Source organism: Eretmochelys imbricata, chromosome 12 (assembly GCF_965152235.1).
Source record: "Eretmochelys imbricata isolate rEreImb1 chromosome 12, rEreImb1.hap1, whole genome shotgun sequence".
In the NCBI taxonomy this organism is placed as follows: domain Eukaryota; kingdom Metazoa; phylum Chordata; order Testudines; family Cheloniidae; genus Eretmochelys; species Eretmochelys imbricata.
The window spans coordinates 9,308,297-9,433,654 of record NC_135583.1 but is presented as its reverse complement, the minus strand read 5'-3'; the positions used below and the strand labels follow the sequence as shown (position 1 = coordinate 9,433,654).

At 41.3% G+C, this 125,358-nt stretch overlaps 1 protein-coding gene across 2 annotated transcripts; it reads right to left on the bottom strand.

Moving 5' to 3' along the window:
• Nucleotides 1-23,064: 23,064 nt before the first annotated feature.
• On the bottom strand, nucleotides 23,065-87,534 carry CBFB (core-binding factor subunit beta). Of its 2 annotated transcripts, none has more exons than XM_077831216.1 (6): nucleotides 87,407-87,534; nucleotides 87,116-87,202; nucleotides 80,232-80,348; nucleotides 51,782-51,898; nucleotides 43,817-43,943; nucleotides 23,065-25,308 (listed from the first exon to the last, which is right to left on the bottom strand). In XM_077831216.1, the coding sequence occupies exons 1-6, from the start codon at nucleotides 87,482-87,484 to the stop codon at nucleotides 25,289-25,291; spliced, it is 546 nt and encodes a 181-aa protein (XP_077687342.1). In that variant the 5' UTR covers nucleotides 87,485-87,534; the 3' UTR covers nucleotides 23,065-25,288. The 2 variants fall into 2 exon arrangements, with proteins under 2 accessions (XP_077687342.1, XP_077687341.1); XM_077831215.1 differs by having other exon boundaries at nucleotides 43,848-43,943.
• Nucleotides 87,535-125,358: the final 37,824 nt, after the last annotated feature.

Below are 125,358 nucleotides of genomic sequence, written 5' to 3'. Positions count from 1 at the left end.
CGTGAATAGCTAATTCCCTCCTAGAGGGAAAAAACCCAGATGCCTGGCAGCCCTATCTCCAAACATGAATTCCCTTTTCCCATTACTAGACCTTAGTCTGAGGAATAACTTTTGTTGGTGTTCAGCAGGTGGTGCTCTTCCCTCAGAGTCGGCACTGAACTGATGTTCTCGGCTGTCTCTCCCTTGATGATGCTTATTTATAGAGCAACCTCGGCCTACGTGAATAGCGTAGCTGAAGTCAATGTATTTAGATCTACTTACGCTCTCCCATCGACTCTGCTTGCATTCCTCGTTCTGGTGGAGTACCGGAGTCGACGGGAAGGTGCTCAGCAATTGATTTATTGCATCTATCGACCCCTGCTGGATTGATCACTGCCCGCCAATCCGGTGGGTCGTGTAGACCAGTGGTTCTCAAAGCCAGTCACCGCTTGTTCAGGGAAAGCCCCTGGTGGGCCGGACTGGTTTGTTACCTGCTGCGTCTGCAGGTTCGGCCGATCGCGGCTCCCACTGGCTGCGGTTTGCCGCTCCCGGCCAATGGGGGCTGTGGGAAGTGGTGTGGGCCAAGGGACGTGCTGGCCGCCCTTCCTGCAGCCCCCATTGACCTGGAGTGGCGAACCGCAGCCAGTGGGAGCCGCGATCGGCTGAACCTGCGGACGCGGCAGGTAAACAAACTGGTCTGGCCCGCCAGGGCCTTTCCCTGAACAAGCGGCGGACCGGCTTTGAGAACCACTGGTGTAGACAAGCCCCGAGTGTCTGCGTTATAGCCACATCCTTGGTCCAGCAGCTCTGAGCCCAGCAACTTGTCAGCAAACACCAGCCACATGCTGGCTTCTAGCAGCTTTGGTTACTATTTGCAGAGTGATCCCAACACACTCCCTGTCCCAAATTTCCCCCCCCAGCCTTCTTCTGGACAGTTCGAATATTTTAGGTCTATTGTCCCTGTAAGGGAACAAGATACAACAACTGTTTTTCAGAGAGTTACCACACAGCCCAATTTAACCACAACACTGGATTAATTTTGATTAAAAATAAAACAAGTTTATTTAACTCAATAAGCTGGGATTTTAAGTGAGTGCGAGCATAGGCATTCAAGTTAGAAATGGTTACAAGAGAAATCAAAATAAAACGCTTCCTTAGACCAAAACTTTACAAACGAGGATTAGTTCAAGGTAAGATTCTTACCACCTTCTCCCAACAGAATCACTGACCACTCTGCAAGTCAGGATCCCACCCGAAGTCAAAAAGCTGGATTTTTTTTGTCTTCTTTGGTGCAAAAGAGATGGACAGGGAGAGATACCTGAGGAGGTTTTACCCCTCACTTTTATAGTTCAGTCACCCTCTGAAAAGTAGTTTCCTGAGACCCCCTTCGTTAAAGTTCTTTCCAGCTGAGAGCAAGGAGACATGGAGTCTGGTGGAAGGAGAAGGCCATGTTATTTCTTTTAATCTGTTCATGCTGAAATGCAGCTTTTCTTTGTCTTCTTTCTTTCCCCTCTTGCTGTCTGAGAACTCTGTTTACAGCTTATATGCAAATTGAGGTAAACACCCACCCCTTTGTTTAAGACAGGCCTGCTTGACCTAATTGGGGCAACATGAGTTTGAACATGTGCCTTTAACATTATACGGGGGGATTTATACCTTTGACCATAAGGTTGCTACACACATTTCTCTATGATATTATTGGCCAGTGAGTTGTTAGTTTTTCAAATAATACCTCACAAGGCATATTTTGCACAAAGATTATTACAAGGGTGTGTATGGTGTGGCACACTGTCTGGAGTAGCTCATGACTGAGTACCTACATCAGGGCAGACTGTCAAAAACAGGGCAGATACCTCAAACTGGTGGTGTGTTCTATAATTAGATTTCACTAAGCCAGTAATAAATGTGAACTCTTGGATCACTATACCAGTCTTACCATGGAGTCACAGACAGTCCCCTGAGCCTCTCCAGTCTATATTGGCAGCCAGACAAACTGGACTTTGTGATAAATGGTCACTTACACAAAAAAACAAAAAAAAAAAAAAAATCACACAATATTCAGATTGCTTCCAGTCCTAAGAGACCAGGCACTAACCAATCAACTGGTACCTGAGATCGCATACCCAAGACAACGCCTGGAGCCAATCCTGTAATAAAATATCTAAAGGTTTATTGACTAGGAAAGAGAAATGAGTGAGTTATTTACAGGTTAGGCAGTGTACCAGTGACCCCTTTCACACAGCAAGCCTCTGAGTGCGACCCCCCCTTATAAATTAAAAACACTTTTAAATATATTTAACGTCATTATAAATGCTGGAGGCAAAGCGGGGTTTGGGGTGGGGGGCGACAGCTCTCAAACCCCCCCCCCCCGTAATAACCTCACAACTCCCAGTTTGAGAATCCCTGAGTTAAAGCAAGCAAATCTATACACAAATGAGTTGCAGTCTAAATCCTAAAAGCGACGGAGTTATAGTGATCTGTCAATTCAAAGCGTATTTTAGGGCGACCCAGGAGGCGCCCCCTATGGATCTCTGGCTCCAGTTTAGTATCTCTGGCCCTGAGAGAGTTCAAACAGTGAAGAGATGGAAAATCTTCACATCAACTGTTTTTATTTCCCTCTTCCAGCATTCAAAGTGATGAGATGAGGCCTTCTGCACGTACTGCTCCATGGGTGGACGGAGCATTTAACAAAGCTTTTTGTCATATAATGGCCCACCCCTCCTCCTGGATGGCTGAGGAGGACGGTTTCCATGCCTGAGTTCTCATGTTTAGAGCAAATATTTTCAACGTTATAAAGCAAAATGTACATATTTTCTTATAGCCTGGAATACCGACATCGCAAGTGAGATAAATGCATGCAGCAATTTACAAGCATTTCAGAGAGTCTAAATGTTAAATACATTCTTATAAGACCAAACCTATTTGGAGCAAAACTAACATACAGCTATGAGTTTGTCAGGTCTTAGCTAATGACTGCAGCCTGGGCAAGAGGAGGCATCTGGCCTGCCAGCGTTGCATCGTGACACTAAAGTGGTGCATTTGGCCACAGACTCTGCCAGGAAAATTTAACAGAACAAGGTCTCTCATTGTCCTGCATGAAAAAGATGAAACATTAGCAATGTAAGTCAACAAACATAATATTTGTCTACCCCTGGAATCTAAGGCCTTGTCTAAACTAGGGGATTTTAGCAAAAAACCCTCCCACTATTGTTATCACTCCAGTGCTACCAAGGGTAGCAACTTTGGGAGCTCTGATGTAGGTGGGGGTAAAGAGTGAGGTCCGGCTTGGGGAAAAGGGAGGTCCCCATCCAGCTGCAGTGCCCCCCAGATAACCCAGAAAATTAGCCAGTTTCCTGGTGACAGCATCGTGGATACTGATGAGTTTCCTTAGGGGTAAAATGACACCACCCATTTGAAATCTAGACAATTATATAAAGGCATTGTAGGTGATTTCGGGTCCTGCACCAGCCCCAGACTCCCCTGGACAGTTTTACAATCATGTGACTCTTTTCCCTGTGTCACAGGATTGCTGGCCCCTTTAAGGGGAATCTGGGCCCAGGCTACCTGAGATGATTTAAGAAGCTAATTTAAGAAGCCCATCTAGGCAGTTAATTGGATAACAAGTACTTGGGCCTGATAAAAGGCCACCAGGGCTCAGTTACATGGGGTGTTCACAAAGAGAGAAGCTGTCCTAAAGGACCGATGGCCCCAGGATTGAGAACTGCAGGCCCAAGGAGGAGGACTGTGCAAGCCTGGGAAGAGACTGTAGTTCAAGATTATTTTAGATTTAATAAAGTAAAACCCCAGCAGTGGAATTTTTTGTCTTACATCCGTTTGGACTGTGCGGAGTTCTTAAAAGAGCCCAGAGAGAAGGGAAACTGAGGCAGGGAGTGCTTGCAGTGCCACATGAGCTCAGCAGGGGGCTCTACAAGGCAGGCATGTCCTAGGCTAGGGGACACAGTCTCTACAGGTGCTGAGAGCCACTGAACCAAACCGTAAACCCTGCACACTCTGAATTCCAGCACCTATGCCTGTCTCTGGACAAATATAACTAACTAACTAAATAAATAAAACAGTACAAACAACAAGGGAAATGGACTAATTATATGGGGGAAAACAATGTAACTGACTAACCTGCTCTCAAAGGCAGGAAACACACAGAGAAAAAAAAAAAAAAAGATTATTCTTCCCAGCAAATCTCTTCCACTTACAGTCATCTGGATGCTCCTTGTGGGCAGAAGGGTGATTTATAGGTTGAAAGTGTCCCATTAAGAAGTCAGCCAGTCACATGCAAACAGGGGTATCTGCGCAGCCTTAGTCAGCAAATGCTGTTCTGTAAAACCATCCTTCCTTGCTGTGCTTTTCTCATGCGTCCCCTGAGAACCTTGCACCTACAGTAATTTATGGAGTTATGTGGCAGGGAATGAAACTTTCTGAATGAAAGGCCAAGCAAAGGACATGCCATCACAACCAATGAGATAATCTAGTAACAAACAGCCTCAGACTATCAGGCTCAACCATTTACAGACCCAGAGAGTCCAGGACTGACCGAAGGAGAGCTAGCCAAGAGCACAGTGGCAAACACAGCGCCAGATTGTGGCTTCTCAAGCCACTGCTACGGTTGGAGTGTGTGGGGAGGGGATGCTGCTCCAGTGCTGGGGCTGGAGGCATGGTAGAGACCACATGCCGGCAGAACAACTCTGGGTGAGCAGATGCAGGAGTAGCTACCGCTATGCCCCGTAACGGAGCGTCCACCCGCTTCCCTGCGCCACCAGCCCTGATCTGCCAGACAGTGCGGAAGTGGGGTGGCAGGACCCCGCCATCCACCCCTTGTGCTCAGGGAGTGCAAGTAGGGGGAAAGGGATTCTAGTGGCTCAGTGTGCAACAGCACCAGGGGAGAAGGGTCACGGGGCCTTCCATTCTCCCACACCCACCCAGGAGAACCAGAATCTGACCTTGGGACTTACATGACCGGATTGAGAGTCTGCAGCAATAGATGTGTTTAGATCTGCTGAGAGGTCCTGGCATTGAGTCTCCACGGCTTTATCCCTCATGCAGCCATTCACTCCTCTGCAAAATACCGCCACTCTGGTTTACCCTGACGTGCGAATGACTGCACAAAGGATAAGGCCCTTTTTCTCCCAGTGGCCTATTAACCTGGGCAGTTTCACCAAAGGCACTGTAGAGATTTGGCTGGGTAATTCCCATTAATTTTCACTGGAACCTGGACGCCCAAATCACACAGGTGACTTTGAGAATCTAAACCTTAAGGTTGACTTAAGGGGGGAAATTGCTTATTAAATGTTATTTGCAAATCTTAGCCTGGTTTCAGAGAGACGTTGCACCCTGCAGCATGCACGTGGCTAGAGAGGTACTTACGTGCCTTTTTCTTTTTTTGTTAAAGTAAATGTAAAACAATAGTTTGAGACACTCTCTTAGTTGGCACTCTCTCTTTTGACTGCAAAAGAAGAGTCAGTGAAATGTCTGGTGAGATGCCATCAGTGCACTATTCTAAAAGCAGCTCATTCAGGCCAGGAATGTGCATGTTTCCCATAGAAGCAGAATTTGCCTTTTTTTAATACTGGTGAAAGGTGCTAGATCAACACAGAACCCAAGCACTGGTCCACCCCTTGCCTTTGAAGGTCCACTTCACCTGGTGACAGGGTCAATTCAGTCTCCATGCAGGCTCTTTGCTGAGATTGCCACCCAATGTACCAATGGCAACAGCGGCTTCGTCACGCGGCCACCTCTCCTGCAGTCCAGCTGAAGTAAGGCCACAAACTCCTTGTACTACATAGTTCTCAGATGATAACTTTCAGTCATCAGTGACCAAAGCCAGAGTTGAGCAGAGGATGGAACCTGAAGCGGGGTTCCAAAGAGGATGGAGCTCGTCTGTTCTCAGTGGTGACAGATGATAAAACAAGAAGCAATGGTCTCAAGTTGCAGTGGGGGAGGTTTAGGCTGGATATTAGGAAAAACTATTTCACGAGGAGGGTGGTGAAGCACTGGAATGGATTACCTAGGGAGGTGGTGGAATCTCTTTCCTTAGAGGTTTTTAAGGCCCAGCTTGACAAAGCCCTAGCTGGGATGATTTAGTTGGGGCTGGACTAGATGACCTCCTGAGGTCTCTTCCAACCCTAATCTTCTATCATTCTATTTCAGGGCCAAACCAACACCCACTGAAGACACCAGGGCCTTTCAATGGGCACTAGATCAAATTCTTAATCACCTGTCTCATAAGCAACCCAGTCCACCAATAGAATACTTATAAAATATCCATAGCCACTTAAGAATTGTTTCTATAGGAAATGGACCCCTTATAATAAAAGCTTTGGTCTCCTTGCAAATAATTAGCATTTATCAATACTTTTCAGGAGAAAGTTGTTTAAAAGGGCAGGAAATTAAAAGAAAGGGGAGCTTTTACCGTAATAGAGCAGAGGACATTAAATGAATAGAACATGTGAGCAAAGTTGCTCCAGAGAGCTGTAGATCACAACCCATGCCATAAATGTGAGGGTTAGCAAACAGGAGATCTCTGTTCAAATGCAAAATCTAAACGCAAATGAGACGATGCACATCGGTCACAGCTGTATTAAAGTCAAGGCACTAAGCAATGGGGTAATCACAAAAGTGAGTCTTTGGTTCAATCACACTAAGTATAGCAAATTAAAATAGGGGCAGATCATCAATACAATAATGAAGAAAGATTTTCAAGGGGACTATTCTGCATAACCAGCAGAATGATCTGAAGCACTAGTTACAGCATAATGCAAGTCAAGAGATATTCATGGCACAAGATTTATTCTCGTCACAATCAACAGTCTTCATTACTTGGTAGCTAATGCTGCCCCCTCTCCAGATTCCTCTAGCAAAGACACGGAACAAAATAGTACTTATGCCAGTCAATGTTGTGATCTCATAGTGAACACAGCATGAGGAGATATCCTGCTGGTGGCTGCAGGATCCATGGGCTTTTTCATTTGCGCACACAGAGCCATGAGCAAGCCCCAAGAGAACTGAAGCCAACCAACGCTTATCTTAAAGTATCCACACCCGACTGCCCAGTGGCCCAATTCTCCCACTGAACTCACAGAATACTCAGTGGGAGTTGCTCCCATTCCACAGTGAGAAAATGGGGCCCAGGAATGGCTCAAACTGTCACAGACTCAGGGCTTAATTTGTGCCAGGGCGGAGCCCTGGCGCCTCTGGGCTTGGGAAGTTCATCGGCCCGGTGCCTCTGGGCTTGGCGTGTCAGTTATGAAAGTAAAACAATTGTTTCAGCCCCACCACCTCCTTCATTACAAATTAAACACTGCACAGACCTCTAGGGCATGTCTACACCACAGCTGGAAGGTCCATCCGAGGTCAAGCAGGTGGCTAACCTGAGCCACGAAGCCCACACCACTACAGCCCATGTGGCTATTTTTAGCATGCTAGCTCGAGAGGAGCTAGCACAGGTCTGTCTACCCAAGCTGTGACTCACATCTTCCAGCTGCTGTGTAGACAGATGCCTAGCCCTTAGCTGGAATAGACCCGTGGTATTAGGCCATGCAGTTCATCTCCCTGACAGCAGAGCCCTCGCTTACCTCACTGCATGCACTCACTGCTGAAGTTCTGAATCTTAATCAGTGGTGGGGTGGGATTTTAGCACCGCTAGGGGAGGGGTGAAAGGGAGAACAGTTCTTCTCTCTCTAATCTACTTAATGTGCTATCACTATGGTGTCTGATAACCTGGCATCTTTTTTTAAAGCCTGCCACTTTAAAAATCCTCACTCTTGCTTTTCAACGGGAGTGAGCATGTTGTGTGCAGGGTACGTTATGGAAGGGAAGATGCAGGACTTGGTAGTAATGAATGTAAGGTGGATGCTTTACGGAGACTGCTGGACTCAGACTCACTCGGTGGTTTTCTCTGGCTCTGTAGCTCAGACTAAAGCAACTTCTGCTTCCTAGTGTCACCACAGTGGGTTTCCCCTCAATCTTGGATTATGAAGCTGCGGAAGGATGACTGTGCTATAGTACGAAAGAGTATCCTTAAACCAAGCATTCTTTAAGCTAGTACACTGCACCGGCTGGACTTTTCACTTCACCAGTCACTCACTCACCAATCAAAATAGTTTGCAGCTTTATGACTGAATTAGGCCAGAAATACATTTCAGCAGAGAGCAGATCTACAAAGTTACAGCTGCTCCTTCAAGGTGGAAGGGAAGGGGCAGGATAGAATAACCTAATAGAGTATGACCAGAGAGATTTTGGCCTCAAGTCTCCTCTACTTATAGAGGATGTGTCCCTGAAATTGGGGACTGTGGGTTTGTGTAATGAGGAATCTAAGGGAACCTACTGGAAAGTTAAATGACAAGTGTAAAAATGCTTGCGGTTAAAGATTTTCAAAAGCACTTAAGTGCATTTGGGGTGCACAACTGAAGATACCTGAGAGGGGGTGGATGCTCTGCACTTTCTGAAAATCAAGACTTGTAGAAGTGTCCAACATGGGGCCACCCAGAAGTGGAGGGTCTAGTCCAGGGGTGGCCAACCTGAGCCGGAGAGGGAGCCAGAATTTACCAATGTACATTGCCAAAAAAACACAGTAATGTGTCAGCAGCCCCTGATCAGCTCCCCACCTCACTCCCAGCGCCTCCCACCCACCAGCAGCCCCGCCAATCAGCGCTTTCCCCTCCCTCCCCATCAGCTGTTTCCTGGCATGCAGGAGGCTCTGGGAAGGAGGGGGAGGAGTGAGGGCACAGCAGGCTCAGTGGAGGGGGTGGGAAGGGGTGGCGTGGGAGCAGGGCTTTTGGCAGAGCCAGGGGTTGAGCAGGGAGCACCCCCAGCACATTGGAAAGTTGGCGTCTGTAGCTCCAGCCCCAGAGTCGGGGCCTAGACAAGGAGCCGCAGATTAACTTCTGAAGAGCCCCATGTGGCTCTGGAGCCCCAGGTTGGCCACTCCTGGTCTAGTCACTTTTGAAAATCCTGGGCAAATCGCAGCTCTCTCAGATCTGTGAGCCTAGCATAAATATAGACCATTTCCCCAAGTCACTGAATTCTGAGCCTTTAATGGGTTTTAAATAATGAAAGAAAGGGTTTCTTCCAGCTTGCTTAGTCTGAAAGCATGGCTGTGGGGCTTCAGTGCTTTCTGCAGCATTGTGCTCTCAAGATCTGAGATCACCCACTTGTTCCATCAAACTTCAGTCTTTGAACATCTCCCTTGCTGCTGTGATTTTAAACACACTAGTCGTTGTTCACTCGTGGCACCTAATTCTGGGTCAGCAAACAGCGTCAAAGTCCTATCTAGTGATTTTAGTTCCTTAGCAGCCCCTCATGGTCCAAATTCTTTGGACCATTTTCCAGAGATCCTGGCTGACACTGGAGACTTGCTAATAACAGATGTATTGATGAGTTAGTTGCTGAACAGTGGACTCACAGGGCTGTTATTGGAGGCAACAGGATGGTGGTGGTGGTGGGGGGACTGGTGATGATTTCCATTGATGGAGTTCAACCCAGCAGCTCCCCCTCACAGCTTATCTTGCAATTACTTATGGAAAATCCTCAACAAATCAAAAATCACCGTGTGACAACTCAAATAAAGGAAAACTGTCACAGGAAGTACAGTCTCGCAGTCAGAACAAGGAACTGAGAGTGCAGACTCCTGGGTTTCTATTCTTACCAATTCCCTCCAGGACGTCGGGAAAGTTGTTTGGTCTTGGTAAACTGGGGATAATAGTGTCTACTTTACAGGGGTGTCATGGGGCTTAACCTTTGTTAAGTACTTGAAACTCCTGGTGAAAGGAACAACAGCTCTACCAAGTGTTATCCCTTTAACTGTACTGGGCCAGATGCCGGGCTCCGTTACTAATCAGAAGACAACGTTTGCAGTCGCGGAGGTCCATGCCCTCAGATGAACAGGATGAGTTCTCCTGGGAAAAAAGCGGCACTGCACGTTACAATTGTTTTAGAAAGTGAGTCACGTGCTTCCCAAGCCAACGGGTAGTGTGTCCTTGTGGTCACGCAAGACACGCTTTTGCAATACATAACCGAAAGCAGAACTAAAAAGAGGATGTCTCTTCTGTGTGGGAATATCCTGTCAAGTAGTTCAGTTACGGAGGCTTGTACCATAGTGGCTGCAGCGTATTTAGGAATCAATTCTGCATGTCTAGGTCGCTCAACAATAGCTAAGTAGAATTTTAGCCAACTGTCAACAACAACAAAATTGGACCTGACCTGAGGCTGAGAAATCTGAGCGCAGAGGAAGACTTGAGCAGAAAGGGTGAAGAACCTGAAACAAAGGTTTAGTATGAAAATGCTTTCTCGGCTTCTGCCATTTCTCTAGCACGATGCTCTGTATGTGTCAGAGATTCATAGATTCTAAGGCCAGAAGAGAGAACTGTGATCATCTAGTCTGACCCCCTGTATAACACACATCAGAGAATTTCCCCCAAATAATTCCTAGAACAGATCTCTTAGAAAAACACCCAGTCTTGATTTCAAAATGGTTAGTGATGGAGAATTCACCACAACCCTTGATAAATTGTTCCAATGATTCATTCCTCTCACCATTAAAAATTTATGCCTTATTTCCTGTCTGAATTGGTCTAGTTTTATTATTTAGCCGTTGGATCGTGTTACACCTTTGTCTGCTAGACTGAGGAGCCCTCTATTAGCAAATCTTTGTTTCTAAGGTAGGTGCTTATCGACTGCAATTAAGTCACCCATCACCTTCTTTGTTAAGCTTTCAACAGACTGAGCTCCTTGAGTCAAAGCACGTGCAAAACAATGCACCTCTTGATGGATAACAAGCTATTTTATTGATAAGATTTTTTTAGGCTCCTATTTCTCTTCGACTTGAGCATCATTAAAGTTAAACAAACAACACAGACATTTTACTTAATCATGAAACACATTCTGCCCTAAGCCATCTGCTACCTGCCAACCCACAAAGCACACCTAACTGGGAACCCTGCAATTAAGAAAAAGCTACATGAGGGAGGAAAAGCGTTAGAGGCAGCAGATTCTCATGGAGCAGCCAAAGGAAGGAAATTCCAGAGACATACAGGCTCCAGCAAGGATGCTGTACTGCCAGCTCCCAAGTGTTCAGCCTTGGGGACAGCAGCAACGGCTACTTCAGCGACAGGTGGAGGGAGACTGGCTGGCCCGGATTGTTACACAGGTCTCAGGACACCTGGGGCTTCAGAGAGGAGAACCAGCAACTTAAATTGCGCTGGGAAGCTGGTGGGTAACCAGCCTCCCTTTTGCAGTAGCATGATCACTGCCTCAGGTGTCCCAGGGGAGAAGGGTTAGATTTGGATACAAATTGTTTTATTTTCAGTGGGAAGGGAGGGGAGCTTTTTGCTCTCTTTCTGGGAAAATGACGTCATTCTATCAAATCAAACGTGCAATCTCCCCCCCTCCCCAGCGAGTTTCTCCAGTCTTCTCCAGACTTTCGGATATCTAGATAGAATTTCATCCTGAACCAATTGGTACAGCCAAGAGCTTCCTCTAAATCTGACACCATGACTAGGTAATGAGTTCCACCACAGAAAAACTATTCTGGGCACATTCATTATAACAGCATCAGCCAGAGGCCCCAGATGAGATCAGGGCCCCATGGTGGAAACCTCTGCATGAACACATAGTGCGGGAGTCCCTGCCTAAAGAGGGTACAGTCTGAACAGACATAACAGATAAAAGGTGGGAGGGAAACTGAGACACAGAGAAGGGATGCGACTTGCCCCAGGTCATCCATCAGGTCAGTTACAAAGCCCGAAAAAGATCAGGTCTCCTGACTTCCAAGCAGTGTCCTACCCAGTAGAGATCACTGCCTCTTCCCTCTCCACCCCGCAGCTCAGAGGGCCAGGCACATTATACCCATGTAACGCTAGGCCTCCCAAATTCACACCCTACACACTTCTGCAATAATATTTGAATAAAATATGCCTTGTGAGGTACCATGTGAAAATGAATACCCCGCTGGTTATTAATATAATTGCAAAGTGCATGTGTCAACAGTGTTTATGTGACGTTATGGATTCCCTCTGTATGACGTCACCAGACCAGACAGCCTAGCCTAGGTAAAGGTGATAAACACGCCTGTCCTAGACAAAGGCCATGTGGGTTTACCTCAACTGACATATTACCAGTGAAAAAGCCACTGAGATGAACTGGTGGGGGTTATCCTGAGTCAGAAACAATCAAGATGGCTCCTGCATCCCAGGGAGACACAGGAGACAGATTCCCCAGCAGGTCTTCCTGATGTGTAAGACAAAGACATCCCCTTGGGGATATAAGGGACACAGTGACTCTCCATCTTTACCCTTCACCTAACCGAGAAACCAAGCCTGGTTTGGTCTCTGTGATGGGTCCTGGTCTGGCCTGCAATGGCTGGAAAAGAGACTAGGGCTGAGAGAAACCATCTTGAACAAAGATTTTAAACTTTTAGATGAGTTTTTTCCCCCACTTCTATTGGCTTGTAACCATCTCTACCTTTTTCTCTCACTTGGCATCATGTCGTCCAAGCTCCTCTGTTCGTAAACTTGTTGGGTGTTTATTATAAATCATCAGGGCTGCGTACGTTTAAGTAAAGCATGTACTTCCAGAAAGCTGACAGCTTGGAGTGTGTCTCTGTAAAGGCAGTGAACCAAACCCTTTCTCTAGGAGGGTCCAGCGAGAGGGACTGGTCCCTGCAGTAGGATGATTTTGGCATGAATTTGGGGCTGGAAGGGTACTAAGGTCAGTCTGCAAGGAGTAATCGGGTCAGGTAAAGCCTGGATGAAGCTTGTGGGCTGCTGGCAGGATGCTGGAGTCAGAGCTCTGGACCAAAGCTGCACAGCCACAAGACACCCAAGGTTACACGGCAGACAGTGACCAAACCCCTTATTGGCCTGGTTGAGCTCCAAAACGTTACACCCCACCAACATCGGAATCTCACCTACCCCGGGGGAATCTCCTGCTGGCATGTATGTGTTCCAGCAGGCAACTCAACATGCCGCCACAGCTTTACTAGTCTGATACCACAGCCATCACCTGTCTGTAAGAATTCCAGTTTGGGGTGTGTCGGGTGGTGTCTCCCTCTCCCGTGCACACCCCCCTCTGGATGATATTGTGTACACTAAATTAGATCTAGCAGACCACTGATAACAAACAAGAAGCCAGAATTGTTTGATCATCTTGGTGCATAGTGTAATACCAAATAGGATGCAAAAGGCATTCATTGACTTAGCTCCTCTGACAAATTTGAAATTTGTTAAATAATAATTAAAAAAAGATTGTTAATTGATTGGCGCTGCTGTTTCCTGTGTGGAGTCCTGTTGAAACAGAAACACACACCCCTGGCCTGATTACCTTCTCACCTTTCCTGGGTTTTACACCATTGTCACTCTATTGACTTTGAGTTACCCCAATATAGCTGAGTGCAGAATCAGTATATTAGGGACTTTTAAGGATCCTATGTCGCACTCAGGAAGAATCTAACAATGAGTTTAGCACATTTCTACAGATCTGTGTATCACAAATGTTCTACAGACACTTCCCAGTAGATCTTATTCGGCCCACCACAAATAATTCAATCACTCTTATTACAACATCGCTGTCTGTATCCGGTCAGAAAATGACAAAACACATACAGGGGATGTGTCACATCAAGAAAGACGGGGGGAGGGATAGCTCAGTGGTTTGAGCATTGGCCTGCTAAACCCAGGGTTGTGAGTTCAATCCTTGAGGGGGCCATTTAGGGATCTGGGGCAAAAATTGGGGCTTGGTCCTGCTTTGAGCAGGGGGTTGGACTAGATGACCTCCTGATGTCCCTTCCAACCCTATGATTCTATGACAGGCAAGTGACGTCTCCAAATACTGGAATAAGAAAGAAATGGGAATGGAGGTGGGGCGAGGCGGAGAGAAAGAAACCCAGGAATTTGCATCAAGCTATGAATAAGCTTCCCCATCCTCCTACCTGAGCTTTAGGGAAAGAAGAATCAGCCCAGGTTGCCAGGACCATATGAAATATTAACTGAATATTGCACTTGTAAGTTACAATGATGAACACAACTGAAAAAACCCTAGAAATGCAAAAAAGCATGGCTTGCCAATTCTTTCCTGCTTCTCTCCACTAACTCTTGGTGTGAACGCCTAGCCATCCCAGAGAAACTTCAGCGGCAAGATGCTGTCTTTTCACACATGAACATCCTCCAATTATAAACGGAGCGCTCGCGTAAAGGTTATCAGCTGTCAATGCCAGAACCCAGCTTGCAAGCTCAGGCTTTAAATCTTCCCTCTCTTTTTTACTGGATGGCATCTTTAGACTAAAGAATATTTTAAAGAACTTCCAACAACTGTGTACAGTTTCTATTTTTCTGCTGCCTTTGCTTTTAAATCAGTTTATTTTAAATCAGCCAGGTTGGCTGGAAGACAGCGTAATCCAGACCTGATACCCAGACAGCCTCCCTCCACAAAGCCTGGAGCAGCCAGGGAGTAACTGTGGGCCAAGGCTTTCAAAGACTGGCTATTTTAGCACCTAAATAAATGGCCTGAATTTCAAGAGTGGGAAACACTCATTAACTTTAATAGGAAGGGCTGGGTGCTCAGATTCACGGAATCTAAATGTGAAGTTTCTTTTTTTAAAGTCTTGGCCCAATGAGCAAGTTGGTGCATTGTTTATGGTGCTAGCTTGGAATGTGGGTGACCTTGGCTCAATTCTGTCCCGGGTGCTCTGGGGGCTAATCCCTAGCTGCAAAATGGGGATAATACATCCTACTTTGGGTGAGGATAAAGCCATCAAAAATTGCAAGATGCTCAGATACATGGTTTCTGTTATCATTGTGGAGGCTAATATCATCTGGCCTTAAACTTCCTTTTCAGCAGTACAAGCCATTGATCACACCACCTCACAATTCTAAAGAGACTTTTGTCAGAGGGTCTTAAAGCACTTAGATCTACCAACAAATAAAACGTTACCATAATCCTGTGAAGGTCACTCGGTAGAGGTGCACTGCCCAGTGGGCCATTTCTGGGCGGGAACACAGCTGCTGTTAGAAACAGAGAGTTGTGGAAAAATTAGGACAGAAAGTGAAGATCATCATTTCCAACTGAAGATACGGAAAGTATTTAGTGAGGAAAGATGATTTCCCTAAGATATAGGGGGGCCCTGACGTTTACATCCCTCCTTACTTGGAAAAACTAACCCTCCTTCTACATACAAAATATACAGGAATGACAGAGCAGGTCATGCTGATGGGAGAGTGGCACTATATTTGAAAGAAAGCAGAGTAAAAAAAAAAAAAAAAAGGGAAAAATCGTAAATGAATCAAACAACAGAAATTCAATGCTTGAATAAGAGTACAGCAGTAGGAATATGCTACTGACCACTTGACCAGGTGACTGTGAAATACTTGGAAATAAGAGAGGCTACAAAGACAGAAAACACAATAATAAAAGGGGATTTCAGCTGTCTTCATATTGACTTGGTACATGTCACCTCAGGACAGAATAAAGAGATAACCATTCTAGACACCATTAATGACTGCTTCTTGGACATGGGTGAAAGTAACTTAAAGGACTTACCGGTACGCCGAAGTCCTGAGCAGGGGTGTGGCCTCAACTGGAAGAGGTGGGGCCTTTATATTCCTGGGCCCTTTAAATCAAGATTTAAAGGGCCTGGGGCTCCGGCTGCGGTAGCAGCAGCTGTGAGCCCCGGGCCCTTTAAAACACCACCAGAGCTACCAGCTGCAGAGGCGGCTGGGAGCCCCGGGGCTCAGGGGCGATTTAAAGGGCCTGGGGCTCCGACTGCTGCGACCACAGCCGAGCCCCGGGCCCTTTAAATCGCTGAGGGAGCCCTGGAGGCTTCCGGCTGCTGCTGCTACCCCAGGGCTTGGGGCTCAGGCAGAGATTTAAAGGGCCCAGGGCTCCACTGCGGTACCGGCGGCTGGGAGTCCCGGGCCCTTTAAATCACTATCCGAGCCCCGCCGCCGGAACCCCCGGGGTAGCATCGGCAGCCGGGGGCTCCGGAGGTGATTTAAAAGGCCCGGGGCTCCAGGCTGCCACTACCGCAGCAGAGCCCCGGGCCCTATAAATCGCTGCCCGAGCCCCAGGGCTCCTGGCCACCTCCACTACCCGGGGGCTCAGGCAACGGGGCTCTGGTGGCAATTTAAAGGGCCCGGGCCACTGCTGGGTGCCCCAGGCCCTTTAAATCGCCGGCCTGGGGAAGCTGGTCTGGTACGGAGGACTGGCTCTTGCCAGTCCACTGTACCTTACCGGCTTACTTTCACCTCTGTTCTTGGAGCAGCTAGTCTTGCAACTCACAGGGGGGAGAGGCAATTCTTGATTTAGTGCTAAGCAACACACAGGATCTTGTTGAAGAGATGAATATAACTGAACTACTTGGTAATAGCAACCATAATGTAAATTAAATTTAGCATTCTTGTAAGGGGGAAAATATCAAAGAAACCCACCACAGTAGCATTTAACTTCAAAAATGGGAAAGTCACAAAAAAAGAAGAATCTCATACATGGAAATGAAAAGGAACAGTCACAAAAGTGAAGTGCCTGCAAAGTGCACAGAGACTGTTTAAAAACATCACAATAGCGGCTCAAACTAACATATACCCCTCAAATACATAAATACATACATCCAGGAAGAGGACCAAAAACACACCACCTTGGTTAACCAACAGAATAAAAGAGGCAATTAGAGGCAAAAAGGCATCCTTTTAAATCCAAGTGAGGAAAATACAAAGGAGCAGAAACTCTGGTAAGTCAAACATACAAGTATAAGATTGAAGTCCATGAAAGAATCTGAAGAGTAACTAGCTAAAAACAAAAAACTAACAGGAATTTTTTTGAAGTATATCAGAAGCAGGAAGCCTGCCAGTCAGTGAAGCCAACAGACAATCAAGGTGCTAACGGAGAACTCAAGACCGCTGCAGAGAAGGTAAATGAATTTTTTGCATCATGTGAGGGAGATTCCCACAACGGAGCCATTCTTTTTGGTGACGAATCTGAGGATTTGAGGTGTCAATAGAGAAGGTTTTGGAACAAATTGATATATTAAACAGCATTAAGCCACCAAGACTTATTCACCCAAGAGGGAACTCAAATATGAAATTGCAGCACTACTAATTGCAGTATGTACCCTATTGCTTAAATCGGCCTATGTACCAGACGACTGGAGGAGAACTAATGCAGTGCTGTTTTTTTTAAAAGGCTCCCAAGGTGATCCTGGCAATTACAGGCCACTAAGCCTCACTTCAGTACTAGGCAAATTGGTTGAAACTATGGTAAAGAACAGAATGATCAGACACGTAGATGATCATAATATATTGGGTAGAGTCAACATGGCTTTTGCTTCACTAGTCTATTAGAGTTCTTTCAGGGTGTCAACAAGCTTGCAGACAAGGGTGATCCAGTGGACACAGCATACTTGGACTTTCAAGGTCCTTCACCAAAGGCTCTTAAGCAAACTAAGCAGTCATAGGATAAAAGGGAAGGTCCTCTCATGGATCAGTAACTGGTTAAAAGATAGGAAACAAGGGGGTAGGAATAAACCGCGAGTTTTCACAATGCAGAGAGATAAATTGCTGGATCTCCTAAGAATCCATATCGGGACCTCTGCTGTTCATAAATGATCTGGAAAAGGGAGTGAACGGTGAGGTGGCAAAATCTGCAGACGACAAAGTTACTCAAAGATGTCCAAAAGCAGACTGCGAAGAGTTACAAAGGGATCTAACAAACCTGGGTGACTGGGCAATAAAATGGCAGATGAAATTCAATGTTGATAAATGCAAATTAATGTGCACTAGAAAAAACAACCCCAACTATACAAAATAATGGGGTCTAAATTAGCTGTTAATTCTCAGGGAAGAGATATTCTAGTCATGGTGAATTGTTCTCTGAAAACGTCAGCTCACTGTACAGCAACTGTGAAAAAAGCTAAGAGAAAATTAGGAATCATTTGTAAGGAGATAGTTAATAGAACAGAAAAAAATAATAATGGAACTATAAATCCATGGTACACCCACCTCTTGACTGCTGAATGCAATTCTGGTCAGTCCATCTCAAAAAAAGCTATATTGGAATTGGAAAAGGTACAGAGAAGAGCAACAAAAATGATGAGGGGGATGGAACAGTTGCCGTATGAGGAGAGTTTAATAAGACTGGGACTGTTCAGTTTAGAACAGAGATGACTGAGGGGGGATCTGACAGAGGTCTGTAATATGTAAGGTGTGGAGAACGTGAATAAGGAAGTGTCATTTACCCCTTCATGTGACACAGGAACCAGTGATCACCCAATGAAATGAATAGGCAGCGGTTTAAAACAGACACAAGGAAGTACTTCTTCACACAACGCACAGTCACCCTGGCCTGCAGCCCTCGTTGCCAGGCGATGTTGTGAAGGCCAAAAGTATAAATGGGTGTTAGATAACCTAATGGAGGATAGGTCCATCAATCGCTATTAGTCAAGATGGTCAGATACACAACCCTGTGCTCTGGGTGCCAATAAACCTCTAACTGCCAGAAGCTGCGACTGGATAACAGGGGATGGATCACTCATAATGGTCTTGTTCTGTTCATTCCCTATAAAGCAACTGGCACTGGCCAGCATCAGAGACAGGATACTGGGCTAGAATGATGGACCACTGCTCTGAGCCAGAATGGCCATTATGTCTGTTCTCTACAAACCCTCTACCCCTGAAATAAATTGTTGTCATTAACCCAAATACAGTAATACTACTTTTTATTGTCTCAAAAATAACTAATGATGTTTTGAACCACCAGCGTAATTGCATAAAACAGAATTTTTCAATAGCTTGAGTATTTTTTTTCTTTTGATCAATTGTGACAGATTGTGAGTATCTTATAATAGCCTGGAGAAGCCTTATTGAGTTTAATATCTTTGGAGTCCATTGTATTAGAAGTACAATGGTCTATGAGTTATTCAGGAACTTTATGTATTTCCACTGGGAGAGTAAAGAGAAGAACAGCATTATGGTGACGAGGCAAATTCTCACAGGTTGTAACATCTCTAGAGAAACACCACCGCCTGGAAAGGTCTGCTTATACTAATTCAAACTCGATTTCCTAGGGACCAAGAGACAAAGAAAATATTTTTGGATGAATAGCTGGCTTTTAAACTGATCCAGCAAACAGACAGGACTTCTGGTCTAAGGGGGTCCCAATCTTAGGGAAAGGCCAGAAGGACAAATCACCACTCAGAGCCCTTGTCAATGTGGCCGGCAATCTCTGGTAAGCTTATTAGCATTTGTGTAGGTTCTTTTGTTTTTAATGTATTTTCTATATGCTTTCTACCTTAAGAATAACTCATCTTGCTTAGATACAGTAATGTGATAGCGTACGGCTGTAGCAACCACACCGTGTACCATCTTTGAGGAGAGAAATGAAGCAGGCCTATTTAGGCAGTATTTTTTGCTGGGAAAAGTCACCGTACTTGTGGAGCCTGGAAATCCCCTGGGCAGTAGGGGGAGAGATGCCTGTCTCCATCCAAGAGAGGCCACAAGCCTGGGAGCGGGTTCCCTTGCTGCCCAATGGAGGGGGAATACTAGGGCAATTACTCTGAACTATGATGATGTGGAAGTTGGAACAACATTAAAAAGCTGTAATTGCCATGCTTTCAATAGATCTCTGACAGTATATGGGCCCAGTGAGATGTCAGGGTAAGGGAGGCTGGGAAGGAGACTGAGGAATCAGTGTGGAGGAAGCTATCAGCTCACTTTCTCTCTTGCATAGGATAGAGCTATTGAAATCATTTCCAGTCCGACAGCTGCCACAACTGCACATAGGATATTTGTTGAGCTCAAATAATTTGCTTGCAAATACAAAAGGGGAAGAAATATTTGGTGCTAAGAGGCAACTCCTGCATTTCTTTTCTTTGCAAGTCAGCAGTTTCCACCCTCTGGGATTTTTATGTCTAGATGCTGTATGGGCATCATCTCATTTCCCATGGTAAGTCTATAAGAAAGCTGCTTGTTAAACCTGCGTGTTTAAACAGATGGCAGAATCCAATTCATTTGCCTCCTTCCTTTAAATCCATTTCACCTGTCCCCAGCTAATTTGTCACATACAAACGATTAGTTCATGCTTTCCATCTGGGATCTCTCGGAGCACAGAATGGAAAAGCAGCACTTGGTCCCCACTGGCAGCATAAGGAGCAAAAAGCCTGAATCATTCTTAAAATATATAGGTAGAGTTACTAAAAATATCATTTACTAAAAAAACGCCACAGGTGCGTATTGAGGCAGGAGACTACAAGCCAAATGCCCTCAACAACCCAAGAAGTTGAGCTGTCTCCCACTACTGGACTAACTAGAGCCTTCTCTTGAACTCATACACAGAACACAGCTAGGACCTGGTCCAAAAACTGCTATTGACTTCAATGGGCTTTGGATTTGGTCCCATCAAGAATATTCTCACCTTTGTCATTGAAACTCCCTCCCCCCACTCCAGCTTGTAAATGTTTGGATTTTTCATTTTGATGCTCATCTGGAAAGGGAGTTAAAGCATGTCCATCTGCTCCAAGATTTCTATTAATGGCTGTGTGTTAGCTGACAGTTGACTTGTCAGTTTGAAATGTGTGAGGGGGGAGGTTATGGAAGTCTGTAATGTTAATTTCTCATTGTTAAAGCCATTACCTAACATGGTTTTTAAAACAGGTTAGCCCAAGAAGTTTCAAGCTGTGCAGTGGCTTATTGATACTTCACTATGTACGTCTCAAATGGTCATTGGTCAAATTGCAGGACAAAGATCCAAAACAAGGGACGAGAATAATAGCACGGAAAACTTATAGCGATACAGCATTAGTTATAATTTACACACACATTTCCTACAACTCATTTTCTGGATTCTGCATTTAGGATGCAAATAATTTACAGTAATAAGTGGTAAAATCGATGAGTTAGTTAAATAAATTGCCCCCACATAAAAATAGGATAGACTATTAAATACACAGGATAGCGTCCCAAATTTATGCAGCAAGAAAAAAAACTGGAAAGAGACCTAAGTATGCGACAGACTATGTGACATCATCTCAAAATTGGTTTTGTATTGGATTATCCAAGTATGCTTGGACTCTTTCCAAAACTAGTTCTCCCCATTAACTTCTGAATCCTTCATTTAAAGGAAAATCGAAGATCAACATCATGTAAAGGATGGTTTAAATTCACAGAAGGAACAGTTCATTGTTTTCACTGACAAAGAGCAATTTTACTAATAGCCTAATTAAAAGGTAGTTAGGTGAAGTAAGATCACACAGGGCCAGGTGCCACCCCCTTCAAAGGAAAATATGGCACTATACATTTACAAACTACAAACAAACAGACTAGTAACCAAGCACTCTTAAGTCTCTTAGAGCAGGAGGGTGTAGTGACTGCTAAGACCCCTAACATGGAAAGTTAAAAATTATCTGATTAACCAGTAAACTTTGCTTTTTCAGATGGACAAATTGTTCAAGACCTCCAAAACCAATATTCTTGCTCCTCCTGCCCCGAGTAGTAATATCACCAGCCCTATTTTCTGCTTTTGGGAACAACTGGCCTTTTTTTCCCTCTACACATCTCAGACCTGCATTAGGATTGCTTTTGACATCCTCCTGCAGGAAACTTGCCAGTGGATCTTCTACGTACAGTACAACATCCAAAGAGTAGGCTAAATATACCAAATTTCACTCCATAGTTGAGGATGCATTGAGATTCTCTCTTAAAGGAGGGGCAGGAAAGCACGAAAGCTTATGCTCAAATAAATTGGTTAGTCTCTAAGGTGCCACAAGTACTCCTTTTCTTCTCTTAAAGGAGGAATTAAACAACTTCACATATGAACAACATCGTGCATCCTTACTAAAGCTGAGCAAATGATTTTTTTTGGGAGGGGGCTCACTGGCAGTTAAAAATAATAAAATTTGGTTCTGGTTGAACAGAATGTGAAAGTTCTGAAAAATTTTGTTCAAGCCAAAACATTGTTCGCAAAGGGCTTGATTCACAAAATGCCCAGAGGAGGAGAATGTCCCCATATAAGCTTTCGCCCAGTGATTAGAGCATTCACCTGGGATGTGGGAGACCCACGCTCAAATCCCCCCTCTACCTGATGTGGGAAAGAGATTTGACCACTGGGTCTCCCTCGCCCTAACCACCAGGTGATGGGATATTCTGATGAAGGCCTCTCTCAAACTCTCCTGTTGAAGCTGTTCTACTGTGTATAAATAATTACAGTGTTGCCAACTCATGATTTTGTCACAAGTCTCATGATAATTAGTTTTCCTTAAAGCCCCACCTCCTGAGCTCAAGTGGATGTGTGATGATTTCAGCCTTCATTCTTAAAGAAAAAGTAAGTTTCTAGCCCTCGTGGCTGTGAGGAAAGCTTCAAAATGTGACCCCCAGTGCACCCTAAAGGCTCAAATAGAAGGCAAATAAAAAAAAGCCACCAAATCTATTATTTGTACATGATGTCATGATTTTTGACCATTTGGGGTTGGCAATACTGATTACATAATCACTGGAGCTGGTGCAGGAACTTGGGACTTCCATCTCCCAGCTGAATGCCCCACACACCAGGTTATACAGCCTCTCTCTCTGGCCTTTAAACTTCGAGATTCTCCTATGGCACTGTACTGCTTTTTAAAACGGATCCTGCAAGCTGCAATGGATTAATGGTTCATACAAAAGTATGCATGCAAACGATCCGCTGTCATGTGTGTGCAGAGCTTGTTGCTGGGTTGGAAAAAGTCATGTTTTTTAAAAAAATTATTTGCCATTGTCTGAAGTTGTAGTATATACGGTTAGAGTAAATCTGGTTGTCAAACTACATGCAAAAAAACCCTTTCAAGAAAAGTCAGTCAAATTTTCAACCTTGACAGTGTCCCCTTACAATAATGGTAAGTACTTTGGGAATCTTTAATATTTGTGGAATATCAATACTAAAAGGGGATGTTAGGATGAGATGAAATGACCACTGGATGTCACTGTTGCTTTCAAAATGGACAGTAAGTTTGGAAATGACAAATGACAGCAATTTGGAAACAAACCTGTTAGCGATGATCACTAAAATGGTCAGAAATAAAACTGATAGCCATTTGTTTTCACTACACAGAAGTTTATTATGAAAGTTAAACATACAACACAAAAGGTAGCAAAAGCAATCCTGTAGCTTAAGGCAACTCTTAAAGGAGACGAATTCAAGAAAGGATGATGCAACTTCTGTTTAAATAGAAATTATGAAAAATATCAAATTGCATCAATAACTTAAAACGTACTTTAAAAAGTCTGCACTAACCAGCAGAGGGTAAGGGTTTCTGATCTTAATGCCAGCATTAAGATATAGTAAGCAGCACAATGCTAAATGATGATAGGGAAAGTTCAGTATTTACACAAAGATAGTAATGTTTATATCTGATAGTATAATTTCCCATGTACTTGTGGTTTGGAACCATGATCTGAAACCATTAGGAAAATTATGTAAAATAAATCTTCATACTATTCCATTGAAAATACAGGGGATGCAGAGAGGATCCAGGACGAGAACAATGGGTACCTTAAATATCACATTACAGAAGCTTTTTAGAAAAAAAATGCTTCTTCAGGGAAGGGGAGAGGGAAAATAACATGAACCACAAAGAATGTGAAACCTTCTCTGTCAGATTAGCCAAATTTAAATGTATGTATCAATATCAAAGTATTTCCATTTTTTGATGTTGTCACAGCAGTTACAGACAACTGTCTTAGCGAACTGTTAAATATTCATGGTATTAATGTACAAGGAGTCCCAGTCACATTTCCATTATTTGTTTATACTTTTGCAAGACCTCATATAATTTCAATTCAAATGTTTTGCCATCAGTAAGGGTACCATATAAAAATAAATGTTTAATGATCCTAATCATACACAATTTCAGTTCATTTTCAAAATTTATCATGAAACCATAATTTTTTCTTTAAAATAAGTGGACTAGCTTCAGCATTTTAATATTAAAGATTATTTCAAATAACAAAAAATTAATTAAGCTATACAGAGAGCATCAGCTTCAAACAATGCCAAATGACACTGCCGTTTCCAGTTTTTTCTTTAAAGTAATGGATGTTGATGGAAAATTGGGAATAAGCCTGTTTACAAAAATTATTCACACAAATGAATCCATCCCAAATCTTACCCTGTTGGAAAATGCCATATATACTGTAAATTAGTTTTATATGTAGACGATTTAATAAAAGAAAGTGTCCTATGGACAGTATGAGAGATTCTACACACAACCCCAAATCTCTCCTTTCATCATTCAGCATAAATTTACAAAAAGCATAAGATATAAAATACACTTAAAGCAGATATCTTGGACATGATTTTTAATACAATATCACCATTGCAGCTGATCACCTTTGTCCCCAGTTTAACATGCTGTCAAATGCAATCGTGAAGTTGCAATATCCCTTTCCAGAACTATTTAAAAAAATCCCTGAATAAAACAGAAGCCAGCCTGCAACTTCCTAGGAGTCTCAGTAGGTACTATATACAGGGCTATATTTACCACCCAAACTCATTTAGTACAGAATAGAAGCTAGGTTAGATCCTGGGGCAGAATGCAGTGACATCAAAAATATTTTAAAAACATTTTATTGTAAGAAATGGAACCAATGAATTGCTAGCAGTTAAAAGGATATTGCAACTTTAACAATCAAACATGCATGTTAGAAAGTTGATTGACAGCTCTGTGCTATTGGGTTTAGCTTGTAAATAATGCAAAAAAATGTCAGAAGTCTTTAAAATGTCTTGCAAATTTTGAAGATAAAGAAAATTGCAAAAAAGACAAGAATGCATATCTAAAATAGAGCAGGAGCACAATAATGACAACCAAAACTTCCAAAGCCCATATAAAAAAAATTAAGCTCGGAAAGCCTTGGCTTCCAGCAATTTACCAAAAACAAAAAAAAATTGTAATCTGCAATGTCTTGACCTATTTTTAGGTGACAATTTTTTTTATTAGAGTTGAGGAAAATGGTTTATAGCTGCTTAAGTTTCCATTTCACTAAAATAGTGCCAACAAAAATAAGCTTGCATAGAAAAACAATCTCAAATTGCCACTGGCTACATGCTTACAATAGGAAATGCAGATATTGTAACATAAACATAGTGCAAACCATGGCAGTTCATGCTGGTTGTGACTGCCGCAGGTCAGGAAATAGACCATAGTAACCCAGTTATCACAGTTTCTGGTCTTTTATTTAATCTTTTGCCAAGTATAAGCAATGCATATGTGCAGACCCATGGCACGTCTGCTGCTGCTGTTGATTAACGCAGTTTGAGGTCATCACCACTTCCTAAGTTAGATCCAGGACTAGGGTCTTGTCTTCTTGCCTGTATTAATAAATATATGTTCAAAGTTAAAGGTATGGTTTGGAAATATCAGTTTAGTTGATTTTTTAAATGCATTAATTACAAGCTTATGACCACAAATAATTCCATGACACAAAATTTACACTTCAAATGGTTAAATACATACTATAAATACAAAAATACCATCAATACCCCCTACTTAATCACCCACCTTCATGCAAAATCTTTAGTAAAAGCAAGACTTCACACAATCCTTTGAAGGTCTGGTTCTGGTTTTGATGGACCAGCAGAGGAAGAACACCCTGGAGTAGAAAACCCTACGCTGAAAATGCTGTGTCACAAGTTCCTGATGTTCAAATCTAAGGACTGTTAAATTACTACTTAATTTATTTCAACAGATGGGAGAGGTCAGAGGTAGCAGAGTGGCTACTAAATATAGTACAGACTCCAACCATCTAAGGCTTCACAGATCAAATTCAACACCTTGCACTGTTCTTAGAAGGCAACTAGAGGACAGTGAAGTCTACGGAGGACAGGTACAATAGACTGGCACTAAGTAGGCAAATGGCAGCATTCTGTCAAAAAATGAAGTGTCTAGATGTCTTCCAGTGCAGCCCTATGGAGAGCATGTTGCACTAATAAAATCTGGAGCTAACAAAGGCATGGATAAGTATGGTTAAGTCTGCGTCCGAGGACAGACCTTTATGTAGTCTCTTTGAAGCCAAAAAGTTGCACGCCTCATTTGAAAAAAAGGATGGAAACATTCCTTTAATTGGAGGTGCAGATATCAGCCCTGCTGTTTCCTGCAAATTCATCCCCTACTCACCAGCATCACCACCCTCTTGTCTGACTTGAGCTTCTGCTGACCTTTTTATCCATGCTTTAATTGAGGTCAACCATTCGGAAAACCTAGTGACTGCATTGTCTTGATCAGACAATAATGCAGAGCTGAATGCCAGCCACACAATGGTGACAATGCAGCCCACCCATCTCACAATCTCCCCTACCACCCACATACAAAAACTGAACCAAAGTGAGACTAGAAGCCTGCAAAAATGCTTGCTGGGGGCAATGAGAAACTGCCCATCACCAGCCTCTGGAATCTCTCTGACAGGAAGGAATAAGAGTCACTGAAGCACAGTCTGTCCACTCCTGCTAGATACCATGTGAAAAATCTCCATAACCTCAGAATCAGTATTATGGTCAAAGGCTGATGACAGCTCCAGGAGACTCATCATGGATACATGACCTCTGTCTGTACCACAAATTTTCCGTGACAAAAATCTAGATCCTCAGTTTGGCACGTCCACGTCTGCTGGGGTTCTACATCTCAACTGGACAAGCAGCCTGGAGACAACAGTCAAATCATGACAAGAATTTGGTCTTCACTCTCCCAGTATCCAAACTTAACATTTCGTTTAAGATCTGTAGTACATCCATCCACCTGTACACTGAGTTCTCTTTTACCTGGAATAACTACCATGAAACTACAGTATTTCAGACCACTCTGTAAGAACTTCATGTACTCAGAACTTTAAGTCAATCAGGATGATACATCTCAGTGACTCCAATGCCAGGCCAGAGAAGAAAGCTGTTAACTTGGGCCTCAATCCTGCAGATACATACTTGCTTGACTTTATGCATAAGTAGTCCTATTCAAGTCAGTGGGACTATTCACATGTGTAAAATTAAACATTTGTAAGCATTTGCAGGACCTTTCATGGGATGTCTACAGTATAACAGGGCAGCTTTACACACAACCATTAATCCCAAATAAATCCTCTCCTGAAATTTATTAATATGATAGATGTTAACTATAATCCTGTTTTGGAGTGAAGAATTTACACCCACACACCCACGAAATATAAATAAATCCATTAAAACTGTATCAGATTTTCTGCTACTTAAGTCATGAGTAATAATACCAAAATTTGAGACAGAGATCCAGTAAAAACATCTAACAGTACATAGGATGTATTTTCTTGTTCTATGACAGAAACAGGCCACATTTTTAATGTCAATGCTTCTAAAAATGCAAGAAATGAATCTCTCTAACTATTTGAGTTAATCACAATACCAACTCCATCAGGATCAAGACTAACCAAAACAATTAGAGAAGAAGCTGTTCAGCTAATATAAAATGTTACTTTTCATTATGTTGATAACACAGTAATATGGCAGGTCTGTCCTCTTGGTGGTGTGTCAAACTGTCTCTCTTGCCTGACTAGTTAAGTTTTTATTTCCTTATTGTGCAAACAGCAACCAGCTCAAGTGAAGAAGTATCACCGCACAGAATAATAGGATTCAGAAACGATGAAAAATATTCTGTTTTCGGAGGCATTTGCCTGCAGCTATAAAGGCCAATACATTTTTTGATCTGTTGCTAGAGGAAATCCATTTAAGGCTGACAATGGTCAAACTGTTCATAATTTTGAAATCATATATACTCTGGTGAGAACATTTTAAGAGTCTAAAAATAAATCCCCAGCCAAACAAACAAACAAAAAACCACAACAAAACCCGAACACAACAAATCATTAACCTGCAGTTCGGGTTATAAATATAATCTTAGAAGATAAACATCTGAATAAGATGTTGTCATTTTCATAAACACAAGTGTCCAAAATCAAGGAATTTCTAAACTGACAATTAAAAAATATAAATCTGAAAGTGGAGAGTTAAGTTCTCTAACCTTAGTTCTCTTCTCAAGTATATCCCCACCCTGTCTACTCTCTTAATGACAAGTATCACAGCAAGCCTACATGTAAGCCCTGGAAATCTTACCATTTGTCCTGGAACACTGATAGTTGAGGACAAATTAAATCCCATATATTTTAGTGTTTCCGCTGCAGCTATATGGCCATTTGAATTCCTCATCCACCATGGATTTATGCAGCAAAGCATACATCGCCTAAACACAAAATTTTTAATGGCTGCTACTACAAGGAGCTCAACTCCTGTGGCTAGTAAAGTGTTAAAAAGTTATGGTTCCTTTTCCACCTCAGCTGACACCACCATCGTTCAGGCCCAGGATCTGGTAGGTTTTTTTGACTGCTCCCTCTTCACCCATCCAGGTCATATTCAAACACTACCACTATTTCTTCCTGAACATCTCTAAGATCAGTCATTTCCCCTCTGTCTCTATAGCCAGCTCTTGAGTTCAGGACCTCACTAGCTATTGTCTAGACTACCATTCCTCTCTGACCTCCCAAACAAACAAATTGACACCCTTCAGTACATACAAAATGCTGTTTCGAAACTCCTCTCTCTTGTGCAGTGACTTGTTCACGTAACTCCCTTTTTTGGATGGGAAGCTAATAGCGGGATTCATATTCTATCAAATTTAAACTTCTTGTCAGACCACCTTCAAAGCTCTCTCTATAACTGCCCCTCCTAACTTATCCCCACTCGTCAAGTTTCACATTGCCCTCTGCAGCTTATGCTATGCCAATGTTCTCAACCTCATACACCCATCTGTCAATCTCTCAATCACTTCTGGGCCTTCTTCCATGCAGCCGCATATGAACAGTACAACTCCCTGAGTTTGGGACACAAGGCCCCTATTCCATCCACATTTAAATCCCCATTAGGATATGTCTTGTACTCATGGACGGTGGGTCACATAGGCTGGGGGAGGCTTTGCCTCCCCAAACAACCAGATGTTACCCCGTAACCTGCTGTGACTGCTCCCTGCAGCAGCGTGTGGCTCCAGTCCTCCGGCTCCAGACCCCCAGTGCTCTGCTGGGACTGGGGCCTCGCATCTTCCTGTGCTCATAAGCTGGGAAGGCTATGGCTGCTGCACACCTGCCCCCGCAGGCTGGGGCCACGCGCTGCCCTCCCTCCTGCGCTTTAGGGGCCATGCACTGCCCACCCTCCCAGCACTCCTTTGGAGCTGGGGGGCTAGCTGGGGGACTGGGCCAGTGGTTGCGGGCAGCACTGGTGGGGGGCCTTGGGCAGAAGGGGCGGGGCTGGTGGGCTAGCCCATGCCTGTACTGCAATTAGACACCCACATCTGGCCTGCGCCAGCTGACTTGACTCACAGGTCTTAGGCTGCAGGGCTGTTTAATTATGGTGTAGACGTTCAGCCCGAGCTGTGGGATCCTCCCACCTTGCAGGGTCCTAGAGCCTGGGCTCCAACCCACGCCTGGATGTCTCCACCACACTTAAAACAGCCCTGCAGCCCAAGCCAGCTGGCCTGGGCCAGCTGCAGGTTTTTAATTGCAATGTCGACATACCCTTAAAGACCCATTTTTGCCATGTTACTTATAATGAATCAAGCAGACTTGTATATAATTTGCCTATTATTTCCCTTCCCATGCCTTGTTTCTACTTGCTTGTGCTTAGACTGAGCTCCTCTGAGCAGGAACCATCCTTCATAACTGTTTGGAAATCACTTAGAGTGTAATGAGCGGTACCACAAACGGTATTTTCTTCTTTGCATCTGAATAAAAAGTCTCCCAGTGATAGAGGCACAGGACAAATCTAGTTAAGGGATTTTTTTGTTCAAGATCTACATAAAATGATCATGTTTATTCCCTATAGGCTTTTCATTAGACTAATTCGAGTTTAAACTAGTCTAAAAGGGTTTACTTTTGCCTCCGGTTCTGCTAATTTGAAGACATGGAGGAAACATTACTGACTTCCTATTTAAGAGTGCCAAAGGTGTTAACAGCTGCGGCCAACTTGACAAGATTGGAAGAACATATTACAAACTGTGCCTTTAATAAATATCAAAGCCTCTTTAAGCAGGATTTTTTTATTCCTTTCGAAGTGATAGTCTAATTTACCCCACGATTTTCTAATTGTACAAGAAAGTCTAATTCAGCAAGCTCTTCTAAAAGGTTTTTTTTCTTGTTCAATATACGAAAAGATTTTTTAAAAATTAGATCTTATATTTTTCTGATGTCAAGGAAATGTTTCACAATTTTATTTTTTTCCATTTTAAGTATTCTAATATCTTGATATATTTCTTTATTTTATATTTGTACAGTGCATAGCACAATAAGGTATTATTCCAGGCACTAATGCAAATAATACTGCAGACCATACTTTCAGCTGGTATAAATTAGCATAGTTCCAATGAAGTCAATGGAGCTACAATGATTTACACCAGCTGAGCATCTGGCCCTTTCTTTTTTTTTGTGTGGTTAGTCTTACCACCTCTGGCCTCATTCCTCTTTGCTGTAACGTTGACATCAGTTATTTAAGTAATGATTAAGGCCCTGCTTGAATTGCTGGATGATTGTCAAATAATTGCAGCTGAGTTACAGACAAGAAGTGAAAAATGGTGGAAAAGTAATCATGGACCTTTATTATTTGCGGTAATTTGGAAAACCTGTCCTCAATGTCAGCCACCCAGGGTGGCCGATGGCCCCTGCTGTCAGGCACCCAGATGACAAAATTGTGGTGAATGCCTAATATTGTGCGATCTGCAATTTCTGCAATATTGCAAATTAAGTAGAGCCTTAGTAATGATCTAATTTACAAGTCAACACTTAATGCAAATATTGTAATTGAAGTGTGGTTCCAGAACAGTGACTAAAAATTACATCATTACTGTACTTATTTGTTCCTTGTATTTCTTTTGAGTTCTTTTTGAATTTATTTAGAGAGAGGAAGTTTTCCCATCATTACTGCAGTTAACCTACTTGTAGAACATGCAACTTGTTCTCAGCTAACTCCAAGTATTAATCTCAACTTGTTTAACACATATGCTCAACTCTATTCCCTCCTAACCCCAGACTTTTTTTGCTCTCTCATTGCTTCCTCTCACCTGACTCCTTTATCTCTGCCTTCAAGTACAATATGTTACCTCATTTTAAAAAAAACAAAACCAACCCAACCTCAACGGAATAGCCTCTTTTCTATTTTCATCCTTTATTTATTTGCCAGTTTTAAACAGTCAAGTAATCCACTCCTTAATCTTGGGCTTTTGTGACACTGCATGTTCTCCTCCTCCACAAGCATACCTCAGAGTACTCTGTTCTCTCCCTCACACATGTCCTTGTCTTTCCATGCCCCTGCCTCAGCTAAATTGATGACTCTCAAATTTACTTCTCTTTAACTTCCACTCTGTTCAGTCTTGCACCTCCAACTGTCTTTCCGACATGGTTTGCTGGATATCCTATTATTAGCTCAAGCTAAGTATGGGAAAAGTTGAACGCTTTCCTAACCAAACCATCTACTCTCTCCTGTTGTGAACTCTACCTTTTCGCCTGTTATGGAAACTTGTGACTTGTATTCAACTTCTTCCATATTATCTGATTGTAGCTAAATTCTGACTATTCTTCCTTCCACTACAATTACTCTAAAAATTAATTTTCTCTTTACTACTCCCACAACAAAAAACCTTTGTCCATTTGTGGTCATCTGATCTCTTTTGCAACTTCCTGTCTGGTCATGCAGCATCTCATACCTTTTCATTCAGTATGGACTGCAACTGCTAAGATCTTACTTCTTCAATGTTCTGATCATATCACTGAGCTCTTAGATTCCTTCCAAAGATGACTTCTCATCTTCTGCATCCAAGCTTCAGTTCTTCGTTTTCACCTTCAAGGCTCCGCACAATTCAGCTCCTGTCTACATCTCATTTACTCCTATTATCTATACTCTTTCCAAGCTCCCCACATAAGTGCCCTTATCACCTTTCTTCCATGAAGATCCTTATGCTTGAAAGTCCCTCCACAGCTGGTCCTCCAAATAGTCATCCTCTCAAGTCTTCCTTAAAAATACTTCTTCTATTAAGCCAATCAGAAATAATCAAATAATTGTGCTAAAAATCAGACCTAATTTGAGACCAAAGTTTCATCTAGTGATCTGATGCATTTGTGTGTCCAAACATTATTGTCCAATTTGGATTATAAGCCCTTTGGGGCATGGACTGGGTCTTCCTTTATTATACCATTTACACACTGGTGATACTCAGAGCAAGCTGTATTCCTTTCTGCCTGCCTCTCAGCTGAAAATTGACAATTCCAGCTCCCATCATTGTAATGTATACAAAGCCTGATTTTTCAGAAAGCTTTCTGTGTGCAGACAATTGAATTAAAAAAGGAAATAGTCTATTAATCACATGCAGCACTAAAGCTCTTAAATGCTAGTGGGCATCTGTCCCTTGCACCCAAGGAAGCCTTTTGTAAACTGCCTGCCTCCTTTATATAACGACAGATAATTTAGAGACTTTGTTTAAATCACTATTTTCACATTAATTCATTAACCTTTTTACAGTGTTAATGACGGTACAACCTGAACTATTCAATTCTAATGAGGCTGCAGTACAATTTTCTTCCAACAAAAGGAGAATTGTGATGCATAGTTATTTCCTACTACAAAACATATTTTGTAATTTTGAAAAGCATACCAAAACTATCACTGAGACTAGTTAGCAAAAGGTTAACCTTATTTATTTTTTTGCTTACATCATTGCTTCTAGTTTCAAGAGTCTCCTGCTATTTGGAAAGAAGTGGAATGCTATCTACATTTACGATTTTGCTGATTGTCTCAATTCAAAACCTTAGATAAATGTAGTTACTAAATTTACTTTCAGTGCATGTTTTCACATCTAATGGTAAAAACAGCAAATCACTTGACAGCATACTTCTGCTTTAAAAAAGTTTATTTTCATAAAAAAAAAATGTCCACAGTAGTTTTACTGTCAAATCTCAATGAAGACTCAAAAGTACAAGCATATGGTTACATTTATAAATTTTCCTTATGTGGCCTTTTCTTTTAAATTTATGGAAGTACCCACATGATTTATGACATCATAGCTAGTTGTAAGTTTTTGCACAAGCCACTGTGAAACAACCACCAGCTCTGCTCTTTCAAATAATGTGAAAGGAATGACAAATTATGCTCAAGTGTACTGAAAAGTATTCATTACAGTATCTTATTATTGTACCAGTAAATATTGACAAAGACGTAATTTTGCATTTCAACGAGTGGGGATTTACACAGACAATTCTGACAGTGAAATGACAGCTCAACCGAACTGAGTCATCCCCATTTATTTGTACTGACCTGTACATGTATAAATGTATGAAACATGTACATGTTCTATCAATCACGTTCTGCCAAACCATGTAGGCCACCGTATATAATTAATACATAACAACAAGATAGTTCTTTAGATCCCAGGAATATGAAGGAACCTATATATTATATATAAATGTGTGTGTGTGTGTGTGTGTGTGTGTGTGTGTGTGTGTGTGTGTGTGTGTGTGTGTGTGTGTGTGTGTGTGTGTGTGTGTGTGTGTGTGTGTGTGTGTGTGTCTCTCTCTCTCTCTAAATACAAACACACGTAATAAATTAAACACTTCCTCACTAAAACTTAGTCACTTCTCAGGTGGAGAGTAGAAACCAAGCAATGTGCAGGTGGCAAGAACACTGCATAATACTGGGCAAAAGTATGGACATTTTTGGCCACAGCCATGGGCTAATCTACAACTTTTATAAGACCTTTAGTATTGACACAGGACAGAACCTCAGTTTTCAGTAAGGCTGTATCTGGAAAACCTCCACAAAGTATAATACCAGGAATTCAATTTATCCACCACAGAAACATAAAAAGCGTAAGTCAACTTTGCCAGGTTTAAAACTTATGATTCAAAGAATGCTCTGTATTTTAAACCTGATGCTTCTATACCAATAAGCAATTTCCTATGGAACTGGTGTAATAATTAGCCATAAGATGCTTATTTCAAAAATTAAAGAAAATACTAAAAAGTCACACACACGCAGCTCTGTCATTAAATTTTGTGCTATGAGTTTCTGAACATTGAGGGAGACTCATTTAAACAAAAAACTGCATCTGCCTTTTTCAATTTAGAAACAAAATATTTTTTCAATCAATCACACACCAAATTTGAGGGAAAAAAAATCATCATCTTACTACTGCATACTCCACTTTTCAGCAGGATGCTGAAGTTAAATTTGAATGAGAGATTATTTGAAAATCCTAGGTTTGATGCTCAGGGAATTGCTTAACAATCAATAAAAGAAAAGGAGTACTTGTGGCACCTTAGAGACTAACCAATTTATTTGAGCATGAGCTTTCGTGAGCTACAGCTCATGCTCAAATAAATTGGTTAGTCTCTAAGGTGCCACAAGTACTCCTTTTCTTTTTGCGAATACAGACTAACACGGCTGTTACTCTGAAACTTAACAATCAATATAAATGTATTACAAGAGTTTGGTACTTTTCACTACGAACAGATGAACGACAATTATTCAAAGTGATAAAATAGAAATTACCTTGGCATAAACATTTGGTTATGAGAAGAGCTTGTATTTTACCAATTTGTTGACTTTGCAAAAATATAGACAGAACCCAGCATACTGATGTTTCTTAAACCTAATGTTTTATGATTAACAGTGACAGTTTCATTCTAAATATCCTGAAATAGAACAGTTAATACTGTGGAAACACAGGGAGTTTCTAACACCCAAGAAACTTCACTCAACTTTCAGCACATGAAACCATGTAACTCTTTTGCAATATGGAAGGAATTATAACTGGCAACAAGCCAACTAAAATCTCTAAAGAAAGTAGGAGATGGTATGATGACTGAAAGAAATGCAGGAACCTATTTGGCAGAAGACGTTTGAAATCCTCCTCATGACATGTTAGTCTAGACTGTTATTTATACTGAACTGGTCTAGACGCAGAAAAGAAAAAGAAAAGGAAAAAGAGAAAAAGAAAAGGTGTGTGGGGGGGGGAGAAAGAAGAGTAGAGAATGTACTATGATCAAGTCCTACAAAGAGACTTTAAAGCCGAAATAATCGCCATTGTTCTCAAAGATCAACAAAAGAAAGGGTGTTTGGAGCCAATTTTGCTGCTATGCTCATCTGCACACTCACTTTGGACAGCTGTGTCAGAACTTCACTCCAGTATAAGTACAGGGCAATGGATAATGGCAAAGGTAGTAGGCTAGTACAGAATACATTTTATTTTTCATTAATTTGTTACTTAAAAACAAAAACTGTGGCTGACTCAAAAGCAACTACTCTTTAGTTAGATTGTAAGCAAAGACCATCTTTTTGTTCTATGTTTGTAAAATGTCTAATACAGTGGGGCCCTGGTTTGTACCTTGGGTTCCTAACTGCTAGCACAATACAAATAATTAATAATCTAAACTGTACATATAACTAATCTATGTAACCATGCATTATCGCTGTTACCTTATCCCCCCTCCCCCATTCTTCCATTCGTAATACCTCTTTATGTGGTCTCGTTTTAGGCCCTGATTCCGCAATAAGCTCTGTGTGAGAACTGGGCTCATTGCAGGATTAGGGCCTTAGACTGTGAGCTCTGCAGGACAGGGACTGTCAGATGTTAATGTCCCTGATTATCACCCATAAATCCATGCAGAGAGAACCTTATACACACAAGCCTCCTGTCTCTTTGGCACTGTGACCTCACTTCCACCTTGGAGCTTACAGAAGCATCTCTATTGATTCAGAGATTCTTTGAGAAGGAGCCGTGAGAGGGGTATGAACAACTCTCCCTTTAGCGCACTGGAGTTGTCCAGAAAAGACACTACAGCCCCAAGCTGCTGCCCCTATCTAGAGACCCTGGAGGCAGCTATAGGTAAAGGGATCCAAAAGCACATGGATACCTTGCTGAGGATTAGATTTGGGGGGGAGGCAGGGAGGGGAAGGTAGAGGACTTCTATGAAGATGGCCCTGTCTTGTCAGGAACCACTGGGCATTAGCTAGGTTTAGGGGCAGAGAGAGGACAACGACGACAACAGAACACTCCCCTCTCCACACACAAGATGGAATCGCGTGCATGTGGGGCGGAGGGGAAGAGAATAATCTCAGAGGGAATTTTAGATGACTGTCCAACCCCAGAGTCCTCCCTATGTTCTTCTGGTTAAGGAGATGATCTGGCTAACTAAAGTACTAACACAATGGGGTGAGAAAGAATGTGCAACAGCAAAGGACAATTTTAGAGTCCATAAAATTTTCCCTCAACAGCATTGTGTTTAGTAACTACAAATTACTTTGCTTACAATTTCCCTTCTTCTTAGCCAATGGCACAAAGTTACTGGAAAATTGGTAGACACTGTTAATTAGGTATTTTCCTGGTGCAGAGGAACCCCTGGGTGGGATAAAGCTAGAATAACCTGCCCTAGTCCACCCTACTTTTCACCACCCGAGGACACGTCAGGGCTGTAGATCAGCAATCCTTTGGCTGCCAGAACAAACCCTTGGGAGTCATGACAACCAGCTACAAGTTTGCTCCAACTTGCACTGGAGGCTAAAGCAGTCCCTGGAAGGTCCCATGACTAGGTGTGGATAGATAAAATGTATATAGGGGCACCATTACCTAAGTTTAAAGGTCAATTAAGACCAAATATTTGAAAGTTATACCTCACTCATTCAGCTATCAAGTCCAGAGTTTAGGATTCCTTGTTTGTACACCTCATTTGGTGCATGAAAGCTCATCAATAGCTGCCGGGAGCAAAAATTCTAAGTGCAGACCTGTCAGGTAATTAAGTTGGGACCTAATTTTAAATAATAGTCTTAGAATACACCATTTAAGTAAATTAGAAGTATGGTGTTATGGATCTGACATTTTGCTGACATATTGTCTGCCTTGTTTATTTATACAGTAAGCTCTTCAAGGCAGAGACCAGTTTATTTATTTCTACAGCACCCAGAACAATGGGGGGCCCTGATACTGACTGAGCTTTTGGGTTCTCATAACAAATATTAATAATCATGGGTATGAATTTAGGCCAATTTTTCAAAGTAGAAGCCTAAAGGTAGGCTTCTAAGTCCATATGTCGGATCTTAAATAGGTAGTTTGATTCTCCAAAGTGCTCAACACTGTGACAGACCCAGACCAGTGAGGTACAGGAGTCTGGTAGAAGGCAAATATATTGGCCACTAGATGAACAGTTTTCTGTTCCGAGTGACCAGAGCAGGGGCTGCCCTAGAGCAATCAGGAACCTGCCAGAACCAATTAAGACAGGCAAGCTAATCAAGACACCTGGAGCCAATTAAGAACTTTCTAGATTCAATTATGGCAGACAGGCTAAACCGAGCAGGGAGTGAGAAGGAGTGCTGCTGGAGGAGTGAAGAGTTCAAGCGTGATCAGGTTTCAGGAGGAAGATCCTGCAGTGAGAATAAAGAAGGTGCTGGGGGGGAAGGCAATGGGGAAGTAGCTCAGGGAGTTGTAGCTGTCACACAGCTGATACAGGGAACATTGTGGACAGCTGCTATCCACAGGGCCCTGGGCTGGAACCCGGTGTAGAGGGTGGGCCCGGGTTCCTGCCCATCCCCCCAACTCCTGATTGGATATGGAAGAGTTAACCCAGTCTGTGAGAAGCGCCAGAAGGGACGGTCTAAATTGGAAAGGGACCTGCCCTGTCCCCGACCCACTAGGTGGGACACAGAGACTGCGGGTATTGTTCTCCGTTTCCCCCAGGCTGGCCAGCGATGAGGTTAGCTGAGTGGATGGCAGGTTTGAACCACTAGCAAGAGCGGCCCAACGGAGGGCTGCCATGAATCTCTGAGGCAAGCAAATCCGCCAATAAGCACAGGACCCACCGAGGCAGAGGAGGAACTTTGTCACAACACCCACTGACTTCAATAGGAGCTACTGGGTTGAATACTTTTGAAACTTTTGTGGACCTTTCCTTTAGGGTCCTATTTTGGAAAATCATGGCCTTAGGTATCAATACTTTGATTGCTGACAAGAACATATACAGTATTCATTTAAACAGAAATGAAGCTACACATAGTATTTACCACTGATGACCAGTAACAACAACAAAAAAAATTTAGTTTTTTAGCTGGTTACATTTATTAGGTCATATGACCTCAAATATCTCCATATTTAAAGCATACATTTCCCATGGAGAGACCAGAAAATCTAAAACAGGATGAATCAAGAAATGGTCACAGAAGTCTTTCATGGGCAACTGTAATGTGATTCTTAATTGTATTCTGGCAGCTACATACTACGGGGATAAACAGATTAGATATGCTATATTCTTTGGCATCAAATATCTGCATCTATTATTTACTAAATAATAAATGAAAAATCAAGCTACATTATGAACAAGAAAAAACCCTGAACAATGAACGGCAGTTAGTTGCTTTTAGGACCACCTACCTACTGACAAGCTTTTAAAATAATCACTGGGAACATAAAATTTAGCAGCTTTCTTGACAAAGATTATATAAAGCATTTAACATCAACCTCCATCAAGATTCCATTTTGTGTTTCCTGTAAATTCTATTTTCTAAAGACACTGTTTCCTTTACTAAAAGCCCACAAACAGTTCAACTTCTAATAGATTAGTTGGATTTTGTGTTTAAGTGCTGAGTGTAAGAAAGATCTGAAACTGCTCTACTGACTTCAAACACAGACAATACAAGTGAGACTTTCCTTCTGGATATATGCCAAGCTCATCCAGAAGCGTCAATCATATTGCAACTTATCATACATTGGTAATGTGTCTGGTCCAAATGACAAATTGGATCTTTCAAGTCTAATGGAATCCATCACACAGCTATAACTGACCTTTTATTATTTTACTGTATTTAACAAATTTCAAACTGAACATAACTTTTAAAAAAAAATGTCTGAGATCATAAGATGTGAACATAGTCAAACATTCCAATAATCATTTCGCCATGTTACTGTTCCACAAGACGTTCAAAACAGCTAATTTTAGCCTATAAGTGCTACAAAGTGCATATATTAAAAAAAATACCAATTATTTATGTTCTGTACACAATCAATGCTGAATATAGTACAGAGAAAATCAATTTTGCAAATCAGGAAATACTGTAATATAAGCATCTTCTTTCAGTCAATGAAGGTTAGAAGGGGGCTGAGCAATGGAGAAATACTGACTGAAAGAAATCAATACTAATTATATATTTATAACAGCTATACTAGCCTTTAAACAATACTTCCTCAAAAGAAAACATTTCAGATTTTATCCTAGAAAAGAACACTTTCACATCAATATAAAATCTTAACTATTTTAGATTTAAAAACTTTTCTTTAAAGTTACACTGCCACAAAAACTGACATTTCACTACAGAAAACATGATACTGGGTTGGGTCAATTTTTCAGCATAAGATGCCAAAAAGCTGCAATTTCATGCTACCTTTTAAACAAAGAAACAGCTATTGTGATGGCTCTAGGCAAAAGTACAGATCAGGAATTCACACAATCCAAATTACGAATGTAAATTAACAACTCTTGGCCTGATCATGATTTAGAGCTCTTGGGGATTGGGGGGGGGGGGAGGGAGAAGCAGGATCATAGCTGGTAAAGAAGCACATGGCCTCTCCATGGGTGGCCCTTATACATCCCTGGAAACTTTATGGATGGGATCCAGAGCCAAGGTTTTATCCTGTACATGTAGAAGGATTTCCTTCAAAATTTCTGGGATTTCCCCTCCCCCCCAGGGTAAGGGACGAATTAGGAAGAAATCAAAAAGTAATGAACTTTCCTTAAATTGGGAAATTTGGAACTGTGAGGATCACTTACTTATTTAGGAATTACAGGGTAAGTAAAATGGAGAAAAATTTAGTGAGAATGAGTTGTAAGAGAAAAATCCTTGTGGGGGCATTACCAGAGAGGTATGCTGGAAACTAATTTGTCACTGTATGTGTATCCTAGATTTAAAAACATGCAAATATTTATCACAGGACACCAAACAGACCGGACTATTTCAGGGAAGAGCAAACCACTCTACTTCTTCCCTTGCAGTGTTACTACAGAGAGAGAACTGCAGTAATATGCAAAATGAACACAAACAAGAAAAAATAAATTTTTAAACCACTGAATTTTTTTTTTTGCATGAAACATATTCAGAAAGCTTTGCACAACTCAATCTCAAGAAGATTAAACTCAGCAGAACATCTCTGGCCAAGCTTATGCACAACAGAATGGGATGGGAGAAAATTTTAAAATTTGAGCTTTTGTCATAGAATGTATACAATCCAAGCTTTCAAAAAACTGTTTCTATTATATAAGTAAGTCCCACAATACAAAGCTAACCCTCACAAAAATTATTTGTAGACACCATGAAACAGGAGCATACACTGTAATTTTTCCATTTCACGTTACCCATTCCTTGCTGTAAGACCACCATTTTGGTACCTCCTGTTGCACTAAACAGCCGGCAGAAAGTAGATGATTGCAGCTTTCTGTGACTGAATACAGACCACGTTACTTCCAACATATTCTGACTCCACTAGCCTGGGGTCCTGCAATCATTTCTTCAACAAAGGCAGTCTAGCTGGCACTGTATTAGAAGCTCAGTTAAAATACAAAGTGAAATTTCTAGTGAAATAAACTGTATTATGTCCACACAGCATGGGAAGATACTCTTGGAACTACACCTTAACTTCTTCAGGAGCCAGAGCCCTCCAACCCACCTCTCTGGTGTGGAAACAGACTCCTGTGAGAGAGACAGCAGGAGCAGCAAGATCACTTTACAGCTGAGAGCCTCCTGCCAGCTCCAAGACTTCAGCAAAGACTCAATTCAAATAACTGCTGCTTTGTCCAACCACAATGATCGGATCTCTAGTATCTGAAATAATTACCATCCACCTTTGCCTCCAGATCTTTAAATAAATATATTAAAGAACAGTCCTAGCACTGATCCCTGGGTCATCCATATTGAAAACAGACCATGACAGGAAGATACAAACAATCTCAGATACACTGTATAGATCTTCTAAAAAAACTTTTATTATGCCTGTGGGTGTAAACAGATTTTTTTTTAAAAAGCACTGCTTTTCTACTATTTCTATTTTCTACTATTCTATTATTCTACCAAAAGTTTCATTATTATGCAGCCATTGCAGTCTCTATTTTATGTTTCCGAAAGTATCACTGTGCCTAACCTTATTGTCGTTAAAAAAATAATACCCTCTCTTTATTAACAAAAAATAGTTGAACTGTTATATGCCTAGTATAGGGATCGTTCTTTGGCAATGATCTACCTGTTCGTTATATTTGAAAAATAATCTACGTAGAGACTTTAAGAATAAGCAAACATCTCTACTAAGAAAGAAAGCTGTGTAAATAAAGAACAAAATCTGTGATCATTTTCATATGCTGCCAAGCTCTGGATGACTATTTCCAAAGAGCTGGCGCCTCTCTTTTGGGTAGGAGTGGGTGGAGTATTACAAGATTTCTCTCTCTCAAACTAGAATCTGGTCTCTATTAAAGTTATTTCAACTATAGTACTACAGTCTGAAATTTTCTAATTTTATACAGACATTGTTGCAATCCATAGGAGAACTAACTGATGAGATGTTAAAAAGTCTAGTGGTTCCCAGATTTGCTGATCATGCCATGCTAAGCAGTATAAAAAGTTGAAAGATTTCCAAGTTTTTAATATTAATTAAAAGTGTAGCTTACTCTCAAAAGAAACCAATACTGGTATCGGTGGGGTTCCACCCTTATGGTAATTCAACAACTACAGATTAAATGTGCTCAGTTTCCAAGAAGTCAATTCTAAGATGTTTCTTTTGTCAGCACTGTGAAAACTCAATGAATAAGATGTTTGCAGGCCAAATTATGCTATTAGTTACACCTCAGAACTCATCCACCATTAGACTTCACTGGGGCTGTACAAGCTTAACAGTAGAATCTCAGTTTTTATGAAAAAGAGTAGCTTTCTAGCCCCTTATGGTTGCAGAGAAAACGTTGAAATTGTGAACCCTAAAGATTCCAGCACCTGAAGGTAAACAAAAAGTACCCAACATTTATTTTATTTTAAATCTCATGACTTAAGCTTATATCACATTTTTTTGGGGAGGGCGGGGATGTTAGGGGACTGATTATGCATTTTTAAACATTTGGGGTTGGCAAGACTGCATGGCAGTGCTACAAGTTCCTAGAGTAGAGGAAGGGAAGGCACTCTCCCGTAATTAACCAAGTAAATTGCCTGAGGCCTTTCTAACTAGCTTTTCCTTAGAGACCAGCCCAGCGCAGCTCTTGAACATGCCTTCCTCTCTTAGCTTACTGACTTCACCAGTCTCCATAGGCCTGTTCCCCAGCTTGACTTACTTTCTGAATCAAACCTTCCTCTTGGTCTCATTCCCAGATCTTACCTTTTCACTTAGCAAGGAGACAGAGCTCTGCATGACCATGAAGACAAGAGGAGATAAGATAGATTTCTTTCCTGTATCACTCAACCCTAAAGCTTGAGAGAGGACTAGTCATGGTGCCATTATGGGGAGCCGAATAGGCAGCTACAGGTGAAGCAGGGAGTAGGAAGTAAAAACCTTGCATGGCAAAGGAATTCAAACAAACAAACCTTGGTTCCCTTCTTATACCTTTTGTTGCCTGCAACATCTTCTCTAACTCTCCAACACTTCCCGTATCCACATTAGCAGTCCCCCCCCCCTCCCCCGGCTTCCCCTTCCTGGCCTCACTGAGCTCCTGCTTTCCACCTTCCCTTCAGGCTCCTTTGTTTCCTCAGGCTCACTGAGTTCCTGCTGTCTTCTCACTGAGAAGAGAAGGAGCTAGGACCAAGAGAAAGGACAGAGCTGGCCAGAGGAGCAAACCCAGTGAGGAAAGATGAAGATGGGGCTCAGGAGCAGGTCCAACAAGAGGGGGAGGTGAGGGTGGAATATGGCCAAGCCACAGGAGAAAGTAGTTAGCAGGGTCTGAATCAGTTCATTGGTATTGCTACCCATAAAGAAAAGGACTGATGGTAACAGGAGCAGCAGCCAGAATTTCCAGGCCTCTCTAGTGTCTGTGAAAGAGACAGAAGGTGGCAGACCCTCATTACCGCTGGCTAAAATGCCCCTTCTTCAGAGCTGCTAGCATTTATTTAATGATTAAAAAAAGTCAGACTTTATGTCATGAATAGGGTCCATTTTGGTCAATTTCACGGTCATAGGATTTTAAAATAGTAAATTTCATGATTTCAGATATTTAAATCTGAAATTTCATGGTGTTGTAACTATAGGGGTTCTGACTCAACTCTGAAGGCAGCAGTGCATAAGTAAGGATGGCGTGGTACCGTATTGCCTTCAGAGTTGGTACAGCAGCTGCCGCTATCCACCCACCCAGGTCTGAAGGAAGTGCAGAACTATGGGTGGCAATATTGCAACATCCCTACAATAACCTTGCAAATCTCTCCCTCCCCCCACGACCCTCTTTTTGTTGGGATCCCCAGTTTGAGAAACGGTGGTCTCCCCCTGTGAAGTCTGTATAGTATAGGGTAAAAGTACAGAAAAAGACCAGATTTCATGGTCCGTGACGCATTTTTCAGGACCATGAATTTGGTAGGGCCCTAGTCACGAGTCTGCAACCAGTAATTGGGGCCACCTACAGAGAAAATGGTAACATCAACTTACATTTACACAAATAAAAACATGTTTTCCAAGCGCCTTTTCAAGTTTTAATAATGTAAGCAGGAGATTAAATCATGCTTTACTATTTTCTTAACAGCAAAATTAAAACAAACAGGAATTCCTGATCATTGTACATACAGACAAGTTATAGGAAACAATCTAGATTTTTGGTAAAGTACTAACCAGTTACTGACAGCAGCTGTGAAACCCTCACCTCCATTTCCTCCCGATGAGACCTGTCTCTGTCCTCGAATTCACGAGTTCTTCTCCGAGCTTCTTCAAAGGCTTGCTGTGCCAATGCATCCTCCTGCTACCAAACCAGAAGACAAAATTTTTGGCTGACCACAGGGAGTAGGGGAGAAAAATCTGTGTCATCATTAGTAATAGATTCTAGAGGTCAGAAGTCAGAAAGGACAGAACTTGACCTTCAGACTGAAGAATAAATGTGCAGGTTTAGCAGTTAGACAAGATATCCATTCACATGGAAACTGAGTAAATGGGATATGAAATCATCTAGACAAATCTGGAGCTATGCAATGCCTCTTTTAAAAGTCATGTGGCAGATCAGAACTGCTTTTTAAAGAATTAAAAATATTGTTTCAAAGTAGAGTCTGACTAAGTTGCTTAAACCAAGAAGTTAAAGGAAACTTCAAAGCTTATATTACAGAGGCAATATTTTTCATTCTTGATGTTGAAAAATTAAGTAGTTTTGTAAGATAGATGACAGCACTAAACAAACTAATGATAATTGTAAATGAGATAATCAGGTTCTTTACATTCAACTTTTATGCTCGAAAACAAACATAATTTAACAGATTAGCAGTAAAACTCTTCATCACTTTGCATCTAGAGCAACATCTGACCAAAAATGAATATTCACATCCCTTAGTATATCATTTAAAATTCAAAATTGTATACGAAGGTGTAAAAAGCTAGAAAATATTCCTCCCCCAATTTTTGTGTACACAAACATTTACCGATATCAGTGGACTTTCATGTTTTGGGTGAAAAAACCAAAACCAAAAAAACCCCCAAAACAAAAAAACCCACGAGATTTTAGTACCTCTTTACAACAAAAGAGACGGACAGTAATCTTAATTTGTTTTTATAAAATCTATTCAATATTTTCTATTAAAAATGGTAACATTTTGGATTTAAGTTTTTATGTTCTCTAAGCCAGTATTACCACAATAATAAATCTACATATACCCTTTCAGTAAAGGGACATGTTTAGTCAGTTTAGAAGAATTTGTGCTAATTTAAAATAAAAAGGTGAGTTCCTGTTTCTCCCACTGATGCTTCTAAGGATCAGCACGAGATGAGCTGAGCATAAAGGTCAACAAACAGGAAAAAATAAATAAATAAATAAATAAAAATAAAAAAAATCTCTTTTCACCATTAACTTTTTTCAGTCACAATAATTATAGATTGCACTAATAACTGTCATATGTTATTTTCAAGTGGGTCTCGCTCTTTAAAAAACAGAAATGTTAACCTTGATTTACAGAGGACAAATGTTCCACTCCCAAGAACTCAGATCAGTTTTTATATACCAAGGGATTAAGTGCATTAACTTTTAAATTTAAGAGAACATGTCTCTAGCCTAAGAGAATGTCAAATTGCTTTTCTTGCCTGAGGCACTATCCTACACCCTAAAGCTATTTTGTGAAATGATGCAAGAGTGTCTCTCTTGTGGCCTAACACAGTTTAATACAAACATCTGTCAATCAATACATCTTCATAGCTCAGTCTCCAGAAAGATATATCAAAGGACAATGTTTACAGCTGCCATTAAGATATCATTTTGCCAGTAACTTCTATTTTTAAATGAAAAATTTGTCTCCTTTTGGCCATTTTTATATTGGTGTAATATATACCCATTATGGTGGGACAGTGGAAGGGAAAATAGAGTTCATTTCTTTTAATTAAGAAGGACAGAACTAAAAGAGGTGGTCTAGCAGATTACTGAGGACTAAAGAAAAGCTCTCATTTTTTAAATGTAGGCAACCCATGCAGATTCATAATTACCTATTTTACCAATTTTAATGAAAATGGATTTTTTTAAAAAAAATAAGAGATCAGCAGTATTTTAAGCTAAGCAAAACCAAGTGGAAAAACAAGTTTTCAAAGATAGCCTAAAAATTTTAAAAATTCAGCTATGAATATGCTGATGCGTGTGTGTATTGATGAAGAGAAGCGCTCCCCCACCCCAAGAGTATCTATGATCCAGAGAACAGCCCAATAATTTTGTCATTTAGTTTCCAATAACAATTTGGTAACCATTTAGATGCAGAAATGTATATACAAGTCTTTTTAAGCATTTGTCTGGACTCAAGGCTGGAAAACACCATAATTCTAAGAAGTTAAGTAATGACAGTTCTGAAAGTCTCCACGGGAACAAAAGCAATTAACTAACTATTTGATCTTCTCAAGCAGGAACTCTGTTTCAGGTTGGAAGTCAAGGTTTCAAAAGGTGGAAAGTGATCACAAAAAGGTACCTTAAATCTTTTAAGCCATGGGAGGATTTTGTTCAATAAGCAGACTAGAAGATGAATCAGTATAGCTTCTTTAAGTTCTAGCTTCAGCCAGAATATTAAAAAAAACAAACCCTAATAAACCTGGAATAAAACCCAAATTAAGACTTCAGAGGAGGGAGAGAAACAATTTGCTGATGTCCAGACTAGCCATGTATGTTGATGGCTGAAAGGATGGCTCACCAAAGCCTGAGAAAAAAAATGTGAGATTATCATTTTCTTAAATAAAAAAAAAAAATTCTGCTTTCAGGCTACTGCAGCCCATTATGAAGTAAATTAAATGAACATTCATCAAGAACTTTTATAGACAGTGGATTTGAGGTGACAGCTGAAAAAAGTTAACAGTTTCAGCCTGGAGCATTGTACAGTACCAAAAAAATATACCAAACACCTTGTTTTTACAATGAAGACAATGTATCTAGTAACAAAATACTGAAAGTATCAATGAGAAAAGCATGCAAAAACATTTCTGAGGTGTCAATACAAAAGCATAAGAAGTAATAGAGGTTGTCGTGAATAAACACAGTTCTGCTTTAGTAGGCATTGTAGCTACTTGGTCAGAAAAGTCAGGAGTGAAATAATCTAGATCTACATAGCAAATATCAAGAGATAGAAGGAAAGGATCTAGTGTAGTGCTAATATATCAAAATACACAAGCACTGAAGCACAGACAGATGTGAGACAGAAACAGCAAAAGTCCATGGATTAAAATATGGGAATTTTGGCCCCAGTTCAGCGAAGTACTCAAGCACGAGTAACTAAGCACATGAGTAGGTCCACTGAATTTAATGGGACAATATGCAGGTTAAATTTACATATGTGCCTGATCACCATGCTGAACGGGGCCTTTAATAAGGGTAGTGTGCTATAGACTGCTTAACAATGAGAAGATTGGTACATTACATATCAAACAGCAAAAACATAAAAATACTTCAGTATAATTTTATTTTTAAAATTAATTACCATGGTATCTTTTGAAAAAATCATATATGAAATTCATTGTCAAAAGACTGATTTAGTAGTAGATAGTTTCTTATTCCAGAAAGGTGGAAGAAAAGAAGATCAATTAGTCTGAATCCAGTATTAACTAAAATAGTGATGAAATCAGAAAATGGGAGAGATTACATTTTTATAAGGTAAACTTTCCAAAAATGGAGGCTATGTAAATTACAAAATTGTTTATATAGTAGCTATGTGTGTAATATGCACAGAGACCACTTAGTCCTCTGAAATTAATCACTTCTGGGGTGAAATATAGCAGCCAGCCATCCTCCATTAACAACATTACACAAGAGTTTCAGAAGTGGAAGTAAATTATGATTTAACCAATTTAAAATTACAAAGGAAAAAGAAATACAGGAAGAGTGTTAAAGAAATAGCCCAGTGGCTTACAGTACTAATACACGTTAAAATACAAGAAAATTAGAATGTGTCTTTTGAGGGGTTGGTAAAACGGAAAGAAGAATTATATTGCTCAAATGGCACACTTTCAGTAATGGGTAATTTGCTTTTAAAAAACAAATTAACCTCTTCTTTAAATGGAAAACGCAACACAACATAACCATGTACTCATTAATACTAAGATACGGAAGAGAAGAAACTGAAAAGGAAGGTTACTCACCTGTAATTTTGAGTTTGCATAGGTATATACCTATGCAGATCCACACTCTTGGTGTGATGCTTCCACCTCAGCACCCTGAGCTCAGAGACTTCAAGAAAGCACTGACATTAGAGGCTGCATGTACATTCCCTCATGGATTTAAATGTTCAGTGCGGGGATATATTCCAAGACAAAAACATTTGTTAAAATGGCGTTAAGGCTGAGAGTATGTATCAGTAGCTTAAGGGTGAAAACGAAGTGGTATAAACTGAGGAAATTCAGAGTTAAGGCAAGGCTTAAAAGAAATCCAAATTTGTTAGGGTATGCAGACAGACAACTAAGGCACTCAAACAGCCTTAACTCTGGCCCGTAGCAATGGTATGCAACAACAGATGGCGATTCCAGATTATATTGATTTTTAAAAGACACAGTTTTTTCATAGTTTTCTTTTCATGGTATCTCTACAGGACAAGGATAAGTTTGATTGGGCAACTTAATTGCCCATTTCCATATCTTATTTAAATCATAAAGACTAGAAATCCTTTCCCCCCCGCCATGAAAGCGTAGCTTTTATACAATTTGATGGCATCAGTCCCCCCTTCGTTCACCCAGGACCGCTTACTCACCACAGGCAGTATTAGTTAATTACCCGGACAAAATAAACTGATAGAGTTAAAGGATGCTCCCAACATCACTACCTACAGCAGAGGGTAGGTAAGGAATCATGGACCTAACACCAAGAGCTCAGATCAGTGTGCTCAGAATGCACACAACCCCAAAGTTCATTGCTTTCTAGAAGTGTCTGTGATCATGGTGCCAATAGCATGCAAAACACCAAGAGTTTGGTGATTTGCAATGGAAATTCTCCCTGCAGTACCATCAAATTGCTCATCATTGAATTAAAACGAAGAATTCAAAACAAAATGAAATAGTAGTAGCTATGAAGTGAAACAAATACATGATTCTACACAAAAAACATTTCTACTTCTGCTTCTAAGTTTTTGTTTGTTTTAAGATTTGAAGAAGGATGGTGCCAGCACTGATGCTCTTAATTGTAGACTGTGTGCCTATCACAACTTCCAGTATTTGGGGAAAGATTGGAGCACCTTACATAACATGCTGTGGCAGTGTCCATAACTTAAGTTAGTCTAATCGGGCACTCTAACAGCTTTTCAAGGAAAGCACATTCAACTAATTTTGAAGAAGTCTCATGCGTTATATGACAAAGTGCCATCCCAGTATGAGAGATCATATCACTCAGAAACAAATGTTCTCAATGGAACTAGCAAATTCACATTCAGAACAGCTATGAGGTCTTGAATGAGGAGAAATCTGAGGCACAGAGATATGTAGTAGTGCTCATACATTATAAAGGCTTGCTTCTGAGCTGGTAGGATAGTGGATTTGTTCCAATGTAACCACAGCCCCTTCTGGAATAACTGCAAATTCTTATCAATCATCCATTTAAGGGTAGACATAACATCTTTTTACTCCTGAGAAAAGCCATGTCACCAATGCTAAGCATTTTATATAGACACATGGTGCTGTGGACATTCCAAAAGGGAAGGCCCACCAGTGACGGTGCTTCTGTCTGACTCAGAAATATATGAATTCACAATGACATGGCCTCTCTGAAATGTGGAAATATGCATCTCTCAAACTGAGAGCCCCAAGGACACAAAGGAATTATAGCATTAATATCACCATATGGAACTTTAAACAAATTGCTGAGTTTAAGACTCCGTGCCAGTATAAGACTTAAGCCCCCCCTTCCTTTTTGGAATAAAGGAATAGAATCTCTGGCCTAAACGAATACTGTTGTGGAACCCATCTGCCTGAAGTAATTCCAAAAAAAAGAGAATATCCCCAAAAGGAAACAGGAAAGACAAAGGGGAAAGGTTTGTCAAATGTGCCTTGAGGTTCTCTGCAGTAGTGTCAAACTTACTGTCTTCAAAACAGTAAGGAACAGGTTCCAAGCTACTGCAGAATCCAACCCCTCCTCCTTTTTCTAATCTCATGGATCATTCCATGCATGAGCAAGGAGCTTGTGGCCATAATGGTCACTGTTTTTAAGATGATTCTTGCCTTGTATTCAGAGGGGCATGGATCCCAGTGATGGGGATCTGTGAAAGTAATTCTTATTTTTCTCTAAGTTTATTTCTTCCAATATTCAGAAAGTGCCCATCTGAAATGATGCACCAATTCTACTGAAAAAATCTAAGCAAGAAATATGAAGCCACACTGAACCAGGAAGAGCACTAATAAGCAATAAAATTATGATCTGGAAAACATCTATCGAAAGTAGAATCTTTAGAAAGCAGTAAATATAATTTTGCAGCAACATTTTGCAAAAAAGAGTCAATGCTATTCTCTGATTTAGAAGTCACATAAAGCTATGGAGGCAATACGGCCACTCAAAATGGCCTTGTTTCAACCACATCTGGAACAGGGGGTAGTTCTGGGCCCAAAAGTTTAGGAAACCTATAGGAATGAGTAGGAATGATACAAAGAAGGGCAGCAAAAATAATAAAATGATGGATAAAAAGATGTAAATAGATTAAGGCAGATGCAATTACTGTATATAGTGGTAAAGATGAGAAACTCAGGGAGGACAAGACCTTCAAGTTAAAAATAGCAGTATCGAAAATGAAACATTAGGCAAAGGAGCAATGGCCTTAAGTTAATGAAGTAATGTTTAGGCCAAACATGAGGAAAAAGTTTTAAACAGAATGAGTAAACAGAGTTAATCAAGGCACCATCACTTCACATCTAAAAGAACAGATTAGAGAGAGATTTGCTGGGATACCTGATCCCCCACATGGAACAAAATATATGCTTAACATATCTGCTCAATCTTTCTGCTTTTTATTTCATCTTTTCCCCTCATCTGCTACCTCCCTCTTTATTCAGAAGCTCTTTGGGGCAGGGACCATATCTTCATGGATCTCTCATGCAGCTACCACAATTTTGACACTATAAAAATAAACACTGAATAGTTCTGCAAAATACAGGTTGATAATGGATGATTGAAATGATCTTTACTGGTATTGTTTATCATTGGATACCTCTGAATTCTTTTTCTTTTGAAGCAAAGGTAGACTCAGTCAACAGCTGTGACAAATTGCTGCATCAGCTTTCTAATAGAAGCAGAGGAATTAAATTATGAATTTATGCTTTAAGCATGTGGTTCTGTCCTCGAACCATTTCTTTAGTAAATAATCTTGCAGAGATGCAATCAAATTTTTATGTACAATTTGTATTTTAAAGAGTCATCTCCCCATCTAATGAAACCACAGATTGTAAGTGTTTGCTACACTCTTGTATGCTTCAGAAAAACTTAATTATTCACTTTACACTAGTAACGTTGTCAGTTTTCTCAGAAGATGTCATACCTATACAAAGCAGAGTCAGCCACTATAAAGAAGATAAAGAAAAGCAAAGTAATAAGACAACTGTTCGGAGGCGGGGTAGGGGGGAGACACAGATGGATGACAGTAATCAATTGGAATGGGCTTTTTTTGTTTGCGTTTGCTTTTAGGTGAATGGCATTAGTCATTGAAAACTTTAATGAGTTTTAAACAGAATTTGCACTATTTGGTATCACTACTAGTTTGCCAATCCTTTCCTGCAGAGTGGAGAATTATTATTATTATTTTTTTTTTTACAGTACTCAAAATTTGTGCTGTGTACTTCTCAGCATGTGTAAATGGCCCAAGATCCACGCCTGAAATAACTCTCAATCTCATTTAATAATGAATTTAATTGGAGCTACAGATTTTTAAGTCAATGAATTCCCACACTAGAAGTATTCTGTGAATTTTTTACACATAGCTGAAGGCAGAACAGACACAAATGAAAGGGTGCGATTACGCTGATGACTGACTAAATCCGAAGCCTCATAACTGCATGTATTCTCTCTCCTGAAAGAAAATGCACTTGTTTAAAAAGTAGTAGTTGTCACACTTATTACATACTCAGTACATGGGTAGCCCACAAGGTTTGAGACTGCCTTACCTGTGCTCTCTCTTCATCAAATTCCAGGCAGCCCATACCATCCAGTCTCTGCAGATCTATCCAGCCTTTCCAGATAACACAGACACCATTCAGAATCATAGGTGCCTTTAAGTACACCTGAAATATAGGCAGACACATGCATCTGAGTTTAAAAGCATTTGTATATACAAATGGTTACTGTATTTATTTTACAAATGGTTACTGTCTATAATTACTACTCCGATACAAGCAACGCTACATACAAAACACGACTGAACCAGTTGGTAACTTGACATTCCCCTTAACGTTTTTCCCCTCCAACTACATTTTAATCAAAAGCCTGTAAATACTATAATTAATAATCTGGATATTGTATTTTGCACACTATACATACTGGAATTAATTTATTTCCCCAGTTTATAAACCAGTATGCACCGGTGTGTGGTGAAAATTCTGTTGCTGCTTACGCTTAAAGTCACTTGTGTTTCTTGTCAGACCACCTCTTATGTTCATTTGTTTTATGTGTTATGTTATTTGTTTTATATATATAGTGGCACACTATCAGCAATGTAAGATTTATCACAAATTTTTTTTAAAAAGTGTTAGACAAATGTTAGACAAAATGCTTTTCTACACTCAGAGGGAGTTTTATTTTGCTTTTGCCACAAATTTATTTTTCTTAATACTAAAAGAATAAACACCAATTTCTCTTCTCAAGCCTAAAATAAACAAATGAAGACTAAAGAGAGAAAAAAAAAAAAAAAAAAGCAGCGCTTAACGTAATACACTATCCAAACCGCAAAGACTGTGTGTGGCACGTCTTAATTTACGGAAGACTGGGGAAGCCTATTTTCTAATGTTATTTTCTAATATTTGTAAAAGGTAAATTGACAGAGGATTAAATATTTCTACCGAACCACACTCTGCATGGTACCTTACACAGTAATAAGAGAAACTGTAATGGTCACTAAGAGCCTATAGTCTACATAGTGGTACATAATACTGTGATTTAAAGCTGAAGTATTTCCCCTCCAAATAACAGAGATGAATCTCCTCACAGGAAATTTAAAAAGAAATGGATATTGTGTTAAAGGGGTTTGACAGCTTAAGTTTGCTGACTTTTTAAAATGTCAAACAGAGCAGTGTGGTGTAACTCATGAAAACGTTAAGTAGATTTCAGTAGTTACTACGTAATACTGTCCTGCTCTGTAGACATATTGTACCCAGAGTAAAAGCTTTCCTTCCCCCACATCTAAACTGGGGTGGATAGCTGTTTTATCCATACTCCATAAGCTCCAGTTTCAGCAGAAACTTATGGACCTCTTTGGGACTTGCAATTCTCACTTTTTTTTATGAACACAATGTCAAGAACTCTAAATTCAGGATTTTGGCCAGGATTGCCCAGATTTTTATAGTCCTTTCTGAGTACTCTCTGTCCCAACAGAAGTTCCAGCCAATCAGCTACGTGTTTTAAAAAAATTGGCCTTCCTCAACTACAAAACACCATACAGAGCAAGTGGGAGGCATGAGACTGTGTTCATCCTCTCTCCACACCTCAGCCAACTGGGGCTGATGGGACTGGAGAAGTCAACATCCATCCAGGCACACGGTTGGATGGAACTGAGGTGTTGAGGCTGCTCTGCCCCCTATATAGTCTCACTTGTTAGGATATAGATATTCAGGCCTGTCTGTAAAGGCCTATACTCTAAGAATTTAGGAGTATTCTTATCACTTAGCTAGTTACAGAGGTATAAAAGAAAGATTCAAAATCACCGTCTGCCGGGGTAAGGGCCTTCTCTTACTGTGACAGTCTGAGGCCCTGTTCTTAGGCTAAGATCTTTGGCTAAGCAGCAGAGGCAGCCATAAGCTGGGAAGCGAACGGTCACATCCTCATATTCCAAACTAGTCACATTGAAAGAAGGTGCTATTGGACTGTTAGGAATACAATCCTGTCCTGATAGTGCCTATCACCTCCAGAGAAAGGGAAGTGTCGAGAAGATGTAAAAGGAAAATTAGTTTGATAGCATCCTGTCTGGCAAGAACTCACTTATCTATAGATAACATAAAACCAGCCGGAGAACACTTCAATCTCTTTGGTCACTCGACTACAGACCTAAAAGTTGCAATTCTTCAACAACAAAAACTTCAAAAACAGACTCCAATGAGAGACTGCTGAATTGGAATCAATTTGCAAACTGGATACAATTAACTTAGGCTTGAATAGAGACTGGGAGTGGATGGGTCATTACACAAAGTAAAACTATTTCCCCATGTTTATTCCCCCCCTCCACCCCTCACTGTTCCTCAGACATTCTTGTCAAGCGCTGGAAATGGCCCACCTTGATTATCACTACAAAAGGTCCCGTCGTCCCCCTTCCCACCCCGGCTCTCCTGCTGGTAATAGCTCACCTTAAGTGATCACTCTCATTACAGTGTGTATGGTAACACCCATTGTTTCATGTTCTCTATGTATATAAATCTCCCCACTGTATTTTCCACTGAATGCATCCGATGAAGTGAGCTGTAGCTCATAAAAGCTTATGCTCCAATAAATTGGTTAGTCTCTAAGGTGCCACAAGTACTCCTTTTCTTTTTGCGAATACAGACTAACATGGCTGCTACTCTGAAACTTATCAATAGATGTAGTTGTGAAATCCTCACTTCTGTATTGTTTTGTCATTCTAGTTCCCACTTTGCTATTGTTTATTTGCATGGTCTCTGTCTGGTTCTCTGATTGTTTCTGTCTGCTGTATAATTAATTTTGCTGGGTGTAAACTAATTAAGGTGGTGGGATATAATTGGTTAAATAATCATGTTACAATATTTTAGGATTGGTTAGTTAAATTTCAGTAAAATGATTGGTTAAGGTATAGCTAAGCGGAACTCAAGTTTTACTATATCGTCTGCACTCAATCAGGAAGTAAGGGGGGGAATGGAAACAGGGAATGGGGGTGGGGAATTGGAATCATGTTTTGCTAAGGGCAGGGAATGGGAACAGGGACACAGGTAAGGCTCTGTGGTGTCAGAGCAGGGAAGGGGGACACTAAGGAAGGAAACTGGAATCATGCTTGCTGGAAGTTCACCCCAATAAACATCGAATTGTTTGCACCTTTGGACTTCGGATACCATTGCTCTCTGTTTGTGTGAGAAGGACCAGGGAAATAAGTGGGTGAAGGAATGAGCCCCCTAACATCACTCTCAGTACAGAGTGATGCTGAGGGGTGGAGTGGCATGGGAGTGCTCTAGCTCAGTGGTTCTCAAAGCCGGGCCGCCGCTTGTTCAGAGAAAGCCCCTGGCGGGCTAGACCGGTTTGTTTACCTGCCGCGCCCGCGGGATCGGCCGAACCTGCGGACATGGCAGGTAAACAAACCGGTCCGGCCCGCCAGGGGCTTTCCCTGAACAAGCGGCGGACCGGCTTTGAGAACCACTGCTTTAGCTGACATTGCTAGAGGAAGGTTTTACTGTCAGGCACCACAAGGTGGTACGGTAACCACAGGTGGGAATATGCAGAGCTCGAAGGAAAACCTATATTCTAGAACAGTTTATTTCACAAAAGCTTATTCTAAGAAACGCGTATGTTACACTGATACAACTCAATCAGGAGGTGAACTCTGACACCTACTGACAACATATGCAAAAAGAAAAGGAGGACTTGTGGCACCTTAGAGACTAATCAATTTATTTGAGCATAAGCTTTCGTGAGCTACAGCTCACTTCATCGGATGCATTCAGAGGACAATACAGTGGGGAGATTTATAAACACAGAGAACATGAAACAATGGGTGTTACCATACACACTGTAACGAGAGTGATCAGGTAAGGTGAGCTATTACCAGCAGGAGAGCCGGGGGGTGGGGGGGGGGTGAAGACGGGACGGGACAGGACCTTTTGTAGTGATAATCAAGGTGGGCCATTTCCAGCGGTTGACAAGAAAGTCTGAGGAACAGCAGGGGGTGGGGGAATAAACATGGGGAAATAGTTTTACTTTGTGTAATGACCCATCTGCTCCCAGTCTTTATTCAAGCCTAAGTTAATTGTATCCAGCTTGTAAATTAATTCCAATTCAGCAGTCTCTCACTGGAGTCTGTTTCTGAAGTTTTTGTTGTTGAAGAATTGCAACTTTTAGGTCTGTAATTGAGTGACCAAAGAGATTGAAGTGTTCTCCGACTGGTTTTTGAATGTTATAATTCTTGACATCTGATTTGTGTCCATTTATTCTTTTACATAGAGACTGTCCAGTTTGGCCAATGTACATGGCAGAGGGGCATTGCTGGCACATGATGGCATATATCACATTGGCAGATGTGCTGCTGAATGAGCCTCTGATAGTGTGGCTGATGTGATTAGGCCCTATGATTGTGTCTCCTGAATAGATATGTGGACACAGTTGGTAACGGGCTTTGTTGCAAGGATAGGTTCCTGGGTTAGTGGTTCTGTTGTGTGGTGTGTGGTTGCTGGTGAGTATTTGCTTCAGGTTGGGGGTCTGTCTGTAAGCAAGGACTGGCATGTCTCCCAAGATCTGTGAGTGATGGGTCGGCCTTCAGGATAGGTTGTAGATGGGTCATTACACAAAGTAAAACTATTTCTCCATGCCACACAAGTCCTCCTTTTCTTTTAACAGAAATACAAATTCTTACTATTCCAGTGTTGGATCATTTTAGGTGAAACATCTAAATTAATGTACTTATTCCACATTCCTTAACTGTCTCCAACACTCTCCTAATTACCAAGAGCCCATCTAGCGAAATCTCCTGTTTCTCCCGATAACTTCAATGTTATGCGCTCAATAATATATAAGCTGCAGCATAGTGAAAACTCTGACAGCACAAAGCAGATTGAATTTAATATCAAAACAAGGCTTAGTGTATGGACTGTTTACTCATTTTGGTTAAATTATCAATTAAAAACTTCCATTTTGGGTTTTACCTTAGCTGCTGCACCAATGTGGTAGGTATACCAGGGGGCACTGCAACAGAATTTAGGCCCATCTTGGCACCGATCCTCATTTTTATTTCATAGACTCACAGAAGATTAGGGTTGGAAGAGACCTCAGGAGGTCATCTATAGTCCAACACCCCCTGCTCAAGGCAAGACCAACACCAACTAAATCATCAATTTATTGAGCAATACTGTGTTTGGTGCTATACAGTATCCCAAAACGAGGACAGTTCCTGTCCTGACACATTTGGGATTCTAGCTCCACCCCTGCCCTCCCAGCCCCAGTTCCTCATTTCACAGTTAAGGAAGGAAACCCACAGAAAGGGTAGAGGTACACACTCTGGGAGGTACAAGGAAAAACCCAAACTTCCCCTACTTCTGAGAGATTGATATGAAGCCTTTGTTTACACATGAGACTGACTAGGGATGGGAGAGAGAGATTAACAGACCAGATGACTGCAGAGGTTTTATTCTCCATCCAAAGAAAATCAATGTATTTGTGAACTCTAGGCTTGGTTACTGGAACTCAACATACCTCAGTATGAAACAACAAGGTTTGAAAAGGCTTGAACTAGTACAAAATACAGCAGTTCATCAGCTTAAAAACAAAGGTTGCTGTAAACACATCACTCCACTTCCTGCACTGGCTCTCCACTGAATACAAGAGGTCAGTTCAAGGTCTGTCCTTTTATTCAAAACCTAGCTAACCTGAGATGTTGCCTCTCCCTCCATGAGGATGTCTTCCACAAGAGCTGCACTTCACCTAAATAATTGAATTGCTGACCAAGAGGGGAGCTTTTTGAGTGCAGGAGACCGAGCTGGCCCTAGAATCTAGACTATGTAACTTGCTCCAAGAACTAAAACAGGCTACTAACTTCAACACATTTTAAATACAACTTCACTTTCCCGCAACAAGGTCTACACACACGTACACAGTACCAAACAAACATTATTTCACCTATACACTGAGATAGAAAAGAAAGATCTTGTTTCAGGTTTTAAATATAGTAAAACAGATACTATGTAATGGGGACCGAAGTACCTAGAGAGAGAGAACAAAGCAGCAGTTGTAAACAGCCCATTCAGTGAGCACAGAGACAAAGGAAATAAGGGAGACAGCTGAAGAGACTGGTATCAAAAGTCAGCTTTCTGAGGCCTTGTCTACATTACCACTTTACAGCGCTGAAACTTTCTCACTCAGGGTTGTGAAAAAACACCCCCTGAGCAATGCAAGTTTCAGCGCTGTAAAGTGAGAGCACAGACAGTGCACTAGCACTGGGAGCCGTGCTCCCAGCGCTGGTAGCTTCTCCCCTCGTGGGGGTGGGTTTTTTTTCTTTGTTTGTTTGTTTTTTACAGTGCTGGGAGAGCTCTCTCCCAGCCCTGGTGCTGCAACTACACAGCCACGTTAAAGCACTGCCATGCCCTGAGAGACAGGCAGAGTCATGAGTCAGCTTTTTTGAGGATAGGAACTAGAAGGAAATGAGAGGTTAAGAGGATATCAATTGTGTCTATTTTAGGCTCATTAAAATATACAATTATTTTAAACAAAAGCACCAAAGCGCTAACAAGCTTTCCCAACCCCCAAAAGGCTTCTCTTTCACCAAGCCTCCCAATCCCTCCAATTAACTGCACTGATCAATCACAAAAAGCTTGGGTTGGGAGTTGTGTAGCACTTCCTGAAAGTCACCAAATCTGGTCTTAGACAGACAAAGGAAGTGACTTCCAAAGCCAAGGAGCCCACTCTGATAACACCTTGCTTGCCAGCCCCCTCCCTTTGACTCTAGAAGCTGTTTGTGCAGAGTACCTCTGATGATACCCTGTGTGAGTTCCAAACAGACAACTAAGCAGCCAGGATGCAAACCATTTAGGGCTTTACAAACCAAAACCAACACTTTAAACGTCATCTGGTAACCAGAGAAGCTCAAGAACAATGGTTCTCAAACTTCTGTACTGATGACCCCTTTCACATAGCAAGCCTCTGAGTGCGACCCCTCGCCCCCCAAATTAAAAACACTTCTTTATATATTTAACACTATTAAATATGCTGGAGGCAAAGCAGGAGGCCAACAGCTCGCAACCCCCCATGTAATAACCTCACAACCCCCTGAGGGGTCCCGACCTCCAGTTTGAGAACCCCTGCTCAAGAAGTTCTGGGATTCCATCTTTTAACCCTCAGTTGTACTGCTTTCAGCAGGCATACATCACAACAACTCAGAAGTGAAAACTAATTGTAATTTGAAAGGGGGGATTTTTGAATGAACTACAAGTATGCTAGAAAGACAAGATGGGTAAAGTAATATCTTTAATTGGACCAACTTCTTTTGCTGAGAGAAAAAAGCTTTCAAGTTACATGTAGCTCTTCCTCTGGTCTGGGATAGGTACTCAGTGTCACAATTAAATACAAAGTAGAACAGACAGAACTAATAAGTAGTTAGTACATATTTTAAGGTGAAGTTGGTCTAATAAGAGATATTACCCTCACTCCTCTTCTCTCTAATATCGTGGGACTGACATGGCTACACCACCACAGCATATAAATACACTGACAATTTTCAAATTACTTGTATAAAAAATAAAACCTGTATTTAAAAAATTCTTATTAGAAGCTATGTATTTATGTCACCCTCTTTCCCCCTACATCGAAACACATTTCTCCCATCAAAACATCCAGCCAAGCATATTGGTGCAATTTCCTTTATTTTAGAGAAAAACTTAAAGGCTCCTTTTTTTCTCCCCTCTTTCTGGAAGAAGGGAAACAGCTTGCCACTGTAGCCTAAACCGTTTAACCACATATTTCCTTCTTTTTAGATATAACTCTTCTGGTTCCCTTTCAATTTCCAAACCTTGACAAATTTTAATAAATTCCTGTTGCAGAGCAGTTATAACCAACACACCTCTAAATCCAAAGGCATGGCATCTTTTAAAATCTGATATTAGCACTCCAAAATCATTTATTCAGAAGTTGCTGGATCACAGTAAGGCAGTCAAAGACTACAGTAATTCTATTAAGGCCCCAAGATTCTCCTTTCCTATTACAAAATTATTTTTACTGTTTATGATTAAAATTAGTCTGAAAAATGTAGCTGTTATCAACAATACCATCAAAACTTAAGTGAGAATCTATTTTCAAGCTAAAATGGTTTACTCAAAATTTTTCCATTTTCCCCCCTAATGCGGCTTGTCATGATATCTGAAATTCATTCTGGTTTGTGAAGCTCAGATATTATCGCTATGAGCACAGAAAAGATCGTTAAGGCAATAAATTCCATATTCAGTTCAATGTTTGGATAATGTGCAGAAAACCATCACATGGGACCATACAATGAAAAACTAGATTAAGAAGAAATATTAAATAGCTGCCTCATATATAGAGCAGCCTGTCTTGAATGAAGCAGGGATCCTCTGGAGAAGATAGCAGCTGATCATGTCACTAAACACTGTATAGCTATGTATACACACAAAGCAGAATTCAAGTTGCATAGGCAACCATAAACCTGCTACTGTATTTTCTAACTTCTGAATGCTTAATTTTGTAATTTAAGTAACAGTCATATGTAATTTCTCATGTTTTTTCAAAAAGAACATAAAACTCAACCTCTATTATGTGTACCTGTAACAACCCTCCTCTCGTGCATCTGTAGCAGATTTTGAACCCTAAATGTTCAGCACTGCAGCAGCAGCCCCCCAACATGCCAGCTAAAAGATAAGGCAGATTAGCAATCAGCAAGAGAAGGCTAATATCCCTTGGGGACTACTTATTAGAGGATGCTGCCTAACAATCTGAAACAGCAGATTACATATGCAGTAGCACAGACAAGAATAAATATTTGGCAGACTCAGAGAGAATGGAGCTAACTGGATGAGACTTGGGTCTACCACGTTAGAGATCTGGGTTCTATTACCAGCTTGTGTATGTAACCTGTGAGGCCTTTCTCAATAATAAGGATTGTGAAGGGCACAGAATTTAATTTAATAGAAGAACCAAGTGCAAAACCCATCATCTTCTGGCTCCCAGCACAGCGCATCTTCATCTAAGCCAAAACATATTTTGCTGGGAGAAACCACTTCTCTGTACCTATCCAGAATTCCAGCTCCTTATGTGGACTGCTGAAACAAGGAACCAGGGTGGTATTACGCATAGTGTTAATGGAATCTTGAGTGTTTCTGGCAGTATGCTAAAAACAAGCAGTGCCATATGAAACAAAAATTTGCAATGGAAATTTTCAGCAGCTTGTAATGCAGACAACACTGCACAGAACTTCATGAGGCCAGCAAAAGGCACTTTATTGCCCCCTATTACTATCCCTCTGCTACATTTCAAGGTCCTGCTGTAAGACATAAGAACAGCCATACTGGGTCAGACCAAAGGTCCATCTAGCCCAGTACCCTGTCTTCTGACAGTGGCCAATGCCAGAGGCCCCAGAGGGAATGAACAGAACAGGTAATCATCAAGTGATCCATCCCCTGTCGCTCGTTCCCAGCTTCTGGCAAACAGAGGCTAGGGTCACCATCCCTGCCCAACCTGGCTAATAGCCATTGATGGACCAATCCCCCATTAACTTACCTTGTTCTTTTTTGAACCTTGTTATAGTCTTGGCCTTCACAACATCCTCTGGCAAGGAGTTCCACAAGTTGACTGTGCATTGTGTGAAGAAATACTTCCTTTTCTTTGTTTTAAACCTGCTGCCTATTAATTTCATTTGGTGACCCCTAGTTCGTGTGTTATGAGAAGGAGTAAACAACACTTGCTTATTTACTTTCTCCACACCAGTCATGATTTTATAGACCTCTATCATATCCCACCTTAGTCGTCTCTTTTGCAAGCTGAACAGTCCCAGTTTTATTAATCACTCCCCATATGGAAGCCGTTCCATCCCCCTCATCATTTTTGTTGCCCTTTTTTGAACCTTTTCCAACATATCTTTTTTGAGATAGGGTGACCAGAACTGCACACAGTATTCAAGATGTGGACATACCATGGATTTATAGGATATTTTCTGTTTTATTAGCTATCCCTTTCTTTAGGATTCCCAACATTCTGTACGCTTTTTTGACTGCCACTGCACATTAAGTGGATGTTTTCAGAGAACTAACCACAATGACTACAAGATCTCTTTCTTGAGCGGTAACAGCTAATTTAGACTCCATCATTTTGTGTGTATAGTTGGAATTATGTTTTCCAGTGTGCACTACTTGGCATTTATCAACACTGAATTTTATCTGCCATTTTGTTGTCCAGTCAATCAGTTTTGAGAGATTCTTTTGTAGCTCTATGCAGTCTGCTTGGGACTTAACTATGTTGAGTAGTTTTGTATCATCTGCAAATTTTGCCACCTCACTGTTTACCCCTTTTTCCAGATCATTTATGAATACGTTGAACAGGACTCGGCCCTGGACAGACCCCTGGGGTACACCACCACTTACCGCTCTCCATTCTGAAAACTGACCATTTATTCCTACCCTTTGTTTCCTATCTTTTAACCAGTTACTAATCCATGAGAGGATCTTTTCCCTCTTATCCCATGACAGTTTACTTGGCTTAAGAGCCTTTGGTGAGGGACCTTGTCAAAGGCTTTCTGAAAATCTAAGTACACTACATCCAATGGATCCCCCTTGTCCACATACTTATTGATCTCCTCAAAGAATTCTAGTAGATTGGTGAGGCATGATTTCCCTTTACAAAAACCATGTTAACTCTTCCCCAACAAATTATGTTAATCTGTGTGTCTGACAATTTTGTTCCTTACTATAGGTTCAACCAGTTTGCCCGGTATTGAAGTGAGGCTTACCAGCCTGTAATTGCCAGGATCACCTCTGGAGCCTGTTTTAAAAATTGGTGTCACATTAGCTATCCTCCAGTCATTTGGTACAGAAGTTGATTTAAATGATAGGTTACAAACTACAGTTAGTAGCTTTGCCATTTCACATTTGAGTTTCTTCAGAACTCTTGAGCGAATGCCATCTGGTCCTGGTGACTTCTTATTGTTTAGTTTATCAATTTGTTCCAAAACCTCCTCTAATTACAGGTTTGGAAATTTCTCTCACATCCTCAACCATGAAGACCGAGGCAAATAATTCATTTAGTTTCTCCGCAATGGCCTTATCCTCCTTGAATGCTCCTTTAGCATCTTGATCGTCCAGTGGCCCCACTGGTTGTTTAGCAGGCTTCTTGCTTCTGATGTACTTAAAAATGTTTTGCTATTACTTTTTGAGTCTTTGGCTAACTGTTCTTCAAATTCTTTTTTGGCCTTCATAATTATATTTTTACATTTCATTTGCCAGAGTTTATGCTCCTTTCTATTTTCCTCACTAGGTTTTAACTTCCACTTTTTAAAGGATACCTTTTTGTCTCTCACTGCTTCTTTGACTTTGTTGTTTAGCCATGGTGGCACTTTTTTGGTTCTCTTACTGTGTTTTTTAATTTGGGGTATACATTTAAATTGAGCCTTTATTATGGTGTCTTTAAAAAGTTTCCATGTAGCTTGCAAGAATTCCACTTTTGGCACTGTACCTTTTAGTTTCTGTTTAACTTCCTCAATTTTGTGTAGTCCCCCTTTCTGAAATTAAATGCTACAGTGTTAGGCTGCTGAGCTGTTTTTCCCCAGGGATGTTAAATTTAATTATATTATGGTCACTATTACCAAGCGGTCCACCTATATTCACCTCTCAGCCCAGATCCAGTGCTCCACCCAGGACTAAATCAAGAATTGCCTCTTCTCTTGTGGGTTCCAGGACTAGCTGCTCCAAGAAGCAGTCATTTAAGGTGTCAAGACACTTTATTTCTGCATCCTGTCCTGAGGGGACATGTACCCAGTCAATATGGGGATAGTTGAAATCCCCCATTATTACTGAGTTTTTTATTTTTATGGCCTCTCTAATCTCCCTGAGCATTTCACAGTCACTATCACCGTCCTGGTCAGGTGGTCGGTAATATATACCTACTGTTATATTCTTATTATTAGAGCATGGAATTACTATCCATAGAGATTCTATGGTACAGTTCATTTAAGATTTTTACTTAATTTGATTCTATGCTTTCTTTCACATATAGCATCACTCCCCCACCAGCACGACCTGTTCTGTCCTTCTGATATATTTTGTACCCTGGTACTACTGTGTCCCATTGATTATTCTCATTCCACCAAGTTTCCGTGATTCCTATTATATCAATATCCTCATTTAATATGAGGCACTCTAGTTCACCCATCTTATTATTTAGACTTCTAGCATTTGTATATAATCACTTAAAAACCTTGTCACTTTTTAGCTGTCTGCCATTACATGATGTAACTGAATGGGACTATTTCATTTGACTGTTTCTCATCAGATCCTACCCGTATTTTGTCTTCTTCCATTCTCTCTTCTTTAGTAGGACATAGAGACTTCTCCATTAATAGATCCTCCCTAGGGGATGTCTCTGTCCAAGCCACATGCTCCTCTGCACTGACTGGCTTTCCCCCAACCCTTAGTTTAAAAACTGCCCTATGATCTTTTTAATGTTAAATGCCAGCAATCTGGTTCCATTTTGGTTTAGGTGGAGCCCATCCTTCCTGTATAGGTTCCCCCTTTCCCAAAAGCTTCCCCAGTTCCTAATACATCTAAATCCCTCCTCCCTACACCATCATCTCATCCATGCATTGAGATCCTACAGTTTTTGCCTGTCTAACTGCCCCTGTGCATGGAACTGGAAGCATTTCAGAAAATGCGACCATGGAGGTTCTGGACTTCAATCTCTTACCTAGTAGCCTAAATTTGGCCTCCAGGACTTTTCTCCTATCTTTCCTATGTCCTTGGTACCTACATGCAGCTTGTTCCTTTGTTGAGGCTTTGATCCCACAAACATACTACAGACAACAAACTTATCCCAAGGGTCATGTAATCGCTCCTCTTCACCTGGAGAGCTCCCTCACAAAACTCCCCTGTTAGCTGCTCCTGTCCGCTAGCTCCTTGGGTGGCTTAGAAGTGGGCTTTTTAAAGCCCTGGTCTTCCTGAGTAGCCCCGCCCCCTAGTAAAGGGTTGATGGGTGCTGAAGGGCTTAGGGATCAAAGCCTCGTTAAGAAGCTCTCAGCCTTGCCTAGCAGGCCACTAGGCTCAGCACACGGTCCCCCAAATGAACAGACCATATGGTATATTTCAGTCAAGCAGCAAGCACACCACAAACACACTGTGTGTTAAAAAAAAAACTGCACTTTTAAAAAAATTTCTAACAAAATGGAAAATGTTAAGCAACCTAAATATAAGTGTTACTATTACTCCCCTCATAATTTACACTGTAAAGTGTTTTTCCTCAAAATTTGTGCATGTGCAATCCACTGCCCTATCATGATCAACTCCCCCTCTGAAAGGGCCAGGGACTGATTGTAAAAGATTCAGTACAGTGCATATATTTAAGAACTAAAATATGACTGAATCCCATCGCATTTACTAACTGGACAAGAGGAGAGTTCTCAATTATTCTGAAAGGGATAAAGTGTCAATTTATTTGTATTCAAGACATTAAACCTAGTTCTCAGTTTCCCATCCTATTTAAGTCCTCTGGTAAATCCTTATCACACAATACCAGGGTGATTTACTGATGTGATTCAGATGTTATCTGTATACTTCATCCACACATCCTGCAGTTACAAAAAGAAGCGTTCCCTCTCCCTAAAGCAACTGAGCCATTTCCTCCCCCACAGATTGCACACAGTTCTCACCACCCACTGACTAATGAATCAGCACACTAAACAGCAGCCACAGCCACCACTGTGACAAACTTAATCCCCCAGGAAATAATAGTCCCCAGTGAAACAGTATGCCCCCTTCTCTTTTGTTTTCTATCATATTCCAGCGCACTGGACCAAGATGCATTCTTTTAAAAGACACTCAGCTCTGACTCATTGCTCCAGTCTCGTCACATGCATCTCTTCATTCATAAGTGTTCGGTCAACTGCCTGTTTGCTGGTTGATCACAGTAATTAAATTCCATTGTTGATCCCACCTGTCTCTGAATCATACCCAACACTAGCTGTTTAAAACAGCAGTCTCTCCAATGGTTTAATTTACCAAACATTGTCTCCCATGTAAAAAATATTTATAAAATATTTGCTCCCAGTCAGAGAAATTTCATAAGGGTAAGCCTAACTTTTTATCATCTCATCTACTCAAAACCTGGTTTATGTACAGGGCCCACTTGTTAAAAGGTGCAAACTCTGTTCAAGAGAAGCAAGTAAAATATTCAGTTAGGAAGTTATGTATCCATCTTTAGCTTTCAATTACCTCAGAAAACCTAAACTTTTTTATACATGTTTACTTGCATTATCAACTTCTATTAAAGTCCCCAAATATACCATGTGGCAACATCATTAGAGAGTCACAAAGCTTCTTACTTTACAAGTTGGAGAATATACTCTAGAGGCCACTTGTGAGGTGAAAACATGTTAACACTTTGTAGGATAGCATTTATGGCACTAAATGGGGGGATGGGAACTTTCTCCTCCAATATTTTAATAATTTTAAGATTAACTTATGTAAATTAGGAAAAAATGCCCTTTAACTTGTTAATTTTTATTTTAAAAAGTAGTACTTGCGTATCATTAAAAATAAATCCTTTTGGTAAAATAGGATGGGCTACAACACTAATTGTGACATGCAGATTAATTAGCAAAGTTTAAAACAAGTTTATAGCTTAAGAGCAGTCAACCTAAAACTCCTGCTACAGATAATACTTTTACATATTGGTCATTCACATAAGTCTGCTCAAAGAAACTAAAGAAAAACTAATCACCCAGTTACAGGTGACACAGAACTAATCAGAATGTCTGTTAGTTTCATTACGCACTCTGTGCCAACTAGTTTTCTCCTATAAGGAAACAGTACATTAAGGTTATATTAGCAATCACTAAAAGACGCAGGCTTTTACATTGTTACTATAAACAACACACTAAGATCAAGTTCTCATTGACTCACTTCAAATGGATGATATAAGTCTCCAACAAATTTTTAAACACATTATGAACCAGTCAGCGGTACATCATTTTTTAATCTTAGAGCTAAACACAGTTTATTACTTTTACAAAATAGTTTTAAGTAAAACAGATACATTTTAATTAATGAAGATTTGTAGTCAATCCTTAAATTATCATTTGGGAAAGAGTAATTCTGGCTATCAATACTGCAGACTATGGTGATAAGAAAACAAAAATAAAGAAACTGGATGGCACACTGGACTTGTACACAATACACCACGATCCAAATACTGATTTAGATCAAGTGTGACTATGTAATTGACTAGTGATTTATACAATACACCCTGCTGGAGACAGTGCTATTAGTTCTTCCACTATCATTATACCAAGTTAACTCTCAAATTGCTAAATTATGTCAATGTGCAAGTTATTTTTTAATCTTATTTTATTTGGCATTCCTGGACACAAGCCTGAAATTAATCTCTCTGACCTCAGATTCTTAGATGTATATATTAACTGGTGACATTTATGCAAGTGATCATCATATAAATATTCTAAATTCTGGGTTGCTTACCTAGATCTTTCTAAACAGAGGTGTTACATCATGGGCACTCTGAACACACATTATATTAACAAGTTCATTCTTTTGAAAGTTGTCTGTTTAAAAGAAAAAATAATCTATTTTAACTCTCAATCACCTAGAGAAAATTCTTAAAACAAAAAAGTCATCCTTTTGAAAGCTAAATTTAGCCAAATTAGTGACTTAAATTTGGTCTTAAAATCTCATGAAGACGAAAAGGAAGCTACTCAATGCCTGACAAACTAGGCCCTATTTCCAATGGGTATGACTTTTTTCCCCACACAGTAAATGTCACCATGCTTTGTAGACAAAACTGTAATAATTTTACCATGGGTATTTTCCCCCTTTTCACTGAGCCACAGTAAGCCACTGAGTCTTTTGGTTGTTCCTTATTTAAACATCTTCTATGATCTTGTAGTACAGTGCCTCCCACTTGGTTAAATCTGATTGCAATTCTACCATTTGCCCCCTTGCAGTTGATCACCTACACCTCATATCCAAAACACAATATTAATTTTGTAAATCACATTCCACAATTTTTAGAAAGCTAGAGTTCAAAATCAAGGCTTATATTTACTATGTGCCATTAGCCTTGGGAAACTGAGGAAACCCTGAAGAAACATATGGAAGTGAACATTACGGTACATTAGCTTTTAACATTTACATGCTGGACTGTACAGTAGAAATTCTATCATTTTATATAAAACAAGAAAAATTATGTATTGTTTTTAAAAACAGCATTTCGTAATTCAGTATTTCAGGGCTAAAAAAAAAAAAAAAATCAGACATTTTGAGTTTTGCTGAATAAAAAAAAAGGGATAAAATACTCTTTAAACAACTGCATTGCAAACTTTCCAGAAGTCCTTATGAATTGCTAATAAAGTCTAGTGCAGTTTTGCTAAAATTTTGGATGGCAAAGTATTAAAAATATTTGAGCCTAATATTAAATATTTAATCTGTAAATTATTTAGACAGCTCTTTATAATCTAAGCAAGTCAAAGTGTTATTTAACATTTATAAACTCCAGTGAGTTTTCCCTCTCCCACCACAGAGCAAAGTATCCTTTGCTCATTCTGTTTTTGTACCTTGGAACTTGTTACAGCTAAATTAAGAAACAAATGGTTTCCAGGAATGATACACGGTGAATCAACTCCACCCTCTACATTCTCAGAAAAGTGTGTCATTTAGTTTTAACTTCAGCAATGAGTCTATCACCTGCCATATTCAACACTCAAGAACAAGGAGGGAGAACAGTACTCATTTTCAGTAGTTTTAAGGTGTGTAATGGGAGTCTTTTCGCACACAAATGAATAGATTCATAGCTGTCCATTTAAATGAATACTGAACTACTTTTGATAATCACGCTCAAAATGCTAACTCTTCAGAACATTCTGATGCTAAAATGAATATCGAAAAATGCTGCAATAATTTCTATCCAAGAATGCCAACACTGACTACATCTATATTTTAGCTCTCCAATTTTGGAAGAATTATTGGGAAAACAAATAGTAGCATTCCCTCAGTATAGCCACTCAATATAAAAATATGGATTCAGATTCAGAGTAACAAAGTCTTGGAAACGGGATATTTATTCCAAATCCTAGAGCATCTTCCAAAAGCATGTTCCATAGCAAAAGCTGATGGATTGTCATTAAGCAGCTTAGCAACGTTTAAATGGTGCCTGCTTTAATTACAAACAAAAAAAATCATTTTTCAGGACATTATTTTTAAAAATTATTTACGCATCTCAATATTAATGGAGTGCCATTCATTTTTACTAACACAATTTGTCAGCTCCAGCTAGAAAAACACTTGCTTCGAAGTTCAAAACTATGACAGACAACTTTCTATTGCTTTCCGTATTGCCAAAATAAGTCACGGATACATTTAAGTTTTGAGACTGTAATAGGGTTCAGAAACGAACAAAATGAGTTTATGGAGCATAGGTCCATCGATGGCTATTAGCCAGGATGGGCAGGGATGGTGTCCCTGGCCACTGTTTGCTAGAAGCTGGGAATGAGCGACAGGGGATGGATCACTTAATGACTGCCTGTTCTGCTCATTCCCTCTGGGGCACCTGGCATTGGCCACTGTCCGAAGACAGGATACTGGGTTAGATGGACCTTTGGTCCGACCCAGTATGGTTGCTCGTGTTCTTATGAGTTTGGGTTTCTGAGACGTAAGGAAACAGAAAAACACTTTTCCTGCTACAGTGAATTGCATAGAATTTTTTAATGTAGCTTTTAGAAAAGTGAGAGTCATATTATTAGCAACTGTATCTTTTGCTACTACAGTGACTATGTAAACATGATACCTTTTCCAGGATTGTTAAATGTTTGATTACAATAAACAAGCTAATTAGCAGTTTTAATGAACTACACAGTTGGTCTGAAGAGAACTGCTAACAGTAACAGAACAGACATGATTAATAAAATTTTCCAGTACTACAGGTTTTATTCCTTGATGAAAAATTATCAGTGCTGTGTTTAGAAGTCAGTGGAGAAAAACTAAAATTTAATTGTACCGAAACTGTATTCTTAAATGAGAGATAGTTACTTCCCCATAATTATTTTCTGAGAGATAAAACCTGATACAGTAGCATTCTGGAATACAGGTACCAACATGCAAACCTAGAGTAATTCCCATAATCAAAAATTCTGAACTGTTGGACTGGGCATGGGGCATACATTATACTTGACCAAACCCTGCAAAGGCTTTTAAACTTAAACCTTACCCTCTCTACTACGCAAATGGCAGTTTTTGAAAAACTGCAATTCTTTAATTTTAATGAGGCGCAATACAATATGTTTTTAAAAGAACAATGCTGTCATTCTGATGCAATATTAAAAAGAAAAATGCTTCTACACTTCTATTAAAACTAGGCTTGGCAGAATTTGATTTTTATTTTATATAATTTCAATTATATAATTTTATTTTATATAATTTCATATTCATGTTTATTTTATCTATTTAAATTTTTCTCAGAAAATTAGGGGGGGGTGTCAATGACGGATGGTGAGATTCAAAAGCTTAAAAGTTTTATCACCGCTAAAATGCGAACTATCAACTTCACAATCTAAGTAAATATCCTTAAACCAAACTGCATTAAGTTCTCACACTGTATTTTTCTTACTTTGCCTATCTGTAAATTCTGATCATCAATGGAAATATTTTTGTTGGTTTCTAAGTGTACGGTGAAATCAACATTTACGGATAAAAATCCAATATTTCCAAGTCTAACTATAACTATGCATACATTTCACTAACAAACCATACTCACACAACTAAAATTGTGCTGTTTTCTCCCATGTTTAGACACATTATATGCTTTCCAGATGGAAAATTGCAAAAAATCGGTGAGGAAATTTATTTTCAATATTCTGAGATGGTGTGAGAATACTGAATTACAATTAAAAACTACAAAAAGGGCTTCCTCTAATCTAAATGTAGACACAATACATGGTAAAATGTAACCTAAATAGTAGCGGGGGCGGTGGGGGGAAGGGGGAAATTAAATTTACAAATAAATTACAGCGCTCCCCTTAAAGCATTTATACATGGCAAGACCACCATGCTTGCCAACTGGAATTCTGCCACACATCTGGGCAGCAGACTAGGGAGGAATAATCAGTGTTCTGCACTATTCTGGAATAAGGTAGTACTCAGGAACTGCAGTGCTTTGGCTACTAGTAATAAAATTGACTAGGATGGCATTATGATAGATAGCATTTGCTCTCAAGGGTGGGGAGTGGGGGGGGGGAAGAGATAAGGCAGGCAGCTCACAAAACAGCAAAAAGATATAACAAAAGGGATAAACAAGAGACGAAGAATAACTGATGTAAGTGAAACAGGAGTTATCGCAAAACTGGTGCAGTGTGTTTTTTTTCCCACCAAGAACATGGAGCACCAAGGTTTAAAGGCGAGCTATTACATATTGTTAGTCTGTTAGACTACCATTTCTGAATTGGTGAAGTGAACTCAGAAACACATAGCAAGAGTGCATCCATTAGAAAGCACCTAATGTAAAGAAAAGCAGCAACTATGGATGCTACTAGGACCGAATAGGGGCAAGGAAAGCAACTCACTTCTTCTGCCCCTTTAACTATCATCCAATCCCTCAGCAACTTTTAACCCCCCCTTCTTCTTCCCACGTACAACTCGGTTCTGGAGAGCACGAAGCAATACTATAATAGACCATGCAGCCAGTTCCACCAGGAAAGCAGACAGGAAGAGGAGAGAACCCTTACCTATCCATTCCTACAAAACAGCACAGAAAAACTGATGGCTGGAAAAACAAGTTCAACTTTTAGATTGCATGTATTAGTTATTTTTCTCTCTCAATCCATTCATTTTGGTTTATTTAAATTTTATTACATTCATTTTGACAAATTGCAATTAATTTTTCACAAATCAGGTCATGGGACAATTTATTTTTGTTTTTTTTTAAGCTTTTGTGGTTTGCAGATCAAGAAAGGTTGAGAGCCACTGTAATAAATACAATGAAATACCATTATTTTTGTTAACCTTTGTTAACTAAAATTGTCATATATATGGAAAGCCCAGGCTTCTCAAGGAGATGGGCAAAAGATTTATTCAAACCTCCCTGTAAACATGCTTCAAACATTTCTATTTTTTGGGGGGGGAGGTGTGGTCTATAGCCTTCATATCCATTCAAATCCTTGGCTTTTCTGCTGAGACACCCAACAAGAGTACCAATTATGGCGATTGTGTCATTTGTAAAACTTCCCTAGAAAATGTGAGAGAAACTGAAAATTGTTTCACATACGCCACAGAAACAAATCAATGTAAATGTTATAGTTTATGCTGAAAAGAGAGAGACAGACAGTTAAAAATTGCCCGTTTTGCTTATAATTGTTGTACTATTTTACCCCACTTCCAAATCTTATATACTGTTGAATACCTGGTTAAATAAGGAACTTTCTGAAGGAAATTAAGCACATATGGTACACACAGTGCTGTTAAGAATCTAATGTATGAATATTTATTCAGTAAATAGTATGGTATTAAGACAAACTAAAGGAAGTTATTCAATTTTTGTCTTTTGTACTTTTTGTAGCTACTTAGCTTTCATCACCCAATAACATTTTACAGTATCTTGCTTATTCTGCACAGAAGACAATCAGCTTCTAATGAGGAACATTCCCAACGATGACTAGAAATTTTCTTTAGTAAATCAACAAAGTAGTTGTTTTGAGGTATTATAAAGCTTTTTATACCTCAAATTCCTGAAAAATTTACTCTAGTCAGAATAATAAATTAGATTAATTTCAGTTTTGTACAGACAAGAGATGGTCTGAGGAGAATTTCCCAAAAGTCAGACACCATTAACAATTTTTTTGGGTGGATTGATTTCTTAAAAAGTTACCACTTCCTGACCTCCTCACCAACCACTCAATTCTTGACGTTAAAATAAACTGACACAAACTACACTACCTCAAAAACCTGTTTAAACTAAATGCACTTAATAATTGGGTCTTGAGTTCCAGACAAGTTGAAGATAGATTGAGAATAGGACAAAATGTTTATCCTGATTCTTCCATAAAGGAAGCAAAGAACCGGCCTGTACATAATCTGTGGTATTGTCTGATACCTGTGCCTTTAAGATCAGCCAAAGCAACTGGAAATCCTAGTTTTCTTGTCTACTCTTATCTTCTCTACAAGCCTGGATCTTTGCGAAGCAGAGGAGATGTATGGATATTCTACTTTTAGCCCAAACATCTGAAAATATAATAACCAGTAAACAGGAGATATGATAATCCTTACATTGGCAAACACCTGTGGTTGGTATAATAACCCTCAGTACGAGAAAAGTTATTTTGTTCCTATATGTCAGGCACAAAGTATGTTGTGGTAGGCCAATAAGCCAACCTGCTTGACTTTTTAGCTGAATATCTACTAAGCATTTAATTGCTTATATCATGCAAGAGATCTTTATTTACTAAGGGCTGGGCTACACTGGAAAAAATAAATCCACACCCAATTGATGCAGCTATGCTGACCTAAACTCCACCATAGACAACGCTAGATTGGTGAAAGAATTCTTCCATCAACCTAGCTACTGTCTCTCAGGGAGGTGGATCAACTACAGCAGTGGTAGGCAAACTTTTTGGCACGAGGGCCACATCGGGGTGCGAAACTGTATGGAGCGCTGGGTAGGGAAGGCTGTGCGTCCCCAAACAGCCTGGCCCCTGCCCCCTATCCAACCCCTCCCACTTCCCACCCCAACTGCCCCCCTCAGACCTCTCCACCCACCCAACCCCGCCCCCACCCCTTGTCCTCTTACCGCCCCCTCCTGGGACCCAGGCCCCTAATTACCCCCTGGGACGCCACCCCTTATCTAAGCCCCCCCGTTCCCCATCCCCTGTCCGCCCCCAAACCTGTGCCCTATCCAACTGCCCCCTGTTCCCTGTCCCCTGAGCGCCCCCACTCCCTGAACCTCAGCCCCATTCAATCACCCCCTGTCCCCTGACTGCCTCCTGGGACCCTCTGCCCCATATCAGAACCCCCCCCGCTCCCCACCCCCTTACCATGCCACTCACAGCAGCATGTCTGGCAGCCCCGCCGGAGCCAGACACGCTGCCGCGCCTCCCAGCACAAGCGTGCAGCCCCGCCACCCAGAGCGCTGCCCATGCAACGGTGTGGCTGCAGGGGAGGGGCCAGGGGGTAGGCTCCCCAGCCAGGTGCTAAGGGGCCGCGCAGGACAGTCCCAGGGGCCAGATGTGGCCTGCGGGCCATAGTTTGCCCACCTCTGAACTACAGTAATGTGATAAACCCCTCCCTGTCGCTGTAGTGAGTGTCTATACTGAAGTGCTACAGCTACAAGCAGAGATGAAGCCTTAGAGTTCTTTCCTTTAAAACGGTATATCCTCATCAGAGGTAATCCTTTTACTCTCCACATCAGTGGCATCCCTTTGCTACCAGCTTTGCTAATATTCAATAGCTTTTACCATCAAAGAACATGAAAAGGAAGATTTTTGAAGCAGCCAAACAGTTAGGCATCCAGTTTCCATTGACAGTCACTGGAAATTGAGTGCCTAAGTCTCCTAGGCTCCTTTACAAATCCCAACCAAAATAAATGAACATATACCAATTAAAGCTTATCTGGAAAATCAATCCAGTTCTAAGGCCCAATAATTATCACAGCTACTCGTGTATTCCAATACTCAATCGGAATGATAAAATAACTTAAGATGCATTCCAATAAATTACAGAAAAATCATTTTAAGTTACCAAGATTTTTAGTAGTAAGTGTCTAGATAACTCATAGGTTTGCACAATTCCTTTTAAAAAGGTGGAGGAATTCTTTTACCTGAATTTCACAAAGAGCTAGACTCAATCAAATCTTTAAGGAGATGAAGCTTTTACTTCTCTCTCGCATTGAAAAAAATATGAAACCACACAACTGCAACAATTTAGTCTAGTAAACAGAGGCCAAAGCGTGAACAAAGGAGAATCAGAAAAAACCCAAAGATTGGATATTCCCCAAAACCTATGCTGCAAGGACTTCAGAAACTATAGTAATCCATGCAACACTCAAATCTTATAGCTGGCTCCCCACTATAAAAGTTAACTCATACAATTATTCTATTTTCATTCTCACTTTGACAAATATTAGGAGGCTAGAGGCTGGTATTAGGAAATTTGACATCTTGCCTTTACAGTGTGGATGGCCGAGTTTAGACCACTAGAAAAGATGAATCTCAGTAAGTATGGAGATGCTAAAAAAGTTGCTAACCTAAAGATTTTGTTCTGAAAGTGCGTCAGTCTGCAATGACAACATTAGAGTTATGCATAAGGCGTACATAAGAGGAAAACTGGGAGGATAAAAATGGATTTAAGAGCAAATAGGTATAAAAACAAATTATTTAAATGCAGGAAGCCAGAAAAAAAATTGATGGGTCCATTGGATTACCAGAGGTTAAAGAACAGTTAAGGAAGATAAGGACATGTCTGAGAAACTAACTAATTTTTTTAATCAGTTTACCACAAAGGATGTCAGGGAAATACCTACTACAGACCTGACCTTTTTTGGCAATAAAGATGAGGTACTATAAGAGACTGAGGTGTCAGAAGAAGAGATGCTGGAACAGACTGATCATTTAAAAAGAAATAAGTCATCAGGCCCAGATGATACACCTCCAAGAGTTTTGAAGGAGCTCAAGCATGAAGCAGCTGAGCTGCGAGCAAAAATATGAAACCCCATTAAAAAAAGCCACCATACCAAAGGATTGAAGGATAGAAAAATATTCTAAATCTATTTTAAAAAGGTGCAAGGGGCGATCTGGGGAATTACAGACCAGTAAGCGTCACCTCAGTAAACTGGTTGGAAAGGTAATTAAAAAGTGAACATCAGGACATGACTGAGTCCAACCAGCATGCTTTCAGCAAAGAAAAGTCTGTCTTGTTAATGTCTAGGAATGTTTAATGTGCCAGTAAAGTAGTGGATAAAGCAGAACTGGTTAACAATTTATTTATACTTCCAGCGGGACCTTGAGAAAGTTTCTTCAGCTTCTTATGAGGGACTAAGTCATCGTCTGAGAGGCACGGTCATGCATGAAAAACTTGGTAAGACACAGAAAACAAAATAGGAATAAATGGTCAATTTACATCTTGGCAAAAGGTTAACAGCAGGGTGCCTCAATGTGCCATACTCTGTCCAGTGTTTAATATATTTATTAATGATGTCAAACACGGCATAATTTGAAGAGTGATGAATGTCAGAGGGACCTAAACTAGGTGAATGGCAGACAATGTCAATACTAATTAATGCAAAATGGAAGAAGAGATTTCAATTACTCAAACACTTTACAAGGGTCTAAATTTACTATATGAACTCAAGAAAAGACACAGGCATCTTGGAGGCAGGCTGTGTGGAGGACCTCTGATCAATGTGCAACTGTCATCAAAAAAAGCAAACAATATGTTAAACTACATAAGGAATGAAATGGAGATTAATATGGGGAAAAATATAAAGTTTTATATAACTCAGTGGCACAGCTTCCTCTGGAATATTGTGTGCAATATTTGGTTGCCATACATCAAATAGTGTTCTAAAATTAGAATAGGTTCAGAGAAGCATGACAAAAATGATTAGGGACATAGAAAAACCTCACATGGACAGAGATGGAAAAGAGAAGGATATTTTTAACTTTACAATAATAAAAGTATTTAAAATAATATCAGGGGCTTCTGTTTTCTCTTTCTCATAATAGAAAAACAAAAGGAACACTCAATGAAATTAAAAGGTAACATTCAAAATTGATAAAAGGAAATCCTTTCTCACAAAACAGGCCACACTGCCATGGCATGTTGTTGACATCAAAAACAATGCAATATTCAGAGATAGATTCAACTTTTACATAGATGATAAAAATATCCAGAGTTACAATAGTTAATGCTAGCAAAGGGAATCCAAAAAGAAATAAAACCTTATGTTTAAACCGAACTCTAACTCAGAGGGATGAGGATGAGACATTCATGTGGGCAGATTACCTTACATCTGCCTACTGCTAGGTTTCTTGAACCTCCCTGTGAAACATCTGTCAGACAGGACCCTGGACTAGGTGGGCCACAAGTCTGATCCACTGTGTAACTCCTACACTTCTTTTGAGCTTTTTATTTTTAGAAGATTGTTGTAAGATTTTGTTTTATGATCTTTAGGCTCTAGAAAATTTGCCTCTAGAATGTATATATCCTCGTAGGTACAAAATAACTCAAACTGCACTTATCTGTCTGCGAAGATCTATCCCCCAGAGTCCCAATAACTATTAAGGAATTTGTTATCCTCGAAAAGGCCTTGTATGTCACACTCCTATTCTGTGGATAAAGAACAGGATGCTAATTCATTATCCCTGGACAACAAACTGGTCTCAACTATGGAATGTTTTTTAAAAGCTTCCTTAGAAAACTGTTTATCTGGAGAATAAAATTACATGATTAAGGACAAAAACTGTTTATAGATGGCAGTAATGCACTTACAAATTCTGAATAAACTATTTCTGGGACATTAGTTGGTTAACCAAACACTCTGAAACAGTAAAGAATTCTAGAATAAAAAGATTCCAGTATTTGTAAGTTTAACTTTATCTACATTCAGGATCCCAGAGTTATGCCTAGAATAATAATTAAATGACAGCTCTCTCAATAGCCTATATTTTATTCATATAATTAAAAACATGCCTTGCTGGCACAGCTCCAGTGACGAACAAACACACATTATGCCACTGCCTCAAGAGTTAAAGCTTACAAAAAATTGTTGCATGGAGCTACAGAAATCACATCTGAGCGTAGAGACAGTTGAATATGTGCAAAATAAATAAATAAATAAATCATAATAAAACTCCTTACAAAGTTATATAAAGAGTAAGTGACAGACAACTAAACTACAATACTATAATGCCATCAAGTGCTTTCTGTTTATAACGCACTTCGGCCCTGTTTGCTTCTCTTCTCAACATGCTATGGGAGCAGATTCACTTTAAAACAAGTCTGTATAGTACAAGCTTGATGTCACATGTGATTTATAATAACGTTAAGTAACACTCAGGAATTCATGATTTGTTCAAAGTACAGTACAATACCATTCATGTTTTATTGGATGATCTTCTACTTGTAAATTGCCTTAAATGAAAAAATACGGAAGACAACTTATTTATCCAAATATTCTGAAAGTTTACTATAAACTAACATCTAAAAAGCAAGAAGTAGTATATAGTGATAAGATCAATTCTATCTGGCTTTGCAGTAGCATATACTAAGTTCCTGCAAATCTGGTGGCTAAATTTGCAGACAGTACAAAATTATTCAAGATAATTAACTCCAAAGCTGAACGTAAAGAGTTACAAAGGGATCTCACTAAACTGGGTGACTGTGCAACAAAATAGCAAATGAAATTCAGTGTTGATAAATGGAAAGTAATGCACCTGGAAAACATAATCCCAACAATACACACAAAATTAGCTGTTACTACTCAAGAAAGATCTTGGAGACATTGTGGATAGTCTTCTGAAAACATCTATTCAACGTGCAGCAGTCATACCCCCCACAAAAAAAAGCTAACAAATTAATAGGATGCAGGTTTAAAACAAACCATAAGAAAGTACTTCCTCATATGATGTACAGTCAACCTGTGGAACTCGTTGCCAGGGACGTTGTGAAGGCCAGAAGTACAACTGAGTTAAAAAAAAAATTAGATAGGATTATGGCAAATAGGTCCATCAATAGCTATTAGCCAAGATGTTCAGGGTCACAATGCTATGCTCAGGGTCTCCCTAAATCTCTGACTGCTGGAAACTGGTACTGGACAACAGAGGATGGATCACTTTATGAATTAACCTGTTCTGTGCATTCCCTCTGAAGCATTTGGCACAGGCAACTGGGCTAGAAGTACCATTGGTCTGACCTAGTATGGCCATTCTTAAATTCTTAATTCACCACTTTAAAAATTCATTCCAAGGAAACAAAGTTAAAAAAAAAATCAAGGAAGTAAATAAAATTGTTTATTTTTGGAATAGGCAAAAACAGACTTCAGTTTGCTATGTTACAAGAAAAAATTCCTCATTCAATTATGAGCCAGAATCAATATTTTTCAGTAAGAGCCAAACTCAATTCATCTTGTTCACCACAAAAGCCAGTACCCAGCCTTCCCCAACTGCTCCCAGCCCAAAATGTGTTTTTTAAAAACTTTTGCAGGCTTCCACACTACAGTAGAATAGGTTTACAAAACACAAACATGATACTATCAATTTGAACTCCAGTTAATTTCAAAATATGAGTTAAAAAGAAACTTCAGGTACCATATTTGACCCCAAGTAAGTCCTCTGAGAATTTTTGTGCTTTTGCAATCGGATTTTCCTATTTATACTGATGTGGGAAAACCCAACAGGCTATGTAAAACTTTATGAAGTATTTCCTCGTCTTTCAGTTATTTTAATGTTAGTAGTTACTTGTAACAAAAGGAGGTTGAAAACAGATAGTGTGAGTTTTAAGTTGAGGAAGTCCCTTTAAGAATCTTTCTAAAAAGAGAGTTATTAGAAAACAAAAAGTACAGAAAAGTTACCCGGCCCTGGGAGGAGTCCAAGAGTATATACACTGTCTGACCCAAAGCCCATGGTCAATGGAAAAGTCCCACTAACTACAATGGCTTTGGATCAGGCCCCTATAGCCTACATAGTATAGAGAAACATATCCACTAAGCATTGTTTTTAAGTGTTTTTCCTATATAGTGAAACCATACATTTAAAACCCCCCAAAAAATCCCCAGTAAATTTATCACAGTGACCTCTCAAACAAGTTTTCTGAGATGAACGACATAACCTAAAACACTAATAGAGTACCACTGTGCCATTAAGTAATTTTAGTCTGTGGATCAACCATTTCAGAACAGCAAAACAGGCAGAGTCAGCAATTTATTTAAAAGTAGTATTTATTCTTTATAATTTGCGATGGTGAAAGTCAAGCACAAATGTCTAGTGGAAGAACAAGAGCAAGCAATTCCTACACTTCATATGAACTGCCAACCTGAGCCCTGCCAAGGGAATGTGCTCAGAGAGAAATTTTCATTAGTCTCAAAGATAACTTGCTAGTTAAGGTTTGTAATTTTAATGTAGTCCCAAAGGTGTGTCTACTGTATATTAAAAACTAACAAATTTCAGTTTTTCCTAAGCATTTTATTATGAAGAAGTGGGCTTCTGCCCTCCAAAATAAATGAAAGTTAATAGAAGGAAAGAACCAAGTATTACCCCACATACCTTTCCCCAAGAAAAATAAAAAGTATTTTAAAACAAGTTACAATTAAATTTATTTTTAACAATCCTTCGAGAAATTCAGCAGACTTCATCTTAATTTTCACTGGTATTTTTTATAACTAACTCTACTATGCATTGAACTGTGGAACACTAAGAATTTCGAACAACACGCAGTTTATATTAAAAGCCCACTGACACTGCACACAAAAATCTTTGAATTGCAACAATTTCCTTCTTACCTTGCCTGCCTCTCTTTCAAAGTCAACATATTCCCGGGTCGGTGTCTGTCGCTGCTCCCCCTGCCAGCTGGCCGGAAAAAACTGGAGAGACAGATTGGTTCCTGTGGCCACAAAAGCCTTTTAGAAAAATCAATACAAACAGGATCAGGGAGCAAGACATTACATAAATTATGCAGGCAGTCATTTATTTTTACATCAGTTTATGTCTTAAGCCAAGCAGCATAGAGAATACTTAAAGTCAAAAACATGCACTCATCATTTTTCTTAAGTATTAAGTTACAAACATCTGATTCCATTTTGACAACATTTGCCATTGGCTGCTTCGGATATAAAATACAACATGGAATCAATACTTTCTTTCAAATCAGTTTTTGCTGACATTAGAATCTGTTATTTCAGAATTCTGTCAGGAAATCCCGTACCAACAACTCAGTACCAAAACCTACTAAAAAAGTGCTTACATGTTGTAAAAAGTAGCATTTTTCCCAGTTAGAAGAACTTTCAGAAGAAAGTGAGCTGCAGAGACTTGTTACTGGGAGCACAGATTTTGAACAAAAAAATCCTATCTGTTTTTCACAGATATATAAATCCAGGAGGCATATTACCTGAGATCTAAAGACAAAAATGCAAGGAAAATATTTATTTACCCTTATTTTGCATGCTGACAGACAGGTGAGCGAACGCACCATCAATGTACCCCTCCATATACTATATAATATTACACTGTCAAGTTGTGAAATCTTATTGCCACCATAGCTAGTGTGTGAGTGAACAAACACTTCAGAGAAATCCAGATTAGTAGATTTCCATGTATAAGAAATCTGTTATATGCTCTCTCAAAAACTCTTGAAGGTACATTAACTTAACCTTATCAGAAATGAGTACCCTTGTATTCAAGAAAACCATGACCTTCAACTGAAAATAAAGTTTCATTTTCATTCATAAGAAGTTTAGACTCATGCATATCACAGGAATTCAAACAGGGAAAGAGAGCTCCAACTTGCACAGCTGGGAGGGGTAAAACAATGTGGGTAGAAGTAGAATTCTGATTCACTGTTTCAGTTATGCTATAGTACAGTGTGTAAATATGCATACACGGATACACACTTATACCAGAACATACCCTTAAAATACAGTTATATCAAATAGAATGTCTTGTAATCAAATTTCTGGACTGACTACCATTATTCACTTAAATTTAAAAGAATACTAATCCAGAAAACAGTTTATTCATAAGAAGTACATAAAAATACAGCTCAAAATAAGCTGAATTAGGGAGATGATTTATTGAGAGGAGCATAAAATAGATGTTTCCTCTAAGCCAGTGGTTCTCAAAGCCGGTCTGCCGCTTGTTCAGGGAAAGCCCCTGGAGCGCTGGACCAGATTGTTTACCTGCCGCGTCCACAGGTTCGGCCGATCGCGGCTCCCACTGGCCACAGTTCGCCGCTCCAGGCCAACGGGGGCTGCGGGAAGCAGTGTGGGCCGAGGGATGTGCTGGCCGCCCTTCCTGCAGCCCCCATTGACCAGGAGCAGCAAGCCACGGACAGTGGAAGCCGCGATCGGCCGAACCTCCAGACGCAGCAGGTAAACAAACCGGTTCGGCACACCAGGGGCTTTCCCTGAACAAGCAGCAGACTGGCTTTGAGAACCACTGCTCTAAGCAACACAGAATTCAGCAATTTACTGGTAATAAAAAAATCACTCTACTGCACTATCACTTAAAATATAGTTCGCTCTGCATCATTTTGTATAAGTCATTGTAGTAGAACAGTGTCACAGGATCAATATCTCTCACATTGAAAATGAAACCTGCTTTGCCCTGACATTTTTGAAGCAGAGGGAGACTAATATCCCGTGATTAGGTTTTAGCTATTGACTTTCTCTTATAAGCAGTTTTTGAGCATTCCCATTAAGCTAACACAGACAGTCATTAAAATTGACGACAGCGGTCATTAGTATCAAGGTGATATTGCACCAGTATATTAATCTGTTTAGAATACAAAGCGTATAAAGAAAAACATTTTGAAAACGTGTAGTAAAAAGCTAGACAGAAGTGTAACTTAAGGATGTACTCCATCAACAGGTTCACGTAACATGTAAACCATAAGAATAGAACTAGAGCCATTGTCATCAGAACTCTGGTGGAGATTCCTTGCATTACATCATTTTCCCACTTTGTAGTTTTTTGTTTGCTCATATGTAAATACAATATTTTGAAAAACAATTTTCTAGATTGAAACACTGTTCTGAATCAACAATGCAGTAACACCAACATGGCCAAGCAGCTTTACTACCATCTTCTCTGCATTTTTAGCCTTTAAAAACTAAGGCTGTTATTAAAAACAAACATGTACACGCTAATACAAAACACTGAAAGGGTTGACCCAGCTGAATTTTGCAGCTTTCCAGACTGCACAAGTTTCTGAAGGCCCATGGATGCTCTGCAGTAATACATTCTATTCGGGGAAAAGTCAACCTAGCATGCAGCACCAAGAGAAGAAATCCTTACATGTATCCAGGAAATCACAGAAAAGCTTGAAGACAGGGAAAAGAATAGAAAAGATGACAGAAAATATGAATGCATGCCAACGCCCACTGGAACTGTGCAGCCTTAGTCTATAGGCCAGATACAGGCTATCTAAAAATAGTGAGACTTTTATCATGTGAATTTTTAGCAGCATTGTGTTCCCCCACCCCCCAACGAATGATATTAGATCAATAGTCCATGTACAAAATCCAATAGCCCATCTAATGTATCATGTAAACGTGGCTGTTATTGCCATGTTTCCCCAACCCACTCACCCTCTCCCTTTCTCATACACACACACACACACACACAAAGGAACCCTACTGTGTGTAGGCTGGGGATGCCTCTCCTATTCTCCCAATCAGCAGATATGCATGTCTGACTACTATCGGTATGTACGTAAAAAATCAGTGATGTATTGACCATCCATCATCATTAGTGTTTTGTAGGGAGCTAGCACGTAGTCTATAGTCCCACAAACCCTATTTCTGGCTTTCTAGTTGAGCTCTAGAAAGGAGAGAGGGGTGCCTGTCAATCCAGGGCTTTTCAAGTTATTCCCACGTTGATTAGATGTCAGCCATGGAAGGAATTCCAGTCTTCCATCCTCATCAGGATGTCATTCCCATGAGTCTGACTGCCATAAATGACAAAGCAAGTGGAAACCTGATGGTCATGTAACATCTAAACCAATATTATGCAGTCACAACAAAGAGGAGGAACAGGCCACCACATCAGCACTCTGATACCAAGGTTATAGAGTGACTTCAAAATAGGACAGACTTTCTGCAGGTCAGGCAGCCAGCGGTTGTTTTAGTTTGGATATGGCCCTTTAAAGCTCTTGGCTGTTGTCACAGTGTTCAACATTAAAAAAACAATTTCCATTTGAACTTAAAAGATTTACCATAAAAGATTTATAGGTGATTATAAAATATGTATACGCAAGAGACCAAGACTATTTAAATCTACCCAGAAAATATGCTTAACACAGGGTTTGGGGGGTTTTAAGTTTCAAAAGTAGTTTTATGGATCAATAGACTGTAAAGGTTATTGGTTACATTTATTTTTCTTTTCCAAAAGGGCTTTTCATTACCTAATAGACGAGAAGAACTTGTTCAGAACCATTCAGGTTAACTGAGTATTTATGTACAGTAAGTGTCAGGGGAGTTATTGCACATGCACAACCACCACTTTTGGAAGATTATCGTGGCTATAGGTAGGCTCTCTCCTCAAAATACTCAAAACAATATACCACTGATAATTTAAGACTACATCTCAGTAATGACTTGTTTGATTTTAAAAAATTGTTCATGTCATGATCACTTTGGTCTGAAGTTAGAGAACAGTGACCTTTGTATGACGCATTTATGTCCTAACTCCATCTTTATATTACTTTTAGACTACTTCTGGACACACTGCCATCACAAGGCACAAACCTTCCTATGTAGAGATGAGAATAAATTCTTTATCTATAGCAAATCGTCTACATAATATTTTTTTTACTGAATTAACTGGTTAGTTTTTAAAACTTTGATCATACAATACCCTCACTTTCTAAATGGATGTGTAACAAGCAATCAGTCTTACTGGACCAAACCAGATGTCTTAGGTCAAGAAAAGAAGAAGCCATTTCTTCTTATTATAATAGACTGAAAAACTGTGTGTAACAGGCATCACCAGAGATTTTAAGGGGCAGAGTTCTGGCAAGGAGAGATGGCAGGCACAGAAATGAGATAGTGAAGAGACAGTAATTTCCCATTTTACAAAAACAACTCTTCACAAACTGTATTAGCTGTAACTAATTATAAGCTTAGATCTGAAGTTTTCACTGAAGTGGTCGGTTACAGATGTATACTGTGCATTGCCACCGGTCCAGGAACCTTAAAAGCTAGCAAAAATTTATGTTTTTCTCCATCCATAATTATTTTCAACAGTAAACTTTTTAAAACTAAAAAAAAATCATGCTCAGTGACACAATAATTTAAACAAACCCAAGAGATTTGCTACGCAGGGGTTTGAATAGTATCTACTTTTTTCTACAGATTCTCTATAAACTTTGCTCACTTACAATACACAATACACTCTAGCTGTATTAGACAACTGTTGAAAACAGATGATAACTAGTATAATAGGAATCGGCTATATTAGAATACTCCCCTCTTCTATTCACAAAGTGAATACAGTAACTTATTTTAATAATTTATGTAAAGGTATATTCCACTATGTACATTGTGCATAAAAAATCCCTAGTTTTTCTATGTAGTAACATAGGTTTACGATAAGCATATGGAAGTCTTTTATTAAGCCAAATATATGCCACAACAAATGAAAATTCTTACAAATATCAAAAATCAGGTAAAACCTCATCTCACTTGAAATAAACCCTTAATGAAGAGGAAAACTCTGCCACCATTTTCATTGTTAAAAAAAAAAAATCGGTGACTTCAATATGAATGTTTTAAAGAACTGTACAAACAACCATATCACTAACAAGCACGCTACAAAATACAGATCTTATTCAAGAAGCATCAAGCAGAAATAAATCAGGAAATAAATTCTAGTCACTTTTTGACTATATGGAGCCATATTAATCTTCTCTTTTACTTCATGGATCACAGTGGTCGACTAGTACCATCACTAAGAAAAAATCCAATATTTCAAACGTTAAAGTTTAGTTTGAAATGTGCCTTATTTGATTTAGAAAAGATTTACTCTATTTCAAAAAGCTTTCGGTGACTGCATTTTTTTTCCATTTTAAATTTCAGTATATCAAGGTTATTTACTAATTCATTTTAACCAAATGATAGGCTAGAGTTCAGAACAATTTCATATTAGTCTTATTTATTCCTGGAAGTCACTACTTCTTTGTCAAAAGAATTTAAAGTTGAAATAAGTAGTTTATAATTTCAATATATGCAATGGCGAAGGAAGAACTGCCAATATACTCTCACAGATCATTTTGTTTGCTATAAAGTACTTTTTCACATACATAACACTACTTTTAAATCCTAATGTACAAGATACATATGTTTTTATTCCTCTAGTAATAGCAGCATTAGCTATTACTATTAAGCAAAAAAAGTTTTCTAAAATTATCTTTTATAAAAGCAAATACTGGTATATGGAGAATATTAAATGTTAATGAAAATGTATCTTCCCTTTCTTTTCTAGAGTACATCTATAACTAAAGCTTTCCGCAACTGGATGCTACACTTTAGAAGCACAACCACTATATGTTCCAATGCAAGGCCGATTCCCTAGGGGACAGATAAGTAAATAATTGTTTAAATCAACATCTGATGTATTTATCTTATAGTACTTATTTTTAAATAAATCATGGGATACTTTGTAAACAAGTCACAGAATACATATTATGAATCTTACATACCGAAACTGATAACTTCTACAAAACATTTCTACAAAACATTTCTACAAAACATCCCTTGAACAGCATCCACTCTGCCCCACCCATCCATGAGAGTTTTAAATCAATGACTTTAAGCGTTAAAGGTTTCAGAGTAGTAGCTGTATTAGTTTGTATCAGCAAAAACAAGGAGGAGTCCTTGTGGCACCTTGGAGACTAACAAATTTATATGGGCATAAGCTTTCGTGGGCTAAAACCCACTTCATCAGATGCATGGAGTGAAAAAATACAGTAAGCAATATTTATTTATTTGCTATAACATATATACTGCTTACTGTATTTTTCACTCCATGCATCTGATGAAGCGGGTCTTAGCCCACGAATAAATTTGCTAGTCTCCGAGGTGCCACAAGGACGACTCCTTGTTTTTCCTCTTCCTTAAAGTATTTTTAAAACGTTACTATACATTTTAGTTAAGCTGCTGGACAGAAAGACACAGGTATTTCTTTACAGAAGCGGATAGCTGGGTTTAAATTGGCTTTTTAGTTTCCCCTTTTTATTCCCTATAAAGTGAAAACACGGTTGTCCAAACACTTTTGCTGGCGGCGGCAGCAACAACAGTGAGTTACACGGCTGGGGGGGGGGGCTGTTTACGCAACCTACGGAGGTGGGGGAGTTTGGGCTTTGATAAACGTGTGGACCAAGCGCCCGGCCGCGCCGACAGCAGGCAATTTACAGCAGCGGCCGCACCGAGGGCTCTCCCGCTCGGCGCGCCGGAACGGGGCAGGCAATAAGGAAGTGGCTCCTGCCGCTGGAGCGTTCCGCATCCGCAGCTTTGTTTCGGCGGCGGCGGCGGGCGCTAGGCAGCGGGCCGGGTGTCCGGGCTCGGCACAGTTCCGGGTTGCTCACGCGGGCGACGGGTCTGTGCGGCGCACGGGGGCCAAGCGAGCGGCCCAGGTGCATGGGATGGGGGGGTGCGGGCGGCGCGGCACTTACGATCTCGGAGCGGCCGTCCCTGCAGGCGTTCTGGAACCGGGCCTGCCGCTCCTCGTGGGGTCTGTCCCTGAAGCCGGTGTATTTAATCTGCGGGGCACAGGAGACAAATCAGAGGCGGAATCCCGCCCGGCCGCGAGAGATAAGGGGAGGCGGAGTGCGGCGAGCGCACCCCGAGCGGGCAGCCGGCGGGCGCCACCGGCCCGGGACGGGGCGGCGGCGGCTGCCCGCCGGGCTCCCCCCCCCAGCGGCGGGTACGGCTCCCCTTTCGGGGGGGGAGGGGTCCCCCCTCACCTCGCACTCGCGGCTCAGCTTCCTGAAGAACTCCTCGTTCTCGAACTTGCTCCGCTGGTCGGGGACAACCCGCGGCATGGTGGGGCCGCCGCTGCTGCCTCCCCAGCCCCGGCGGCTCGCCCCGCTGCCCTTTGTTCGCGACCCCCGCCCCCCGCCACGACCCGACCCCCCGACGGCTCCCAGCGCCCCCTCCCCCGGCCGCGCCGCCTCGCGCCCAGAGTGCAGCAGCAGCAACCGCCAGAGCTCGCGCTGCCGCCGCCGCCGCGCGTCTCGAGCCCCCTCCCCCTCCGACTTCCTCCCCGGCTCGTAAACTCCGGCCAAACAGCCGCACCATTCACAACTCCGGGCTGGGGCTGCCGCGCATGCGCGGCGCGAGCCCGGGGGCTCGCGCTGCCGCCCCTCCCTGGCAGGCGTCTGGGCGGGCGTGAGTCACCGCCCCCGCGCGGACCTCGGGAGCGGGGCCGTCGCCCCTCGCTCAGCCCGTCTCGCCGGCTTCCGGCTGCGCCCCGCCCCCCCCTCCGCAGCCCCCGCCGGACGGGCGAGACCTGCCGCCCTCCAAGTCCCGACCACGCTCCTGCCCGGGCGCGCGGGGATCGGTCGCGCTCCGCTGCCCCGCGGGAGGGAGGTGGGACAGGGCGCCTCGGGGCTGGGCAGCGCTCGGGGGGCGGGCGGGCGGGCGGGCGGGGGGGGGGGGGGGGGGGTTGGCTGCCCCGTGCCAACCCCCGCGGGTGCCCTGGCTTGGCAGCCTCCAGCAGGGCGTTCAAAATCGGCTCAGGTACTGCACCTGCCCCAGAGTCCTCTGCAGCGCTGGGAGTGAGGAGGGTGTTAATCCCCCCCCCACACACACACACCCGCCGCCCTTGTTTTCTCTGGGCTGTGGTGTTGTGTTGGGGGAAAAAACCCTCCCAGGCAAGAGAAGCACGTCTGCAGGGGATAACTGCTGCCCGATCTGTTCCCTCTCCTCCGACGAAAGGAACTTCTGTGACTTGTACCGACAACAGATTAAAACAAAGCAGAGAGAGGGATTGTTAAATGGACCCTGGCCTTGGCAAAAATAATTTTTTTGGAAACAATGCCCTGGCCTGGATCCCAAAACCAAATAATCTGCTTGTGCGATCACCTTTATTTCAAGACCCCAAATCAAAACCGCTTTTGAGCTACGCTGGTCAGGGACCTCCACCGAGCTGAGGTGACGCTGGCAAGTGGGGTTTAGCCAAAACTTTTCAAGAGTGGTCATTTGTTTTGAATGCCCAATGTGAGACCCTGTAGGCCCAATTTTCAGAAGTGCCATGCACCCACAACTTCAGTTAAACTGAATGGGAGCTGCAGCTGCTCAGTACTGTTGAAAATCAGGTCCAAGATGTCTCAGGTTGGCCACTCAAATGCCAAGGCATCTAATCTTAATTATTTTTTTTAATTGGCTGTTAATGTCTGAATCACTTCTTGTTCAAAGCACAGTACTAAATCCTGAGTCCAAGCCCTTGGTTCTTACTTATTATTACCCACATGTATTTGCAGTCAGGCCCTAATTTAATCAAAGGGTGCCTGAGAATGTATGTCAGAGCTCCCTAACTTCTCTACCAGTGAAATATTTTGAATGAGCACTAAGGTTTTTCTATAAATAAAGGGAAAATGCTATCTTTGTGGTTACTGATTGTGTTGAATATATGGGGTGGGATCCACACAGGTACTTAGGTGCTTAACTCCCACTTTTCCCTTCACCTTGATCCACAAAACTCATGCTGAATCCTGGGGGTGCCTAAACTCACAGCCTAAGTTTCTGCCTCTGGACATATGCACTGCTGCCTCATTCTAGGCATCTGGAGACCTCTCTCCCACCTAAGGCAGGTCTACCCTACAGCCCGGATTGACTTTCTGAGATCGATCCACCAGCGGTTGATATAGCAGGTCTACTAAAGGCCCGCCAAATCGACAGCAGATCCCTCTCCAGTCAACCCCTGAACTCCACTCCCGACAAGAAGAGTAAGATAAATCGACGGGAGATTTTCTCCCGTCGACCTCCCCGCGGTTTAGACCCCGCAGTAACTCAGCCTAAGGTACGTTGACTCCAGCTATGTTATTCACGTAGCTGGAGTTGCATAGCGTAGGTCGACTTACCACAGTAGTGTAGACATAGCCTGAGCCCCAGAGCAATTCACAAACCAGGGAAAGATAGCTATTTGGCCACCTAAATCACATGCAGGGCCTAATCCACTAGGCAGCCTCTGAACACACTTACTGGATCAGGTCCCATTCAAAATCCTGACAGAGAAAGATGTCACCATCCACTTTCTAACCTTATCCCCATTGTTAGAGCCCTTACTTGGACTGTGGAAAACTTAGGCTCAATCCCTCCTTTGGCCCAATGATGGATCCACTGTAAATACTTAAGTAGTTATTAGGCCACAACCCTATATCAGAATAGTTCACAGAGTATTCTCCTGATAGCATTTGAACAGGGTCTCCCACATTTCTCCCCCTGGCAGAGAAGGGGAGATTGAACCTGGGTCTCCCATATCCTAGGAAAGTGCTTTAACCGGTGGGCTAAATGTTAGGAGATGGGCAATGCCATCCCCATCCCATTTTGTGGAGTGCCTAACTCAGTCCTACAAGAAATCGCTTAAGCTCCCAAGCCACCTGACTCCAGGAGGTGGGATCCCGTTTGTGGATTGCTAAGCAGAACTAGGCTCCTTCTTGCAGCCCAGAAACTTAGGTGCCTATCTCTGAGAGAGGGGCAGGGCTTAGCCCACACCCTTCTCCTCAGCATCTCCCATTGATTAGCTTAGGCAGCTCCCCACCTAGCCAGCTGGGGGATTGCACTCTGAGGTGCGTCTCTCCCCATTCATTGTATAGAGTGCCTAAGCCCCTAACATGGCTTTGCGGTTCACAATGTTGCTCCTGTGATTTCTAAGTGCGATGTTGCTCAGCGTTGCAATGCATAAGTCCCTTCGTGGATCCCATCCACAGTATCTTACATAAATGTAAGAATATGTAGACATTCCTGATTGGTACATTTACCAACCAATATTTGACCACTTCGATTTCAGCAGCCTTTCTGTTAAAGTTATAGCTGGGCTTGTCAGAACTCAATTTTGATTTATTTATAATATTGATGAATACTATTGATGTTTGTTTAAGCATTTTTTCCAATTTTTATCCACTTACATTTTCACTGTTGGAGGGGGATGGGGGGTGTCAGACCATAATTATTCATAGAATCATAGAATATCAGGGTTGGAAGGGACCTCAGGAGGTCATCTAGTCCAACCTCCTGCTCAAAGCAGGACCAATCCCCAATTAAATCATCCTAGCCAGGGCTTTGTCAAGCCTGACCTTAAAAACTTCTAAGGAAGGAGATTCTACCACCTCCCTAGGTAACGCATTCCAGTGTTTCACCACCCTCCTAGTGAAAAAGTTTTTCCTAATATCCAACCAAAACCTCCCCCACTGCAACTTGAGACCATTACTCCTTGTCCTGTCCTCTTCTACCACTGAGAATAGTCTAGAACCATCCTCTCTGGAACCACCTCTCAGGTAGTTGAAAGCAGCTATCAAATCCCGCCTCATTCTTCTCTTCTGCAGACTAAACAATCCCAGTTCCCTCAGCCTCTCCTCATAAGTCATGTGTTCCAGACTCCTAATAATTTTTGTTGCCCTTCGCTGGACTCTCTCCAATTTATCCACATCCTTCTTGTAGTGTGGGGCCCAAAACTGGACACAGTACTCCAGATGAGGCCTCACCAATGTCGAATAGAGGGGGACGATCACGTCCCTCGATCTGCTCGCTATGCCCCTACTTATACATCCCAAAATGCCATTGGCCTTCTTGGCAACAAGGGCACACTGCTGACTCATATCCAGCTTCTCGTCCACTGTCACCCCTAGGTCCTTTTCCGCAGAACTGCTGCCTAGCCATTCGGTCCCTAGTCTGTAGCTGTGTGTTGGTTTCTTCCGTCCTAAGTGCAGGACCCTGCACTTATCCTTCTTGAACCTCATCAGATTTCTTTTGGCCCGATCCTCCAATTTGTCTAGGTCCCTCTGTATCCTATCCCTGCCCTCCAGCGTATCTACCACTCCTCCCAGTTTAGTATCATCCGCAAATTTGCTGAGAATGCAATCCACACCATCCTCCAGATCATTTATGAAGATATTGAACAAAACCGGCCCCAGGACCGACCCCTGGGGCACTCCACTTGACACCGGCTGCCAACTAGACATGGAGCCATTGATCACTACCCGTTTAACAACAGTAGACAGCAAGATTTGTAAAGTTAAAGCTTTATTCAACAACAGTAGACAGCAAGATTTGTAAAGTTAAAGCTTTATAACCATTAAAACACAAATGGTGAACTTGATGGCAAAATATATAAAGTAAGTATCCTTAATCAAACTCTAAGAAGTTCCTAAGTGACATTTTTCTTACTTTTCCTGTTTGTAAATTTCAATTATTATCAATGGAAATATTTGTCCCTTTGTGTGTGTGTATGGTGAAATTAACATTTGCTGACATTTACCAATAAAAATTTAATCCTTCCAAGCCTAGTTAAAGCATATTAAATATATAGATCCCTTGGTAAGGAAATGAGGTTTTATAGTCTCCTAGTAACATGTTCTTAACTTTACATATACTCATGCAAATTAAGAGAGAGCAAAGTTAAGCCTAGATGGGAGTCATGATTTGCATGCAGTCCTTGTAAATTAAGGAGGAACAGGTGATATGAATAAAGTGGCTGTATCCCTTAATTGTTTATTTCATACTTAGTAGTTTATCGTTGTTGGGTTTTTTGTGTGTGGGGGGTTGCAGTAGAAGAATTATTCTATGAAAAGTTTAATACATTTTCGACTTCTACACTTTCAACTTTACTAATCATCTTTTTATTAATTTCTTATTTTTAGTATGACTGTGCCTTTTCCCATAACAATTTTCTATGTCTATCCTGTTTAAAGGTTATATGACAACAAAATAATTGGACCAACTTCTATTGGTGGAAGGGACAAGCTTTCGAGCTTCACAGAGCTCTTCCTCAGGTCTGGAGAAGGTAAACAGTGTGTCCAAGCTAAATACAAGGTATATCCTGTAAATACCTTTTATCCTGGACTCTCTGGTTACCTTCTCCATACCTGAAGAAGAGCATTGGTCCAATAAAAGATATTACCTCACCCACTTTCTCTCATATTCTGGGACCAACACAGCTACAACAACACTGCAAACAACAAAATAATTGACAAATATTTGTTACTATTTCTTCTAGTTATGGTCAAAGTGACGAGAAACTATATTTTGATTGATGTAATAATAAAATAATGATAATGAATAGTTATACTCAAATTAGTACTTTTTAAAGTAAGTGAACTTCTAAGGCAGGCAAAACATATTTAAAGGACCAAAGAAAAAGGTTACATACTTGTCTCTCAGCAGGATCAACAGCATCTGCTAACAGGGTGGCCTCACAAGAGAACTGCCAGTTTTTTACAGTAGCGATCCAGCTGCTTCCTGATTGTCAGTAATCCTTCACCACTTACTATTACCTCCCCCAATTTATGTCCCTCTCCCAAACTTAACATTGCCTCTGAATAAAGTTTCCAAAAATATGTGCCAGGTCAAAACAAATTTGATTACTGGATATGAAACCCTTAAATAAGAAATGGGAATTTGTAATCACCTAACAATTTGTTATTTTCACCTTGGCACATATTGTTCCAAATTTTCTTTGGAGGCAAAGTTAAGTTTGACTGATTTCTTCCCCACCACCCTTTACATGTCGCTTGTCTTCTTTAAGTTTTCATCCTCTCTTCTCTGCAATGTTTTTGTTTAAATAAAACTAGGCAGTCGGATTAGTGGGCTGCTCACAACAAAACAGAACACCGCCTCCCCTTTGTTGCCTCCGTTACTCTTAATACAGAAACAGGGCAGGAAAGTCCCCTGACAACTACTGGTTGTGAAACACGGGCACAAAATAACATGTATTACTCCAGGCATTTTTTCTTTGTCTTTAAGCTGAGCTGATATTTTAAAATTCACTTCTACTCTGAAAAATGACACCACCTTACTCAACAGATCTGGTTCCTCTTCATAAAAGTAGATAAGACTCTTAACAGTGATAAAACTACGTTTTTCTGTTTTTTACTTTGGGGCACTGCAGAACTATCACAGCGAAGAATGAGCTAGATTTGGTTTCTTCTTGTGCATAACCAATACGATTGCTCACTAAGTTTCTGTCAGTGACACCTGTGCAAATCTTTTGAAGACCCTGGGGTTGCACAGGTGTCACTGAAGGGCTAATTTGGACTGCAAATTCTTTTGGTGTTGATTCGCAAGTTAAGAATTGAGCCTGCCTGTTAGCCCTGTAATGGAGTGTGCATTCAGCAAGTAGAAATAATTGAGCATCAATAAACACGTTGCTTTTACAGTCACTTTTCAGAGCAGAACTGCTTTTCAAAGTAACTTTTATAAATTTTTAAGGCTTATGAATGCCTTGAAGTATGATGGCGCTTTAATATTTACAGAGAGGTTATTTCTGAGCAAGGGAATTTTATTCAAATTAGAGGTTGTGTATATGCCGTGGTTACTAAGTTCTCTTCCACAAAGAACGCCTTCATTCCTTAGGTTGCAGGTACTGATGAGCATTATTTGAAGTGCAAGGTACAGGTGCTGTGCCCCTTTTTATCTAAATTTCATGTATTGTGTAAATTAATCAGCAAGATGGCTATGTACACTAAACCATTGATGTGTGTCATTTGGAGCATAATCAAATACTGCTGGTATGCATAAACAGTTCAATTAATATAACAGACTATTTGAAACGTATAATCATGAGCACTAAGTGTGAAATTCAGTCCATTCACATAAAGCCCTAGTGTTCGGGTTCTCTCCTGTACCCCTAGCCAGGCTGGATTTCCACACACATACAGCTGGTGCTCCATCTGTAGGGAATTGTAGATCCAGTGACCCCATGAAAACCGTGGATCCAAAGCCTCTTCCTTTGACTTCCCCCCAAACCGTTCCAGCCTACTTCCCAAGTGATCTTTTGTGCCAGCCCAGCATCAGCTAAATCCATCCTGTGGTCCAAAGACCCCCTACATAACTCTGATGGGGATCTTAAGTGGTACAAAGGGCCTTGGTCTAGTCTTCTGTACCAGGGTGAATTTCAGTCTGCTAGAATATACATATCTAATGAATCAAAGCAACTGCTTTGTAAAGAAAAAGTGATTTTTATTTAAAAATATATGTGCACCATATCTCTCACCAAATCAGAGCCTGCATAGTTTGTTATAGCTACATGAGAGGTAGTGTTTCCTAGTGGACAGAGCACTGGAATGGGATGCAGGAGACCTGGGTTCTACTTTGCCATTGGCCTGCTGTATGACTGTGGGTAAGTTATTTCCTTCCCTGTGCCTCGGTTTTTCTTTCTGTAAAATGGCTATAATGATACTGACCTCCTTTGTACAAGAGTGAGGTGGTGTTATTATTTTAATAAACTTCTCAGACATTCTTTTACCAGCAATTATATGGTTTAAAAAAGTTAAGGACAGGTAGAGGCATAAAAAGCTACATTTTGATATGCAGTAGCATTAAGTTTGTGATGCTACAAAGAGGGGCCCTGATTAGTGAACTAGGCAATACCATAGGCAAACAACCCATCATAAAAACAACGAGGAGTCCGGTGGCACCTTAAAGACTAACAGATTTATTTGGGCATAAGCTTTTGTGGGTAAAAAACCCACTTCTTCAGACGCATGGTGTGTTCTTCAGATACCGGACTCCTCATTGTTTTTGTGGATACAAACTAACACGGCTACCCCTCTGATACTTTGAACCCATCATAATAAGTTGGAAGTCAGTTCAGATTCTTTCAATTAGCAAAGGGAATGTAGACATTTTTCTAGAAACCAGCATGGAATGCAGACTTCAGAACATCAGAACCAATTATTCATCTGGTGATGCACTGTGGATTGAATTATACAATTAAAGAATTAAACAGATTTTCCCAGAGGGCTACCTGACTTTTTCATACCTATTCATTATTAAAAACATGGATGAGTAAACCGATACCAATTTGCATGATTCTACACCATTTATGTACAGTTAGACAATGGAACCATGTGATCTGCCTATTGAAAAAGCTTTTCTTTTTAAAGGTTGTGGCATAAACTGAGAAAAGGAAGAACATCCAGAGTCTTGTTTCTAAAACTCACAAGAACATCATTTTAACAGGGCAAAAGGAATAATTCACACATGCCTGCATACATAAAAAGCCAGTATTTAGAAATATGGTAATAATCTTGTCATTGTCAACATTATTTGTATTGTTATTTTCTTTGAAGGGAGGATGCTCTGGTACAGATAATCACTAAGAATCTATTCATGTACTCAGGAAAAGAGAAATATTAACCGCTTAACATATAAGTATTCATATTACATCTAACATACCATGCGTAAAAGTGCCATACAAATTGGAGACTGTGACCCACAGAACTTACAGTTTAAACTGCACCAGGACTTTTTAAAATAATGACTTTCAAGCAGTGAGAAAAATGGGCCAGATCCTCAGTCCCAATATAGCCCCTTTAGGATGTCCTGACAGTTCAGAGGGGCTGTAAAGCTGCCCTAACCCGGCACTCACCCAGCATGGAGGAATCTGGGGGTGGCATAAAGATGGCATAACCAGGAGGACTGCCTGGAGTATGGTCAGAGTAGGATGTTACAGTCCCTTGGAGTCTATTACCAGCCAGAACCAGTTCAAGCTGGGAATGGGACTGGAAGTAACAACTCCTGGCCAGTCTTGAAATGAGGGCGTGGGCCCTACACCAAGCAGGTTGGCTGGATTTGAGGATTAAGGACATTAACTCCATTCCCTGAAAGGACAATGGGTGTAAAATAGGATTAACTCCATGTCAATTACTTGAGTTACAGTGGTGTCAAGCTAGAGACTCAAATCCAATGAATGTAATCAAATATCCCATCATTGCAGTCGTCCTGAGAAAATATCATCCTGAATACAGCACAGCTTAGAAACAGGAGTTATTCTATTTTAGTCCTACTTGAATTGACAGTTTTGAGGTATTTCAAAAGTCATCAGTGAGGGGGAGAAACCATAGATCCTGTCTTGCCAGGAAAAGGGTGGTCAGTGGGCTGCCATAAATTTAGACAACTGGACAAGTTCCAGGACAGCAGAAGGTCCACATTTCATCAGGGCTGGGTAGTCTGCCAGCTACATAGGCCCTACAGCAGGCAAGTCTGCTCTCTCTAAATATGCTTGGGAGAAGCTAAATATAGTTTCTGCAATTTCAAGTCTCAGCCTTTAGATTCCTATACTAGCTAGATTTAAATGTAACAACACTTCCATTTAGTTATTTTTTATTTGTGTTTATCTTATGTCTCTTCCTCTGGGTTGTTAATATCAGTGTATCATTAATATAACTCTAAAAATATTCTGTGCTTTGACTTTGTTGATCCAAACTAAACTTGTGGCTAACATCTGAGAGGGAGGAGAGAGAAAGAGGTTGTGTGTATAAATCACATGTATCAGGTCCTAAAATCACTCATCTCTCCTCCTGCATGACCAGAAGAGAACATTTTCAAGTCCAAGATGTGTGAACCAAACATTTGGAGGAGCCAGCTACTATCAGAGTGCTAAATTGAGATGGCAGGGGAGAGTGAAAGTTACAACGGAAACTGACAAATAGGGCCTGATTCTGATCTCTCATGTTTAAACTCGTGAAACAGCACTGGTTTCAATGTTAGCCATCATTACTCCATTTAACCCAATTCACACCACTGTCAGATCAGAATCAGGCCCACAGATTATGACCTGTGTGCAGTCACTACTCTCTAGTTCTCAGATTGAGACAGGAAGCAAGGGTGTTTTCACAGTGACAACATGTGCAAACACTCCCCTTTCTATTGTGTTTGGTACTGTAATGATTGTACTAGGTGACAGCATAAGGCAAATAACTGTAAAGAGGAAAAACTACAAACTTGCATGTATAGAAATAAGACATTTTAGCTATACAGTAAATTTAGTAAACAAATATTTTCAGCTTGTGTGCCTTCAAATAACTCTTAAATGATAACTTATTGGAATGAACAACAACAGCAGTCTTGTTCAAACGTCATTAAAAGCACTTCTTTTCTCATTTTCAAGAAGTTTTTAATCTTGATTTATTGTTTGGGGGTTGAACAAGGTATCAATCCAGAGCTTCTAGAATCTATAATACATTACAGTCACACATCGCTTGTATTTCAACCTATACAAAGGAAAACAATACAGAGATTATTTTTGGTGGCATAGCATTTCTTCATTACTTTTATATTCAGTACATCTGTTAATTGAAAGATTACAAGCGATATCATTCTTAAAACAGGCAGTGTACAGAATTATGGCTACTCTCAGTATGAGTTCTCAGATTCTGAAGAGGTTATTCATGTCAACGCCATCTAAAATTCTCTCCTCTTAAGCTATGTCTACACGACAACCTATGTCGGCAAAATTTATGTCGCTTAGGGGTGTGCATATTCCACCTTTGGGCACCTAGGGGTGGAATATTCACCCACACCGACATAAGCGTTTGTGTGTACAGCGCTAGGTCTGGGAAAGAGATTCTCGTGGTACAGCTGCGTGGCTGCAGCACTGTATGAATAGGCATGGCCTTGGGGACCCAACAGTGAACAGCTATTGTATTTAAGGAGCTGTGGTAGCTGCATCATAATTAAGGTTGAAGATAACTTCCCACTATAATATGAATTTTTTAACTTTTCCAATGCTCAGCTTTCTCCCTGCCCCAACCTAATTCCTCCTAAAACGGCACATGCGGGATCTCAGCCTAGGTGTTTTTCTGGTAAGTTCGGCAAAAAAACAGAAAGGAGTATTCAAATATGTGGGGGGGGAGGGGGGTTGAAATTTTACATCTTTTAAAAATACAAAAAGAGAGACTGAGATTTCCAAAGCCGACTAAGGGATATAGAAACACAACTCCCGTTAACATCAACAGGAGTTGTGGGTCGAAGTCTCTGAGTTGGCTTGGGAGAGATCATCCTGAATGTGAGGAAGTGAACATTTTCCTACTGCCATATAATTGTCTCCGCGTCACCATCACTTCCCCTGATTGAATGTACATCCAACTTTAAAGTTGCCCCACAAAAATCAGCAAAAAACTCAAATTACAAATTAATAGATTATAAAATCAAATTTTTACTTTGGAGTCCACATAGCACTAACATATAATTACCTTTCTCAATAAAAAACTGTTATACAGCATAGTTATTAAAAATAAAGTCTTGCGGTGTCTACATACACTTCCATAAACCTACAAATCCACATCGTCAACTCGCTTCATAACACCAATCGACTTACTATTATTTATTATTTGCATTACGGTAGCTTCAAGAGGCCCCAAGTGAGACCAACACCCCATTGTGCTTGAAGCTGAATTAACACATAGGAAGAGACAGTCCCCTGCCCCAAAAAGTTTATAATCTAATTACACATTCAGGGCTCATACAGGAAGTCTGTGGCAAAGTCAAGAATTGAACTCGGATCTCTTGAATCCAAGTCCGCGGCTATTTATAAAAGATATTCTTCATCAATGCACTATACTGCAAGGGGGGAGGGATAGCTCAGTGGTTTGAGCATTGGCCTGCTAAACCCAGGACTGTGAGTTCAATCCTTGAGGGGGCCATTTGGGATCTGGGGCAAAAATTGGGGATTGATCCTGCTTTGAGCAGGGGGTTGGACAAGATGACCTCCTGAGGTCCCTTCCAACCCTGGTATTCTATGATTCAAACTCACAGAACTCTGACCCGAGGGACTATATACCTTTAGCAATATTTACTGCACATTCTACAAACAGTATATAAATGAATGCTGTTGCTGGAATGGAGATTCTTTATCTAGTTCCATCTGACTTACATCAGTACTGAGAGAGTAAAGAAAAGCTCATTCCTTGGGTGTGTATCTGCCTTTCTACCCTCCCTCCCCTTATTTTAATATAGTGCTGCAGTTTTGTTCTCACTGATTTTTTCCTTTGAGAATTTGGAAGTGATTTCAAAGAAGTGGGGAGTGGTAGTAACTTTATTCTCAGACTTTTTTCTCGGCTGCTGCAGTTGTTTGTCTGTATTAAATGTAAACGACTATGGTTCCAAACCGGGAACTGGATCCAAGTGGGCAGAGCGTTGCACCAACACAAAGTTCCCATTAACTTCAATGTGGCTCTGGGAGAGCACAAGAGCCCATCCATGCAGATCTGATTGCAAGATCAAGGTCTAATTGTGTACTCACAATATTCTCCCTTTCTTTGCTTATATCCAAAGGCAGATTCCCCAGTGCACCCTACCATAAGATTTTTTCTTCCCTTAGTATTATAACCTCTAATCTGCATTTTTGTGCTTAGCTCCCCCCTCCAGGATTATGTTTCCTAAAGGAAGGGAAGAAAGATAGAAAAATTCATATCAATTGGCATTACCACAGTACTACAAGAAGGGATAAATGATGACAGGAGTAGGGATTTACCCCCCACCCTTCACCTCTCAGTTGCCTTGCTGGTCTATTTTGGCCATTCAGCTTTCGGGAAAGTCCAATTATGTTAGAAATTGATGCTCTAAATAAACTGGGGGGCACTTCAAAAGTTTCACAAGAAAGAATTCTAGTGGCTATTCAAACCCTACAATCTAAATTTCATTCATATGAATCAAAGTCGGATCTGGTTTCATCAGAAATTCTAGCTCTCGAACAAAGAACCTCAACAGCTGAGAAAAAGCATGTGAAAATTCTGTGAGGAAAGAGTAATGCAGCTCAGATGCAAAATGAGGCCCCCGCATTAATAAAAGGTATCACTTCTCTACACAGAAATGCTGAGTTTTATAGAAGACTATAATATCTACAAACATAAATACTGTACCTCAGCGCTAGCAGAATCACACCTGAATCTGTCTCATGAGAAGTAACTCAATGTGTCTTGCCCTCAAATTCATGCACTGGAGAAAAAAGAACAGTTTTATCATTTCCCCCATAAAGATCGTTAAGATACATACATATGTATAGTATGATAGTCCTAACAGCAGGTGGCAGAACTTTCAGCAGGTTTTCTTCTGCAACTTGCTGATAGCTGAATTGCTCATTACAGTTTATTCTCCCATAGGAAAGACCACAGGTACCTGAAAAGTTTAGTATCCCAGGGAAGCCAATCCCCAATGAATGTATGACGATGGGAGAAATCTGTTTCTTCCCCACTAGAAACATTCCTGGCCATTTCAGTCTATGAATGATTTGCAGTCCATCAGGCACAAAAGCTACTACTGGCTACCCCTGTTGACTACATCAAAGTAAAACTAGAACCCTTCATTTTTGGTTTTTATTTTATTTAATTTGTCCCAGGAATTTATTGGTGTTTATTACTACAACAACAAAACCAGGTGAAAGTCAGTGCAAAAAATAATAATAATTTTTCTGGTTAAATATCACGGTTTATTTTGGTGGACGGAAGGACAGGGTGGAAAAGTATCCCATAGATGAATGCTTTGATGAATGGAATTCACTGTGGCTTGCTGCAGAACTAAAACACAACTCAAAACACAATGCCACCTCTGAGTTTAAGAAAACAATATCTCTAATCCCCAAACAAAACTTTTCATTTGAATAAAAAATTTACTGTTGTAGACTTGTAAATGTTTATAGGCTAATAGTTCTATTGAATAATTGGGCTACACCATTTGCAGTGCATACATTCAACTTCATCCTTTTCTCCTGTTCTTGTTTTTTTCAAAAAACTTTCAAATACTTCCTTGTGTTCTGGAATATATTCTAATACAGATTTTCGTTTTCTTCCCATGTTAGTGTGTCAGATCTTTAAACCATTATCTGCTAGCAGTTTGAAATGTGTATGTGGTGGGCATGAGATTCACAATATGTTCAGATGCGCATGCATTTCAGAGCTTGCCTGCATGTCTGTTTGTTTATTGGGTGTATCTTCTAGACTAATACATAGACGTACTTCACCAGGCAGCTTTGTATATACACACAGAGAAATGTGTTATCGTAATACATCTCTCTCATGCAATGCATTGTATTTTCCAAATAAAACAAGTTATTTTTTATACATTTGAATGACACAAAAGTAGGCTGAAAATAGGAAAAGAACGAATAATACTTTTTTGTAAAGCCCGGGATTTTTTTTCCGTAAAAATCAGTTTAAACTGAAAACGAAGGGGCTTAGATATAATTAAAGCTGGATGACTCAGTCTCCTCTTTTGATCAGTGCTGAAACTTCAGATTCCCATACCAAGCTACAAAAATACTGTAAGAGCTAATCATACTATACTGTGAGCCCATTTATCCTTCTAAGTACAGCATTAGTAACAACAACATCCTTAGAGAGAATATCTAATAAGCGGCGGGTAGCTCCCTGGGGTACACCACCCAGCAACTCTTCCCTTTCACATGCCCACCAAGATGCACACCAGCTGGTTCACATAACTTTTCAAGTAAATGTCTCTGTCTGTTTTTCTTTCTTTTTTCTTTCCTTTCCTTTAATGCTTCCGTCTGTTTCTTTTTATCCCCTCTATCTCTTTGTTACCTCACTTCCCTGCCATTCTCTGTAATTTCACCCTGCTTTATAATAGCACGTCTTCCTCTCTCCACTTTCACTCTCCAGGCCTCCCAAATGTCACTGATCCCAGCTGAAATACTACTCACAGCCAGGGCTGCAGGGAATGAGCAAGGTTCTTCCTACAGCTCCTGCCTGTGGTTATTAGAGGCTGCTGCTATGCAAAACTTGGGATTCCACATGGTCCTTCTCACCCTATCTTCACTCAATAGGCCTCTCAGGGTATGTCTACGCTGCAATTGGGATGGGATGTGCAGACATACCTGAGGTAGCTCTGATCAAGCTACCTCTCTAAAAGTAGCAGTGTAGCCATCCAAGGACATACCAACGATCCTGGGCAGGATTGTATTCAGGTGTGTAGCTCATGCCGGGGCTTGTGTCACCGCAGCTACACTGCTATTTTTAGCAAGCTAGCTCAATCAAAGCTAGGCCTCGTCTACACTACAAACGTAGGTCGATGGAAGCCACGTTAAGTTGATCTAATCATGTAAGTGACTACAGTACCAAGTCCCTTATGCTGACCTAAATATGCCTGTAAAGTCGACTTCTGTATTCCACTTCTGCGAGAGGAGTAGCGCTGGATTTGACATCCATGTTGACATGAGGATAATGTAGACACTGTGTTGTGTAATTCAAATGAATTGGCCTCCAGGAGGCTCTGCTGTGACCACTCTGTAGAGCACTTTCAACTTCACTGAATGGCAGCCACGTACACAGGAAACAGCTCCTCCCCTGTTAAACCCCTGGGAACTTTTGAATGTTCATTTCTTGTTTGATGAAATGAAACAAATGAAAGGGGGGAGGGATAGCTCAGTGGTTTGAGCATTGGCCTGCTAAACCCAGGGTTGTGAGTTCAATCCTTGAGGGGGCCAATTAGGGATCTGGGGCAAAAATTGGGGATTGGTCCTGCTTTGAGCAGGGGGTTGGACTAGATGACCTCCTCAGGTCCCTTCCAACCCTGATACTCTATGATTCTATGATCGGCGTGGAGAGTTCGCCAGCACAGCTGATCATGCAGACTCATGGCTGCAAACACGCTCCAGCATGGAGTACACAGAAGGTGTGGATTTTAACGCTGTGTGGGGAGAAGAGTCTGTGTAGGCAGAGCTCCGATCCAGCAGAAGAAATGTGACATCTATGCCAAGATCACGCAGGGCATGGGGGAGAAGGGCTACACCAGGAACATGCATCAGTGCCATATGAAAATAAAAGAGCTTCGGCAAGTGTACCCAAAGACCAGGGTGGCGAACAGTCGTTCTGGTTCTGTCCCAGAGACATGCCACTTTTATAATGAGCTGCGTGCATTTATATATGTATAGCTACCCACAGTGCACTGCGCCGTGCATCGATGCAGGCACTGCTAGTGAGAACCCACTCCGCTGACACGAGGACACACAAGATCCACTTGCTTAGTTTGGAGGCTCAATGTCGACTTACATAAAGTTGACTTAACTTTGTAGTGTAGACAATGCCCTAGTTTCGGTATGTGGAAAAAACCAAGTCCTCACTCTGCATTTGTTAGCAACAAGTCAGAGACAGTTTATTATGAGCAATTGCAAGGAAAGACTGCAGTCGGACAGGGGGTCCCCTGACCTTAGGCAGATCCTCCCCCTACAAGCAGCGTAAGACAAGTATTTATACTTTCCCGTTATGTACATTAACAGCTAACGGTTATCCTTTGTTTATACAAATTCCCTCCAGACGCTACCTTATCTCAAGGTTTCTGCTTAAGTCAGCATTTCATTCTTATAAACTAAAAGAAAGGAGAAACAGCATCTTTTACAACTCTTGCGTTGTTAGGGTTAGGGTTACTTTTTACTCTATTTTTAAATTGATTAAGACATCCACCCCAGATCCTCCTTTTTCTCTTTTTTTGCTTCCACACCTACATGTGCCACCCCGTTGCTGTGCAGATATACCCGCAGTGTAACATGGGGGAATTGAATGTAGGCAGCTGGAGAAAAAAGTCAGAACCAACTACTTCATACTCTCTCAAGCACCTTCCTTGTGGCCCTAAGCGTTGGGAACACATCCCGCACCTGGGAAGGTATGATGAGGAGGCAACATGCATGCATGAGTGGGGACCACTACACCTGAGTGAGAGATATGTTACAGGAAGAACCAGGTGATGGACTGGGAAGCATGGGGCAGGAAGGCAGGAGAGTAGAAGGTGAGCAAGACAAGAGAGGCAGGTGAAGGAAAGGGTGGAGGGCAATGAGACTAGAGCATTGTGAGGGAAAGGGCCAGTGGAAATGGGAGCTGGCCTAGGAAGAATCGTCATCAGAGAGTGACACTGATGACGGGAAAAGGAGATCAGGGAGAGACTGGGACATAAAGAAAAAGGATTAAAATAAAGGGAAGGTTGCAGGCAGTAACTCCTGCAGCTAGTTCACACAGCGGGAAGCAGGAAATCTGGATTATGTTCCCATCTGTGTAACTGCCTCATTGTGTGACCTTGGGCAAGCCATGCCACTACTTTGTGCCTCGGTTTCCCCATCTATAAAATGGAGATAATATATTTCTCCGACATATATAGGTGAAAAGTGCCGTACGATTCTTGAATGAAAGGTGTAGCCAAGCAATTATGCTGCTTATATTTATTATTAGAATGAGGCACGAGCTGAATTAGGAAAAGCTTACTCGCATCCATGAAAACGCCACTCAAAAGCTTGGTTTTACTTACGCTGTTTGTAGATACCTAACCAGGTACTGAGTGGATAAAGGACAAAAAAGGATCATGACACATTCATATGTACCCCATTACACACCCATTTCTGAGCCATACAGTCACACGAGCAGCCATGTGCAATATTTAGATCCCATTTGACTGTTAAAGGCTTCTAATTTCTTGTGCTGTTGCCAGTACATGGACTTTCATATGTAATTTCTTGGAAACACTGTATGGTATTTTGAAAATCAAACCCACACATTTAAGTCTGAAACTATCTGTAATTCACCCTGGGGCATATTATTTACCTACACCGTACCTGGGATTTTCTTTTTTTGTCCGTGGAAAGTGTATTGTTAATATTTGATGAGTAACAAAAAACAGAGTGAGCTCTGAACTATTAAACATGCGATGCAGAATTTGAGGAACAGGTAAATCCAGAGGTGTACATTAGCTTTTGGATGGAAATATCTGGGTCTCCAAAATACTATTCCTCTGAACTGCCTTCGAACTTGAGAAGTGCAGCCAGCAAAGCTGCTTATGTTTTTCTCTCTGTAACAAAACATATGTAGCCAGGGAACATATGAGTCTTCAGAAAGTTAGTTTATAGGAGAACAAAATTCAGCACTTCCATCTTCACTAGCACTTCCAGAAAAGTAGCCCAGCTTCATTTTCTCCAAGAAGAGTATACTTCTTTGCATTTTCGCAGCGCTCGTTGTTCAAGGACCTCAGAGCATTTTACAGACATTAATGAAACCTCACAACCATTAATGAAACCTCACAACATCCTGTAAAGTCGAAATCGTCTGAGTTTTACAGTTGGGTAGACTGAGGTTGCGCATTGCTCGGGTCACAACAAGATCGAGCAGTAACTAGAACCCAGAACTTTTGACTCCCAGGCCTGTGTTATAACAACGAAACCACTTTTCCCTACCTTTGCCCATGGATAGGTCACTTTAGCCTACGGCATCACGACAGTGGGCTGGAATTATGGGATAGCATTAAATCCTATTCTATCCTGCTCAGTTCCCTTTTTCCTCCAGCCAAGTATCCTTTCAGAAACTCTCAAACTGTCCTAGACAACTGCTCCAGAGCTACCTACGGAACTACTGAGAAAGTAAAGTGTTGGATTCACTGTTCACAAAAACCTACAAACATTTCTGTGGCTTAAGCCCCACCATTATTTTCTTCAGTTCATTTACGTTCACGGGGACCCACCAGCCTTACCTCGGAATGTGGTCCCAAATTATTCCCCGGCTACATCAAGTTCTTGCTGGCATATTGTTTGGTGTGGGGAACCGTATGATGAAAAACGATCATCAGTATAGAACAAGCAAAGTGTCTGATAAGGGGTAGAGGCTATTTTAAGTCCTCGTGGTTGTTATACTGAAAGATGTCTGTAACCAGATGATGTTTTGAACAGAATACACATACTCTACCTATATAGGTCAAACATAACTTCTTCAGAGCGAATAGCTTTATTGCTAACTTCAACATCAACAAAATATAAGCGTCAGCCTAAATTTTTTCCGCAGGCATGGTTATTCTTAGGAGTTTTTCCTGCAAGACCTCCTCTCTCCCAGCCCCTAGGGAGTGGCTTGGCATGCAGAACTTTTAAAGTTACCCCAACTTGTAAGGACAGAATTAGTAGTTCAAAACTGGTGGTTGTGTTTAAATTGACAGTATTACATTCTAAAGGGCTTATCTGGAGCTCCCTCTGTATCCTGAGTTGTATGTATTGCACTGGATAAATACGGCCTCAGTTCAGGAAAGCTTCTGTATTCAGGAAGGGCCCTTAAGCATGTATTTAAGTCCTATTGACTTCCGGGAGGTTTAAGCACATGCGTTAGTTCTGTCCCGAATCAGGGCCTGTAAGACTGATTTAAAAAACAAACAAACAACAAAAAGCCCGTGAGTATAAAAAAAATAGAATTGCTAGAACATATTAGAAGGTTGCTTAATGCAGGGTAGGAGAGCATCAGCTAGCAGATCTTGTAGGGGTGATGTCTTGTAATAACTGGGGTACAAACTGGTGTTTGAATTTGCATCTTTTCATAACATAATATATATAAGTCGGAAGGTGGATTATAATGTGTAAAGTTTTCCAGCTCTGAATCGGCTTTAGAAAATATTCCTGGAAGCGTGTGGCATTTGATGAACTCTTTGAAATGTTTTCCTTGGATTGGAGATCGTGCTGAATTTTGATTACGGAAATATACACAAGTAGAAGTTATGCAATGACGGATTAACAATTTCCTATCATTTTGTTAGGCTTATCATTATTTTAGCTGGAATACGTTTGTGCCAGTTAAATAATTCCATCGGGGCATTGGTTTATTTGGAAATTAAAAGCATTTGAAAGTGAATTTTGAAACAAAGACAGTTTTAATCAGAAAAAGTAACTCCAGACTTTTCAAAGCAGACCAACTATTTTCCAAGCTGGGGCAACTTAAAAGTCTTTCCACTCTGTCAACACAGCTTGGGTTGAAGTTAGTGGTTTCTAAAATCTAAATGATGCAGGCTTCTGCAGTGCAGTTATTCGATGTATCACTATACCACCAAGCTTCCTTCTTCTGTAATCATCTGTGGCTGAGCTGTCCTGATTAAGAATGTCAGAAACGATCCCTTTGTGACTTTTTATGAACTATTTAAATCTTCACTGGGGCAGGGACTGGAACCTGAGTCTCCCAGGCGGGTGCTTTAACCACTGGGATAGAGTCATTCACATTCCCCCTCTCTCCGGCGCAATGAACATTTGAGTATTTTATACAAAATGGAACAGCTTCTACAAGAGAGACAGAGACTCACCCCAGAATATCCTGTAGGCCAGTGGTAAGAACACTCCCCTGGGAGGAGGGAGACCTGGGTTCAAACAGCATATCCCGGGTGAGCCCTCTAACCACTGGGTGTAAAGAGGGCACTGCCTCCTCCTCCTGTAGCTGTGTTTTATGCAGGGCCTGATCCAGTAGGTGAGGTGGGGGAACGCCTAGTTTGAGGATCCCGCTAGGGCTCAGGCACGGAGCATCTTAACAGCATCAGAATTTAGGTGGCACCCGCTGGCAGAAATATAGGTACCTTGGGGATTTTACTGGTGGAAACTTAAGCATCTAGAGAATTTAGGTGCTTACGAGGTTAGATGACAGTTGAGCGGCAGTTGCTTTGAGGATCTAAATTTTCGACCTAGGCACACAAAGTGGCAGTTAGGCACTTAAATCCCTTTGTGGATCATCTCCCAAGCACTTTTGAAAGCCTCACCTGAATTGTGCATATGAAGTAGAGAACAGACTGGACTAGACATCACATGGATGAAATACTGCTGTAATCATTAACAAGTACAACTGCCAGCTTTCTAAACATCTCATCTACCCATTCTAAAACCCCCGAGTTACTCCAGTCATCTTAAACTAGCTGCAAACTTAGATTCATGGCATATCGTCTTGTTCCTTATACACCTGCCACTGGAAAACAACATAGTTATTTATGGATATATACATTTCAGAGAGAAGGGATTGTTGAGTCTATAGATTTAAAGAGAGATTTGAGTAATGTGCAGTAATTATAGCCTCTGTGGGCTGCAAATATTGTAGTTAAGGTTGCTTTCCTTTGATTAATATGCCTGTATCTTTTTTGCCGATTAAATATCTCCACCTGAAGAATAAAGTCTATATACGCTGTCCAACAAATACTGCCTCAGTGTTACATATTTAGTAACTTCAATAAATAAAGCCATAATTACATTCACTAGCTTATTATGAATGGTTGTTTAAAATAATAAACAACCAAAAACAATTATTCAAATCAATATTAAAATAGCATTTCAAATAAATAAAAATAACTAGTAGAGAACTCAATGAGTGGGTCTGAACACTGTTGGCTGATGACTATAGAAGCTTTCACTTGTGGGTCACTGGCTCAAATTTGACCAAGATGAGCCACAACTCAGAGTCATTGATCTCAGGTGGCGATTTGGTGGTTGGCATAAAATGAATGTGGTGGTTTGAGTTCATTTCCCACTGGACAGGTGTCCACGTTATGAAAATTGGCACCGCTGAGACCAAGGTCTGAGTGAAGACAAGAAAAATGAACTACCCTCTGATTCTCAGAGGTTTTCCCCTCACGTCAAGGCTGGAGCATGTCGATGGGAAGGAGCTGAAAAGTTGGCCCTTAAAGAGAATCGTAGGGTATGTCTGCACTTGGAGCTGGGGACGTGAGTCCCAGCTTGAGGAGATACACACATGCTGGCTCTCATCCAAGCGGTGCACTCAGAATAGAACCTAGCCATGCCAGTGCGGGTGGTCCGATGGGCTGGCTTCCCTGAGCATGTCCTCATCAGAGACCCTGAGCACATACTTGGAGCAGTTAGCCCGTCCTGCAGCTTGTGTGTCACAGCTATGCTCTACTTTTAGCACAGTAGCGGGATCAGAGCTAGTGTGAGTACGTCTCCCTGAGCTGCTTCATTATGGATGAGAAACTACAGGCCTGCTCCTAGTCTCATGGTGGCTTCACACTAGTGTAGCTCAGTTGGCTTTGGCAGATTTACTCCTGATTTATGTCATTTGCAGTGACAGGAGAATCAGGCTCATTCTGGAACAGGGACAGCCTAAAAACAAGGATCCTAGATCCTCTTGTGCTTTGCAACTGGACCCCAGCACAGAGAAGCAATCACTTGAGCCTGCTACCTATGCAGTAGCTTCACTCCTTTATCACATTGCTGAGAACTGTCCTTGGGGGCCAAAGGCAAAAGCTTTTCCAAACCAGTAGGATTTCTGCTTAACTAGTCTTGGGGGAAGTTGTTCTTGTAATACATTAAATATTCCAGCAAAGGAAATCTATAACTAGTGAAAGCTGATGAGATTAAGTGTTTGCCTCATTCTCTGCTTTGTGACCATGGGTAAAATCACTTACATCCTGATCTTAAGCCAGAAGATTCATATACTTTGAGTGCAGAAGTGCATTCCTGCTGCTTTGCATGAACATCCCAATTCTCCATGCATGCATGCATGCAGCCTGCCAGGCAGACAGCTACCCCTGTGTGCACACAACCAGGGATTTAATCATTCACAGTTACTGTTATACATGCAAAGTAAGTGCACAAATGTACAGAGGCAAAGGTGACAGGGCCAGGGGCTGAAGGATCAGGCCCTTAATTTTGCAGAGCCACACTATTCTCATAGACAAAATGAGCATAATATTTATCAACTTTGTATGCAGGCTGTGAGACTTCATTCATTAATGCTGGGACACTGCACTGAGATCCTTGGGCAGAAGGTAGAAAAGAAGCACAAAGTATTATTTTCTCATCTGCTTTTAAAGGAACTCAGTCATCTAGGAACCCAGAGGAACAGCATTGTTCTCTCTACCCTCATCTGTTACGGGACATCAAAACCTGGCATCAAAAGGCCAGACGGGATCCCACTTTCCCCTGTCTGAGAAAGTCTGGCCCATGATCTTTATTTCTTCTGCATTCTGGCCTCTTTGCTCTCTTCCTCCAGTGCAAACCGAACCTAAGTCAGGCATAGCCAGCCATGGGAAAATCCTTTGGAGGCACAGAGCCAGCACAGCAGCTCCTACATTACTCCCCTCCCTGTGGGGAATGCGAAGGGCAGTGACTGGGGCTTTTCAGCAACTAGCCAGCAGCCGCTGGGCAGGGGTGGGGGTGGGGAGGGATTGGCAGCTGGCACAATTTCAGGTGGCTCTAAATTCCACTAGGGGACTGGCCTGGGGCACTGGCAGGCCTGAATCAAAAGCCATTTTTGCACTGCACCTCCTATGCTTCACTGTGTGATTCTAAGACCCACTTGAGGACCAGGGCCCATGTTTTTAACTTTATTTTCTTTGTGTGGAATAAGAAAAAATGACCAACACATGCATGGCAAAAAATATATATGCAAAAACTAGACACAGGGTACTATCAATGACAAGAAATCCGGTTTTTATTTTTTTAAGGAAGGACAGTTTTTTTGGTTGAATTGGGGATCAGGACATCTGGGTACAATTCCTGACTCTGCCACAAATTTCCTGTTTGACCTTGGGCAAGACACTTAGTTTCTTTGTGCCTCAGCTCCACGGTACAATAGGATAATAAATAATCCGTCCTTTCTCTCACCCTGCATCTGTCTTCTCTATTAAGTTGCCTGAGCACAAATGCCAAGTATAAACCTGATTTACAGCGTGCTTAAAATTGCTTAAAATTTGTCATGCAAACTAATTAACTAAATAAAGCCAATAAGCAGGGAACAAAATCTTAACTTGATGCCTAAATCACTTGACAGTGACTCAACTGAGATCAAAGACCCTGATCCTGCAACTGTGCCCACCCAGAAGTCAGAAGGCCTCTGAGGCGGAGCCAGGACCTACATACACAGACACAGTTGCAACTCGTGGGCAAGGAAGACATGCTCTTGTTAGTTATGAGAATAAGGAGAAATGCAGCCTGAGCTTTTGCCAGCCGGGTGGTCCCTTGAGACCGACCTAGGGAGTCTGCATTTTGTACAGATGCTAGTCATTTTCAGAATCTGCCCTCAAAGCACTTTTCTTCCTGTCAGTTTGGATACTGTTGTATTCATATGAATGAATCGTGCCCTGAGCCATTTAGTCTTTCTAAGTCCTTTGAGTTTATTTGCTTCCACAAAGGTTTCATCCAGTATTAGGGTGCCACGTTCATGAACAGATACCTTCAATGGCCAGGCTGCATGCGTGATTCACATTTAGATATCGACCTAGTTAGCTATTTTAGTGCTTAACAAAAGTACCTTGCTAATATGCTTCTCTGACTATTCCAAGCCACCTCTCACGTCTCCTTGGGTTCCAAAAGTCCTTGCTGCCCCCTTGCCAGCTGTGAAAATCTCCATCATGATCCACTATTAGAAAAAAAATCCAGGGCACACTCCAAACTGAAAATGCACAGACAGTGTAAAATACATTGAAATGAATATGAAGATATATACTACAAGGAGGGCTGATCCAATTTAGCTTATATCTTAGAAATCATATATGTTTCCCTGATCTAAACAGTTTCCTCTTACCAGAATGTTAACCATGCTCACATAGTTCCCCACTATACAGATTTAACAACGAAGAACCAAACACACATTTGCAATGAGTCAAATAAAATGCCAATCTCTAATTCTCCCAGTGGGACATGCAATGTATAAGGGTATGACCCCATGGATCACTTACTGAGACCTATTCCTAAGGGTAGGTGATAAGTGTCCCAAAGTGGTTTTCACCCCACATCTTTTCTTCCCCACTTCTTCTCCTGGTAGATTCATTGTGTGTCAGAAGCCTGTGGCTGTGGTTCTATAGTCTTGTCTGGTTCCTGTTGCCACAGATGGTCAGTGACCCTGTTGAGTCAGAACATTGTTGGAGCTGATTGAGTGGGGTGACGCTGATCAGTCAGGCAAACTCATGACTGAGATTAAGGTTAGAGAGCAAACTAAAATGTGTGGGGAATCTCAGAAGAGACATGGAGGAGCTTTCATCCAAGGGAGATGTATTTAAATATTGTTTGGATCATCTGTTTCCGAGAAGGCTTTAGGAGAAATTGCAGTAATTGTGGGATTGGTACAGTATTTTCCAAAATAGAGCTCTCAAAGAACGGGGATTCTCTTTTGTGTTTCTGTCATGAGGCTATTTTAGAAAACATTTGTTTAGAGCCCTGGTCAGCTTCCTCTGTGATCATCTATGAGTTGCTGTTCATCTCATCTATAGCTCCTGGTGCTACATGGTGGAATAGAGATTGTAGCACATTGCTTACTGGCTAGGAGCCCTTTTAATTTATCTGGATATCTTTTCTTTCCCTTTTCTAGTTTTGTTGGTGTTGAGAGACAGTGGCCCAGGTTCAGATAAAGACAATAAGGGAGACTTTTTTTGGTTATAGAGTTTTTAATAAATGGTATTGTATTCTTTATTTGTTAACGTTTACATTGTAGGGATAATCACACCAGGAAAGCTGGTATTTTATATTGAACAGGGATGTTAACTAGAATAGTGTTGCCTCCTTTTCACCCAAGTGGCTAATCAAAGTTTGGGGCTTTCTTGGTGTTCCAGGTGGGAGTAGAAAATGGTGGTAGGCAGGTATTTCTTGGATGCAATCTTGTTTATTTACAGAGAATGTACAAAGTCCCGTGTCTCTGAAGGCAGAAGGAACAAAGAACAATAAGGAGCAGTTTCTTAGCTTACCAGACCCCGAAAAAACCTTAAGTCAACAAAAATGCTCTCTAGCTTTCTCCAGGGTGACGCTGTGCTTACAGGCTCCTGCTTGGCTTTTCTTGCCTCTGTTTTCTCTGTCTCTCTCTCTTCTTGTCTGTGACCTCAGTATCTGTCTGTGTGTTCTCTCAAACATCCCCACCCACTTGATCACAATACCGCGGCGAACCCTCTGCCCCCATGGCGCTAGTTTCTGGGCAAACTCCCCTAGGCTTTGTTTTGGTGTGGCCCCTCAACTGTCTCTTACAGCTATCTTAAATGGAGGACTCGTTCATGCATCAGAATGAGTGAAGTTTTAACTCAACCCATAACAAGCTCATAACAGTAGTTGTCTATATATGCCCCAGTTCTCTAGAGAAAATTAGGAATAAGCACTTAAAATTCTACGTGATAAAATCAATAAGAATCCCATTGTATTTAGATAAATCATCCCTGTGATGTATTTAAGAATTGTCCCCATTTTACAGGCAGGGAAACTGAGGCACAGGAAGGTCAGCAGAGGGGAGTATGATGAACCTGCTAAGGGTAAAGCTGTTGCTCTCTTCCTCCTGGTCAGAAGATAGGTCACTTGGAGGGAAAGGTTCTGGGGTAACTGGAAGGCAGGGTGGCTGGGGGCTTTGGAAGGAATATGGTGGTTGGATATACTTGGCAGGGTGCTATCTGGGACCCGCCCTGTGCTAGAACTTTAAGGTCTACTAATTGAAGTGCTCATAGGAACTCTGTCTGAACTCATAATACACAGAGCAAACTAGCAAACATGCAGAGGGGTTGTGTAACACAACAGCAGAGCTGGTCGGCAATTCTTTGGCAAATCATTTTCATCCAAAAATGCAGATTTTGTTGAAACCGATTCTCTTTGTGAATCCAGGTCAGGCTCAATGAATTTTCAAACTCAAAAAAAAAAAAAAAGTTAAGAAAGAAAAGCACCACAAATGTTGAAATGTTTTGTTTTACATTTCTGGGATGAAAAATCCTGGTTTTCCTGTTTAAAATGACTTTTAGTTTTGAAAGGTAAGTTAATTAGACTGACCAAAAGGCTTTAATAAAAAAGAACTTGACATTGAAATAGAACATTTTGATTGACCTGAGATGGAAAACAGCTTGGCTTTGAGAATATTTTTGAGATTTGGACTCTTCATCCCAATTCGAGACGGAGAAAAATTTCACTCTTGAAAATATTTCCAGGATGGAAAACTGCTTCATGCCAGGCTCAACACAGCGCTCTAGAGACCCCCAAAAGGGTTGATGATTGTAGTAGCTAATAATTATGTCCATTTTGCAGACAGGGAAATGAAGCACAGAATGCTTAAAGGCCAAATTCTGTGAGGAGCTACATGGTTTCGAAAAGATGCTTAGATCCCTAAGCTCCTATTGATGCAGTACAAGTTGAGAGCACTCAGAACCTCACAAGAGGCATTTAGAAGACTAAGAGTGCATGGGTATTTCTACACCACAGCTGGGAGCCAGGCTGGGTCCATGGACTCATGCTGGCAGGGCTGGTGCTAGCATGCTAAAAAGAGCTGCAAAGAGAAACCAAAGGTGCTTGTCAAAAGCAAACTTATAAATAACATTGTGGTTGATATTCTTTCAGCTTACAAATATACCAACTAACTCCAACATTTTGGGGGCAAATATTCTGCAGATGAAAAACACAAACAAGGAAGCAGATCTAAATTGTGAGCTCCCTCTTTAGCCTAAATGGAAAAAAAAAATAAATCTTGACACATGAGGCTGACGGGGCCGAGCTGTTATTGGAGAATACTGCTCTGCCCTTTGAGCCAGTATTCTTCTGCGAGACTGTCTTCATTTCCCACGGTGTTGGCTGTTGAACTGTCTGCTCTTTATAATGCTGCGAATGACACTGCATACATTTGCAGTCTCATCATCAAAGCAGGGAGCCCAGTTCTGTTGCATATTTCGCTGAAGCAGTGAAGAAGAAAACCATTGTTGGTTTGTTAGCTATTCCACAGCACTCTGTGAATATGACTGGATTTTCATGACAGCCAAAGTTCTGCTGTTACTTCTTACCGACGCCAAACGGAGGGATCCCCAGTGTACAGTGGGTTGAGGCACTTCGCTGTACCGTACATGGGGCAGATCCCATTCGCCTAACTCATATGAGCAGTCCCATTGCAACCAGTGGGAGTAAGACTAGCCACATGTGGCCCGTGACGAATGCAATCAGCCTGAACCAGTTCCTAAAGCCACTTTTTTTTCTATGCCTTGCATGTTAACGGCAGCTCCCGTTGCTAACTACTGAGCAAGATGTATAGCTGACAAGATGGTCCTTTTGTTCTAGCACAATAGGGTTCTGGTCCACGACTGGGGCTCCCAAATGCAACAGGAACACAAATCAGGAATAATATTAGTATTGTATTTTATTGTTAAGCTACAGATAGAAGTTTCTGCTTATCTGTGTATTGTGATATATGCTCATATTCATGAGCTCGGAGAGTTGCTCACAGATAGACGCACATGCTGGATGTCATAAATGGTGGGATAGGTCAGCCTCATAAGAGAGCTGCAAGAAAACATAAAAATACATGTCTGCCCCTTGGAAAAGATGCACTGTTGCACTATGCTCTAAACCAGCTACGTCTTGTGAAATTTTACAAGTGATCAAAACCATAGGGAAGTTTTTTTAAAAACATATGACCTCCCATTGAAAAGACATGGAAGATGACTCATCCCTAGTCATTCAAACCAAGAGCGGAGCAAATGTTTCAATTCAGTTTCAAAAACAAAGTTAGGGCCCAATGCTGGGCCACAGAACTCAGTGGGGGCTTTGTGAGACCAGTGCGTGAGCACACGGCATGTTGTTTGCAGCTTTGCTCTAGAGTATCATTTCATAGAACCTGCATAAACTGTTTGATGTTGCTGTAGCTGGCAAAAAGCCAGCCTGATACAGGTGAATGACTGTTGTAACCATTCGCTTCAGTCAACGTGCTAGAAGTTTTGCTACTGCCAGGGGGCTTATTCTGATCTCGCGTTGCTTTAGACCAATGTAATTCCATTGACTGCAAAGAAGTTCCTCCTGATCTGCACGTGTGCACTTGAGATCAGAATCAGGCCTGTAATATCGCTACTGAAAAGGTTTGTGGGTCTAAAGCGGAGCACCCGAGTGGATTTTTATTTGGTTTGCAGGAGAGAGAAATTTGGGCCAGATTACGGCTCTGAGGGAATGCATGAGTTAACATGTCTAGTAATTGTTTGCTGAGTCCCTGCAAGCATTGTTTATGTTTTTCTCTGGTAGGTTATCTGTGCCCAAAACTTCGCCAAGGCAGAGCAATGTTATAACTGCCATAATTTCATCTGGCGCGACTGAATTTATTGTTACCGCCAGTTCTGCCTCTCTCAGCATGTATTACTCGAAGAGCTGGGAGTCAGCATGCCTTGAGAAAGCAGGAGCCTCAAAATATGGTGTATGAACGTTAATTCTCAAAGGAAAAAAAGCTCCAATACTTCAAAAGCTTCTGAACATTTTATACCCATAATCTAATAGAAAATTACAGGAATTACCTCAAGTAATGGGCAGAGTTTGGCTCTGACCCTGCTTTTAGCCCTCAGCTTTGTAGTAAGTAGTAGGCCAAAGCCACAGAACCACTCCTCATAGATTATTGCTTAATAAAGGAACCTGACCTATTTTCTCTATAGATTTCAGGGTAATCAACTGCATGCCACATTCTTGGAGAAAACCCGTATGCAAGCAAAGGCGTGAATCTTTCAGTAGGGGAGCACTGTGGGCTTGAGAGGAGGTGGGAGGGTCAAAGTGTTTGGAGAGTCCAGTTCTTATTACAGTAAGGCTTAAATACGCATTTTTACACCCGGGGGATTCTGCGGATAGCTGTGCTCGCTGGATGCAAAGGCTTTGTTTATAGATACACCCCTGTTCGAAAACTGGCCCACGAAATAAGCACACTGGAAAGACGGCACTATGTTACATTGGTTACTAAAGGTCCAACTCCAGTCTCAGTTACACCAGATAACTGCTGACTGAAGAGGAGTTATTTGGATTTCCCTGATGTAACTAAAGATCTGAATCCAGTCCCCAATTTTTTTTTTCTGCTAAAAATGCATAGGAGTCTTTTCAGGGCAGGGGCTGTCTCCTACTATGTGTACAGATGGCATCGAGGACAATGGGTCCCCGATCTTGTCTGAGGCCTTTTAGGTGTGTTGCAAGAGTGATTTCTCAAGAGCAGCATTGAGGGGAGCTGGATAATAAGAAAAAATACATTTGCAAATGCAGCTGCCTTAGGAGAGTTTTCACTTGCAAACCGTATGTGGGAGGAACTGTGCTGACCCTGGTGAGGTATAGAATGAGTCACCATTTTACTGCCCCTAAAAACTGATTCGCTCTCCTTTGAAGTGAGCAGCAGGGAGGCCATTTCTCTATGAAGAAAGCTAGAATATGGTGACTATGCAGGCAGAAATGAGAGAAGATTAGAAACCACTCATAAAAAGAAACACCCCGGCAGATGGAAAAGTTATTGCCAGGCTAGGCAATTCACTACCCGAAGTCATCTACTTTGCCAGTGACAAAAAGCATAGTCCCCAGTCCGGCCAGACCTTGAACAAACACAAATTATGTGGAAAACATTCCACAGTTCATACAAAAAATGTCTCCTTTTTCACTTCTAAACCTATCCAGTGAAATCTGGAGAAGAGACCACCTTCAGTAAACAACTGCCTGTTTGAAGAGACTGCTGTGAAGTATCTTTAAATGTACCGAGTAGTTAGTATTATTTATACTGTGGTAGCGCCGAGAGGCTTGAGTTGAATTTGGGGCCCATTGTGCTAGGTGCTGTACGAACACATAGTGAGAGAGCCCTGGCCCCAAAGAACTGATAGAATAACGAAACAAGATGGGCAAAGGGTGGGAAGGAAAACAGCCAAGAAGTAAAGTGACAGCTGGCTAGTGGGGGATGTACTGTGGCCCAGTGCATGGACCTGGGACACAGGAGACCTTGGTTCTGTTCCTGGCTCTGCCACTGGCCTGCAAGTGAATTCAACTCTGCCTCAGTTTCCCCATATGTAAAGCACTTTGAGATCTACTGATGAAAAGCACTAAAGTGAGGTACTATTTTTCGTGCAGAGCAAGGAAAAGAACCCACGTCTCCTGACTCCCACTCCAGTGCCCTCTTCTCCAGACTAGATTATAGCTCAGTTTTGCCTTCCCTTTGCTTTCCCTTTATTAAGCCACCAGTCTTTGCAGGGCCCTTGATTGTTCCCTTAAGAAAGCCTTCACCATCTGTCTGTGTCTTGCTTTATGATCTAGGTTCTTATATCATGCTTATAAGCATGGTATGTGAGTACCTAGGGATACTGGATGTCTCTAAGAAAAATGTAATACACAGAGAGTTAATGTAACTGTCAGCAAACCTTGAATGGCGGGTTTAGTAATTTTCCATGAAGCCCTAAGAATCCAATTTTGCTTTTAAATTTGCTGCCTCTAGGCAAGATGCAGCAAGTTTTTATACACATGGTGCCTCCTTGTCTGTGTAGTGGTCTCATGCATAACCAGGAGAGGGAAAACAAAGTCTATCTATATAAAGGGTGCCATTGTGCAAAATTATTAAGTAAACATTGTAGCTGAGGCTATCTTTACTGACGCCCACATATTGGGTTTTACTTCGCTATACGGAGTGGGGAGGGGGGTGAGTGAGCTGTGTTCGTTTCCCCCCTTTCAAGCACTATATCTTTTCAGCCCCAAGTTTCATAACAGCTTCTTTTCACACACGTCCATTTTTTTAGCCCATGCGCAGACCTCCTTCTTAGCAAAAGAGGACCCAAAACTAGATCTTGATAGACTAGTGATCTTCTTAAGCTTCTGAACTGGAGCCTACAGTCTGCTTACTATTATTTGGATAGTGAGTTGTTATCCCTGGTAAACAGCAACCACTTCTGTGGGCAGGAGAGAAACACTGTGTTACTGGGTGAGGTGGGTTATTGCCTCTCACAGCTGAATCTCCATTCAGCAGCGTGAGGATGACTGGTAGGGAAAACTGGCCACTCTCCTGTTGATGCCAGTGACTCACCCTATGATAAATCGATGGGATCTATGAAATGGCAGGGAGTGGTTTAATTAACAAGCTCTTTCTAGGCAACACATTGTTTCCACTAACATGAGTAAATAGGCTCTTGGACTTTTAATATTTCTTATTGAAAAAAGGGCATGTGGAATTAATCTACACCTGTAACCCATGCTTATTACCCAAGGTGCTCTGTCTCCCTCTACTGGCTGGGTGACACAGAGCACTTGATGAGCCCGCTACAGCCTGGGTTAAGAGACCTGGCTCTTTTAATTCAGACAGCAGAGGCGCGTGCTTCTAGACCCAGATGTCCCAAGTTTTTTCCTGGTATAGACGGTAGCCTGAAGGGCAGGGTTCAGTGAGCCTAGGTTCATCCCCCCACCCAGAGCCGTACTCCACAAAACTAAAATTTAACCTCCTGGCTTCCCTTTCCAGCTCTTTTTTTCCTGACTTCCAAGCACACATATGAATCACCACCACCTGTATCCAGGTAAACACAAGCAGCAGATGTTTACCTAAAATAAAGTGGGCAAACCCCACATAGTGCATGCAAAACCACCTCACAGACTTCATTCTCTCCTCCACTGATCAAGGGGGAAGAACTCCATCCCACCATCCAAACCTCACTCACTCAGATCCAGTGGGTGGTTAAGCAGAGGGTTTCCCCGTCCGTCTGGTTTACGGTGTCACACCCCACTCCACTCTGCCTCCACAGCTCCAATTCTACAACCTCAGGTCCACTCCATCACCACTGAGCCAGGCCCACAGAGTTGAGTCCACTCTACCAACCGCAGAGAGTCATGTCTACTCTGTCACCAATCCAGTGCTGTAAGGTCCAGTCAGAGAATCCACAACTCGCAGGACTCCAGAATGCCTGCGTGGGAAATCCAGGCCGCACCAAGACCCCAGGGAGAGCGTCTCATATTTTCCACACAGAGTCCTTCAGCTCTCCCTGTTCCTTGGGTTTTGGACTCCATGCTCACAGTCTCCTACCTTTCGATCAGGGTGACCCACTTTTCCCGAGACTATTCCTCTCATAATCTCCCTGCTTTACATAAATGCACTTACATGCACCATTAAATAGAAATTCCAGAAAGAGACCACAACCAAACACAGAGCAATAAAACACTGACAGAAATGCACTGCGGTGAAATGATATGTAATTTAACCTCTTTTCCAATAGAGGAAAGTCGAGACTTTCACCCCTCTAAGCTTCCCAACTCTGGAGCTCACACATCCAACTGGAAAAATGCACTTATGAGATAAGATACAGGACTAGAACTCAGAAGAGTTCTTTAGAACTCACTCGCCTGCTGGATGACCTTGCACAAGTCACACCCCGTGCCTCAGTTTCCCTATTGTCTATTTATTTGTAAGCTATTTGAGGCAGGGACATCTCTGTTACTGTCCTGTACAGCACCTATCACAATGAGGCCCTGATCTCACCTGGGCATAGGCGGTGAGTTATATGGGCCCCTGGTGCCCGTGCTCCACTAATATTCAGGAATGTGGGCCCGGCTCCGCCAATGTTTGGGCTTATATTTTCAGAGCCGTCCCATCCATAGGACAGACCGGGGCAACCGCCCTGGGCTGTGTGGTTTGGAGGGGATCGCGCTTCAGGGGAATGTGGGGTCCAGGGCTGCCTGGAGGGTTAGCAAGGGGTCTGGCGCCAGCAGCAGCGAGCGACCTGGCCCCAGCCCATCCTGCTTCACCCCCACTCCACCCCTTCCCCCAAGCTCCCACCCCACCTCTTCCCACCCCTGCTCCACCCCACCCCCAAGCCCCCACCCTACCCCCATTCCACCCCTTCCTCCAAGCCCCCTCTCCTTCCCTTGAGTGATGCCAGGAGCCAGCGGGGCAGGCTGGGGCCAAGTTACTTGCTGCTGCCAGTGCCAGGCCCCCCACTAAGGCCCCAGGTCACCCTGGACCACACGTCCTGAAGTGTGGGGTCCCCCAAAGCATGCGGCTCAGGGCAGTTGCCCCAGTGCATCCTATAGACAGGACAGCTCTGCTTGGACCTGTTCTGGGCACCACCAAAAATTATACAAACCTGGCTCCCGTGTACCTGGGGCCTTTAAGTGCTACTGAAATACAATTAAAAGAGGAGATATTCAAAGGCACAAAGCGGGTTAAGTGCCCAACTCCTGTTGCCATTCAATGAGAGTTGAGCAGCAAACTCCCCTTTGTGCCTTTCGAAATCCCCCCCAGTCATATTATTGGGCTGAAGTCCCTAGAATACTCTTTCGGGAGATTACGCTTTGGGGAGCAGAATTCTGCAGAGTACAGCTACCAGGGGAGCTTCTTGTAAATGTTGCCGTGTCAGTTTTAAGCTTTATAAAAACTTTGTTGTTGCTGGTTGTGAAATCTAAGGAGGCTTAAATTCTTTAAGGTGCCCAGGGGGAAAAAGAAAAGACGATAACTGAAGATTTCTTTCGGCTCAAGAAACCAACCTAAAAAAGCCACTGGCTATGTCTGGGCAAAGCATGACCTCACCAGCACTCTGAGTGTCGGCCCTTACTGGAATTAGGGCAGGGAAAAGCAGCTTGGTGAGAAGAAGAGAGAAAAAGGAGACAAAAGGAAGCAGAACATGTTGTTGATTAGCTGAGCTGCCAAGAGAAAAAGCAATGATGGGTCTTGCCAGGTTGGACTGCTTGACAGTTTGCCTTGTCGATGAAAAATTGCTCCTTTCAACAGTAACTGGGGATTTTTAGATTCTGGAGGTAATTGTTAGAGACAAATTTCCAGCTGGCTTGGAAGCAGCCTCCAAGTCAGCACCTGCAAAAAGAACCACTCTGCAATCTCTCTGCAATTTACATGCACCCCCATTTTGTGCATTCAGATTGGGTACCCAGTTATGTGATTAGCACGCACAAAAGGGGGGGCATGTGTAATGGATGTGTGGGTCGCTTTGAGGGCACAAATATTTACAGGCCCATTGTTTTCAAGCTCTAAACTGGAAACTGTCACTATCTAAGTTGTGGCCCTCAAAGTTCTGAGTTCCTCCCACAGTCCCCAAAATAATACTTGTTGCAAATAATGATCTTTCCCCACAGTGAAACAAAGGAGTGGCCAGTGGGCAGGAAGCAGGTGTGGCAAAGAGGAAACTTTTAATGGAACGTATGCATTTGTTCTAAACCTGAATTCTATGAGACAGGGCTGCCTCCTAGAAGAACCCTGTGCATTTAGTCAAAAGAAAGGGACTCGCATGGCTAAAACTCCATCCAAAGCATTCTGCATATACCCCTAAACATAGAGTTCAGAATGCAGAATGATAGATCCAGTAGAAAAGTCCCAGCAAGAGATCTGTCAACATTTGGATGCCTCTGTTGTTAATTTTCTTGCTATAGGTGCTTTATGGCCCCCATCTCCGTATTAGCAAAGACCTTCACATACACTGTCTTCACAACACTCCTGTAGGCAAGTGTTAAGGAGACAGCATGGCCCAGTGGATGGAGCACTGGATTCTATTCCCACCTCTGCCATTAGCCCACTGGGTGACCATGGACAAGTCTCTTCCCCCTCTGTGCCTCAGTTTCCCTATCTGTAAAATGGTACCACCCTCTTGTGTAAAGTGCTTCAAGATCTATCGGTGAAAAGTGCTATGTGTGAGCTAGGAATTATCATCATTACTGTATGCATTTTACAGATGAGGAACTGGGCACAGAAAATTTAAGGGAGTTGCTTGAGGTCACACGGTGAGTCTGTGGAAGTGCCAGGAATTGAATCCACATCTACTGAGTCCTAGTGCAGTGCCCTAATCCTGATATCATCCCCCCCTCCCCCTTCCCATTTTGCTGCATCTTTAAAGCTCAAACAACATTAAATCAGCCTCAGAGAGATTTCTTTGTTTGGGTGGATTTGGCAACAGCTTCAGCCCAGACAGTTATTCCAGAATACTTTGTCAATGAGATGTTTGTCTCCCAGTTCTTCACAGTTTATCCAGTGAAGTTTATTCAGTGGGTGTGCACAGTATTTGTACTGCCACGAACCTGGTAGTTAACCACGGGGAATATAGTTCCGTGAGACAAAAGGAAACACTTCACTTAAAATTACATCTGTGCACAATGATCACGACAGAACCCGACCCTACACAGAACTCACCTGGCTTTGGGGTTTGTGCCAAACTTGCAACAAAGCCCATATTTGGCAAAAGCTTAGTATTGACTTTGGTTTTGAGTGAACCTGGGTGGGGATATGAGGCCTGTGTTGAAACTGAGCAAAACTCAGAGATCAAGGGACATTAGTTTCATTAGCCCAGGCTCACAAGCTCAACAAGCCTTTACTGAGCTATGGGGCTTTTTAACTTCACCCTGCTGTCTGTGCTCCAGGGATGGACTCCTCTCTTGAAGTTTCTTGTAGCCTAGCCTTGAGGGTGTTATCCTGACTGCTAAGTCTGGCCTTGTAAATGTGTTTGGGAGAGACTCAGATATAGCTGCCTGAGTTGGTTTGGAGTTTGAATTGTGTGTGTATCTTGTGGGGGAAACATAAATGAAGATCACTTCCTAAAATGTTAGCCTGGGAAGATCTGGATGAGATCTGATAGCCATTTAAACTGCTCATAAATCCTACTAAACTAGTTTGTTTTGTGGCAATTAAACGTGGAGAACCAATTGTTTGTCTCTTGGAGTGTGGCTCGTTGGTGCATGTGTGTCTCCATTACGCCTGATTGGATGACCTGTTAGACGTGCAGAAGTTTTTGTGATCTCTAGTGGCTGATCCTAATCACATGACAACTAATGGCATTTTTGAGCCCAACAGATTCTGCTTTAGCTTCAGTGGTAGTAGCTGTGTCTTTGGAGAAGACGGTCTTGTATTCCATCCCTGCTTGTGCTTGTGAAGTCCATTGGGTCACAGTGTGCAGATGTGAGAAGTCTGCGCAGCAACAGGATTATTCTGGTTTCTGTTTAATACTTGTACCAAATCAAAGCCTTGTAAACTTCCTGAATCTGGTTATTCAAGATAACAAGTCACAGGTAAGCTGTAAAAGCCCATCAGGCCACCTTGCTCAGCGAAGTCTCAAAACATCATCCGTCAAAACCATAATAGGCTCTAGTAAAATCAGGAATTATTTCGGAGAAGTTCTCTGGTTTGAGCTGTCCAGGGAGCCAGCCTAGATGATCACCAATGATACCTTCTGGTCTTAGAATCTATGAGTCTATAATGGATTCCATAGAGATTGAAGAGTCTCTCGTTTTCACCAGGTCAAAGAATGCGCGAAGTGAAAATGTTTGTGTGTGTTTGCAAAGCGATGCTTCTTGCCCTTGTGGACTGCAGCTAAGAATTGTGACATCCTTTGGCCAGCCAGAGAGCACACTGCAACCCCCAGAGCTACCCTCCCAATGGGCGTTATAATTGGGGAAGCCAAGAATGACAGATTCCCGGTGAACAAAAATGGGCCATTTGTCATTTGGAGGCTCCGATGGATGGATTTTACTAATTGCCTCCATTTACTGTACAACCTTGTTCTGTATTCAAGTGCTTCTTTCTGTCTGACTCCTCGCGTGACATCTGCAGTGCTGCTCCAGCAACAGATCTGAGTAATGTGAGGAGCTCTGAAATGGCCTCTTAAGTGTTTACTTGACTTAAGAAAACCCACACAGAGAAAGAACTAGCTACAGGAACCTCGCTGTCCCATGCAAAATTCCTGTAACATCCACAGCTCCTGAAAAGCCATTAATATTCTGCATCGTTAATATTAATGGCAGGAGAACAGGCCAAGATTTGGTGTAGTATCAAGTTGCACTCACAAGCTGTATGTACTTCATTTGTTGCTGAGCAACATTAAGATGTACATCAAAAATAGCGGCAAAGCTGTAATGTCAGCAGTGCAAGGCACTTTCCTAAGCAATTAGAAATGGGTGTTGATGACCATCATGTAAATGTGCTTTCCTGCAGTCATTCATCATTCCAGCTGGGCTTCAGGATAAATACCAGCCTGGTTCCTTTACTCTCACTCTTTTAAATAATTGTGTTGCTATGGCTGTCTGCAGTTATTTGCATACGTTGTGTGCATCTCTCTGGGTTCTATTTTTGGTCACAGAAAAGGAAACGGGTTGTGTTCCTGCTATACACTCAGAGAAGTTAGATGAAAATTTGTTTGCTGGAAGGTTGCAGCCTAACACACTACTTTTGCTCTTAGAACCCACAAGGATAAACACACAGCAACCGAAACCAGATATACTCTAGTTCAAACAGGAATTTTGAGGGTGGGGGAAGTTCTATGGCCTGTGTTATACACGAGGTCAGACTAGATGATCATGGTTGGCCCTTCTGGCCTTGAATCAGTTTCTCCTGAGGCACGTACAAAGTGATATTTCTCGCAGGCCTATTCTGGGCCTTTAACCATCCAGCCTTAATCTAGGAACTCTATCCTTGCTAGGCTTGGATTTCCTTCCTATAGAGCAGGACAGCTATGAATCTCTTTAACAACATGTAATCCCTGAATG

Bases quoted from the DNA above. Each gene is read 5' to 3' on its own strand.
- CBFB (XM_077831215.1), bottom strand. From the start codon at position 87,484: ATGCCGCGGGTTGTCCCCGACCAGCGGAGCAAGTTCGAGAACGAGGAG. The intron at 43,944-51,781 runs GTAAGGCAGTCT...CTGGTTTGGTAG, and splicing joins TTGATGAAGAGAGAGCACAG to CAGGAGGATGCATTGGCACA. The intron at 25,309-43,847 runs GTGAGGGTTTCA...TTATTAATACAG, and splicing joins CTCATCGGGAGGAAATGGAG to GCAAGAAGACAAGACCCTAG.